This window comes from Thamnophis elegans, chromosome 13 (genome assembly GCF_009769535.1).
Source record: "Thamnophis elegans isolate rThaEle1 chromosome 13, rThaEle1.pri, whole genome shotgun sequence".
In the NCBI taxonomy this organism is placed as follows: Eukaryota; Metazoa; Chordata; class Lepidosauria; order Squamata; family Colubridae; genus Thamnophis; species Thamnophis elegans.
Genome location: NC_045553.1, coordinates 8,496,278 through 8,639,546, shown reverse-complemented (window position 1 = coordinate 8,639,546; position 143,269 = coordinate 8,496,278). Strand labels below are relative to the sequence as shown.

General features: G+C 45.1%; 3 protein-coding genes and 1 pseudogene across 4 annotated transcripts; 2 read left to right on the top strand and 2 right to left on the bottom strand.

The window, feature by feature from the left end:
• Positions 1 to 31,571: 31,571 nt before the first annotated feature.
• Positions 31,572 to 129,023, bottom strand: PI4KA (phosphatidylinositol 4-kinase alpha). Of its 2 annotated transcripts, none has more exons than XM_032228739.1 (55): positions 128,784 to 129,023; positions 125,243 to 125,359; positions 124,646 to 124,739; positions 122,725 to 122,813; positions 121,542 to 121,614; positions 119,819 to 120,078; positions 118,684 to 118,750; positions 117,365 to 117,516; positions 114,944 to 115,009; positions 113,029 to 113,125; positions 111,712 to 111,903; positions 109,754 to 109,854; positions 109,252 to 109,381; positions 108,176 to 108,305; positions 106,895 to 106,990; positions 104,013 to 104,196; positions 102,204 to 102,307; positions 100,415 to 100,583; positions 98,885 to 98,935; positions 82,495 to 82,603; positions 80,744 to 80,880; positions 78,210 to 78,343; positions 77,302 to 77,384; positions 76,165 to 76,235; positions 73,690 to 73,814; positions 72,566 to 72,647; positions 71,286 to 71,369; positions 69,088 to 69,177; positions 67,339 to 67,458; positions 65,819 to 65,911; positions 64,406 to 64,562; positions 61,585 to 61,712; positions 60,464 to 60,622; positions 58,664 to 58,815; positions 58,000 to 58,107; positions 57,015 to 57,142; positions 55,605 to 55,724; positions 54,347 to 54,426; positions 53,170 to 53,363; positions 52,628 to 52,718; positions 51,074 to 51,241; positions 49,821 to 49,874; positions 48,277 to 48,397; positions 47,295 to 47,424; positions 46,843 to 46,913; positions 45,590 to 45,662; positions 45,409 to 45,479; positions 44,462 to 44,571; positions 41,628 to 41,732; positions 39,677 to 39,802; positions 38,537 to 38,657; positions 37,102 to 37,261; positions 34,173 to 34,262; positions 32,944 to 33,027; positions 31,572 to 32,033 (listed from the first exon to the last, which is right to left on the bottom strand). In XM_032228739.1, exons 1-55 carry the CDS (start codon positions 128,949 to 128,951, stop codon positions 31,982 to 31,984), a joined length of 6,321 nt encoding a protein of 2,106 aa, XP_032084630.1. In that variant the 5' UTR covers positions 128,952 to 129,023; the 3' UTR covers positions 31,572 to 31,981. The 2 variants fall into 2 exon arrangements, with proteins under 2 accessions (XP_032084630.1, XP_032084631.1); XM_032228740.1 differs by having other exon boundaries at positions 117,365 to 117,513.
• LOC116517265 lies at positions 73,909 to 74,003 on the bottom strand (annotated as a pseudogene).
• On the top strand, positions 86,248 to 94,402 carry SERPIND1 (serpin family D member 1). The gene is made up of 5 exons (XM_032228741.1): positions 86,248 to 86,353; positions 88,828 to 89,744; positions 90,824 to 91,097; positions 91,903 to 92,047; positions 93,554 to 94,402. Exons 2-5 carry the CDS (start codon positions 88,865 to 88,867, stop codon positions 93,743 to 93,745), a joined length of 1,491 nt encoding a protein of 496 aa, XP_032084632.1. The 5' UTR covers positions 86,248 to 86,353; positions 88,828 to 88,864; the 3' UTR covers positions 93,746 to 94,402.
• Positions 129,024 to 129,340: 317 nt separating the features above from the next.
• SNAP29 (synaptosome associated protein 29) lies at positions 129,341 to 139,471 on the top strand. Its single transcript, XM_032229714.1, has 6 exons — positions 129,341 to 129,600; positions 133,673 to 134,029; positions 134,757 to 134,953; positions 136,345 to 136,430; positions 137,096 to 137,200; positions 137,811 to 139,471. Exons 2-6 carry the CDS (start codon positions 133,808 to 133,810, stop codon positions 137,969 to 137,971), a joined length of 771 nt encoding a protein of 256 aa, XP_032085605.1. The 5' UTR covers positions 129,341 to 129,600; positions 133,673 to 133,807; the 3' UTR covers positions 137,972 to 139,471.
• The last annotated feature ends 3,798 nt before the right edge of the window (positions 139,472 to 143,269 follow it).

Sequence of the window (143,269 nt, the reverse complement as noted above, 5' to 3'; positions counted from 1 at the left end):
TGTCTTTCTTCTTCCACAGTCTGCTTTACTTGTAAACCACCTTCTGCTCTTGGTAGATATAATCTATATAATCACTTTTAGGGTTCAAAGCATGATTCATTGTCATAAGCTTCCTTGTTTTTTTGTCCAAATTGTCCAACTCCATCTGAGTCCAGTCAATTATTCCGGCAGAGTATCGAATCACAGGTATAGCCCAGGTATTTATCTTCTCCTCCTCCTTCTCTTCCTCTCCTTCTCCTCCTCTTCCTTCCTCTTCTTTGCCTCCTCCTCCTTTTCCTCCTTCTCCTCCTTTTCCTCCTTCCTCTTCTCTGCCTCCTCCTCCTTTTCCTCCTCCTCCTCCTCCTCTTCCTCTCCTTCTCCTTCCTCTTCTCTACTTCCTCCTCCTTCTCCTTCTCCCTCTCCTCCTCCTCCTTCTCCTCCATCCTTTTCTCCTCCTCCTCCTCCTCCTCCTCCTCCTCCTCCTCCTCCTCCTCCTCCAGCCCCATCCCTTTATACCACTGATGATGTTACCTAGTTGGGTAATGAAATATCTGCAAGAAAACAACCAAGCTGGCTTTGGTTTGCATTCACTAGGGCCTCTTCTCCTCCCAAAATAAAATGCTCAGAAGCTAAAGCTCCATCCTTCTCCTCCTCCTCCTCTTCTTCTCATTCTTCTTCTTTTTCTCCCCCTCTCACCCTCCAAAATCTTCCTGCTTAAACCTTATCCTGATGAAGACCATGTGTTGGATATTAATTACACGTCCAGGCCCCATGAAAGTCATTGAAATTTAATGAGAGCAGAGGGAAGCCCACCAAGCCGATGGCATACATTACGGGTTGCCATGGAGACCCCCGCTGCCAAGCCTGACCCACATGGAAGGAGACCGGGGTCAAAAGGGCAGCGGGAACAAAAGCTGTGCCCACAACTGCGCCAAATGAGGCAGATCTGAATCTGCTGGCTTTCCGAGATCGGATTCTCCCTGAAGAGCCCAAAGGAGGGTTTTTTGGTGGCCACCACCACCACCACCACCACCACCACCACCATCATCATCATCATCATCATCATCATCGTCGTCATAGTTTCAACAAGGCAACCTTGACCATGTTGGACCAAGACCAGTACAAAAACGCTGGGGGTTGGGGGATTTTCTAGAAGCCTGGCGCTCTTGACAAATTAGCCATCGACAAACACATAGACATCAACAATATCTACCTACCATGCAAAAGAGACCATCGACAAGCCAAAAAGGGAACAAAAAGAGCAAAAATGCCTCCTTACCAGCAATCAGGACCGGTAGGTTAACACTAAGATTAACATCCAACCATCAATCAAGAAGTAAACAATACCCTAATCAAGGAACTGCCGAACAAGCCAACAGCAAACAGCCCGACCCAAAGACCTTCAAGACTCCAATGCAAACCACTGGAATATAAACTAAGAGCAAACCCCACTCCCTTCTAGCACTGATGGTGTTACCTAGATGGGTAGTGAAATGTCTGCAAGAAAATAACCAGCTCAGACCACAAAGGTCCCCACAGTCAGTCAGTCAGTCAGTCCTTCCTTCCTTCCTTCCTTCTTCCCTCCCTCCCTCCCTCCCTCCCTGGAGTTCAGTCGTCCCAAGGTCGGTAAAATGAGGACCAAAATTTGTTGGAGGCAAGATGCTGGCTCTGTAAACTATTTAGGGAGGACTATAAAGCATTGTGAAGTGGTATACAAGCCTAAGTGCTACTGCTATTGCTATTGTCCTTCCTTCCTTCCTTCCTTCCTTCCTTCCTTCCTTCCTTTAACAAATCCCTTCAAGCCCAGCCCTACTTTTTATTAAATTTGTATAGCCAACCCTTTGTGTCAGAGAGCACAAAGGACCCCTCATTTCAATCCAAAATTACAAATATTTTTTGTTCCTCTTGAGCCTTCTCCTCCCCCTCCTCCTCCTCCTCCTCCTCCTCCTCCTCCTCCTCCTCCTCCTCCTCCTCTGTCATTTCTTCTGCATGGAAATACCCCTTCAAGCCCCTCTTTTTCTAATAAGGAGCATCGGAGCTCCCTCGGAATAATAGCAATAGCCCTTAGACTTATATATCACTTCACAGGGCTTCCCAGCCCTCTCTAAATGGTTTACAGAGTCAGCCTTTTGCCCCCAACCATCTGGGTCCTCATTTTACCGACCTTGGAAGGATGGAAGGCTGAGTCAACCTTGAGCTGGTCAGGATCGAATTGCTGACAGTGGGCAGAATTAGCCTCCAGTACTGCATTCTAACCACAGCACCACCAAGGAAGGAAGGAAGGAAGGAAGGAAGGAAGGAAGGAAGGAAGGAAGGAAGGAAGGAAGCAAAGAAGCAAGGAAGGAAGGAAGGAAGGAAGGAAGGAAGGAAGGAAGGAAGGAAGGAAGGAAGGACGGACTATATATCATTTCACAGTGCTTTCTAGCCCTCTGTAAGCGGTTTACAGAGTCAGCCTCTTACCCCCCAAAATCTGACCTCATTTTACTGACCTCAGAAGGATGGAAGCAGTGGTGAGATTCAAATAATTTAACAACTGGCTCTCGGCCCTAATGATTTCCTCCAAAAACCAGTTAAGCAAACTGCTCAGAAAGTTAAACCACCGGTTCTCCTGAAGTGGTGCGAACTGGCTGAATCCCACCACTGGATGGAAAGGCTGAGTCAGCCTTGAGCCAGTCGGGATCAAATTGCTGGCAGCGGGCAGAGTCAGCCTGCAATACTGCATTCTAACCACTGTGCACCGTGGATGGATGCAGGTTGGAACGGTCACTAAATGAAGGGGTTGTAAGTCGAGGACCACCTGTCCAGTTCGGGGCAAGTTACAACAGAAGCCCACAAAGTCCAGGAAGGAAATTGGAAACGGATGACCGTAATCCAAAAACAAAATAAGAAATCTGGGCGTCTCTATCGCAACGGTCAAAATCTTGCCAGCCAAGAGGTCACTCTTGCAGTTTTGAATTTCAGACCCTCCTTAAAAACCTCCAGCGATGGAGCCCCCCCCCAACTTCCTCCCCTTTCCACCAGCCGTGCATTGGTTGCAAGCCTCGGCTGCGGAGAAGGGAAAACGGCCTCCCTTTGCAGCATCGCTAAGCAAAACCTTGGGCTTGCATTATTAACACTTTGCTCCGTTGCCCTTCTGCCAATTCTGCTTAGCATGCGGTCTCGGGTGCCCCGTTGCTATAGCAATCCATCCGAGTCCTCGTCGGACTGCGGGAAACCAGATAAAAAAATATTTGACTGTCGTGGCAGGAGGGGAAGGCTTGGTCTGCGCGGGACCGTCGTGCCTGCCGTCCCTCGGCAATATGTCTGAATGCAACTTTTTTTGGGGGGGGGCAGGATTTCAGGCAGAGAGGAGTTAAAACAGAGCAGTCCTGGTTGGAAGACAGGGTGACATTGCAGAGGAAGGAAGGAAGGAGGGAGAGAGGATGGGAAGGAAGGAAGGAGGCAGGGAGAGAGGATGGGAAGGAAAAAAGGAAGGAGGGAGGGAGGAACCATTTACAGCGAACTGCGCAACACCACAGCTGGTGTGCCCACTGGTACTGGTTCACGCAGGAACTCACCCCTGGTGGGAAGGAAGGAAGGAAAGGAGAAAGGAGGGAGGGAGGAAGGAAGGTGAGAGGGTGGGAAGGAAGGAAAGAAAGGGAGGAAGAAAAGAGGAAGGAAGGTGAGAGGGTAGGAAGGAAGGGATGAAGGAAGGAAAGAAGGAGAAAGGGAGGGAAGGGAGGTGGAAGGAAGGTGAGAGGGTGGAAGGAAAGGAAGAAAAGAAAGAGAAAGGGAGGAAAGGAAGGAAGGAGGAAGGATGGTTCGAGGGTGGGAGAAAAGGAAGAAAAGAAGGAGAAAAGGAAGGAAGGAAGGAAAGAAGGAGAAAGGGAGGGAAGGTGGAGGGAGGGAGGAAGGTGAGAGGGTGGGAAGGAAGGAAGGCGAAAGGGAGGGAGGGAAGATGGAGGGAGGGAGGTGAGAGGGTGGGAAGGAAGGAAGGAGAAAGGGAGGGAGGAAAGGAAGAAAAGAAGGAGAAAGGGAGGGAGGGAAGGAAGGAAGGAAAGGAAGGAAGGAAGGAGAAACAGAGGGAAGGAATGAAAGGAAGAAAGAAAAGGAGAAAGGAAGGAAGGAAAGGAAGGAAGGAGAAAGGGAGGGAAGGAATGAAAGGAAGGAAGGAGAAAAGTGAGAGGGAGGGAAAGGAAAAAGGAAGGGAAAGGAAAAAGGAAGGGAAAGGAAGGAGGTCAGGGAGGAAGAAAGAGAGAAAGAAGGGGAGAGAGAAGGAAAGCAAAACGAAGGAGTATTGAAAAAAAGGGGAAGCAACGAACAAAACAAGCAAATCAAATAAAAGAACGAGAGACAGCTAGCGGTATTCTCAATTCAGCACCGAACTTCTTACGGTCCTACTTCCAGCCACTTCTTCCCTTCCTCTCTCAGATCTTCACAAAACCCTCCTGAGGGGCACACAAAAGACTTCCCCTGCTGCCCACTGAAACTCAAGGACCACCACCTCCCCCTCCCAGGAGAACCAGTTGCAGTGAATCCAGAGGTGGGTTCCTACCAGTTCGCACCAGTTCGGTAGAACCGGCTCGTCAAATCTACCGAACTGGTTAGAAGAGGTTCCACCAGTGGACCCGGAAAGCAGGCCACACCTACAGAAGAGGTTCCAAAATTTTTTGAAACCCACCACTGACACACACACACACACACACACACACACACACACACTCACACAGAGAGAGAAAGAGAAAGAAAGGAAGAAATAAATGAATAAAAAAAGAAAAAGAAAAAGTGAGAGATGAAAGAAAAAAAGGAAAAAGGGATAGAGAGACAAAAGGAAGGAAGGAAGGAGAGAGAGAGAGAGAGAGAGAGAGAAGAAAGAAAGAAAGAAAGAAAGAAAGAAAGAAAGAAAGAAAGAAAGAAAGAAAGAAAAGAAAGAAAGAAAGAAAACACATGGCCGGCAAGCCACTCCCACCAGGTCACATGATCAGCAAGCCACTCCCACAAAGGAGGCCACACCCACAGAGTAGCTTCGAAAATTTTTCGAAACCCACCACTGAGTGAATCGTAACCACGGAGGTCAAGGATGGTGCAGGGAACAAGAGTTTCCCTTGTGTAAGTGCCAAGGTATGTTCTGGCAACCGAGGGTAGGATTGATTCTCACTGGTGGTCTTCGAACAGCGTTGGCCTTTCTCATCCGCCTTGGCCAAACTGTCTTGGCCAAGCTGGCTGGAGAACTCTGGGAGCTGAGCTCTCCAAACACCCCAAGGGCCGGAGATCGGAGGAAGCCAAGTCAAGAGCAAACATAGGCATTTTTTAAAAATGTTTTAACCGAGATATTGCTGGGTCAAAATTATTTTGCTCTGCTTGACCCAACCTTAGAACTAAGGAGAACCTTCCTGACAGTGGCAACAATTAACCAGTGGAACAACTTGCCACCAGAAGTTGTGGGTCCTCCATCACTGGAGGTTTTAAAGAAGAGATTGGATAACCGTTTGTCTGAAATGGTATAGGGCAGTGTTTCTCAACCTTGGCGACTTTAAGTCCTGTGGACTTCAACTCTCAGAATTCCCCAGCCAGCTGTGCTGGCTGGGGGATTCTGGGAGTTGAAGTCCAATGGACTTCAACTCGCCAAGGTTGAGAAACACTGGTATAGGGCTTCCTGCCTGAGCAGGGGATGGACTAGAAGACCTCCAAGGTCCCTTCCGACTCTGTTATTCATGATTTGGTGGAAGATGGGATTCATTCCTACTTTTACAAACAAGACATACTCTTTTCTGGTTTTGCTGCTCCTCTGTCATTCTTCCAGGGTACCCTGCTACGTGTGAATGAGCCAATGCTAAACCAAGTTCTTTCTCATTTTGAGATTCGGATTCCCTTTTTCCCCACCTTGTTCCTTACAAATACCTTAAAAGGAGATGGAAGAGCTCAGGGTTGGAAATCAAACATGCAGAGAAGAGCAACCAAGATGATTAGGAGACTGGAGGCTAAAACATATGATGAACGGTTGCAGGAACCAGGCATGGCTAGTCTAGGCAAGAGGAGGACCAGGGGAGACAGGATAGCAGTCTTCCAAAATTTGAGTGGCTGCCACAGAGAGGAGGGGCTCAAGCTATGTTCCAAAGCACCTGAAGGCCAGACAAGGAAGAATGGATGGAAACTGACCAAGGAGAGTTTCAACCTAGAAATAAGGAGGAACTTTCTGACAGTGAGAACAATCAACCCATGGAATAGAAGTTGCCTTCAGAAGTTGTGGGAGCTTCATCAATGGAAGCTTTCAAGAAGAGACTGGACTGCCCTCTGTCAGAAATGGTGTAAGGTCTCCTACTTGGGCAGGGAGTTGGACTAGATGACCTACAAGTTCCTTCCAACTCTGTTAATCTGAATTTATCAAAGATGGTCAAAGGCTTGGAGGCTAAAACATGATGAACAGTTGCAGGAACTGGGCATGGTTAGTCTAGTGAAGAGAAGGACCAGGGGAGACATGGGAGCAGTCTTCCAATATTTGAGGGGCTGCCATCAATGGAAGCTTCATCAATGGGAGCTTCATCAATGGGAGCTTCATCAATGGGAGCTTCATCAATGGGAGCTTCATCAATGGAAGCTTCATCAATGGGAGCTTCATCAATGGAAGCTTTAAAGAAGAGACTGGACTGCCATCTGTCAGAAATACTGTAGGGTCTCCTGCTTGGGCAGGAGTTGGACTAGATAACCTACCAGGTCCCTTCCAACTCTGAGAGAGAGAGAGAGAATTATATATTAAGCGATGTGGTGGCTCAGTAGCTAAGACACTGAGCTTGTCGATCAGAAAGGTCAGCAGTTCGGCGATTTGAATCCCTAGTGCTCATCTCCGTTTCAAAGCTGAAGAGCCAGCGCTGTCCGAAGACGTCCCCGTGGTCATGTGGCCGGCATGACTCAACACCGAAGGCGCAAGGAACGCTGCTACCCTCCCATCAAAGGTGATTCCTATTTTTCTACTTGCATTTTTTTTACCCGCTTTCAAACTGCTAGGTTGGCAGAAGCTGGGACATGTCACGGGAGCTCACTCCGTTATTCGGCGCTAGGGATTCGAACCGCCGAACTGCTGACCTTTCTGATTGACAAGCTCAGCGTCTTAGCCACTGAGCCACCCTTATCAAATCGCATTAGGAAACAAATCAAAACAATATAAACTGAAAGATACAAGCAACATGGTTATGGTCATAGGTGGGAAGAAATTGGTACTAGGAAGGATGAGAAGAATAATAGTAGCAATAGCAGTGGACTTAGTAATACAGTGTTAGTAAATTATTTGACAGTGTTGTGGGAATTAGTTGTTTAGCAGAGTGATGGCATTCGGGGGCAGGGGGGGGAACTATCATGCCACCTCTGGTTCTTTTCTTCCTTGGAGAATCTTAAAAGTTGCCAAGTTGCTGAGAAACCATCTCACTGGAGGCGGCTGAGCTAAAACCTAACTCTTTTGAGCATCCAGCACCTGGTGGGTTAAGAAATCGCCAAGCTTTTTAAAATCTCCTGGGGGTTTTCTGGGCCGGTCACGTGCCCGCTGAGAGAGAGAGCACCGTGTTGTTACTTGTTCTCTGACCCCAGGCATGTAAACACAACCGCATTTTGGCAAGATGTTGAATATCCCTGATTATGTCAACATTCTGGGCCGGTTGCCAGCTTGGGGAGACCCTTGGCTCTCTGCTTCGCTTGGCAAGGATCCCAGGTCTCCTCTGACACAAGGTGGCGGGGAGGAAAGCAGTAAGCGAACAGCAGGGGAATAATAGAAGAGACACGGGAGTTGGTCTAGCAGAGCCTTCTTTCGAGAATTGGAATGGAATGGAAGAAAAAAATGAATGGAATAGAATATAGAATAAAATAGAATAGAGAATAAAAATAAAATAGTGAATAGAGTAGAGTAGAGTAGAATAGAATAGAATAGGAGAATAGAATAGAGTGGAATGGAGTGGAGTGGAATGGAATGGAATAGAATAGAATAGAATAGAATAGAATAGAATAGAATAGAATAAATAGAAAATGAATAGAATAGAAAATGAATAGAATAGAAAAGAAAAAATGAAAGGAATAGAATAGAGAATAAAAATAAAATAGAGAGTAGAGTAGAATAGAATAGGAGTAGGAATATGAAAGAACAGATTAGAATAGAATAGAGAATAAAAATAAGAGAATAGAGTAGAGTAGAGTAGAGTAGAGTAGAGTAGAGTAGGGTAGAGTAGAGTAGAGTAGAATAGAGTAGAGTAGAATAGAGTCGAATAGGAATAGGTATAGGTATAGGTATAGGAATAGGAATAGGAATAGGAATAGGAATAGGAATAGGAAAGAACAGAATAGAATAGAATAGAATAGAGAATAGAGTGGAGTGGAGTGGAGTGGAGTGGAATGAAATAGAATAGAAAATGAATAGAATAGAAAAGAAAAAAAATGAATGGAATAGAATATAGAATAAAATAGAATAGAGAATAAAAATAAAATAGTGAATAGAGTAGAGTAGAGTAGAATAGAATAGAATAGGAGAATAGAATAGAGTGGAATGGAGTGGAGTGGAATGGAATGGAATAGAATAGAATAGAATAGAATAGAATAGAATAGAATAGAATAGAATAAATAGAAAATGAATAGAATAGAAAATGAATAGAATAGAAAAGAAAAAATGAAAGGAATAGAATAGAGAATAAAAATAAAATAGAGAGTAGAGTAGAATAGAATAGGAGTAGGAATATGAAAGAACAGATTAGAATAGAATAGAGAATAAAAATAAGAGAATAGAGTAGAGTAGAGTAGAGTAGAGTAGAGTAGAGTAGGGTAGAGTAGAGTAGAGTAGAATAGAGTAGAGTAGAATAGAGTCGAATAGGAATAGGTATAGGTATAGGTATAGGAATAGGAATAGGAATAGGAATAGGAATAGGAATAGGAAAGAACAGAATAGAATAGAATAGAATAGAGAATAGAGTGGAGTGGAGTGGAGTGGAGTGGAATGAAATAGAATAGAAAATGAATAGAATAGAAAAGAAAAAAAATGAATGGAATAGAATATAGAATAAAATAGAATAGAGAATAAAAATAAAATAGTGAATAGAGTAGAGTAGAGTAGAATAGAATAGAATAGGAGAATAGAATAGAGTGGAATGGAGTGGAGTGGAATGGAATGGAATAGAATAGAATAGAATAGAATAGAATAGAATAGAATAAATAGAAAATGAATAGAATAGAAAATGAATAGAATAGAAAAGAAAAAATGAAAGGAATAGAATAGAGAATAAAAATAAAATAGAGAGTAGAGTAGAATAGAATAGGAGTAGGAATATGAAAGAACAGATTAGAATAGAATAGAGAATAAAAATAAGAGAATAGAGTAGAGTAGAGTAGAGTAGAGTAGAGTAGGGTAGAGTAGAGTAGAGTAGAATAGAGTAGAGTAGAATAGAGTAGAATAGGAATAGGTATAGGTATAGGAATAGGAATAGGAATAGGAATAGGAATAGGAAAGAACAGAATAGAATAGAATAGAATAGAGAATAGAGTGGAGTGGAGTGGAGTGGAGTGGAATGAAATAGAATAGAAAATGAATAGAATAGAAAAGAAAAAAAATGAATGGAATAGAATATAGAATAGAATAGAGAATAAAAATAAAATAGAAAATAGAGTAGAATAGAATAGAATGGGAATAGGAAAGAATAGAATTGAATAGAATAGAATAGAGAGTGGAGTGGAGTGGAATGGAATAGAATAGAACAGAAAGTGAATAGAAAAGAAAAGAAAAAATGAATGGAATAGAATATAGAATAGAATAGGGAATAGAGAATAAAAATAGAATAGAGTAGAGTAGAATAGAATAAGAATTTAGAATAGAATAGAATGGAATGGAATAGGAATTGGAAAGAACAGAACAGAATAGAATAGAGAATAAAAATAAAATAGAGTAGAGTAGAGTAGAGTAGAGTAGAATAGAATAGAATAGAATAGAATAGAATAGAATAGAATAGAACAGAACAGAACAGAACAGAGAGTGGAGTGGAGTGGAATGGAATAGAATAGAACAGAAAATGAATAGAAAAGAAAAGAAAAAAATGAATGGAATAGAATATAGAATAGAATAGGGAATAGAGAATAAAAATAGAATAGAGAATAGAGTAGAGTAGAATAGAATAAGAATTTAGAATAGAATAGAATAGAATGGAATGGAATGGAATAGGAAAGAACAGAACAGAATAGAATAGAATAGAGAATAAAAATATAATAGAGAATAGAGTAGAGTGGAGTGGACTGCAATGGAACGGAACAGAAGGGAAGAGGTGAGGAGAGAGGGAAGGGAGGAGAGAAGAGAAGAAGATTACAGAATGGAAGGAAAGGGGAGAGGAGAGGAGAGAAGATTACAGAATAGGAGAGGAGATTACAGAATGAAGAGAAGGGAAGAGGAGAGGAGAGGAAAGAGAAGAAAGAAGAGAAGAGAAATATTCTTTATTGGCCAAGTCTGATTGGACACACAAGGAATTTGTCTCTGTTGCAAGCAGCAGCTACTACTACCAATAGATACTTCATTGCGCTAAAAAGGAGAGCCTTCTTATTAAAGATTGGGGGTGCATTCTCCTTCTTATTCCCTAGAGGTGCAGCCAGCAATAGTATTATATCCCCCTTTCAGTCCAGCAGGCCTGGAAAAACTCCAAGACACCCCATTATCTTTCAGGGATGCCCTAAATAGGAAGATCATTCACAGGAGACATTAAAAAAAAAGCATCTTTCAGCATAAAATGTGCAGTCCCAGATTTCAGGGGAAGTGTTCATCATTATATTCTGAATGCTGAGTTGGAGTAGCATTGTTACATTTTAAGAAAAAGGAAAGGAAAGGAAAAAAGAACAAAAGGAAGGAAGGAAGGAAGGGAAGGAGGGAGGGAAAGGGAGGAAGGACAGAAGGAGGAGAAAGAAGAAGGGGAAGGAAGGAGAAGGGGAAAGAAGAAAGGAAAGGAGGGAGGGAGAGAAAGGGAGGAAGGATAGAAGGAGGAGAAGGAAGAAGGGAAAGGAAGGAGAAGGGGAAAGAAGAAAGGAAAAGAGGGAGGGACAGAAAGGGAGGAAGGACAGAAGAAGGAGAAGGAAGAAAGAGAAGGAAGGAGAGAAAGGAAAAAAGAGGGAGGGAGGGAGGAGAAAATAGAATGAATAGGAGGGAGGGAGGGAAGAGAGGAAGGAAAGAAAGGAAAGAAATAAAGAAAGAAAGGAAAGAAAGAAAGAGGGAGGGAAGGAGGGAGGGAAGCCTTCTAAGCCAGAATTCTGCCTATCTATGATTGATAGGCGATTATTGCAATAGAAGAGACTGCAGTTTATTTATATTTATTTATTTTAAATCACTTAATATTTTTATTAGCATAGCTCCTTCAATAAGGGCAGAGGGGCTGAATCAAGACCCTCCAAAGACCATCCTTGCAGCCCATTCCCTGCCTCAAATTTTTTGCAGCAAGAAAGGACAATGTCTCCGTTTCATGGTGCGTCCCATTTTTTTTTACTGCGCAAACACGCAGCCCACGGTCCCTGTGGCCGCAGCTTCATCCAAACCAGAAAGCGTGCTTGTTAAAGTTATGCTTGAAATAATGCAGAAACGGTTTAGGTCCGTTGTTGTTTCTTCCTCCCCTGGAATTCACTATGGCAACAATTAATTGAATGGTTACCTCATTCCCAATAGGCATATGTCATCTTTGACCCCAAGAAGGATGGTTCGACATCATTATTTCCTGGTTTGGGTTGCAAATGCCTGCAACTTACTCCCAAATTGCTCCAGGTAGCTGACAAAAACCTGTGTGGCTTACTTAGAGGAGGGAATACTCTTCCTTAGGGAATTCATCATCTCTATTATATGCATTTTTCCTCCCCACTCTGCAACGAAACACCTTCGATCCTTCTCCCTTTCTAACTCTTGAGGGTATAGAAGATGGCTCAACTTGATTGGGTAGAGAGTCTCGAATGAGGACATTAGACAGTGCAAAAAAAAAAGAATCAGTGGCTAAGATGTTGAGCTTGTCGATCAGAAAGGACGGCAGTTTGGCCGTTCAGATCCCTAGCGCCGCGTAACTGAGTGAGCTCCCGTGACTTGTCCCAGCTTCTGCCAACCTAGCAGTTGGAAAGCACGTAAAAAATGCAAGTAGAAAAATAGGAACCACCTTTGGTGGGAAGGGAACAGTGTTCCGTGCGCCTTCGGCGTTGAGTCATGCCGGCCACGTGACCACGGAGGCGTCTTCGGACAGCGCTGGTTCTTCGGCTTTGAAACGGAGATGAACACCACCCTCTAGAGTCAGGAACAACTAACACATATATGTGAGGGAAACCTTTACCTTTATCCAATAAATAGAATTGGGAATAAATACAGATAGTTCTCTATTTACAACTTACGAGCCCAACATTTCCATGGCTAAGTTTGACATTTGTTCTGAGTTTTGCCCCATTTTGCGACTCTTCGTGCCAAGCTTTGTTCAGTGAATCGATGCAGTCGGTAAGTCAGTCCCCTGGTTATTAAGTGAATCGGCTTCCCCCGATAACGTGGCTCGTCAGAAGGTCCCCACAAGTGATCACGTGATCCCAGGCTCACTCTGCAAACATCATAAAATATGAGCCAGTTTACCAAAACGTCTCAATTCGGATCATGAGACCACGGGAAAGCTGCAACAGTTGTTAAGTGTGGAAAACAGTCCTACGTCATTTTTGTTCAGGGCCGTTGTAACTTGGAACGGTCACTAAACCAACTGTTGTTAAGTCTGTACATTTTATTAAGAGAGAGTTTCGTCACAAGGTTGTGTTCTGACAAAGGCTTCCCAAGAGCATGAAACAAACTCCTGGTCCTGACAAAAAACCCTTTTATTAATTTCCTGTGAATTCTGCTCATTCACATCCAGCAAAGTCTTTCGAAGGAGGATTTATGGTCACAGACCTTATCTGGCTTGGAGAGCTGCCAGGCCGATCTCTGCAGAACTTGGCAAGGAGTCTCGGAGAGTCACGAAGCAATGAAGCGAACTAATGGTCTCCTGCAAACTCCCCTCCCCTTTTGCTCCTTTTTTATTTCCTCTGGGAGGGGCCATTCACTGTCCACCTGTGGCCTCACTCCCAAGTCGACCCCTGTTCTTTAGTTGTTCCCTTCGTCTGGCAACTCTGCGCATGCGCACACTGGGAAGAGGCTCCAGCTGTTCATCTGCCCCACTGATGTCCAACTCTGAAGGCAGCTGATAACTGTTGGACGGCTCTGGCCCCCTCTCTGCCTCCGACACAGAGCCCTCATCAGAGCCTTCTCCAGACTCCAGGACTGGCCCATGTTCCTCCCCAACCTCCTCACTGTCTGAATCTGCTGCCAGCTTTGCCACAACAGGTTAAGGCATCAGGCTAGAAATTGGGATACTGTGAATTCTTGTCCTACTTTAGGTACAAAAAGTCAGCTGGGGACTGGGAGTTCTAGACCTGGCTTAAGGCATGTAATCCGACTGAGTGATCACACTACAACTGTTGTAAATAGATGACCAGGAAGCTTCCGAGAGGCAAAATCAAAAGGGGGGGGGAACCAGATTCATTTAACAACCACGTCTTGTTTAACAACTGCAGTGATTTGCGTACCAACCATGACAAAAAGGTCATAAAATCCATCACATAACACTTCACTTAGAGATGGAAATTCCAGTGCCAATTGGGGTCACAAGTCAAGGACTCCCTGAAGAATGGGGAACACTGAGATCTGGAGACTTTAAGAGTCACTTCTATGCCTGGGAGCTACCCAAACCTCAATTCCTCAAGTCTTTATCTTCTCAAGCTGGGCCACATCTGCTGTCTCGATGCTCTTTTGAGGTTTCTGGCTTCAGAAAAAGACGGGGCAATCCAGGGACAGGAAGGAAGTTATCCCAACAATGACAACAGTGGAGTTTATGATCTTATACCCAGACTTGATTGATGCAACGCAAATCCTTTGGCGCAAACCCATGAGCGATTCACATGGAATGTGCCTCTGATTGCACGCACCGTCTTCTTCCCTGCTGTCTGCTCTCACCGGCCCTGCGTGGGAAGCTGACAGAGGAGATCATCGCATATTTCAACCTCTCCTTCTGAAGGTAAACACCGACGGGAAAACCACGGAGGAGGTGCTGATGGCAGAATGTGACATCGCGTGCGGAGACGAGGCACACAGGGTTTTTTTGCACATATGCGGCTCCATCTGGGAGGCAGAGAAAGGGCAAACACGCGGGTTGTCCTTGGCTTACTACCATTCGTTTCATCATAGTGGTTAAGTGGTTAGAATGCGGAATTGCAGGGTAGTTCTGCTCACTGCCGGGAGTTCGATCCCGACTGGCTTAAGGTGGACTCAGCCTTCCATCCTTCCAAGGTTGGTTGGGGGCAATATGCTGACTCTGTAAACCACTTAGAGAAGGCTTCAAAGTACTGTATAAGTCTAAGTGGGAAGGAAGGAAGAAGTGATAGAGGGAAGGGAGAGAGAAGGAAGGAAGGGAGGGAGGGAGGGAGGGAGGGAGGGAGGAAGGAAGGAAGGAAGGAAGGAAGGGACAAAGGATTTCTCGAACCATTTTAGCTTTGCTGACCATGATTGAGAAGTAGAATGGTAGAATAGAGTGGCAAGGGACCTTGGAGGTCTTCTAGTCCAGCCTCCTGCTCAAATAGGAGACCCTATACCATTTAGACAAATGGCTGTCCAATCTCTTCTTTAAAACCTCCAGCGATGGAGCAACCACAACTTCTGGTGGCAAGCTGTTCCACTGATTAATTGTCCTCACCGTTACAAACTTTCTCCTTGGTTTCAGGTTGCTTCTCTCCTTGATTAGTTTCCATCCATCGTTACTTCTCCTGCCCTCTGATGCCTTGGAAAATAATGTAATCTTCTTTGTTGCAGCCCCTCAAATACTGGAATATTGCTATCCTGTCACCCCTATTTCTTCATTTCTCTAGACTAAAGGTAAAGGTTCCCCTCTCACATTATGTCCTAGTTGTTCCTGACTCTAGGGGGCAGTGCTCATCTCCGTTTCAAAGCCAAAGAGCCAGCGCTGTCCGAAGTCGTCTCTGTGATCATGTGGCTGGCATGACTCAACACCGAAGGCTCATGGAACGCTGTTCCCTTCCCACCAAAGGTGGTTCCTATTTTTCTACTTGCATTTTTTACCTGCTTTCGAACTGCTAGGTTGGCAGAAGCTGGGAGCTCACTCCATTAAGCAGCGCTAGGGATTCGAACCACCAAACTGCCGACCTTTCTGATCGACAAGCTGAGCGTCTTAGCCACTGAGCCACCACATCCCTTCTCTAGAATAGCCATAACCAAATCCTGCAACCGTTCTTCACATGTTTTAGTCTGCAAGACGTTGATCATTTGAGCAGCTCTTCTCTGGACTTTTTCCAAAGTCTCAACACGTGGGTTTTTGTTTTTTTTTAATGCAGGGACTACAAGCAGTTGAAGTATTCCAGGAATGGCCTTCCTTAAGTGCCGTTGTAGCTTCCATCACTAAATCAACTGTTGTAAGTCCAGGATTATTCGTCCCCATATTAGTATTTCAAGGTGTTTTTCTGTGCAGGATAATCCCTTCTTGATCTAATCTCCCTCCGCTTCCTGGTTTATTACAGATTAGCAGAGTTGGAAGGGACCTTGTAGGTCATCTAATCCAACCCCCTGCCCGAGCAGGAGACCCTACACCATTTCTGACAAATGGCAGTCCAGTCTCTCCTTGAAAGCCTCCAATGATGAAGCTCCCACAACTTCCGAAGGCAACTTCTGTTCCATGGGTTGATAGTTCTCACAGTCAGAAAATTCTCTTTATTTCCAAGTTGAACCTCTCCATCCATCCTTCCTTGTCTGGCCTTCAATTGCTTTGGGAAATGGCTTGATCCCCTTCTTCTCTGAGGCAGCCATTCAAATATTGGAAGACTTCTCGCATGTCTCCCCTGGTCCTTCTCTTCGCTAGACTAGCCATGCAATTAGTTCCTGCAACCATTCATCATATGTTTTAGCCTCCAGTCCCCTCCTCATCCTGGTGTCAGCGTTCCAAATATCATCCAAAATTAAATCAGAGTCCAAGGCAGAACTTTCCTCAAACTTCCAATTTTATTGAGAGACATGTTGGCACATCGGTGGAAAACCTGAATCTGAAAGCTTCCTGGGTTTTCCACCCAGTTGAAAGTTCATGTCCTTGCCCCACACCCTCAAGTCCATCACATAGTCCAATCTTCCACTGCCACGCTGGCAGTTCCACCCATCCAGTTCCGGTCAGGTGCAGAGATGTAAAAAGAAAGGACCTTGGGCTTCCAGAAATGATTTTTTTTTTATTTTGACAACAACACACTCTGCTCCTTACTGGTTGCTCTTCTATGCACTCTTTCTAGAGCAGCAGTTCTCAACCTGTGGGTTGTGACCCCTTTGGGGGTGTGTCGAACAATCCTTTCACAGGGGTCGCCTAAGACCATCGGAAAACACACATTTTCAATGGTCTTAGGAACCGAGACACCAATTTTATGGCTGGGGCAGTGGTGGGTTTCAAAAATTGTTCGAACCTACTCTGTGGGTGTGGCCTCCTTTGTGGGAGTGGCTTGCCACCCATGTGACCGGATGGGAGTGGCTTGCCGCCCATGTGACCGGATATGAAGATGCCGACGACACTTGTCAGAACCACTTTAAATTACCTCACACACAGCACTGGCATGCATAAGAATATGATGTAAACTTGTTTTTTAAAAGGCATCTTTGGTTTGTGTTAAAACAACTTCAACACACGCAATGTTCTGATTGCACCACAAATGCAGTAGTCATCCTTACCTTTCACAGAGGCACTGAGTTTTATAAATATGAGCATGATAGTGTAGAATAATCATATCCAAGGACCAGTGGTGGGTTTCAAAAAATTTTGGAACCTCTTCTGTAGGTGTGGCCTCCTTTCCGGGTCCACTGGTAGAACCTCTTCTAACAGGTTCGGTAGATTTGACGAACCGGTTCTACCGAATAGGTGCAAACTGGTAGGAACCCAGCTCCGGCTGGGGGTCACCGCAACATGAGGAACTGTATTAAAGGGTCATGGCATTGGGGAGGTTGAGAACCACTGTTCTAGAGTTTCAACATCTTTTTTTATAGTATGGGGACTAAAACTGGATGCAGGAGTCTCGGTGTGGTCTTACTAAGGCTTTGTAGAGTGGTATTCGTTTTTTTCCTTGTCTTCCTCCTGCCAGATGCCTCTTTGCAGAAGGATCCTTCGGCTGAATTATTTACGATCCTCACCCCTCCAGGAGCTGCAGGAAGCTGGCAAGCGAAACCCACCCGAGACCTTCGCCTGGGAGAATGCAGAGGAGAGGAAATGGAGGAGAGGATGTTTAATTAATTGCAACCTCTCTCCGCCCCACAAGCACCCACCCCTCCCTACTGCTGCTGCCTCTCGGCCAAATAAACCGCTTCCAGCAAAACCTTTTGGGAGGACCAATCTTGGTCATCACCATGGTACCTACTCAAGATGAGCCGAAGCCAAGATGTCTTAATTAATTTTTCCTGGTTTTCCCTCCCCGGCTCGGCCTGAGTCACGTGATGTTCACCGCTGGGAAAAGCAATTTTTTTTCTCTCTCTCTCTCTCTGTCTCTCCCTGTCCCTGTTTCTCTGTGTGTGTGTTTTCGTAGACTTTCACGGGTGTAGGTATGCTGGTCTTGTTGTATTCGAGTCTTTTCCCGTGTAATCTCAATTATATATATATATATATATATATATATCAATTATATATATATATATATATATATATATATATATATATATATATGTGTGTGTGTGTGTGTGTGTGTGTGTGTGTGTGTGTGTGTGTGTGTGTGTGTATATATATATGTGTTTTATTTGTGCTGATAAATAAATAAAGGGAGACTAGTATAGATCTATTTCAAGCTATTTAGCTCTCATCAGCTAAATATTGGGTTTCTGTCTGGATGGTCTCTTGTGAGGAGCCGAAGGACAGAGAATGGAAGTAGTGATCTTCCTCCCATATTTGGGCATACCAGGGGTTGTGACTTATATATATATAAATCTCTCTCTCTGTGAATATCTCTTTCCCTCTCTCTCTGTATCTCTCTCTATCTGAATATCTCTCTGTGTGTATCTCTCTCTCTCTTTATCTCTCTGAATCTCTCTCTCTCTCTCTGTATATCTCTCTGCATAACACTCTCTATCTCTCTCTGAATATATCTCTCTGTGTGTATCTCTCTCTCTGAATATCTCTCTCTCTCTCTGTGTGTGTATCTCTCTCTAAATCTCTCTCTCTCTCTCTGTATATTTCTCTGTATCTCTCTCTCTCTGCATAACACACATACTCTCTCTCTGTATCTCTCTCTGAATATCTATCTGTGTTTGTGTATCTCTCTCTGTATCTCTCTCTCTCAATACCTCTCTCTGTATGTGTATCTGTGTGTGTGTGTATCTTTCTCTCTGAATCTCTCTCTCTGTGTATTTCTCTCTATATGTCTCTCTGCATAACACACAGCCTCTCTGTATCGCTCTGTCTGTATCTCTCTCTCTCTCTGAATATCTCTCTCTGTTTGTGTATCTCTCTCTCTGTATCTCTCTCTCAATCTCTCTCTCTCTCTCTGTATCTCTCTCTCTGAATCTCTCTCTCTGAATCTCTCTCTGTATATCTCTCTCTGCATAACACACACTCTCTCTGTATCTCTCTGTATCTCTCTCTCTCTCTGAATATCTGTCTGTCTGTCTGTCTGTCTGTCTGTCTATATACATATTTACATACAGTATTGTGCCAGCTCTTGCCCACCTTGGGGTGTTTTATTTATTTTTGGAGGAAGCTTTCTAAATGGGGCTTCTTATTTTCCATTTTGTTTCCCCTTCGCTTCCTTTCCTCCTCCACCCCTCCTAAGCCGGCTAATGAAATTAACAAGCGCAGGGCGCATCACTGGAGCATTGGATTGCTCTCCAGCGCTGCTTACATCTCCCAAGATGTTCCTAATTAATGGAAGCTTTTAACGATAAAAACAACAACAACACAAAACCCTCGCAGATTAAGAGGCTGTGCTCAACCACAAAATCCAATTTTCCTTCCCTTTCATCATGGCTAGTGCTGGCCCTCGCCCATTACTTAGCCCCTGGCACAAGTGCCCAATAAATGTGCCATTCTGCAGATACAGTAGTCCTCAACTAACAACCATTTGTTTAGTGACTGTTTCAAGTCAAAGTGGCTCTCTTTCCTTATTCCCTTTCTCTCTTTATTTTCTTTTTTCTCTATCCCCCTTTCCTTTCCTTGCTCTATTTCCTTTCTTTTCCCTTCCTTTTTTCCCTTGCTTTGCTCTATTTCCCTTTCTTTTCCTCTCTATTCCCTGTCCCTTCCTTTTCTTTCCCTTCCTTTCTCCATTTCCTTTCCCTTTTCTCTATTTCCCTTCCCTTTCTTTTCCTTTCTCTATTTCCTTTCCCTTCCTTTCTTTTTCCTTGCTTTTCTCTATTTCCCTTCCTTTTCTTTTCCTTTCTCTGTTCCCTTTCATCTTTCCTTTCTCCTTTCCTTTCTCCTTTCCATTCTCTATTTCCTTTCCTTTTTCTCTATTCATTTTCCCTTTCTTTTCCTTTCTCTACTCTCTCTCCTTTCATCTTTCCTTACTCCCTTCTTTACTCCCTTCCTTTCTCTTTTCCCTTCTCCTTTCCGTTCTCTATTTCCTTTCCTTTCTTTATTTCCTTTCCTTTTTCTCTGTTCCCTTTTGCCTTTCCTTTTTCTATTTCCCTTTCCTTTCCGCTATTCCCTTTCCTTTCCCCTTTCCTTTCTCTATTTCCTCTCCCTTTCCCCTCCTTTCCTTTTCCTTCCCTTCCCTTTCCTTATTTCCTTTCTCTATCCCCCTCCTCTCCCGTTCCTTCTCCTCTCCTCAGCATCCCTTAGGAGGTGCTTCCCATGCCCCTTTCCTTTCTGTGGGCTGAGATGTCTCTTATCAGATCCCTTGTTTTGGCTGTGGCTCTTCCTCCTCCTGCATCTCAAGGACATCCCCCCCGCCCGCCGCCCTGGCCATTCCACTAAGATGGGAGATGGACAAGTGGCACCATGCTGACCCCTCCCCCTCCCTCCCAAATCTGCGGCCAATTTGCCATTCAGACCAGCATCAAACCCAAACTGGAGCCCTCACCCTCTCCAAACCGCTCCGTCCAACGGGAAACCGGAGCGTTTCCACCACTCAAACTAGGTAAAGAGACGATTTGTCACATTAAGCCAGCTCAGCATCTGGGTCTGGTGTGTGTGTGTGTGTGTGTTAGTGTGTGTGTGTGGGGGGGGGGGAGAGAATACAGGGAGAAGAGGGAAATGCCTCCAGCCCTTGAAGCTGTTTCCAATCCCTTCTAATTTCCCAAGTTAAACTAGCGCCAAGTTGTGTCTCGTTCGAAAGCTTCAATTTCTCCCACCCCTCCTCATAAATCTCTCTACCTCCCCACTCCCCAGTCCTCCTCCCCCCCCCACACCCCTCAGGCTTTAGTCCTGGCATGCTTGAACATATGTCTGGAATCATTACAGCAAAGCCATAAGCAAGTTCATCCAAAGTTCTCCAAAAGCGGGATCAGTGGCCTTGTGCAATCAAGATGGACAAGAATTTTGTGGCATGGTTGAGTCAACTGGGTGGGTGGGTGCTCCCTCCTGGGATGGGAGAAGAGGCTCTCTCGTCTCCCATCCTCCGCAGCTGATCCTAGATTGCTCTGCTGAGGAAATCTGCTAGATTTCTGTTTTCTCAGCTGCTTTTAGCCCTAGGAGGACGTTCTGGAGGCCAAAACTTGGGATCTACCCCATTTGTATTCTGATCTGCGGAAAACAACAGATATTTGGTGAAAGAAAAACCACAGCCGTGTGGAAGGGCTAGGATAGGATAGGATAGGATAGGATAGGATAGGATAGGATAGGATAGGATAGGGCAGGACAGGACAGGACAGGACAGAATAGAATAATATAACTTATAAAGCCCTTCATGGTATTGGATCTGGGTACTTGAGAGACCGCCTGCTGCCAATTACCTCCCACAGACCCATTAGATCTCACAGGGTTGGCCTCCTCCGGGTGCCATCTACCAGCCAATGCCACCTGGCTATTACCCGGGGGAGGGCCTTCTCTGTGGCAGCTCCGGCCCTCTGGAATGAACTCCCCGCAGGGATTCGGACCCTCACCTCTTTCCAGGCCTTCCGAAAAGCCGTCAAAACCTGGCTTTGCCAGCAGGCCTGGGGGTGATGAGTTCCCTCCCCTCTCAACATGGTTGTGCGACTGTTGTCTACTTTTATTATTTGTATTTTGTCTTTTTATGTTCCCCTTTTTTTCCCCCTTGAATTGTTCGCCGCCCTGAGTCCTCCCGGAGAAGGGCGGCATACAAATAATAAAATACAATGCAATACAATACAATACAATAATAGAATAGAATAGAATAGAAAACAGAATAGAATAGAAAATGAATATAATAGAAAATAGAATAGAATGATAGAAAACAGAATAGAATAGAAAAAAGAGAAAAGAGAAGAGAAGAGAAAATAGAAGAGAAGAGAATGATAGAAAACAGAATAGAATGATAGAAGAATAGAAAATAGGATAGAATAATAGAATAGAATGAAAGAAAACAGAGTAGAATAGAATATAATGATAGAATAGAATATAATGATAGAATAGAATAGAAAGAATAGAATAATAGAGCAGAATAGAGCAAAATAAGGAATAGAAAGAATAGAATAATAGAATAGAGCAAAATAAGGAATAGAATAGAATAATAGAATAGAATAGAGCAAAATAAGGAATAGAATAGAATAATAGAATAGAATAGAGCAAAATAAGGAATAGAATAGAAATAGAAAGAATAGAATAGAAAACAGATCGAAAACAGAATAGAATAGAAAATAGAATAGAATAAAGAATAGGAAACAATAGAATATAGAATAGAATAGAATAGAATAATAGAATATAATAGAGCAAAATTAGGAATAGAATAGAATAATAGAATATAATAGAGCAAAATAAGGAATAGAATAGAAATAGAAAGAATAGAATAGAAAACAGAATAGAAAATAGAATAGAAAAAAGAATAGAAAAAAATACAATATAGAATAGAATAGAATAAAGAATAGAAAACAATAGAATATAGAATAGAATAGAATAGAATAGAATAGAAAATATGGAATGGAATAGAATAGAATAAAAAAAGAAAAGAAAATATGGAATGGAATGGAGAATAGAATAAAAAATATGGAATAGAATAGAATAGAAAATATGGAATGGAATAGAATAGACAAATGGTTATCCGACATCTTCTTAAAAAACTTCATTGTAGGAGTTGTCTGGCAATGGAACTCTTCAGAAAATGGTGGACTCCATTGGAAACGCTAAAACATAAGCTGGAGGTCCATCTCTCTGGGATGTTGTTAGATGTTGCCTCAGCAAGGGCTGGACTAGATGGTCTCTGAGGAACCTTTCCACCCTTCCCTTCTCCAATTCCACGCTTGGTGCCTCAAAACCATTCAGGAGAAGGCTTAGACAAAGATTAGGAATGAAGTTAACACCGGATGCAAGGGAGTGAGATGCTCCCGTCACATTTAACTCATGTTCAGGCAGATTTTGCAGGGTTTTTTATGCACTCATCCTGCCTAGGGCTCTTAAGCTGCAAAGGGGGCCTCTCCATGGCCTCTCCCCACCTTCTCTTCTAAGGATCCCATTGCCAAATGACTCTGGGCAAACCTCCCACTCCTCCAAGTCTCCTTCATCCATTTAAAAACGTTCGTGGGAGCATCAAAGGCCGGATGGATGGCGAGAAATGAACCAGGCCAGGAGCGAAAGAGATTCGGAGAGGACGCAAATGTGTGTTTTTGGCTGGCGTTTGAAAGGGGAGAAGGGAAGCGGGACGGGGGGGGGGGGGAGGGACACACCAATTGGGAAATGCTGGCAGAGGGTTGAGCTTTCACATTCTACCCTTTGGAAAACATTTTGTGGAGCATGTTGGAAAGGGAAATAGACCGATTGGGGCGGAAACCGAGAGAGATCCAAGCCAGAACGAAGGAGAAATTTTCTGACCGTGAGAACAATGAATCAGTGGAACGGCTTGCCTCCAGAACTTATGAGTGACCCATCACCAGAGGTTTTCAAAAAGAGACTAGTTCTGCATTTGTCCAGAATGATGGCAAACCTATGGCACACGTGTCAAAAGTAGTATACAGAGCCATCTCTCCGGGCATGCCTAGTGGTGAAATTCAATTTTTTTTACTACCGGTTCTGCAGGCGTGGCTTGCTGGGCGTGGTGTGGCTTGGTGGGTGTGGCTTGGTGGGTGTGGCTTGGTGGGTGTGGCCGGGGAAGGATACTGCAAAATCTCCATTCCCACCCCACTCTGAGGCCAGCCAGAAGTGGTATTTGCCAGTTCTCTGAACTACTCAAAATTTCTACTACTGATTCTCCAAACTACTCAAAATTTTCACTACCGGTTCTCTGAACTACTCAAAATTTCTACTACTGATTCTCCAAACTATTCAAAATTTCTGCTACCAGTTCCCCAAACTACTCAAAATTTCCGCTTCTCCGAACTACTCAAAATTTCCGCTGCCAGTTCTACAAACTACTCAAAATTTCCGCTACCGGTTCTCCAAACTACTCAAAATTTCCGCTACCGGTTCTCCGAACTACTTAAAATTTCCACTACCAGTTCTCCAAACTACTCAAAATTTCCTCTACCGGTTCTCCGAACTACTCAAAATTTCTGCTACCGGTTCTCCGAACTACTCAAAATTTCTGCTACCGGTTCTCCGAACTACTCAAAATTTCTGCTACTGGTTCTCCGAACTACTCAAAATTTCCGCTACTGGTTCTCCGAACTACTCAAAATTTCTGCTACCGGCTCTCCAAACTACTCAAAATTTCCGCTACTGGTTTCCGCTACTGGTTTTCTGAACTACTTGGAATTTCCACTACCTGTCAGAACCTGCTGGATTTCACCCCTGGGCATGCCAGCCATCGCCTGTTGCTCTACCAGGTTCCAGCATGCACATGCGCGCTGCCCAGCTGGTCTTCTCGCGAGCAGGAGTGCCAGAAACCACAAGAGCAGCTCCCCAGCGATCCAGTTTCTGGCGCTACTGCACGCGCATGCTCCCGTCCCATCCGAAAAGTTTTGCCAACACTGGCATAGGGTCTCTTGCTTGAGCAGGGGGTTGGATTAGATGACCTCCAAGCTCCCTTCCAGCCTATGATCCTAAAGCCTTATATAGGGAGTTCCCAAAGGTGCTTTTTCCAAGTGGCAACTGGAGGTTCTTGTTTTTCTTTGAATATGTTTCGCTTCTCATCCGAGAAGCTTCTTCAGCTCTGACTGGATGGTGGGGAATGGAAGGATTTATACTCCTTGCAGGCAGCTGGTCATTTGCATCCTTTCAGGGGATCGTTGAGGCCATTTGGAGAATAATCTGTGTCCTCAGTTGTCCCAAAGATGCTTTTTCAAGAGGCAACTGGACTTTCTGTTTTTTCTTTGAAGACATTTAGCTGCTCATCCAAGAAGCTCCTTCAGCTCTGAGTGGATGGTGGGGGAATGGGAGGATTTATATTCCTTGCAGGCAGCTGGTCATTTGCATCCTTTTAGAGGGTTGTTGAGGCCACTTGGGGGTTTGTTTGTGTCCTCAGTTGCCCCAAAGACGCTTTTTCAAGGCAACTGGACTTTTTCTTTTCATCCTTTTAGGGAGTCGTTGAGGCCACTTGGGGGCTTATCTACTCTGTCACCTGATTAGTACAAAAGGGTGGGGAGCCTTCTTGGAACTGTTGAAAGCAGCAAAGTCGCCCACATTTTGGACAGAAAGGACCTCTGGTTTGAAAGATGGGTCAAGAAGACCATCATCTATGCCCCCGTTTATTTGTGCCCATTTCCTGTGTTCTTATCCATGTTTATTCTTATCCCTGTCATCTTGTACCTGAGCGACAAACTAACTAAGTAAAATAAAATGAACAAATAATAAATAAAATAAAACACGTCAAAATTGAACAGCCCTCTCTCAACAGAGGGGGGGACGACTGTCAGACGTCATCTGTCTCCTGTGTCTACAACACAGTCCTTTCAACAGTTCTAAGAAGGCTCTGCACCCATTTGCACCACTCAGGTGACCCTGAGGACACAGACAAGCCTCCAAGTGGCCTCAACAGCTCTCTGAAAGGATGCAAATGACCAGCTGTCTGCAAGGAGTATAAATCCTTCCATTCCCCACCATCCAGTCAGAGCTGAAGAAGCTTCTTGGATGAGAAGCGAAACCTCTTCAAAGAAAAAGAAGGAAGTCCAGTTGCTACTTGGAAAAAGCACTTTTGAGAACAACCGTGACCTGGATGATTGAGATTCTCCATGGACTTCATGGTCCCAAGTTGCCATTGCCAAATGAGGAGAACCAGAGGACAGAATAAAGGCAAAGGTAAAGGTTCCTCTTGCACATATGCACTAGTCGTTCCTGACTCTAGGGGGCAGTGCTCATTTCCATTTCAAAGCTGAAGAGCCAGCGCTGTCTGAAGACGTCTCCATGGTCATGTGGCCCGCATGACTCAATGCCGAAGGCGCACAGAACGCTGTTCCCTTCCCACCAAAGGTGGCGCCTCTTTTTCTACTTGCCTTTTTTACCTGCTTTCGAACTGCTAGGTTGGCAGAAGCTGGGAAAAGTCACGGGAGCTCACTCCATTACGTGGTGCTGGGATTCGAACCGCCAAACTGCCGACCTTTCTGACCAACAAGCTCAGTGTCTTAGCCACTGAGCCACTGAGAAGTAAGGTCCGTATTCAGTGTGGTTTATCACACTGAACCACTGACCAGATAATGCGACCTGCTTTTACAGCAGATGGGTCAAAAAATGAAAAAGGGGGAGGGTTGGACCAGAAGACCTCCCAAGTCCCTTCTAGCCCTATGACTCTATGTTCTATTCATACTATCTTGCCTATCTTGCAGTTGAGATTCTGAGGGGTTGAATTAAAAGCCGCAAAGCGGACAGCATCATGGTAGCTGAGGACAGTCTTACACAATCCATATTCAGAATAAAAACACTTCGAGGGGCTCACCCGAGTCCTCCTGCCTTGAGCAAGGGGAACTTTAACAGATGAACAGAGTTGGAAGGGACCTTGGAGGTCATCTAGTTCAAGCCTTCCACCCAAGCTGGAGTCCCTACACCATTTCTGACAGATGAAAGTTCAGTCTCTTCTTGAAAGCCTCCAGGGATGAAGCTCCCACAACTTCTGAAGGCAGCTTCTGTTCCATTGGTTGATTGTTCTCACTGTCAGGAAATTTCTCCTTATTTCCAAGTTGAATCTCTCCTTGTTCAGTTTCCATCCATTATTCCTTGCTTGGCCTTTGGGTGCCTTGGAAAATAGCTTGACCCCCTTCCTCTCTGGGGCAGCCCCTCAAATATTGGAAGACTGCTCCCATGTCTCCCCTGGTCCTTCTCTTCACTAGATTAGCCATGCCCAGTTCCTGCAACTGTTCCTGCAACTGTTCATCATGTTTTAGCCTCCAGGCCTTTGATCATCTTTGATAAATTCAGGTTAACAGAGTTGGAAGGGACTTGTAGGTCATCTAGTCCAACCCCTTGCTGAAGCAGGAGACCCTACACCTTTTCTGACAGATGGCTCTTCTTGAAAGCTTCCAGGGATGAAGCTCTCATAACGTCCGAAGGCAACTTCTGTTCCATGGGTTGACTGTTCTGTCAGGAAGTTCTCCTTATTTCCAGGTTGAATCTCTCCTTGTTCAGTTTCCATCCATTCTTCCTTGTCTGACCTTCGGGTGCTTTGGAAAATAGCTTGACCCCCTTCCTCTCTGTGGCAGCCCCTCAAATTTTGGAAGACTACTATCCTGTCTCCCCTGGTCCTTCACTAGACTAGCCATGGCCGGTTCTTGCAACATGTTCATCGTATTTTTTAGCTTCCAGTCCCCTCATCATCCTGGTTGCTCTTCTCTGCCCTCTTTCTAGAGTCTCAACATCTTTTTTTTATAGTGTGGTGACCAAAACTGGATGCAGTACTCTAGGTGTGGTCTTACTAGGGCTTTATAGAGTGGTTTTAGTATCTCACTTGATAGGTACTAATTGGTTGGTTTGGTTTAGAAGACCTCCAAGGTCCCTTCCACCCATGAGTCTATCTTGGGAGTTTGCTGATCTGCTTCTAACCCCCTTCGTGTGGGGCTAGGGCGTTCCTATTTGACTTTGTTTAACAGTCTGGCTTATTTTTATGGTTTTATGATGTTACGGGGTTTACTTTAGATTATTTATGGCCGTCAAGAGTCATTTTGAAGTTGGCAGCGTACAAAACATTTACTAAATAAAACAAGGCAACCAGGGGTGAGAAGGACCCCTGGTGTTTGTGTTTGTTTGTGTGTGTGTTTGTGTGTGTGTGTTTGTGTGTGTGCGTGCATGTGCGCTCAATGAATGATGGTCCTGAGCCACCACACCAGAAGCTCAGATCAACTATGGGATCTACTGAGGTTTGCTAGAGGATTCCATTGTGTAGTCATCCCAACGGAAGGAGGCGGTGCTCATCTCCGTTTCATAGCTGAAGAGCCAGCGCTGTCCAAAGACGTCTCCGTGGTCATATGGCCGGCATGACTCAATGCCAAAGGCGCATGGAACACTGTTACCTTCCCACCAAAGGTGATCCCTATTTTTCTACTTGCCTTTTTTACGTGCTTTCGAACTGCTAGGTTGGCAGAAGCTGGGACATGTCACGGGAGCTCCCTTCGTTACGTGGGCGCTAGGGATTCGAACCACCCAACTGCTGACCTTTCTGATCGACAAGCTCAGTGCCTTGGCCCCTGAGCCACCACGTCCCTATTTCTAGCGGCCTATAAACTGGAAGTAGCCAAATACAGGGCGAATCCTGCACTTATTTTGAATCCTTACTTTCGATTTGTTGCATAGTGACCTCTGCTGGGTACTCCAGGTAACAGTATTATAACTTACTCAGCAAAGACTCCATGAGAACTCCAGAGCTAGCTTGGACTTTCAACAAACATAATGGAACGATGTTGTATGCATGAATTCAATATTTAGACTATTCTATTTAAAATTAAGGAATAATAATTATAGTTGAAGAATTGATATATAACCATAAGGTACTTGTGTTTATCTATTGAACAATTTGTGATTTGGTATATAATTAGAAGCGACGACCAGGGAAAGGACGCACAAAATTTTGTAACCAAACGACACGCTGTATGAAATGGCAGAAAGTTGTATTTATGTTTGTCTTTTGTCTGTTTAAAATATTAAAAAAAACTTTTCCCAAAAATAAAGAACATTTTGTTTGATGTTAATAAAGGTTTTCTTTTTCCCAACTGTTGATCGGATTTCTTCTTTTCCATCACAAAGAAATTGCTCTCCCCCCCCCCCCGGTGCATTTTGCAACCAATTCAGCTGCTGTTTGCAAGGTATAATATTCCTCAGCTTACAATTATTTGTTTAGTGACCATTCAATCTTATAACGGTACTGGGGGGGGGGAAAGGTGACTGGTCCTCATGCTGAGAAACGTTTCCGCATCCTCACGGTCACACAATCAAAATTTAGGGCACTTCAATATATTCACAATTTGTTGCAGGGTCATGCAACTTCCATTTGCAAAACCTTCCTTGCTGATTTCCAACAAATGTAGACAAGGGGGAAGGAGAGGGATTCTCTTAACGGCCGCATGATTCGCTCAGCAACTGCGGTGGTTCACTGAACAACCATGGGGAAAAAAAAGTTGTAAAATCAGGTGTCATTCACGTAACCGCTTTGCCTAGCCACGAAAAGACTGGAACTGTTGTGTCCCGCCAGCAGCCAGCGAAGCTGACGGCAGATTCGGACAGTGAGGAGGTTGGGGAGGAAGATGGGCCAGTCCTGGAGTCCGGGGAAGGCTCTGATGAGGGCTCTGTGTCGGAGGCAGAGAGGGGGCCAGAGCCATCTGACACTTATCAGCTGCCTTCAGAGTCGGAGATCAGTGGGGCAGAAGAACAGCTGGAGCCTGTTCCCAGTGTGCGCATGGGCAGAGTTGCCGGACGAAGGGAACAGCTAAGGAACAATGGTCGATTTGGGAGTAAAGGCACAGGTGGATGGTGAATGGCCCCTCCCATAAGGAATAAAGAGAAGCTAAAGGGGAGTGGAGTTTGCAGGAGACAATTAGTGCATTCCTGCATTCTTGCCAAGTATTGCGGCGTCTGAAAGATCTTGGCCTGGCCACTCTCCAAGCCTATGAACTATGAACTATCTTGAAAGACTTTGAGAGAGGAAAGACTTTGCTGGAGAAAAATTCACTGTAAATTAAATAAAAGGAGTTTATCGGGACAAGGACTCGGCTTCGTGCTGCTGGGGAAGCTTAGAACAGGATCCAGTTGTGGTTGCAAGTCCCAAGATTAGCTGTATAATTCGACCCCCTACTCAACAATAGATTGCGCACGCAGCCTGCCAACATGAGCTCAATTCGGAGTTACGGCTGAAACATGACATGGCACACACATACACATACATGCAACCTTCTGCCTTCTTCTACATTCCCAAGTTTTCAAGAAGCCATGACTTCCGAACAGCTTGGAAAATTGCAGAAAGGGTTACATTTCTGAATTTAGGATGGGGGGCAGTGGAAGATTCCGGGTGGTACAGCCCAATACGGCTGTACCGGTAGTAGCTGGGAGCAGTGGCCACTGTACCGGTACAGTGGCTCGTTTGGCCCACCTAACCGCCTGCGTTCCATTGCCGTTTATAACGCGACCGGCCAATTGTGCACGCAAGCACAGCATACGGCGCCTGTGAGACCTTCACCGAGACAGCAGGGCAGTCTCATACACATGCGTAAGCAGTGCGCATGCCCAACTAGGATGCCCAGCCACATGCACAGCGTACTGGCTGCGATGGAGTCCAGAACCCACCACTGGTGGTGGTGGTGGTGAAACCTCTTTCAAGTTGGGACACTTCCCAAAGTTTTGCAACAGGGCCTGTTTCGAGATCAGAAAAGTGTGACCCACTAATTTGAAATAACTTGTTTTTTAACCACCTCTGAGACTTCTATACATAACTAATTTAAAAAAAAAAAAAAAAGAATAAAGCTTCCTTCTTCCTTCAGTCTTCTTTGCGGCCTTCCTGAAACACCAGTAAAAAACAACGGAGTCAAATAACATGACTCCAAAACCCCAGATCCAGTCCTGATCATTTTTGATCCTTGAAAGGAACAAGAATCAACAGCGAACTCAACTTTCCCCCATATATTTGTTGCTGGAAGAAAGGACGAGGGATGAACTGAATGTCTCTTGCTATTATCTTATCTTAAAACCTTTTTTGCCCTTTGAGCTGCGTATCCCGAATACGATCAGCGCTGACCGGGACATAGAAAAATGCAAGAATTTTCTTATTTGTTCCTCTGCTGGTTTTTCAGAGCTCTTTTGGGTATTTAGAAGAGGATAACAGAGTTGGAAGGGACCTTCTAGGTCTTCTAGTCCAACCCCCTGCTTAGGCAGGTAACCCTACACCTTTTGTGACAAATGGTTATTTGTTGAATAACCTCTTCTTAAAAACTTCCAGTGTTGGAAGTACAGGGCTGAATTTCCTTAAGTACGTTAAGTACATTAAGTGCAGGGCTGAATTTCCACCCTCACAGGGAGCATCCACAATTTCTGGAGGCAAGTTGTTCCATTGATTAATTGTTCTGTTCTCCTTAGTTCTAGGTTGCTTCTCTCCTTGATTAGTTTACACCCATTGCTTCTTGTCCTGCCCTCGGGTTCCTTGGAGAATAGGTTGATCCCCTCTTCTTTGTGGCAGCCCCTGAGATATTGGAACACTGCCATCATGCCACCATTAGTTCTTTTCATTATAAAGGTAAAAGTTCCCCTCGCACATGTGTTAGTCGTTCCCGACTCTAGGGGGGGGGGTGCCACCGCCACCTTTGGCACCGGTGTTTTCCTGGAGGTTAATAAGGATGATTGGTTTTAAGAATTTAAAAAAATCAGGTGCAGAAAATATCCTAAGACTTTTATTTTTGTTTTTAGATTAAATATAACCTCTCTTCAGTAGAGTGTCTCTCTTTAAAACCACACAAAAAGGAGTGGGGGTGGGGATGGGATACATTCTTCCTGAAAATAAGAAATACTGACCTTGGAGCAAGGAGATTTACAGTGCAAAATACAAGCAATTTACACCAACAAGTGCAAAGTGATTATCCTTACAATTTCTACAGCATTACGCCAGAGCCATCTATCTCCCACCGCTCTGTACTACAATTCTAGAGTGCCTTGTTGGCATCTGATTCTCTAAAACAGAGGTGAGCAACCTGCGGCTCTGGAGCTGCATGTGGCTCTCTTTCATCCCTCTGCTGCGGCTCCCTGTCGCCGGTTGGCTCCACAATTGATAGGGCTTTCGGTTAGGATAGGTAGAGGAAAAAGGACGCTGCGCTAGGAGGAGACTCTATGTGGGGGAACCAGACTTCCTGTTGGCAGAGGAAAAAGGATGCCACGCAAGGAGGAGACTCTATGGTGGGGGAATCAGACTTCCTGTTGGCAGAGGAAAAAGGACGCCGCGCTAGGAGGAGACTCTATGGTGGGGGAACCAGACTTCCCGTTGGCAGAGGAAAAAGTACATCGTGCTAGGAGGAGACTCTATGGTGGGAGAACCAGACTTCCGGTCAGCTCCAGAACTGAACAGGAGGCTTTCAGTTAGGACCTTTGTGGCTCTTTGAGTGTTTAAGGTTGTTGACCCCTGCTCTAGAAGAACCACGTCAAAAGATTCTGGCTTTGAGACATGCCAAGAAAGGGGGGGACTTTGCCTGACATCCACCGAAGGTTTCAAATTTGCCCGTCTTCACAAGTGCAACAAGATTTTTTAAGAGTCTATGACGACGGCTAATTTCTAGATCACAGCTACGCCACGTGAGGATCCCAGCAAAGACGAAAGGCGCGAGCTAAGATGTTGGTTGATTGTTGCAGCATCTGCTACCACAGGGGGGACGACACCCAGCTTGGCATGCAAACGCGGGCGCACGCACACAGGGCTTGCTTCGAAGAACGGGAGACAACGATCTCAGAAATTCACATTTCGAGGCTGGGAGGAAGGGGACGCGATTGTGGTGTTTCTCCCCACTGTTTTAGTAAGGAATATCGTTTTGGTAGTACTGGATCATATCGTAGGTCTTGCTCCTAAAAAAAAAAAAAAATAGAAGAGGGAAAGACAGGGGGAAAGAAATTAGTTTTTTTCAGAGATGGACGTACATCTTAGGATTGAATTTGGTTTCTTTGGGGAGTCGAGAAACAAACAAGCTTTGTTTTCAGAGGCTATTCTGGATGAGGGTTTGCTGCAGCAATGAGTCTTGGATTGATTAGAAATATACTGTAGGAGATGACTAAGGCTGAGCAGAGGAGAGGAGAGCAGTGGAAATCTATGGGCCGATCCTTACGATGGAAAAGCCATTGCTGCTAGCAAAGCCCCACCCTAGCTCTGGGGATCAAAGGCAGAGGGGCGGAGATGAATAGGTGTGGCAGATAACTATTCATCTCCCTGCCGGACAGAATTGTTAGCCTGCGGTGAGAGAGAAAGTTCAGATTCTGACCCAGCTCCCCAAACATGAACAATGCTCCAGCTGCTCAGCGGAGCATCACGCAGGCGCCGTGCGCTGCCTGTGTGTGCGCAAATGACCTGGTTGGGTCAAATACAGCTCAGGAACATGGGTAGGCAGGCCCTCCGCAGCACTGTACCAGAACGGTGCCTGATGCTCCCAGCAAGCACCGGTACGCCCATACCGGGGCGTATCGCCCACAACCCACCACTGCTATATTCCCTTTTCTGAAGCCCAGCTGATAGCTGTTTTTCTTTCCCAGCAGTAATGCGGAAGGTGATTTCTCTGTAAATGGCGCATATGTGCTCAGCGAACCAGTTGTTAAACTGGTAGGATCCCACCCCTGACAGGCATCCCACCCAGGTGATCTAAATATACTTATCGTAGAACCCCCTTGATAGAATCTTGTTCAGTCTGAAGGTACAATTCTCCCTGTCGCCTCGCTGCTGGTTGCTGGGCCACCAATGGGGCAGCCCGAGATGAAGTAGGCTTACCTGTTGCTGAGGAAGCAATTCTGAATGATCTTCATGATGAAGTTGGCAGCTTCTCGCTCGGTCATGTTGGGGCTGAACCTGTTCCTGTTTGAGAAAACAGAGGAGGAGCAGAAGGACATCAAAAGACTAAGCAGAAGTCTTGACTTCGGCACATTTCCGATATATATATGTGGCTTAGTGGCTAACACAACTGCCTAATATGTAATACAGCACAGGTTCAAATCCCAGTAAGGATGTGGCTAGCTGATGAGAGCTAAATAGCTTGAAATAGATCTATACTAGTCTCCCTTTATTTATTTATCAGCACAAATGCAACATATATATATATATATATATATATATATATATACACATATATATACATACATACATACATACACACACACACACATATACATACATACATACATACATACATACACACCCCTCTACTGTACTTCCCTAAAATGGCTTCTACTGTACAGCGCAGAGGAGTTGCCATGGTAACGGCTTCACAGTACTCCACAAGGGGGCTCCCTCTGGTAAGGGGGAAAACCCAACATTAGAAATTACGTTTGGTCCAGACATTTTCCCCCTATAAATAAATAACTGGGCAATGCCGGGGTTTCGGCTAGTTCTTAATACAATTATATGAGTGTTTTCCTCAACCTTACTAACTTCTAAGCGATCTGGACTTTAACTCCCAGAGTTCCCCAGCCGGCATGGCACCGGGCTAGAAAATGGGAGACTGTGAATTCTAGTCCTGCCTTAGGTATGAAAGCTGGTTGGGTGATTTGGGGCCAATCACCAGGAGAGGGTGAATTGTAGTCCTGCCGTAGGGATGAAAGCCAACTGGGTGACTTTTGGCCAATCACCAGGAGATGTTGAGTTGTAGTCCTGCCTTAGGGATGAAAGCTGGTTGGGTAACTTGGGCCAATCACCAGGAGAGGGTGAATTGTAATCCTGCCTTAGGGATGAAAGTCAACCTGGTGACTTTCGGCCAATCACCAGGAGATGTTGAGTTGAGGGGCCAGTGAGGGGTGGCATTTGGGGGAAATCCTAGCTAGAAGATCGCCCGAACCCGTGCGAACCCCCAGCAGCCTCCCCTGGTTCCATCCACCCCTCCAGGCCATGGGGGTTCAACACAAGCATCCTCCCCCGCCCCTCTTTAAGCCAATCAAGCCCTTGCTTAGCTTTAAGTGAGACCCACCCATCATTTCTGTTCTCGGCAATCGGCGCAGCCCACTTACTTCAAGAGTTTGATGGTCTGTCCCCGGAAACAGGGCAATCCTGTGTCCAGCATCAACGTAACCAAAGAAACCACAGCATCCATATAAGGTCTGCAAGGAGAGAAAGAGAATGGAAGGCATAATCGGTCTCACCCACCAGCAGGGAGAAGTTTATTTATTTAGGATAGGATGGGACCACGACAGAAGAGAAATTAATGCAGACACACAACCCTCATGATTTTGTACAAAACGTCTACAGGGGTACGGCAGGGACCTCATAACTGGGTGTCCAATTCAGCCATCCAGGTATCTTTGGGGTTATACTTCGTGCTGATCTTCTAAGGAACCGGAGAACAATCCAGTTGTGGGCAATCTCACACAGACCCCTCACATCCTGGACAAAAATTGTTTCAACTTCTCCCCTCAGGACGTGGCTATAGGGCGCTGCATGCCAAAACAACTAGACACACAAAGGTAGTTTGTTCCCCCCGTGCCATCACTCTGCTAAACACCCGATTCCCACAGTCTTGTCTTATGCCTATGGATATTTTCCATTGGAGTATAGAGCTGTATTGCTATTATCCTTCTCATCTCTCTTTTTCCCCCCCATTTTTCTTTGCAGCTTATGATTTATCACTTTTTTGTATTTTGTGATTAATGGCTGTAGTCATGATTCATATCTGTGACCTATAACTTTGCTGTTTGCACGTATGCTGAGAGCTTATGCACCAGAGAAAAATTCCTTGTGTGTCCAATCACACTTGGTCAATAAAGAATTCTGTTCTGTTCTTAATTCCATTCCATTCTTAATTCTGTTCTATTCCATTCCTAATTCCATTCTTTATTCCTATTCCTATTCCTACTCCTATTTCTATTCCTTTATTCTATCATATCCATCCTATCCCTATTCCTTATTCTATTCCCCTATTCCTTATTCTATTCCCCTATCCTATCCTATCCCTATTCCTTATTCTATCCCTATTCCTTATTCTTAATTCTGTTCCATTCCATTCCTAATTCCATTCTTTATTCCTATTCCTACTCCTATTTATATTCCTCTATTCTATTCTATCCATCCTATCCCTATTTCTTATTCTATTCCCCTATCCTATCCTATCCTATCCCTATTCCTTATTCTACGCCACGCCTCCATCCTGGTGCTCCTTGACCTCTCGGCGGCTTTCGATACCATCGACCATGGTATCCTTCTGCGACGACTGCGGGAGGTGGGGGTGGGAGGCGCTGTTTTACAGTGGTTCTCCTCTTACCTCTCTGACAGGTCGCAGTCGGTGTTAGTTGGGGAGCAGAGATCGACCCCTAGGCCCCTAACATATGGGGTGCCTCAGGGTTCGGTCCTGTCCCCCCTTCTTTTCAACATCTACATGAAACCGCTGGGTGAGATCATTCGACGGCACGGGATAAAATACCACCAGTATGCGGACGATACTCAGTTGTATCTGTCCGCCCTGTGCCAACTCAACGAAGCGATGGATGTGATGAGCCAGGGTCTTGAGGCTGTTAAAGACTGGATGGGGGTCAACAAACTTGTGCTCAATCCAGAAAAGACCGAGTGGCTGCTGTGTTTCCCTCCCGCGAATTGGCCAAGTGTTCCATCTCTCAGGCTGGGGGGTCAAACTGTACGCCCCTCAGACAGGGTTTGCAACTTGGGAGTCCTCCTGGACCCACAGCTGACCTTTGAACACCATTTGTCAGCTGTGACCAGGGGGGCATTTGCCCAGGTTCGCCTGGTGCACCAGTTGCGTCCCTACCTGAACCGGGAGGCCCTCACAACAGTCACTCGTGCCCTTGTGACCTCTAGGCTGGAATACTGCAATGTGCTCTACATGGGGCTGCCCTTGAAGAGCATTCGGCGACTTCAGCTAGTCCAGAATGCGGCCGCGCGAGCGATCGTGGGTGCACCTCGCTTCACCCACGTAACACCTATCCTCCGCGAGCTGCACTGGCTGCCTGTTGATCTCCGGGTGCGCTTCAAGGTGCTACTTATCACCTATAAAGCCCTTCATGGTAGTGGACCTGGGTACTTGAGAGACCGCCTACTGCCAATTACCTCCACTAGACCGATACGATCGCATCGATTAGGCCTCCTCCGAATACCATCTTCCAGCCAGTGCAGACTGGCAACTACCCGGAGGAGAGCCTTCTCGGTGGCTGCTCCGACCCTCTGGAACGAACTCCCCGTGGAGATTCGGACCCTCACCACCCTCCAGTCCTTCCGCACTGCTTTAAAGATCTGGCTATCCCGGCTGGCCTGGGGTTAAGATTCTAACCCCACCCGAATTGTGTGACTGTTGTGTTTTCTTTTAATATGTTGTACTGTCTTCATGTCGGAAAATTGTTTGTCCTCCCCCCCCCCCCCTTTTTGAACTGTGAGCCGCCCTGAGTCCCCCCAGGGAAAAGGGCGGCATACAAATAAAGGGAAAATAAAATAAAAATAAAAATAAATCTATTCCCCTATCCTATCCTATCCTATCCCTATTCCTTATTCTATTCCCCTATTCCTTATTCTATTCCCCATTCTATTCTATCCTATCCCTATTCCTTATTATATCCCTATTCCTTATTCTATTCCCCTATCCTATCCTATCCCTATTCCTTATTCTATTCCCCTATCCTATCCTATCCTATCCCTATTCCTTATTCTATCCCTATTCCTTATTCTATTCCCCTATCCTATCCCTATCCTATTCTATAATTACATAACCATAACAATCTTACTACTATTCTCTGTAGTCTACTAATGTAACTCTTTCCCCCTTTCTTCCTCTTTTAACCATTTTCTCTTGGGCTCTCAAAAATCCCACTTTTAATTCTTTTTCTTCTTCTCCCCCTTTCCGCTAACTAAATTGGTCTCTTGCAGGAGGGTTTGGGGAAAAAAAGGGCTGAAGGCAAACATTCGAGACAAGGAAGACCCAAGCGGAAGCCTCCTCACCTGACTGCCAGGTAGCCCCTGACGCACATCTCCATGAACCACCTGAAAGGCGTGGCTTCCATCTTGCCACCCATGATCATGACCATTTCATCCGTCAGCTTGATGTCGGGCTCCCAGCCCAGGTTCCCACCAGGAGAACTTTCGAACATGAATCCAAAATCTGCCAAGAAGGAAGAGAGGGATGTTGACATCTGTCTGCTCCAGAGATCTTTGAAATGCGATAAGCAATTCTTGAAAGACAGAGCCCACACTTTGGAGGACAGCGAAGTCCACATTCTGGATGGAGAGGATCATTGGTTTGAAAGACCAAAGGTCAAAGAAGCCATCTGGGTTAAAACTGAACTCAGCAGATGGGGAGGGATACGGCACCACCTAACTCCTGGGGACGGTTCTGAGCTAGGCTTCCCCAAAAAGCACGAAGCAGAGTCCTGGTCCCAACAAACCCCCTTTCATTAAACGAATGTGAATTTCTCTCATTCACATTCAGCCAAGGCCTGGCAAACAGTCTTTCAAAGGTGGATTTATGACCACAGACCTTATATAGCTTTGAAAGCTACCATGTCAATATTTTCCAAATGAGGGGCTGTGCAAGGAAAGGCTGGGCATAGAGTCTCTGAGATTCACGAACAGATCTTCACACTCCTGAAATGAATCTAACGACCAAACAAACGAATTGTTTCCTGCAAAAACCCACTCCCCGTTTGCTCCTCTTTTATTTCCTCTGGAAGGGGCCATTCACTGTCTACTTGTGGCTTTACTCCCAAGTCGACCCCTGTTCTTTAGCTTTTCCCTTTGTCTGGTAACTCTGCGCATGCGCACACGGGGAACAGGTTCCAGCTGTTCCTCTGCCCCACTGATCTCTGACTCCAAAGGAAGCTGATAACTGTGAGACGGCCCTGGCCCCCTCTCTGCCTCCGATGCAGAGCCCTCGTCTTACCAGACGAGTCGCCAGACGAAGAGAACAGTTAAAGAACAGGGGTCGACTTGGGAGTAAGGCTACAGGTGGATGATGAACGGCCCCTCTCAGAGGAAATAAAAGAGGAGCCAAAGGGGAGTGGACTTTGCAGGAGACAATTAGTTCCCTTAATTGGTCCGTGACTCTCCAAGGCTCCTTGCCAGGTTTTGCAGATATCGGCCTGGCAGCTCTCCAAGCCAGAGAAAGTCTGTGACTGCAAATCCTCCCTTGAAAGACTTTGCTGGATGTGAAGGAGCAGAATTCACAGTCAATTCATAAAAGGGGGGTTTGTTGGGACAATGAATTTGCTTCAGGCTCTTGGGAAGCCTACGTCAGAACAACAGGGAGCCGGAGCAGACTGATGAAAGAGCCACATGCGGCTCCAGAGCTGCCGACCCCTGCTCCAGGTAAAAGGGTGAACACACCCACCCACCCACCCACCCACACAGACACAAAGAAGTCCCAAGGGGGTAAACGAACCAATGTGAATGAGATGTCCATGTTTGTCCAGCATGATGTTGCCATTATGCCTGTCTTTAATTTGCAAGAGGAAGAGCAGGAGACTGTACGCAGCCATACTGCGGATGAAGTTGTAGCGAGCCTGCAAGGATGCAACAACATTGGAGATATTGAGAAAGAAGGTTTTGCATCATTAGGCCCTCAGTAGGCCAAAGCTGAAGATCTAAAACAGGAGCATTTTCATAATGGGGACGGGGACGGGGATGGGGGGGAACAGGGAATGAAGACAAAGGACTAATTTTCAGGAGAAGGATAAAGGAATCGAATGGTGTCACTTGGTAGACTTTGGGTTGACTTTATTCCTAACAATACAGAAGTTTTTCTGCTTGGCATCGCTGGACTATTTACCGCGGTGGCACAGTGGTTAGAGCGCAGTACTGCAGGCTACTTCTGCAGATCACCGGTTTGAATCTCAGCAGGCTCAAGGATCCGAGGTGGGTCAAATGAGGACCCAGATTGTTGGGGGCAAGAGGCTGACTTTGTAAACCGCTTAGAGAGGGCTGTAAAGCACTGTGAAGCATTTAAGTCTAAGGGCTATTGCCAATTCTCCTCCTCCTCCTCCCCTTCTCCTATTCCCACTCCTATGATTCCCACTCCCTTGTACCATGGATGATGTTACCTAGTAGGCTCATGAAATGCCTGCATCCCAAGAACCCCACAGTCCTCCTCCTCCCTTTCTCCTCTCCCCTCCTCCTCCTCAAATCCCATTCCCTTCTAGCACTGATGAAGTTACCTAGTGGTGTCGTGAAATATCTTCAGGAAAACAGTAAGTTCAGAGACCACCAAGAACCCCACAGTTCTCCTTCCCTTCTCTCCTTCCCTTCTCCACACACCCCACTCCCTTCTAACACTGATGCTGTCACCTAGAAGGGTCATAAAATGTCTGCAAGAAAACCACCAAGCTCAGAGAGCACCAAGGACCCTACAGTCCTCCTCCTCCTTTCCACAAACCCTACTCCCTTCTAACATTGATGACGTCACCTAGCAGGGTCATGAAACATCTGGAAGAAAACAAAAAAGGTCAGAGAGCACCAAGGACCCCCCTAATTCAACCTCGAGCTACGAATATTCTCTTCTATCGATAAGAGTCCCACAAAATACCTTCTGAAAGGCCAGAGTAGATTCATCTCCGTACTGCCTGGTAAAATAATCGTACATCCCGAAGTCGGTCTGCCTGCCCAGCTGATCACGGGAAGTGCAATCTGGAATGCATTCAATGACGCCACACTAGGAGAAAGAAGGGAAAGGAAGGGATGTGAGAAGCCGGAAGCTCCCAAGAGCACAGAAATTCTGTAAAACAGCTGTAAGAGCCTGACCGGATACACATCATGTCAGCTCTGCCTGGCTCGGTTTGGGGGCTCCCACATCTGCAACTCACCGAATCATCTGCAGCTGGAAAGCTGTCATAAACTCATAAGCAGAAAGAAATACAGGCGGTCCCTCATGTACAACAGTTTATTTAGTAACCGTTGAATAAAAAGTGACTTAGGACCATTTTTCCATTTAATTTTTTTATTTTATTTTGATACAAACAGTCCCTCTTCCATTAAACAGTGTGTCGTCTGGGTACACATGTTTTGTGCTATATATAACAGTTAAAATTTACAATCCATTCTTTGCTTAATACCAATCCCTTAAATGTCTAATACTATAACAATCCTCTTCTTGGATTTAAAAATTTGGGGCGTGTAGTGATATATAATTATGTAATATTATTATGAGGATACCTGAAAACCTGAATCCAGCCCTCACTTTGGCCGAAAAAATATGTTTTGGGGCGGGGTGGGTGGGGATAACAATGAAATTGCTATATATACTGTATATGTATACCTTTAAAAGGAGGATGTACAGTATGTTTAAATCATTAATATGGAAGATGTTTATTGAAATTTAATTATTAATACCATCAATATATAAACACAACCCTCCTCTTGATTTATTTAACTCTATTAACACATTTTCTATATTTTACTCATCTACCTTTATTTCTAATTCTTATATTTATTCTCTACCCATCGGTAAAATTATTCCCATTTATATAATAATCAGTTCGTTCTTTCTCTTTGATTGCCAGTGTTAATCCGTTCATTTCTGCACATTCTAATATGTGTGTGTGTTGGGGGGGGGGAATAACAATGAAATTGCTATATATATGTATACCTTTAAAAGGAGGATGTATGTTTAAATCATTAATATGAAAGATATGTATTGAAATGTAATTATTAATACCATCAATATATAAACACAACCCTCTTCTTGATTTATTTAACTCTATTAACTCTATTAACACATTTTCTATATTTTACTCATCTACCTTCATTTCTAATTCTTATATTTATTCTCTACCCATCGGTAAAATTATTCCCATTTATATAATAATCAGTTCGTTCTTTCTCTTTGATTGCCAATGTTAATCCGTTCATTTCTGCACATTCTAATATTCTCCTAATCCCCATTCTCCTCTGTAGGGATCACTTTTCCAGTTTTGCGCAAACACGATTCTAGCTGCAGTTATTAAATGGATAATCAAATATGCATTTTCTTTGCTATATGTTTATAGCCAATGGACCATTTTTCACACTTACGACCATTGTTGCATTGCCATAGGTCATGTGATCCAAATACAGACACGTATTTATGACGATCTTAGTGTCCTGGAGTCCTGGGATCCCGCTTTGTGGGGAAGCCAAATTCACTTAACGACTATGTTACTAGCTTAACCACTACGGTGATTCGGTTAACAAATGTGACAAGAAAAGTCATAAAACGGGACAAATCTCATTTAACAAATTTCTCACTGAGCAATATTAATCTTGGGCCCAATTATGGTCGTAAATCGAGGACAACCTGTACAAGAAATTTAATTTTAAGCCGAGAGTTTTTTTTAAGTGCTTGCATTTTAAATATTGCATTTACAGTATTGATTATACATATCTAAGGCCCATGTTGTCTAAAGTTAAAATTTGCTTAGTCTGTCCACTGCATATCCATGCACAGAGCAAAAGTATAACATGCGGATCAGTAAAAACTCGCCCTTCCTCCTGATACTCACCCCAGGAGCAGTAGCCACTACTCTGTAGGGAAAGACGTACAGGTCGAGGCCCACCAGCTGAAATATGTTCTTGAAGAGATCGATGATCTGCAAGGCCAGCATGTCCTGCCCAACACCAAAAGAAACAGGTGTCAGGCCTGCAGTCATATTCCTTCTGAGGAGAGGCCGCCTATCAGGCCTGCAGTCATATTTCTTTTAGGATCTTTGGCCTGCCACACTCTCTCTTTCTTTACTATACTGTTTCATTAGTGGGGTAATTGAGAGGGGGGAATAGTAAGGAGCAGAATGTGTTGTTGTCAAAATAAAACATTCCTTTCTAGAAGCCCAAGGTCATTCTTTGTCTCCGCAACTCTGCACCTGACCGGAACTAGATGGGTGGAAATGCCAGCGTGGCAGAGGAAGATTGGACCGTGTGATGAACTTATGGGTTGGGGGCAATCATGACCTTTCAACTGGGTGGGAAACCCAGGAAGCTTTCAGATTCGGATTTTCCACAGATGTGCCAACATGTCTCTCTTATTAAATTGGAACTTTGACGAAAGCTCTGCCTTGGACTCTGATTTAATTCTGGGTGATATTTGGAACGCTGACAAAAGGATTGAAGGGAGCGTTCAAATATTATGTGCAACGAAGATTAATAAAAGAAGATATTTGTAGCTCAGGGTTGACATGAGGGATCCTTGTTGCTCTCTGAAGTTGGCTGTTTTCTTGCCGATGTTTCATGACCCAACTAGGGAACGTCATCAGTGCTAGAAGGGAGTTGGGTGTGTGGAGAGGAGGGAAAGGAGGAGGAGAAAGACTATGGGGTCCTTGGTGCTCTCTGAGCTTGGTTGTTTTCTTGCAGACCTTACATTAGCCAAACTAGGTAACACCATCATGCTAGTAAGCAGGGATTTTCCGGGAGGAGGAGAACGACAGCGACGATGATGAGGAATGGCTATGGAATCCTTGGTGCTCTCTGAACTTGGCTGCTTTCTTGCAGACGTTTCACTACCCAACTAGGTATTATCATCAGTGCTAGTAAGGAGTACAGTTTGCTTATATTCTTGTCCTGTCAGTGTGGGTGGAGGTGGTCTTAGAGATTCTTTGGGCTGTTTGCTGTGGGCATTTTGGCAGTTTCTAGATTGGGATATTGTTCACTTTTTTGTTGGTCTGATACTAACCTTGGAGTTCATCTATGCTGATGTGGGGGCTGATTGCTGGTGGAGAGCTGCTGGAGTCTTTTTCATAGACTAGCGGTCAGCAATCTTAAATACTCAAAGAGCCACAAAGGTCCTAACTGAAAGCCCCCTGTTCAATTCTGGAGTCGACTGGAAGTCCGGTTCCCCCACTATAGAGTCTCCTCCTAGCGCGGCATCCTTTTTCCTCTGTCAACAGGAAGTCCGGTTCCCCCACCATAGAGTCTCCTCCTAGCGCAGCATCCTTTTTCCTCTGTCAACAGGAAGTCCGGTTCCCCCAACATAGAGTCTCCTTCTAGCGCAGCATCCTTTTTCCTCTGTCAACAGGAAGTCCGGTTCCCCCACCATAGAGTCTCCTCCTAGCGCAGCATCCTTTTTCCTCTGTCAACAGGAAGTCCGGTTCCCCCACCATAGAGTCTCCTCCTAGTGCGGCATACTTTTTCCTCTACCTGTCCTAACCGAAAGCCCTATCAATTGTGGAGCTGACCAGAAAACCCGCCCCTTGCCATAGAGTTTCCTTTTGACACACCCTGCTTCCCCCTCTCCCAAACCGGAAGCTCCTCTCAAAATTATGTTGCCAACTGGCAACAGGGAGTCACAACAGAGGGATGAAAGAGCCACATGTGGCTCCAGAGCCACAGTTTGCTGACCCCTGCCATAGACTATGCAAAAGGGCCTATCACCCAGCCCAAAAAAGAACAAAAAGACTACCGTATTTTTCGGACTATAAGACGCACCAAGATTTTTGAAGAGGTAAATTTTTTTAAAAAAGGTTTTGCATTCTGCAGGCCTCCCAAACCCTCTGCACACTTCTTTTTTTTTGTGGAAAACACGTCATGTAGAGAATTTGAGAGGCCTGCAAAGTGCTCCTGGGGACTGGGGGGCAAAAACGAGCAAAAAATGCCCTCCCCCCTTTGTGTGTGTGCAAAAAACAGGATATACATAGGCTTTGGGAGGCTTGTAGAGTGCTCCTGAGGGCTGTGGGAGGACAAAAATGAGCAAAAAATGGGCCCATTTTTGCCCTCCGCAGCCCCCAAGAGCACTCTGAAAGCCTCCTAAAAGCTATGCACGGCCATTTTTGCGAAGGGGGTGGGGTTTCGGGAGGCCAAAAATGCTGTATTTGGTGTATAAGACGCACCCACATTTTCACCCTTTTTTGGGGGGGGAGGTGCGTCTTATATGCTGAAAAAGACAGTACATTAACTCCAAGGTTAACATCAGACCCACAATCAAACAAGCGATACCCCAATCAAGAAACTGCCGAAGAGCCAAGATAAACAGCCAAACCAAAGAATCTCCAAGGCCGTCCTACCAACACTGACTAAGCAACCACAGAATATAAACTGACAGCAAGCCACACTCCTTACTAGCACTGATGATGTTACCAAGTTGGGTTATGAAACGTCTGTAAGAAAAGAACCAAGCTCAGAGAGCACCGAGGACCCCACAGTCCTCCTCTTCCACTTTACAAACCCCGCTCCCTTCTAGCACTGATGATGTTCCCGAGTTTGGGCCATGAAACGCCTGCAAGGAAACAACCAAGCTCAGAGAGCACCAAGGACCTCCCCCTCCTCCCATCGCAACAACGATGGCTGAAAATCGTCCATAATATCCACAGGACGTGACTTAAGAAGACAACTCTGCAAGCTTTCTCACCTGCCTGCAGTCATCGCCCACTTTAAAGATGGCAGCTTGCCAGCAAATCTTCTTACTCTCCCTCCCGTCTTCTCCGCTTTCATCTATGGAATCTGAACGGCAACGCAGACCTGAAAGAGTGGGAGCGGAGGGGTATTTTTGAAGAAGTTACGTTCCAAATGATAATATGTAAGAGATGTCCGTTAGGTGACTCTAGCCAGCAGTTAATTCTCTGCCCTTTCTGTGATGTAGTTGTAAGGGGGGGGGGGAGGAGGAGGAGGAGGAGGATTAGTATTTGGACGGGCTAGCTAGGAAGAATGTAGATTAGGCTGGGATATATAAAAAAGCCCCGTCAGTGGCAAATCACTTGTACATCTTGCCAAAGAAACTGCAAAGATGTTAGGCCAGCATCCAGGAGTTGAGCTTGACTTCAATTTCTCTTCACTTCCTCCTACCAATGAGGAGGAAGAAGAGGAAGGAGGAGAGGAAGAGAAGGAGGCGAAGAGGCAGAAGTGGAAGGAGGAAGAGAAGGAGAAGTAGGTTCAGAGGGAGAAGAGGAAGCAGGAGAAGGAGGAGGAGGAGAGGAAGGAGGAGGAGGAAGAAAAAAAGGAAGGAGAAGAGGAAGTAGGAGGAGGAGGAAATGAAGAGGGGGAAGAGGAAGGAGAAGGAGGAGGAAGAGGAGGAAAAGGAAGAGGAGGAAGAGAAGAGAAGGAGGCAAAGAGGGAGAAGAGGAAGGAGGAGAAGGAGGAGAAGAGGAGGAGGAGAAGGAGGTGAAGAAGAGAAAGAAGGAGGAGGTGAAAAGGAAGGAGAAGGAGATTAAGAAGGAGGAGATTAAGGAGGAGGAAGAGGAGGAAGAGGTGGAAGGAGGAGAAGAGAAGGAGGCCAAGAGGGAGAAGAAGAAAACGAGAAGAAGAAGGAAGAGGAGATTGAGGAGGAAGAGGAAGAGGAGGAGTGGGCATTACACCAACCTTCTTTTTCAAGTTCACTCACTCCACATCTCTTCACCTTGAACTTGGCCAAGTAAGGGGCTTTGGCAGCGCTGGGAGGAAGAGGAAGAAGAAGGAGTCAATGCCAGTAACAGTAATAATTCCTATTTTATTTTTTATTTCACTGGAGTAAAACAGGCCGGGAAAGGGTGCCAGGCCATACCTTTGCATCGGCGTTCCCGACTTGTAGTCGATATCCAGGACAATCGCTTCCGGGTTGCTTGGTAAATAGCAACCTATTTAGGGAAAGGGGACAAGACAAAAATCCTTGGTGACAACCAGCCGAGAGGTTGAGCTAGCAGGACTCATCAGGGGAAGACAGCGGCCAAGACTTTTCTCCTCTTTACAGGTAGTCCCCGACTTACAACCGTTCACTGAGTGATTGTTCAAAGTTACGACGGCACTGACAAAGAAGGGCTTTATGGCCCTTTCTCACACTTAAGAACTGTTGCAACGTCTCCAGGGTCATGTGGTCAAAATTCGGATGCTTGCCAACTGATTCATAGGTGGCGCAGGGGTTAGAAGGCAGTATTGCAGACCAACTCTGCCGACTGCCAGCAGTTCGATCCTGACCAGCTCAAGGATGACTCAGCCTTCCGTCTTTCCGAAGTGGGTAAAATGAGGACCCAGGTTGTTGGGGGCAAGAGGCTGACTCTGTAAACTGCTTAGAGAGGGCTGTGAAGCATTGTAAAGCGGTATATAAGTCTAAGTGCTATTGCTAATGTCCTCCCTTTCTTCCTCCCTCCCTCCCATGGTTAGAATGCAGTATTGCAGGCTGACTCTGCCCACAGACAGGAGTTTGATCCTGACCGGCTCAAATGGGTAAAATGAGGACCCAGATTGTTGGGGGCAAGAGGCTGACTCTGTAAACTGCTTAGAGGGCTGTAAAGTGGTATATGTCTAAGAGCTATTGCTAGCTAGTTTCCTTCCTTCCTTCCTTCCTTCCTTCCTTCCTTCCTTCCTTCCCTTCCCTTCCCTTCCCTTCCCTTCCTTCCCTCCCTCCCATGGTTAGAATGCAGTATTGCAGGCTGACTGCCCACAGCCAGGAGTTTGATCCTGATCGGCTCAAGGTTGACTCAGCCTTCCATCCTTCCGAGGTGGATAAAATGAGGACCCAGATTGTTGGGGGCAAGAGGCTGACTCTATAAAGTGCTGAGAGAGGGCTGTAAAGGGGTATATGTCTAAGAGGTATTGCTAGCTTCCTTCCTCCCTCCCCCCCTCCCATAGTTAGAGTGCAGTATTGCAGGCTAACTCTGCCCCACTTCCAGGAGTTCGATCCTGAATGGCTCAAGGTTGACTCAGCCTTCCGTCCTTCGGAGGTCAGTAAAACGAGGACCCAGATTTTGGGGGACAATAGGCTGACTGTCTCCCTTAGAAACAGAAATTTTGGACTCCCTGTAAGCGTTAATTTCTTACCGGGTTGCACTTTCACTTCAGATAATGCGTTCAAACAAGCCTTTTTTCGCTCTTCGCCTTTGGGATAAGGCCTATGGGTGTGGGGGGAAAAAAAACACATATTGGGGGTATTTGAATCATGAATTCTGACCCGCGAGGCAAGTTGGGTTTTGTTTATAAAGTCCATTTCAATCTCTTTTAAAGACCCCGTAATCCCTTGTGGGATGGAGGCAACTGAATGGAGCTGTGTTTACTGGCCGGATGCCCTCCCCTGTCACCAGGGCAGAGTTTTGTTCAGCAGATATAATCTCATTGTGGCCAGAGAGAAATAGCTGCCTCTACCTGGGATCGAACTCACAGCCTCCTGATTGTGAGGCGAGAGCTCTACCTCTACGCCACCGCACCGCTCATTAGGCCCCTTTTCAACGCAAGGAAAGAATCAGGTTTTTCTATGCCTCGGCCTTTCTACTCACTTGATGATGGCGGAAACGTTGGTGATTTTGTTGAAGAAGTCAAATTCCCGTTGGTAAAACTCCTTTGCTGGGCCAGACAACGAGCCGGTTATTTCCTCCACGAGCTGCTCCAGCAGTTCCCCAATGTCAGCTACGGAAAAGAGGAAGCAGGAGGGTGAAATTTGTGGGGTCCTTGGTGCTCTCTGAGCTTGAGGGTTTTCTGGTGGACATTTCATGGTTCAGCTAGGTAGCATCAGTGCTAGAGGGAAGAGGGCTTTATGGTGTGGAAGAGGAGAAAGAGGAGGAGGAAGAGGAGGAGGAAGACTGTGGGGTCAGTGGTCTCTGAATTTGGATTTTCTGGCAGACATTTCATGGCTCAACTAGGTAGCATCATCACTGCTAGAAGGGAGAGGGCTTTATGGAGTGGAAGAGGAGAAAGAGGAGGAGGAAGAGGAGGAAGAGGAGCAGGAAGAGGAGGAGCAGGAAGAGGAGGAGCAGGAGCAGGAAAAGGAGGAGGACTATGGGGACGGTGGTCTCTGAACTTGCATTTTCTGGCAGACATTTCGTGGCTCAGCTAGGTAGCATCATCAGTGCTAGAAGGGAAAGGGCTTTATGGAGTGGAAGAGGAGAAAGAGGAGGAAGAGGAAGAAGAGGAGCAGGAAGAGGAGGAGGAGGAGCAGGAAGAGGAGGAAGACTGTGGGGTCAGTGGTCTCTGACCTTGGATTTTCTGGCAGACATTTCGTGGCTCAGCTAGGTAGCATCATCAGTGCTAGAAGGGAGTGGGCTTTATGGAGTGGAAGAGGAGAAAGAGGAGGAGGAGGAGGAGGAAGAGGAGCAGGAAGAGGAGGAAGACTGTGGGGTCAATGGTCTCTGAACTTGGATTTTCTGGCAGACATTTCATGGCTAAACTAGGTAGCATCATCAGTGCTAGAAGGGAGTGGGCTTTATGGAGAGGAGGAAGAGGAGGAGGGTAGTGCAACATCTCCAAACTTGGTCTACTCACGGTCTTTCTGGTGTGCCTCTTCATCCAGGTAAATGTTGGTCTTCATATTCCAAATGAACTGGTGAGCCAGCAGCTGGGACTTGGAAGCTGCCCAGAGGATGTACTCCCTGACGTAACCCATCTGAGAAAATACAACAGGCAGGGTCTTCTTCTAAACATAGCTCCGACCAGGAATGGGTCGAGACAGAGAAGCCCAAGTGCCCCAATGGAACAGTTCCCCCCCATTAAATCCCAACCATGGGACGTCTTCCTTGATTCTTGGTGACTTGTATTAGTGATTTATTGAACTCTCCAGTTTATCCAAGCATCATAGAAACAATGAATAATCTATCTATCTGTCTACTTCTCTGTCCATCCATCCGTCTACATTCATACCTGTCTCTGTCTATCTCTACTTACGACTCTCAGTATCTATCTACCCATCCATATCCCTTCCTCCATTTCTCTTTCTCTGTCTCTCATATATCTATTATTTATGACTCTTGTGCAATGTGTATCATCTATCTTTCCTGCAATTCTGTCTACATTATCATCCTTTCTTTCTTTCTCTCTATTTTCTCTTTCTCTATCTATCTATCCATCCACCCACCCACCCACTTACATATCATTTACCTCTCTAGATCTCTATCATCTTTACCTAGATCTAGATATCCATCTGAGTATAATTTTCCTCTTGTCTAAAGTTCTCCCATCCATCCATCCATCCACCCATCCATCCATCCATCCATCCATCCATCCATCCATCCATCCATCCATCCACATTCATACCTCTATCTCTACTTATGATTCTCAGTATCTATGTACTCATCCATATCCCTCCCTTCCTCCCTCCCTCCCTCTCTCTCATATATCTATTATTTATGACTCTTGTGCAATGTGTATCATTTCTTTTCTGAAATTCTGTCTACATTATCATCCTTTCTTTCTTTCTCTTTCTTTCTTTCTTTTCTTCTTTCTTTCTTCTTTCTTTCTTTCTTTCTTTCTTTCCTTCCTTCTTTTTATTTTCTCTTTCTCTATCCCCCTACCCACCCATCTACCTATCATTTACCTATCTAGATCTCCATCATCTTTACCTAGAACTAGATATCCATCGGAATATAATTTTTCTCTTGTCTAAATCCATCCATCCATCCATCCATCCATCCATCCATCCATCCATCCATCCATCCATCTACATTCATACCTTTATCTCTACTTACGACTCTCATTATCTATCTACCTATCCATATCCTTCCCTCCTTCCATCTCTCTGTCTGTGATATATCTATTATTTATGACTCTTGGGAAACATGAATCACCTATTTTTTCTGCAATTCTGTCTACATTATCATCCTTTCTTTCTTTTTTCTTTCTTTCCTTTTTTTATTTTCTCTTTCTCTATCCCCCCACCCACCCACTTACCTATCATTTACCTCTCTAGATCTCTATCATCTTTATTTAGATCTCCATCTGAATATAATTTTCCTCTCGTCTCAAGTTCTCCCATCCACCCACCCACCCACCCATCCATTCATCTATCCATTGCAGTCTTTATCAGCCCTTACCTTGTCATATCTAAGGGCCTGCACAATCTGTGGAATGTAGAATAGAATAGCATCCTGGGGGTGGAGAGAAGGGGAAGAAGGAAAAAGAAGTTAGGATTTCTTTTTGTCAAAGTACCGACATTCTGCCTTCAAGAGCATCTCCTCCCATCATCAACAGGGAAGGGGTGCATTTTTAAAAATTACATGCTGGTTGCTAAGCATCCACATTTTCAATCAATCAATTAATCAATCAATCAGAATGGAACTGAAAGGGGCCTTGGAGGTCTTCTAGTCCAACTCTCTGCTTAAGCAGGAGTGACCTTATACCAGAGGTCCCCAAACTTGGCAACTTTAAGACTTATGGACTTCAACTCCCAGAATTCTCCAGTCAGCTGTGACTATATGACTGAAATGGATGCTGTGTTGATTTTAATTTTAAATGTTTTAAATGTTTTTATTTGTTGTTTTATTTGCTGTGAGCCGCCCAGAGTCCCTAGGGAGTGGGCGGCATACAAATACCATTAAAGTTTGAAAGTTTGTAAAAATCTCCACTCTCTCCCCACTCCTGGGGAAAGGATATTGCAAAATCCCCATTCCCACCCCACTCTAGGGCCAGACAGAGGTGACATTTGCCGGTTCTCTGAACTACTCAAAATTTCCGCTACTAGTTCTCCGAACTACTCGAAATTTCTGCTACCAGTTCTCCGAACTACTCAAAATTTCCACTACTACTTCTCCGAACTAGTCAAAATGTTTGCTACCGGTTCTCCAAACTACTTAAAATTTCCGCTACTAGTTCTCCAAGCTACTCAAAATGTCCACTACCGATTCTCCATACTATTCAAAATTTCCGCTACCGGTTCTCCGGACTATTCAAAATTTCCACTACCAGTTCGCCGAACTACTTGAAATTTCCGCTACCGGTTTTCTGAACTACTCGAAATTTCCACTACCGGTTCTCCATACTACTCAAAATTTCCACTACTGGTTCTCCAAACTATTCAAAATTTCTGCTACCGGTTCTCTGAACTACTTGAAATTTCCGCTACCAGTTCGCCGAACTACTTGAAATTTCCGCTACCGGTTCTCTAAACTACTTGAAATTTCCGCTACCGGTTCTCCAGAACCTGCTGGATTTCACCCCTGGCTGCCATGCCATGACATTCCAAACTGAAGTTGGGAAAAAGGCAGAGGGGGTCATTTAGGAGTCCGGCATCTACAGTACTTCAGCACAAAGACATTCTATGATCTTTTCCGGCAAACGTCTTACTTACCGGAGGGAAAGATCGCAGCACTTTTACCCCGTATTGAGCTGTCAAAGGATGAGGAGGGTACATGCTGGAGAAATAGGAGAGGCCCGTCGGTGGGTCGGTGGGGGTCCAGCACAGGATGTGGCTGAGCTCTGGAGCGTCGGCATCGATGGTGTGCCAAGTAACAAGATACTGAAAAGCAAAAGGGGGGGAGAACCACATACCCACACATGAACTCCAATAGCAATAGACAAAAAAAAGGGGTGGGGACATTTTCCATGATAGCTAGGTTCCCACACTGAATAAAAGGCGTGGTTTCTTGTTCATCCATCCAGGTATCTTATAGGCCACAGATTCTGATTTACAAACTGCAATGGGTGGCTCCACCCGAGTGGTGCGTTGGCCTAGAAGTGGAGCTCACGCCTCACAATCAGGAGGTCTGTGAGTTCGATCCCAGGTAGAGGCCAGATCTTTCTCTCTCTGGGCACAATGAGAATGTATCTGCCGAACAAAACTCCGTATTGGTGACGGGAGGCGCATCTGGCCAGTAAATACTCAGCTCCATTCAGTTGCCCAACTTCCACCCCCAAAGGATTGTGGGGCCATTAAAATAAGATGATGATTAGTATCTATGGCTGAGTTTTGTGGGACCTAGAGGTGGAGCTTTTGCCTCTCAATCAGGAGGCTGGGAGTTCGATCCTAAGTAGAGGAAAAACTTTCTCTCTTTGGGCACAATGAGATTATATCTGCTGAACGAAACTCCGTATTGGTGACGGGAAGCGCATCCAGCCAGTAAATACTCAGCTCCATTCAGTCACCCAGACTCCGCCCAGCAAGGGATGATGGGGTAATTAAAAGAAGATGATGATGAATGGGTGGCTCCACCCACTGTGGTTAACTGAGGCCAAATCAAACCGACCATGTTCTGGCCAGAGTTCTGATGAAAATTTGGATCATCATCATCTTCTTTTTTTAAATATTTTTTTATTTTTTATTAACAAACATGTAAAATACACACACACAAAACCTAGACGTACACCACATTTACAGAATACAATATGAACAGGAGCTTCCTGTGCTTTCTAATAGCAATTATCAATCGATACTGCTTCCCTTATATTATTTCCCCTTCTGTTGTATTTCATTTGGATTTCACCATTCTTAACCCTCTTATTTTACTCGCAACTATTATTTTTTGAGTTTTGTTATATTCCTTCATTGATTCGTGCTTCTTTCCTCCATCCACCGATACCATTTATCCCATATCTGGTAGAATTCTGATTCTTCTTTTCCCTGGATTTCTTTAGTTAGTTTGTCCATTTCAGCACAATCCATAACCTTTCTTATTATTTCATCTTCGCTTGGAGTTAATTTGTTTTTCCATTTCTGGGCAAAGGCAATCCTTGCCGCTGTAATTATATGTAGTATTAAATATTGGATTTCTTTTCTGTATTTCCCAGACATTATTCCTAATAAAAAAAACTTCAGGTTTCCATTCTATTTTAACCCCTGTTATTGCCTCCAGCCAATTTTTGATCCTTTTCCTGATGAAAATTTGCATCATTTTCAAAGGCCTACCTTGATGGCTTCCGGCACGTCACTGACGGCTCCAGGGTCCAAGCGAACCAGACGGGTGACCTCCATCCCAATGGCTTCTGTGTTTTTAAATCTAAGGAACCAACAGGAGACAAACTGGCTGTCCTCCACTTATGACCATTTGAGGCAGTGCTCAACTTAGAACTGATCCTGTAGTGCCCCTTCCAAGTTACAACAGGGTGACTTACAATCATTTTCCTGACTATCGCAGCTTCCCCATGATCGCTTGATCAAGATTCAGGCACTTGGCAAAGGACTCAGATTTATGATGGTTGCAAGGGGTCATGGGATCCCCTTTTGCGACCTTCTGGCCAGCAAAGTCAGTGGGGAAGCCAGATTCACTTAACAATGGTGTTCCTTATGTAACAATTGCAGGGATTCTCTTAACAAATTGTTTCGCAAACTCACTTAATAACAGTCTTGCTTAGCAAAAATGGATGTTTTGGGCTCAGTTGTAGTTGCACATCGAGGGGTTCCTAGATCCAAAGTTTACTGATTTTTTTAACGCAGGGCAAGGGACTCACCTGGTGGGAAGCTGCACTGCCAGGTAAGGGGAGATGCTCCAAGCCAGGTTCACGTTATCCTTCCACTGCTTCTCACTCAGGCTGACGTATTTGGAGCGCCAGTTGGCAACGCTGTTTTCACCCGTCTGGTCCAGCTCCAGCTCCGGAGACGAAAGAGGATTATACCAAGTGATGAGGCGCTCAATCTCCGTAGCCTTTGAAAGAAAGAAAGGAAAAAGAAAACAAAGGAAAGAAAATGAAAGAAAGAAAAAGAAAGTTAAGTAAGTGCTGGGCATTTTAAGAAGTTGTACTTCGATAAAACAAACAAACAAACATTGGCCAGGACAGAGGGAAAGAAAGAAGGAGGGAGGGAGGGAAGGAAGGAGGAGGGAAGGAGGAAGGGAGGGAAGGAAGGAAGAAAGAGGGAGGGAGAAAGAAAGAAAAAAGAGGGGAAGGAAGGGGAAGGAAGGAAGAATACAAAAGGGAGGGAAGGAGGGAGGGAAGGAAGGAAGAAATGAAGGAAGAAAGGGGACGGAAGAAGGAAAGAAAGGCAGGATGAAGGGAGGGAAGAAAGGAGGAGGGAAGGTGGGAAGAAAGAAAGAGGAAGGAAGGAAAGAAGGAAAAAGGGAGGGAGGAAGGGAGGGAGGAAGAAATGAAGGAAAAAGGAGGATGGAAGAAGGAAAGGAAGCCAGGAAGGAAGGAGGGAAGGAAAGAAAGGAGGAGGGAAGGAGGGAAGAAAGAAAGAGGAAGGAAGGAAGGAAAAAGGAAGGAAAGAAGGGAGGAAGAAAGGCAGGCAGGAAGGAGGGAGGGAAGGAAAGAAAGGAGGATGGAAGAAAGTAAGAGGAAGGAAGGAAGGAAGGAAGGAAGGAAGGAAGGAAGGAAGGAAGGAAGGAAGGAAGGAAGAAGGAGGAGGAGGAGGAAGGGAGGGAGGGAAGGAGGGGATTTGGGGCAGAAGACATGTTTTGACTTATCAAAGTTCAAGGGGGTCTTGAGTCACACTCTATTTCTGGCGATGTGAGAGATGTGCCCAAATCATTTTCATGGTTTCAGAAGTGGGGAAAAAAGATAGTGCCGTTGTGACTTTGAACGGTTGTTAATTAAACTTCCGTAAGTCGGGGACTAGCTGTAGTCTGTAAAATCGAGGCTTTCCCACTTACATAGGACTGGGTCTGTGCTGGGTTTAGGAGAAGAGACTTACCAGAAGTGAGAGGAGCAGAGTTCTCCTTTTCATGTAGTATTTGTGGAGCTGAGTGCCTCGATTCGTCTTCTTAGACATGCCTTCGAAAGACAACACAATAACGTTAATTTATTTATTTGTGAAATGTATAGATTGTCCTCGACTTACGACCACAGCCGAGCCCAAAGTCTCTATTGTGAAGGAGACATTTATTAAGGGAGTTTTGCCCCATTTTACGACTTTTCTTGCCACTTTTGTTAAGTGAATCACCACAATTGATAAGTCAGTCACCTGGTTGTTAAGTGAATCTGGCAGTGAGGAGGTTGGGAAGGAACATGGGCCAGTCCTGAAGTCTGGGGAAAGCAGAGAGGGGGCCAGGGCCGTATGCCAGTTATCAGCTGCCTTCACAGTCAGACATCAGTGAGGCAGAAGAACAGCTGGAGCCTGTTCCCAGTGTATGCATGTGCAGAGTTGCCAGACGAAGGGAACAGCTAAGGAACAACAGCTAAGGTCGATTTGGGAGTAAGGCCACAGATGGATGGTGAATGGCCCCCTCCATAGGGAATAAAGAGGAGCGAAAGGGGAGTGGAGTTTGCATGAGACAATTAGTTCATTCCTGCATTCTTGCCAAGTATTGCGGCGTCTGAAAGATCTTGGCCTGGCCACTCTCCAAGCCTGATAAAGGTCGGTAATTGTGAACTATCTTGGAAGACTTTGAGAGAGGAAAGACTTTCCTGGAGAGAAATTCACTGTAAATTAAATAAAATGAGTTTATCGGGACAAGGACTCGGCTTTGTGGAGGCCTGGGTCAGAACAGCTCCCCCGTTGGCTTGGCTCGTCAGAAGGTTGCAGAAGGGGGTGACGTGACTATGGGACACAGCAGCAGTCGTAAGTATGAGTCGGTGGCCAAGCATCTGAATTTCGATTGTGTGGACGCTGCAAAGGTCATAACAGACAAAAAATCTGACTGCCCCAGTTGTTGTGAGGATTAAACAGGGTGATGAAACAGGAGTTTAGTTTCCCTGAAAATAAGACCTCCCCGAATAATAAACCCAATCGGGCTTTTGAGTACATGCGCTAAAATAAGCCCTCCCCTCAAAAGAAGCCCTCCCTGAAAATATTGCAACAGAGCAGCAGCCATGAGGTGACCACGCTCGCCACCTCCAGCACCTCAAAAATAATAAGTCCTCCCCGAAATAAGCACTTATTTCGGGGGTCAAAAGAAAATAAGACCCTGTCTTATTTTCAGGGAAACCCGGTAAGATAAAGCAAGACACACCTGATTTTTTGGAGATGGTCGACATGCCGCTGGATAAAGGATAAGTGTTGATCCATCCCTGGGTAGCTTGCTGTCGGGAGCCCACAGTGATGTCAAGATTGCTCCGGGTGTCTTGGTTATCTAAAGGTTTTAAAGAAGCATCCGGTTGGCACCAAGCCAGACAATCAATAGCAACAGCAGAAGCACTTAAAACTTATATACCACTTCACAGTGCTTGGCAGTCCTCTCTAAGCAGTTTACACAGTCGGCACACTGTCACCAATTATCTGGGTCCTCGTTTAACCGGCCTCGGAAGGATGGAAGGCTGAGTCAACCTCGAGCCAGTCAGGATCGAACTCCTGGGCAGAGTTAGTTTGCAATACTACATTCTAACCACTGTGCACCATGGATGGATGGAGGGATGCAGTGGTGGGATTCAAATGTTTTTACTACCGGGTCTGTGGGCGTAGCTTTGTGGGTATGGAATGGCAGGTGTGGCTTGGTCGGCGTGGCAGGGGAAGGACACTGTAAAATCTCCATTCCCTCCAGATCAGCTGAGACTCAGGAGGCAGAGAATAGATGGGGGTGGGGCCAGTCAGAGGTGGTATTTTCTGGTTCTCCGAACTACTCAGAACCTGCTGAATACCAACCTCTGGATGGATGGATGGATGGATGGAAGGAAGGATGGATGGATGATGGACGGAAGGATGAGGAAGGAAGGAAGTAAAGAAGGAAGGATGAAGGAAGGGAGAAAGTAAAGGAAGGAAGTAAAGAAGGAAGGAAGGAAGTAAAGAAGGAAGGATGAAGGAAGTAAAGAAGGAAGGATGAAGGAAGGAAGTAAAGAAGGAAGGATGATGGATGGATGGATGGAAGGAAGGATGGATGATGGACGGAAGGATGAAGGAAGGATAAAGGAAGGATGAAGGAAGGGAGGAAGTAAAGAAGGAAGGAAGTAAAGAAGGAAGGATGAAGGAAGGAAAGAAGGAACGAAGGAAAGGAGGAAGAAAGGAAGGAAGGAACGAAGGAAAGAAAGAAGGAAGGATGATGGATGGAAGGAAGGAAGGAAGGAGGGAAGGAAGGAGGGAAGGAAGGAAGGAAAGAATCCGATCCAGAGCCTTCAGGAAAGCCTTGTTGGCTGCAGAAGAAATGGGCCGAGGTGTTGTGAGGCTTGGCTGCAACTATCTGAAGGTAAGTAGCATGGCAGCTCCACGCCACCCCCCTCCCCACCCCCACATCCCCACTCTAGCTTAATTTTTACCCGTGCTCCCTGGAGTGGGAAAGGTCTTAATTAGGGCTTAAACACTTATTTTTTGGGAGGGGAGTGGGGTAAGGCTTATACTGGGTGCACGTGTAAAAATCAAGCTAGGACTTACTTTCTGAGTAGGTCCTATTTTCCGGGAAACACAGCGCCATAACCTATGAAACACATACCTGGAGGCACAAGCTGGTTGGCGGTTAAGTATTTCTTGTCGGAGAACATTGCAGTCCAAAACTTGATGAGGATGATGATGTCCTCACGCAGCCTCTTCTCTCCTTGAGTTGGACACTTGGGGGTGGAGCTTCAACAGAGGGCAAACAACATGAGGATTGGAGAGGCATTTTGGCAAGAAAATGCACCCGTCGCAGCTCATCCACACTTTTGGGTGTTGTGTGAACCCGCTTTGGGGCTCCCCTGCTCCTTCCTCATCTGATCTCTGATGTCAACAGAAGATTTGCAATCAAGGGAGCTGTTACTATTTGGGATGGCCTTTTAATGCTTGGTAGGGCCCTTGCATTTTTGTTAGGTTGTCAATCAATCAATCAATCAGAATAGAGCTTGACTTCCCGTTCAACTTTCATTTCACTTTTTCCCACTGTGGAGGAGGAGGGAGGGGGGGGGAGAAGGGGAAGAGGAGGAGGGGGGAAGAGAAGTAGTAGAAGGAAGGAGGAGGAGGAGGAGAAATAAGGAGGATAAAGAAGAGAAGCAGAAAGGAGGGGGAAGAAGAGGAGGAAGAGGAGGAGGAGAAGGAGGGGGAGAAGAAGGGGAAGGAGGAGGAGAAGGAGGAAGAGAAAGAGGAGAAGAAAGAGTAGGAGGAGAAGTGGGAGAAGAAGAGAAGGAGAAAGAAGAGAAGGAGAAGAGTAGTAGAAGGAAGGAGAAGGAGGAGGGGGAGGAGGGAGGAGGGGGAGAAGAAGGGGAAGAGGCTGAGGGGAAGAGAAGTAGAAGGAAGGAGAAGGAGGATGAGAAAGAGGAGAAGGAGAAAGGAGGGGAAGAAGAAGGGGAAGGAGAAGAAGGGGAAGAGGAGGATGGGGAGAAGAAGAGGAGAAGGAGGAAGAGAAGAAGGAGAAAGAAGAGGAGAAGAGTAGTAGAAGGAAGAAGAAGGGGAAGGAGGAGGAGGAGGAGGAGGAGGAGGAGGAGGAGGAGGAGAAGGGCGAATACCTGAAGTAATCAAAAGCCGTGGAATAGATCTTCTCTCTCAAGACGTTACGAATCGTTGCATTTGGGATGACATCGGCATGCAGCAGAGACAATCCCAGGGTTAAGAGCCTACAAGAGCCCAAAAGAATCCCATTAGAATCTTTCGGCAGGATCCTCAAAAGGGTTAAACAGGAAAAGATCTGTGCAATGTAATAGCCAAAGCCCTTAAGACTTATAGACTGTTTCACAAGGCTTTTATAGCCCTCTCTAAGCAGTTTACAGAGTCAGCCTCTCGACCGCCAACAATCTTGGTCCTCATTTTATCAACCTTGGAAGGATGGAAGACTATATCAATAGCAATAACAATAGCACTTAAGACTTATATACCGCTTCACAGGGCTTTTACAGCCCTCTCTAAGCGGTTTACAGAGTCAGCCTCTTGCCCCCCAGCCATCTGGGTCCTCATTTTACCCACCTCGGAAGGACGGGAGGCTGAGTCAACCTTGAGCCTGGTGGGATTCAAATTGCCAAACTGCAGGCAGGCGGCAGGCAGCAGAAGTAACCTGCAGTACTGCACTCTAACCACTGCGCCACCGTGGCTCATATTCTTTGTGCCTGCTCTCCCCTGTGAAAAAAAAATAAGTGTGTGTGTGTGTGTGTGTGTGTGTGTGTGTGTGACACTTACTTAAAACGGGGTCCGAGGGCTGCCACGTGGCGATTCATGCTCCCCTTCGATCCGCCGATGTTCAAAGACAGGGACCTCTGGAGCAAGCTGGCAAAAATCTCCACTTGATCCGAACTGCAGTACTTGGCGATTTCAAACCTCTGCACCAAGAACTGCAGAGATGGAACCAAAAATTAGACATCTGTTTGTCCAACGAGCCAAGGTTGGCCATGAGCTGATTTCCTGCAAGATAGTCATGGCCAACTCAAAAGAGAATGAGAGTTATCGATGGAGGTGAGTTTCCTCAATAGCTATTAATCCAGTTTGGTCTAATGGTTCTTTAGAAAGCAGGAGATGATGAGTTCTAGTGCCACCTTAGCCGTGAAAGGCTGAGTGACTTTGGGCCAATCACAGGAGACTGTGAGTTCTAGTCCTGCCTTGGGCATGAAAGCCAGCTGGGTGACTTTGGGCCAATCACCAGGAGACTGTGAGTTCTAGTCCTGCCTTGGGCATGAAAGCCAGCTGGGTGACTTTGGGCCAATCACCAGGAGACTGTGAGTTCTAGTCCCACCTCAGCCATGAAAGCCAGCTGGGTGACTTTGGACCAATCACCAGGAGACTGTGAGTTCTAGTCCTGCCTTGGGCATGAATGCTGACTGAGTGACTTTGGGCCAATCATCAGGAGGCTGTGAGTTCTAGTCCCACCTTAGCCATGAAAGCCAGCTGGGTGACTTTGGGCCAATCACCAGGAGACTGTGAGTTCTAGTCCCACCTCAGCCATGAAAGCCAGCTGGGTGACTTTGGGCCAATCACTAGGAGGCTGTGAGTTCTAGTCCCACCTTAGTTATGAAAGCCAGCTGGGTGATTTTGGGCCAGTCACCAGAAGATTGCATGTTCTAGTCCTGTCTTCGGCATGAAAGCGGCTTGGTGACACTAGGACAGTCACCAGGAGAGGGTGAGTTCTAGTTCCACCTTAATCATGAAAGCCAGCTGGATATCTTTGGGCCAATCCCTCTCTCTCACCCTAACCCACCTCACAGGATTGTTGTGGGGGGGGAGGAGAAAGGTGTATTGAATATGTTCGCCCTGCTTGAGTTATTTGTAAAAATAATACAGGCAGGAAATAAATAAATGAATAGATAAATAAATATTCTCCCCTTTTGGTTTATGATGGCCATACAGTCTCTCTTACCTACGTCTTCTTATCTACCCCTGCTGTACAAAACAGCAAAAGAAAACCTATCCAGAAGTATTTCATGAGAAGAATCCTTCACTCCTCTCTCACAATAGAATCCCTTATGCCACCAGGATTGAAATTTTGGGCTTGGACAACCTGGAACTACGCCAATTAAGATCTGACCTAAGCACAATACACAAAATTGTCTGCTACAACATCCTACCTGTCAACGACTACTTCAGCTTCAAGCACAATGATGTACGGGCAAACAATAGATACAAACTCAAGGTAAACTGCTCCAAACTCGATGGCGGAAAATACGACTTCAGCCACAGAGTGGTCAACGCCTGGAATGCTCTACCTGACTCCGTTGTTACATCCTCAAACCCTCCCCATAGCTTCAACCTCAAACTGTCTACCGGGAACCTCACCCCATTCCTAAGAGGTCCGTAAAGGGGGCGTGCATAAGCGCACCAGCGTGCCTTCCATCCCTGTCCTACTGTCCCCGTTTATTTGTACTCATTTCCCTTGTTCATGTCCATGTTCATACTTGTAGGTGTTAATCTTGTATGTGTTTGACAAACTAAATAAAAGAAATAAATAAACCTGGCTTCTTAAAGTGGGGGGGGGGGGAGGATACTTGCTTCGATCCAGATGTAATGTGGGGTGACCTCCGGCGGACACGGTTTTGGCTGGCTTTCTTCGGAGGCGGCTAAAGGATCGGCTTCTTTCTGCTCGGTGGAGAAGAGGCCACATTTCTGCTCCACCGTCATTTGCCAGGCCCCAGCCATTTCTCTCATGAACTAAAGGAAGCAAAATCATGACTGTTTTTGGGTGCAGCAGACTTTATAAAGTTTATTATAAATACACTTAAAAGAAACAATTTGGTCTAGTGGTTAAAGTACCGGACTAGAAACCAGGAGGTGGTGAGTTCTAGTCCAACCTTAGGCATGAAAGCTGGATGGGTGACTTTGAGACAATCACTAGGAGATTGTGAGTTCTAGTTCCACCTTAGGCATAAAAACTAGCTATGTGACTTTCGGCTAATCTCTAGGAGACTGTGAGTTGTAGTCCCGCCTTAGGCATGAAACCCAACAGGGTGATTTTTAGGACAATCACCAGGAGACAGTGAGTTCTAGTTCCTCCTTAGACATAAAACTGATAGATTGACTTTGGGGCAATCTCCCTCTTTCAGCCAAACCCACCTCACAGTGTTGTTGTTGTGGGGAAAATACCATGTTTTCCCCAAAAATAAGACAGGGTCTTATTTTCTTTTGACCCCCCCCCCCCAAAAAAAAATAAGTGCTTGGTCTCATTTTCGGGGAGGCTTTATTATTTTTGATATGCAGGAGGCGGTGAGCCTGGTCATCTCATGGCTGCTGCTGTGCTGCAATATTTTCAGGAAGGGCTTATTTGGGGGGGGAGGAGCTTATTTTAGCGCATGCGCTCAAAAGCCCGACTGGGCTTATTATCCAGGGAGGTCTTATTTTCAGGGAAACAGGAAGTTGAAGTACTAGGCATTTTTGCTGCCTTGAGTCATTTGTTTAAAATAATAAAGGCTGGGATACAAATAAACCCACCTCAATATGTAGAAATATAAACATAAGACACGGGGTAAGGAAAGAAACAGAGCGAAAATCATTCCATGATGTAAACACAACAAACCAAGCGCCACTAAATTTGGGGGAACCGTTTGCTAAACGCATTGCTTCTTGCAGAAACACCATTTCAGAGAAAATTGATCCTAAATTAACTCATAACTTACCGGGACTTCTATGCCGTTCTTGGCGGCCAGCAGCCACTCCCAGCAAGCAAGGGCAGTCTGCATGACCAGTTCGTTGAACATGCGCAGAGGTCCCCAACAGAGGTGATGTAAGAGCTGGGAATCGGTGTCTGAAAAATTTACAAAGATGTTTTGTTTTGTTGTTTTTTGTTTTTTTTTTAAAAAAAGATGTCGTATTTTCAACGTTATCTTTATCATATTGTAAATAACTCTCAGCAGCTTCTAGGGGGGCAAAAAAAGAGTCCATGTTATTTAGCCATGAAAGCCAGCTGAATGATCTTACATCATCGCTAGGAGATGGTGAATTCTAGTTCTGCCTTAGCCATGAAAGCTAGCTGAATGACTTTAGGCCAATCACCAGGAGACGGTGAGTTCTAGTCCTGCTTTAGCCATGAAATCTAGGTGGCTGACTTTAGGCCAATCACTAGGAGACGGTGAGTTCTAGTCCTGCTTTAGCCATGAAATCTAGGTAGCTGACTTTGGGCCAATCACTAGGAGACGGTGAGTTCTAGTCCTGCCTTAGCCATGAAAGCCAGCTGGGTGACTTTGGGCCAATCACTAGGAGACAGTGAATTCTAGTCCTGCTTTAGCCGTGAAAGCCAGCTGGATGATTTTGGGCCAATCACCAGGAGACAGTGAGTTCTAGTCCTGCCTCAGTCATGAAAGCTAGCTGGATGATTTTGGGCGAATCATTAGGAAATGGTGAGTTCTAGTCCTGCCTTAGCCATGAAACCTAGGTGGCTGACTTTGGGCCAATCACTAGGTGAATTCTAGTCCTGCTTTAGCCGTGAAAGCCAGCTGGATGATTTTGGGCCAATCACCAGGAGACAGTGAGTTCTAGTCCTGCCTCAGTCATGAAAGCTAGCTGGATGATTTTGGGCCAATCATTAGGAATTGAATTGAATTGAATTGAATGGGTTTATTTATAGGCCGCCCTTTTCCCTGAGGGGACTCAGGGCGGCTAACAACTCATAGGGAGGGGGATACAGACAATAACATATAACATTACATATAATTAAAAAGTAAACAACATTCATCCAACATTCGGGTGGGGGCAGATCAATCTCTACCCCCAGGCCTGGCAGGATAGCTGCGCGGAAGGTCTGAAGGGTGGTGAGGTATGGATCCCCACGGGGAGTTCGTTCCAGAGGGTCGGAGCTGCCACTGAAAAGGCTCTCCTCCGCGTAGTGGCCAGCCGGCACTGGCTGGCAGATGGCACTCGGAGGAGGCCTAATCTATGAGATCTAATCGGTCTCGAGGAGGTAATCGGCAGGAGGCGGTCTCCCAAGTACCCAGATCCACTACCATGGAGGGCTTTATAGGTGGTAAGAAGCACCTTGAAGCGCACACGGAGATCAACAGGTAGCCAGTGCAGCTCGCGGAGGATAGGTGTTATAGCAATAGCAGTAGACTTATATACCGCTTCATAGGCCTTTCAGGCCTCTCTAAGCGGTTTACAGAGAGTCAGCATATTGCCCCCAACAATCTGGGTCCTCATTTTACCCACCTCGGAAGGATGGAAGGCTGAGTCAACCCTGAGCCGGTGAGATTTGAACCGCTGACCTGCTGATCTAGCAGTAGCCTGCAGTGCTGCATTTAACCACTGCGCCACCTTGGCTCGAGGTGCACCCACAATCACTCGCGCCGCCGCGTTCTGGACTAGCTGAAGTCGCCGGATGCTCTTCAAGGGCAGCCCCATGTAGAGCACGTTGCAGTATTCCAGCCTAGAGGTCACGAGGGTGCGAGTGACTGTTGTGAGTGCCTCCCGATTCAGGTAGGGTCGCAACTGGCGCACCAGGCGAACCTGGGCGAATGCCCCCCTGGTCACAGCCGACAGATGGTGATCAAAGGTCAGCTGTGGATCCAGGAGGACTCCCAAGTTGCGGACCCTGTCTGAGGGGTGTAAAATTTGGCCCCCCAGCCTGAGTGATGGAATGCTAGCCAAATTGTTGGGAGGGAAACACAACAGCCACTCGGTCTTTTCTGGGTTGAGTACAAGCTTGTTAGCCCGCATCCAGTCTCTAACGGCCTCAAGACCCTGGTTCATCACGTCCACCGCTTCATTGAGTTGGCACGGGGCGGACAGATACAGCTGTGTATCGTCCGCATATTGATGGTATCTTATCCCGTGCCTCCGAATGATCTCGCCCAGCGGTTTCATGTAAATGTTAAATAGTACGGGGGACAGGACCGACCCCTGCGGCACCCCATATGTTAGGGGCCTCATGGTCGATCTCTGTCCCCTGACCAACACCGACTGCGACCTGTCCGAGAGGTAGGAGGAGAACCACTGCAGGACAGTGCCTCCCACCCCCACCTCCCGCAGTCGTCGCAGAAGGATACCATGGTCGATGGTATCGAAAGCCGCTGAGAGGTCGAGAAGAACCAAGATGGAGGGATGACCTCCATCCCTGGCTCTCCAGAGATCATCGGTCAATGCGACCAAAGCGGTTTCTGTGCTGTAACCAGGTCTGAAGCCGGACTGGAAGGGGTCCAGGTAATCGGCTTCCTCCAAGGAAATGGTGAGTTCTAGTCCTGCCTTAGCCATGAAACCTAGGTGGCTGACTTTGGGCCAATCACTAGGTGAGTTCTAGTGCTGCCTTAGCCATGAAAGTCAGCTGGGTGCCTTTGGGCCGTTTTCCGGAGCCTGCAAAGACCAGCTGGCTGGCACACGTGTGCATGCTGGAAACCAGAAGAGCAGCTGGTGATGGCGTGGATGCTCACAGAGAGGGCGCTGAGCACACATACCATAGATTCTTCATCACAGACCTATATAAACATGTAAGATGTTTTTGGTGATTACCTCTGCTGCTTATCAACAAAGCGGTCATCTTAAACATCGCCTGGGTATAGTTCTCTGCTTGGCCAGCTTCCAGGGCGTTGCTGAGTTGCTTGACCATGAGTTTATTCAGGTCTGAGGTCCGTCCGGTGGCGTGGCAGTAGTGAATCATCCCGGCAACCTGTTTGGAAAAGTCGGGGAAAGTCATTTATTGATTTATTTATTTAAATCCAGTCTTTTATTATTCCAGTCCTCGCCGGCCAGATGTTTTAGGCTGGAGTTGGAATTTTTTATATCCCCTGTTGAGTCCTTTCCATAGGCGGATGTAGACGTCGGATGGGGTGAAAGGTATCATCGCAGGATGTGAGCTTGTTCTAAGATGCCTTTTGCCATTGACTGATGGGGATTTGGTCAATTCAAGGGATGCTGCAGTTGTTTTGAGATTCCATCAAATTACATTCAGTGTATGTGTATGTATGTGTGTGTGTGTGTGTGTGTGTGTGTGTAATATAATTTAATGGACTCTCAAAACAACTGCAGCACCCCAATAGATACTGTAGACAGACAGACAGACAGACAGACAGACAGACAGACAGACTAGAGATAGTAGATAATAGATATATAGATAATGATGATAGATGTTTGACAGATAATGATAGATGATAGATAAATAGATAGATAGATGATGATAGATAGATATATAGATATATAGATAGATAGATAGATAGATAGATAGATAGATAGATAGATAGATAGATAGATAATGATAGATGATAGACAGGCAGGCAGGATAGAGATAGATAGTAGATAATAGATAATCATGATAGATGATTGACAGATGATAGATGATAGATGATAGACAGACAGACAGACTAGAGATAGATAGTAGATAATAGATATATAGATAATGATGATAGATGTTTGACAGATAATGATAGATGATAGATAGACAGACAGATAGAGATAGATAATAGATATATAGATAATGATGATAGAGGATTGACAGATAATGATATATGATTGATAGATGATAGATGATAGACAGACAGACTAGAGATAGATAGTAGATAATAGATATATAGATAATGATGATAGATGTTTGACAGATAATGATAGATGATAGATAGATAAATAGATGATAGATAGATGATTGATAATGATAGATGATAGACAGACAGACAGAGATAGATAATAGATACATAGATAATGATGATAGAGGATTGACAGATAATGATATATGATTGATAGATGATAGACAGACAGACAGACAGAGACAGATAGTAGATAATGGATATATAGATAATGGTGATAGATGATTGACAAATAATGATAGATGATAGATAAATAGATGATAGATAATGATAGATGATAGACAGACAGACAGACAGACAGGATAGAGATAGATGATGGGGGGAACTTGAGGGCTCTTCTACTCACTTCTCCAGCGTAGCGATTGCGCAGGTTCAGGGAAGCCATGAAGTTGGAGTAATCTTTCTTCACGCAGGTGGGCCTTTCGGTTAACTGAGTGGCCTGCAAACAACATGCCATGTCGTATTTCTCAGTTTTGAGAACAGAGGGAGAACTTGGAATGCTTTTGGGGGAAACCAGAAACGGATGGGACTGTTCTGACCCAGGCTTCCCAAGAGCCTGAAGCAAACTCCTGGCCCTGACAAAAACCCCTTTTATGAATTGACTGTGAATTCTGCTCATTCACATCCAGCCAAGTCTTTTAAGGGACGATTAACAGTCACAGACCTTATCTGGCTTGGAGAGCTGCCAGGCCGATTATCTGCAGAACTTGGCAAGGAGTCTCGGAGAGTCACGAACCAATTAAGTGAACTAATGGTCTCCTGCAAACTCCACTCCCCTTTCGCTCCTCTTTTATTTCCTCTGGGAGGGGCCATTCAACGTCCACCTGTGGCCTTACTCCCAAGTCGACCCGTTCTTTAGCTGTTCCCTTCATCTGGCAGCTCTGCGCATGCGCACACTGGGAACAGGCTCCAGCTGTTCTTCTGCCCCACTGATGTCTGACTCTGAAGGCAGCTGAAAACTGTCAGATGGCCCTGGCCCTCTCTCTGCCTCCGACACAGAGCCCTCATCAGAGCCTTCCCCAAACTCCAGGACTGGCCCAAGTTCCTCCCCAACTCTCCATATCTGCTGCTAGCTCTGCTGACCGCTGATGGGCCACAACAGGTACTTTGGATTTATAAACTAAATCCTGGTCCCTCCCCCCCCCCACATTGTGACCCCGCCCTTTTGATGAAAGAGAAGGGCAGAATGGCTAAGAAAACGATTGAAGACCTGGAAGCTCAGATTTTGCCTATTGGGTATCATTTTGTAGACTTCTCTCCGAGCTTGGTGGTTTTCTTTAAGACGTTTCATGACCAAACTAGGTCACATCATCAGGGCTACTGGGTATGGCTTTCTCCCACCAAGGAGAAATTTAGGGTGTTTTTTTCCCCTATCAAAACTCTTTCTACCTACCCAGGAAAGAAGCACAAATCCACCAACCCTGGCAAGGTAAGCCACTATATAAAAACAGCAAGCAAACCCCACATACTCTTGCACTGATAATATTACCTAGTTAGGTTATGAAACATCTGCAAGAAAACAACCAAGCTCAGAAAGCACCAAGCAACCCCACAGTCCTTCTCTTCCTCCCCTTCTTCTTCCTCCTCCTCTCCCCACTCCCTTCTAGCACTGATGATGTTACCTAGCAGGGTAATGAAACATCTGCAAGAAAACAACCAAGCTCAGAGAGCACCAAGGACCCCCACAGTCCTTCTCTTCTCTTCCCTCCCTCCCTTCTAATACTGATGATGTTCCCAAATTGGGTCATGAAATGCCTGTAAGAAAACAGCAAGCTGTATACCTACAAACAGAGGCTGTGCACAAGCCACTCCTGCAGAAGTGGGGGGTTGAAAAACAGGACAGTGGCCACAGTGAAGAGAACTTACCCCTAGTGTGGTGTTTTGCCTGTTGTAGCCTGCGAAGTGGAGAATGCTCTCGGTTGCCATGGCCAGCCCTGTGTGCTGTGACAGGCCTGATACCCAGTTCTGGTGTTTGTTCAAATATTCCTGAAAAAAGGGGGAGTTAAGAGCTGCAGTTATACCTAAAGTACTGCATCCAGTTTTGGTCACCACACTACAATAAATATGTTACCTCCCACAGACCCATTAGATCTCACAGGGTTGGCCTCCTCCGGGTGCCATCTACCAGCCAATGCCACCTGGCTATTACCCGGGGGAGGGCCTTCTCTGTGGCAGCTCCGGCCCTCTGGAATGAACTCCCCGCAGGGATTCGGACCCTCACCTCTCTCCAGGCCTTCCGAAAAGCCGTCAAAACCTGGCTTTGCCGGCAGGCCTGGGGGTGATGAGTTCCCTCCCCTCTCGACATGTATGGTTGTGCGACTGTTGTCTACTTTTATTATTTGTATTTTGTCTTTTTATGTTCCCCTTTTTTTTCCCCCCCTTGAATTGTTCGCCGCCCTGAGTCCTCCCGGAGAAGGGCGGCATACAAATAATACAATACAATACAATACAATACAATACAATACAATACAATACAATGTTGAGATTCTAGAAAGAGTGCAGAGAAGAGCAACCAAGATGATTAGGGGACTGGAGGCTAAAACATATGAAGAACAGTTGCAGGAACTGGACATAACTGGTCTAGTGAAGAGAAGGACCAGGAGAGACATGAGAGCAGTGTTTCAATATTTGAGGGGCTGCTGCAGAGAGGAGCTATTTTCCAAAGGACCTGAAGGCCAGACAAGGAACCATGGATGGAAACTGAAGAAGGAGAAATTTCCTGACAGTGGGAACAATCAACCAGTAAGCCAGCCTGACCTGAACAAAACAAATTATTGAGCACTGTTAATTTTAATTTGATTTTTTTTTAAAAAAATGTCATTGTCAATTTTAATTTGGTTTGGGATATTCTATTTAATTTTTTTTTAACTTTTGTATTATGTGTTTCTTTTAATGTTGTATGCCGCCCTGAGTCCTTGGGAGAAGGGCAGCATATAAATCTAATAAACCTAACCTAAACCTAACCTAAACCTAACCTAACCAATGGAACAGAAGTTGCCTTAGGAAGCTGTGGGAGCTTCATCACTGGAGGCTTTCAAGAAGAGACTGGACTGCCATCTTCTCAGAAATTGCGTAGGGTCTCCTGCATGGGTGGGGGATGGGGTTGGACTAGATGACCTACGAGGTCCCTTCCAACTCTGTTAATCTGAATGTCTCTAAGATGATCAAAGGCCTGGAGGCTAAAACCTACGATGAACAGTTGCAGGAACTGGGCCTGGCTAGTCCAGTGAAGAGAAGGACCAGGGGAGACAGGAGAGCAGCCTTCCAATATTTGAGGGGCTGCCACAGAGAGGAGGGGGTCAAGCTATTTTCCAAAGCACACGAAGGCCAGACAAGGAATAATGGATGGAAACTGACCAAGGAGAGATTCAACCTGGAAATAATGAGGAACTTTCTGACAGTGAGAACAATCAACCCATGGAACCGAAGTTGCCTTTGGAAATTGTGGGAGCTTCATCACTTCGTGTGTGTGTGTGTGTGTGTGTGTGTGTGTGTGTGTGTGTGTGTGTGTGGTGTTGTTGTTGTTGCTTTGCTCTGCAGATTTCCCCTGGCCGGATTCCCAGATTTCCAAGATACAATGCAATCCGAGAGAGAACAGGGATGTGGAAGATTTACCTGCAGGTGAGATTTTGTGACTGACGGTGCCCATTTCATGGCTTCTTGGAGGATCATGCCGCATCGGGCGGCAAAATCTTTAACAATGCTCTAGAGAAAGAAATGAGAATAAAGTCACCTGGTGATGCATTGCAGGTGCTTGACTGCAGCGGTATAATAAAGCAAATATTCCACCAGACACATGCGCCTTCGTTTTTGAGAGTCACTTGGCGACTCAAGGGGCAAATCCACCCAGATTTGCCTTAAAGGTAAAGATAAAGATTCCCCTCGCACATATGTGCTGGTCGTTCCCGACTCTAGGGGGCGGTGCTCATCTCCGTTTCAAAGCAGAAGAGCCAGCGCTCTCCGAAGACGTCTCTGTGGTCATGTGGCCAGCATGACTCAACGCCAAAGACACACGGAATGCTGTTACCTTCCCACCAAAGGTGGTCCCTATTTTTTTACTTGCATTTTTTACGTGCTTTCGAACTGCTAGGTTGGCAAAAGCTGGGACAAAAGCTGTCACGCGGCAGAAGGGATTCGAACCACTGAACTGCCGACCTTTCTGATCAATAAGCTCAGTATCTTAGCCACTGAGCCACGGCGGTTTTTTTAGAGGTTATTTATTCTTAGGGTTTGAGAGAGACTGACCCTAACTTTACCCAGCTGGCTTTGGACCTAAACCAGGAGTAGAACTCACACCATCCTCCAGTTTCCAGCCTGGTACAGTGCATCCTCCTGATCCAGCTTTCCTCTGAGTCAGTTGTGACTCTTGGCATATACTTTTTGAAAATGGTTTATCGTTTCTTTCTCCCGAGGGCTGAGAGAGTGACAGCCCAAGGTCACCCAGCTAGTTCTTGTGCCTGAGGCCGGACTAGAATTCACAACCTCCCGGTTTTCTAGCCTGGTGCTTTAACCACTACTTCAGCTTCTAACTTCGCCTTCGAGTCAATCCTGATTTCTGGGGGTGCAATTTTTTGGGGGGCAACATTTTCAGAATTGGTTTGCCCTTCTTTCCAGGGCTGAGATTAAGGGTCTGGCCCACTCACCCAGCACTAGAACTCAACAGTCTCCCGCCATGGTGGCACAGGGGTTAGAATGCACTTTGGCAAGTTGACTCTGCCCACTGCCAAGAGTTTGATCCTGATTGGCTCAAGGTTGACCCAGCCTGCTATCCTTCCAAGGGGGGCAAAATGAGCAGATGGTTGGGGGCAAGAGGTGGACTCTATAAACCACTTAGAGAGGGCTGGTATATAAGTCTAAGTGCTATTGCTATTCCTTCCTTCCCTCCTTCCCTCCTTCCCTCCATCCATCCACCCACCCACCCACCCATCCATGGTGCACAGTGGTAAGAATGCAGCATTGCAGTCTGACTCTGCCCACTGCCAGGAGTTCGATCTTGACCGGCTCAAACTTGACTCAGCCTTCCATCCTTCCAAGCGGGGTAAAATGAGGACCCAGATTGTTGGGGGCAAGAGGCTGACTCTGTAAACCGCTTAGAGAGGGCTGGAAAGCACTGTGAAGCAGTATATAAGTCTAAGTGCTATTGCTATTCCTTCCTTCCTTTAAACACCATATCACTAGATTGCAAAAAATCCAGCTGATATTTAGCAATGGGTTAGGTTTCTCTGCCCCCTAGTGGCCATCCAGAGTTCTCCAGCCCAGATATTATGTGTGCAATAGAGAACTGGATTTCCAAAGTTTATCTCTGCACGTAGAATGGAATTAATAGGAGACAGAAAATTTCAAGGAAGACCAAATTCTTCTCAACACCCTGCCCCTGTGGTCTATAAAAGAAAGGCTACGGCTTAGCATAACCTAAGGAATTCTCTTTATTTTAGTGAAGCAAACCATGGCTGAAGACCAGTGGTGAAATTCAAAAATTTTCCCTGCTGGTTCGCTGGGCGTGGCTTGGCGGCCATGTGACCGTGTGGGCGTGGCTTGGCGGCCATGTGACCGGGTGGCTGCACGACTGACTCATGCACAATGTAAAAGCAGCTGGACTTCATGTCTCCTGCAACAAGAAGGAACCTCACAGGCAATCAGGCACAGCTGATTGTTGCACAGCTGATCCTTGGATATTTTTTTTTGTTTAAACTTTTTACAGCATTTTTTACTACCGGTTCAGGCGAAATCGACCCAAACAAGTAGCATTTCACCCCTGCTTAAGACAATGGACGAACCCAGTCAAACATGTCCAAAATTAGCGTCCTTTTTACCTCTCTAGCTTCATAGGTATCAGGGACAGTAATTCTATACGGGGCATCTGGAATGTCATAATATGGTTGGTCCTTATGGATGTCCTAAAACAGAAAGGAAACAGACACTACAGTGCAACATTATTCCAAATAATTCCTAAGAAAAAAAACCCAATTTCCTAATTTAGGAATAGGGATGCCCACACAAATCAGGTTTCTTTTAAAAAAAATATTTATACATTTTTCTTTAACATATATAAGTGTTTAGTAAACAGTGTGTTGTCTGGGTCATTTTACATATATATAATAATAGTTGTTGTTAGTTGCGAAGTCATGTCTGACCCATCACAACCCCATGGAGAACTCCAGGCCTTCCTGTCCTCTACCATCCTCTGGAATCCATTTAAGCTCACGCTTACTGCTTCAATGACTCCATCCAGCCACCTCCTTCACTGCCTTCCCCTTCTTCTTTTGCCCTCCATCGATCTCAGCACGAGGGTCTTCTCCAGGGAGTCCTTCCTTCTCATCAGGTGGCCAAAGTATTTGAGTTTCCTCTTCAGGATCTGGCCTTCTAAAGAGCAGTCAGGGTGGATCTCCTCTAGGACTGACTGCTTGGATGGCCTTGCAGTCCAAGGGACTCGCAGGTGTCTTCTCCAGCACCAGAGTTCAAAGCCTCCATTCTTTGGCTTCCTTCCTTCTCATTAGGTGGCCAAAGTCTTTGAGTTTCCTCTTCAGGATCTGGCCATCTAAAGAGCATTCAGGGTGGATCTCCTCTAGGACTGACCGGTTGGATCGCCTTGCAGTCCAAGGGACTCCCAGGATATAATAATATTAATAATAGTAATATTCTTTACTTGTATATAATAATATTCTTCCAACTTTTAATTTCTACCTCTATTATCTAACCATTGATAAAATAAATCCCAAGTTTAAAAAAAATATTCTGTGTCTTCTTTGTCCTTTGTCTTTAATGTTAACCTATCCATTTCTGCCCAATCTAATATTTTTATAATTATATTTTCATCTGTAGGCGTTTCCTCATTTTTCAAATGTTGTGCAAATACAATTCTCATTGCTGTCAAAACATGTAGTATTAGATCTATGTTTCCTTTGTCATTTTTCAGATTTCTTGTTAGATGAAGTGACCATGCCATCGTTACAAAAAAAAAAACACTTTAAGCTTTTTAATTCATGATAACGTGAGCTGCAGACCGCCAGTTCCCTCACACAACAAGAAAATAGCCACTTTTTTTAGCAAAGCTAACTGCGGTTTTATTCTGCTGGCGATCGGAAGCACTTACTGCGTCAAGAGAGAGGGAGAGTGTCTGCAGGATATCTAGCATAGTCTTCAGAACCGTCCCACTCCAAAGTAAGTGAGGGAATCTTGAAAAGGAGAAACCAAAAGTTAGGAGTCTGTACCAAAACATATGCACCTAGGAGACAACAGGGCCTAGCCATTCATTAGCAGCTGATTCCCTAGTTTAAATCTTAGTCCAACTTTTAAAAAATCAAGGCATTTCTTGATGGTGAACTAAGGAAGGATTGGATGCTGAATTTGTTGAATCTGTCTGTCTGTCTCTCTACCTACCTATCACCCATCCATTCATCTATCTACCTATCATTCATTCATCCACTCACTCACCCACCTATCATCCATCCATCCATCTACCCACCCATCATCCATCCATCCATCCACCCACCCACCCACCCACCTATCATCCATCCATCCAGACATCTACCTGCCTATCATTCATTCATCCACCCATCCATACATACAGACATCTACCTTCCTATCATCCATCCATCCACCTATCTATCATCTATCCATCCATCTACCTATCATCCATCCATCCATCATCCATCCACCTATCATCCATCCATCCATCCACCCACCTACCTATCATCCATCCCTATCTACCTATCTACCTATCTACCTATCTATCTTGTCAGACGGGATTTACACATACATATTATCTATCATCTATCTATCTATCTATCTATCTATCTATCTATCTATCTATCTATCTATCTATCTATCTATCTATCATCTATCTATCATCTATCTATCTATCTATCTATCTATCTATCTATCTATCTATCTATCTATCTATCCTGTGTAATCTACTGTACATGCTACATGTATCTACATACTGATTGGGGGATTCTGGGAGTTGAAGTCCACACATCTTGAAGTTGCTAAGGCTGAGAAACACCAATAGAGAATTACAGAATAACAGAGTTGGAAAGGACCTTGGAGGTCTTCTTCACCAACCCCTTGCTCAAGCAAGGGATCCTATACTCTTTCAGACAAATGGCTGTCCCAAAACCTCGGGTGCTTTAGCACCCACAGTTTCTAAAGGCAAGCCGTTCCAGACCTAGGTGACCTGGAACCCGCTCTGCCATCAAGGCATCGCAACGTACTTACTTATCAACAAGACCCGACAGGTATTTATCGGCCACTCGTCTTATTCGTTTATGAATGTGGTTAAAGTTGACCAGCAAGAACTGAGCATGTCTCTCCAGCTCTTCTTCATTTTCTTTCGTTTTGGACTAAACACCAAAAGAAGAACCATGAAAGTCCCTTGTTAGGATTTGGGGATTATTTGTTTTTGATCAACACATCCATGGTTTATTCATTTCTTGAGCAAACACGTAGAACCTCCAATCTTTTGCACAGGGGCCATGCTAATCTCCTCCGTATCCTTCCAATTTTAGTATATGTGCTGCTGAAGCGAGCACACACATACACTTTACGAGTGGTTAGAGATAAGAGGTAGAAATTAGATGAAGGAAGATGATTGCTATGTATGAATTAAATATAAAGACGGCTTATAATTAGAAACATGCTCATATAATTAACAGAATTACAAATAAGCTGATATAAAGGGAAATCTGGTTAAAATTATTCTGTGACACTATTATTATTGTTATTAATATAGCTGTTAATATTTCTTTTTGGTTTTTCTTTGGTTTTTTTTTTTTTTTTTTGTAAATGATATGCCCTGACAATACACTGTATTCAAAATGTTTTATGAATAGAAAAGAAGAAGAAAAAAAAGAGCATCCAATCATTGGATGGCCGGCTGGGTGGGTGTGGCTAGGTGGTCATATGACTGGGTAGGCGTGGCCAACTCAATGTCACTCACATCAAGGGGCGACTCGCCAGCCTCTACTCACCCCTCCCCTCCCAGCCACTCCTTGCCTGCCCACCCAGGATCCTTAAGGCCCCGACAGGAAGCAGTTGTTGGAGCTGAGCAGCCACCAGGAAAAAGATTTGGCAAAACAGCTCAGTTCAAATTGGATCAGACCGAGAAGGAGGCTCAGCAGAAGCACCTCACTGAGGACTACGAGCATAGGCTTTCCAAGCAGAGGGAAGACCTGCAGGAGGGCAAGGCAAGGTACTGGTGCCTGAAGGCTCAGCGGTCTGAGATGGTCAGCCAGTTCCAGGCCATGATGCAGTCCCACTGGAACGAGGCCCTCTGGCTCTTCTCCATCAGCGGCTCTTCCCTCCAGCCTTCGCCCACACCAGGAGGCTGAAGCAGACCCTGGCTGGTGTGTTTCCCTCCCACTAATTGGCCAAGTTTTCCATCTCTCAGGCTGGGGGGGTCAAACAGTACGCCCCTCAGACAGGGTTCGCAATTTGGGAGTCCTCCTGGACCCACAGCTGACTTTCGAACACCACTTGTCGGCTGTGACCAGGGGGGCATTTGCCCAGGTTCGCCTGGTGCACCAGTTGCGTCCCTACCTGAACCGGGAGGCCCTCACAACAGTCACTCATGCCCTTGTGACCTCTAGACTGGACTACTGCAACGTGCTCTACATGGGGCAGCCCTTGAAGAGCATTCGGAGACTTCAGCTTGTCCAGAATGCAGCTGCGCGAGCGATTGTGGGTGCACCTCGGTTCACCCACGTAACACCTATCCTCCGCGAGCTGCACTGGGTGCCTATTGGTCTTCGGATACGCTTCAAGATGCTAGTCGTCACTTATAAAGCCCTTCATGGTATTGGACTTGGGTACTTGAGAGACCGCCTGCTGCCAATTACCTCTAATAGACCGATCAGATCCCACAGATTAGGCCTCCTCCGAATTCCATCCGCCGGCCAATGCCGACTGGTGACTACCCGGAGGAGAGCCTTCTCTGTGGCTGCTCCGACCCTCTGGAACGAACTCCCCGTGGAGATTCGAACCCTCACCACCTTCCAGGCCTTCCGCAAAGCCCTTAAAACCTGGCTGTTCCGACAGGCCTGGGGCTAAAGAGTTTTTGCCCCCCCCCTTCTCGAATGGTATGGTTGTTGTGTGTTTTTAAATTTTGTATTGTTATGTCTTGTCTTTTTTATCCCCCTGTCTGTACCCCCCTCCCTGATTGAACTGTGAGCCACCCTGAGTCCCCTTCGGGGAAAAGGGCGGCATATAAATGAAATAAATCAAATCAATCAATCAATCAAACCCTGTTGGAATTTCTGCCCCCCTCGAACCCGCACAAAAAGACCCAAAAGAGGAGACTCATTGCGTGTATCTGGCCCAGGGGGCATATTTTGAGGACTCCTGATTTAGTGCAATATAAAAAATGCAAATATTTTTTTTCTGCGGACCACCAAAATTTTCTCATGGACTACCAGTGGTCCACGGACCACCAGTTGGTGACCGCTGGCTTAGAGAGGGTTGTAAAGCATTGTGAAGCGGTATATAAGTTTAAGTCTTAGACTCTAAGAGCTATTTCTAGAGCTATCTCTCTTTTAAAAAACCCGCCACGCAGTAGCTCCACCGATATGCAGCCTAAGCAGGGGAAGAGAAATTAATTTGAAATGTCAGGGGTCTGTTAAATCTAGTACTAAAGAGATGCTGGTTCATTTGAGCAAAAGGATAACCACAGTGTACATTCTCGCTTGACAAACTTACTTTGTCTGCCATCATGCTAAGGAAAGCTTCGAAGACCTTATCTGCGACGGCTATCACGCACTGCATCATACCTGAAAGAGAGGAAGCAGCGATGTGTTGGAGAAAAATGAAAAAATCGAAATCAAAGGACAGAGGCAGCTGAAAATTGTGTCCAACAGATAGCATCTCCCATGAGTTGTAAAAAAAAAAAACCCCACCACTCATATACTGTATTTTTCGGAGTATAAGATGCTCCGAAGTATAAGACGCACCTAGATTTTGGGGAGGAAAACAAGGGAAAAATATCTGCCTCCCAGCAATTTGCCTCCTTGCAACAAACAGTACATACATTGTTTGTAGTGTTGTATTTCAGACTATACTTGTACAGATGCTGTTAAAATTGATGTGCTTTCTGGGAGTATAGTTATTCTCTGCTATTTAAAAGAATAGCACTTTTTAAAACAATAGCACTGGGCCTCTTCAGATCAAGCATTTATTTTAAAAAGCTTCTTCATTTTGTTAAGTTGTCTAGAAAAATAATAAAGCAGTCTTTAAAAAATAAGTCTAATGATTTGAACATTCTATAGGCGTTTATAGTTGTTGACTTACCTCCTTGCAGCAAACAGTCTGATTAGCACAAGAAAAAAAAATCTGCCTCTGCCTCCCAGCAATTTGCCTCCTGGAGCAAACAGCTAGTGTCACTCTCAATTTCTCTTGATCATCAGCTGTTTCAGGCTGCAGGGATTTCTATAGCCTATTGAAGCCTCTGCAAGCCCCCGTTTGCTGCAAAGAGGTAAATTGCTGGGAGGCAGAAGCCAAAGGGTTGGGGCCAGTGGGGCTACATTCAGTGTATAAGACGCACCCAAATTTTCACCCTCTTTTAGGGGGGGGGGAAGGTGCGTCTTATACCCCGAAAAATACGGTATTTGCTCATGTAGTTTTCTTATGTATAATGTACACCGAAGATGGCATTTTATTTCGTTGTACGAGTTGCAATGGCAATAAAGTACTACTGTTATTAAATTACTTATTTGCATCCAAACAATTATGCCAATAAAAATCACAGCACGAGATGGCTTGGAATCGTGTATTTATTGTGCAAGAGTTTGACCCAGGGGCCCACCTGATTTAAGGATGGTGGAATCGGAGTAGCCATACCTGATTTGTCTTTCTGGATAGCTTTATCCTCAAAGTAATAAAACATCACTTGGAAACGATCTGGGTCTGTTGAACGTAGGACCCTAGCAGATCAGAATTCGGGAGTTAATTTCACCGATATACTTGAAAAAGATTTTTTATAAATTTGTCTGTCTGTCTGTCTGTCTGTCTGTCTGTCTGTCTCTGTCTGTCTGCCTGCCTGCCTGCCTGCCTACCTACCTACCTGCCTACCTATCTATCTATCTATCATCTATCCATATCTACCCATATATTCATCCATGTCTGTCTGTCTGTCTTTCTGTCTGTCTCTGTCTGTCTGTCCGTCCGTCCATCCATCCATCCATCTATCCATATATACCTATATATTCATCCATCTATCCATATCTACCCATATATTCATCCATGTCTGTCTGTCTGTCTGTCTGTCTGTCTGTCTGTCTGTCTGTCTGTCTGTCTGTCTGTCTATCTATCTATCTATCTATCTATCTATCTATCTATCTATCTATCTATCTATCTATCATGGATCTATCTATCCATGTCTACCTTTATATTCATTCATGTCTGTCTCTGTGTGTCTGTCTGTCTGTCCATATCTACCTATATATTCATCCATATCTATCATCTATCTATCTATCATCTATCTATCTATCTATCTATCTATCTATCTATCTATCTATCTATCTATCTATCTATCATCTATCCATCCATCCATCCATCCATCCATCTCTCTCCCCCCTCCTATCTCTTAACAACCCTGTTACTAACTTATCAACTGCTGTGATTCACTTAACAATCGAGAAAAGAAAGGTTGTAAAATGAGGCAAAACTCACTGAACTGTCTTGCTTAGCAATGGAAGTTTTGGGCTCATTTGTGACCGCCACCCCGGAGGCAGCATTTCAAGACATACCTCATGCATTCTAGGCGATATACGGAAAGCAGGTAGGTAGACATTGCGAAATCCAATTTATTGATCAGGGCTGACACTTCAGGAGGCGGATCCAGAAGGTTTATGATGGTGCTCCTCAATTCATTCAGTTCAGCCTAAAGAATAGAGAATAGAATAGAATTCTTTATTGGCCAACTGTGATTGGACACACAAGGAATTTGTCTTTGGTGCAGATGCTCTCAATGCAGTAATGGCATCCTCTTATCTTCTCTACCGGTTCGGTCGTGGGAGTGCGCGTGCTCGTGCACTTATTTTGATGGTGTGCGGCACGTCTGGCCATGTGCAGAACCTTCTGCGCATGCGCAGAAGGTCCGTGATATATGTCTGGGTGGGTGGGCGGAGCCTGAACAGGTGCGAACCAGCAGAATACCACATCTGTCTCAGTGTACGTAAAAGAAAAGACACATTCATCACGAATCATAAGGTACAACACTTAATGATAGTCATAGGGTACAAATAAGCAATCAAATTATATTAGGAAACAATATAAATTATAAGGATACAAGCAACAAAGTTACAGTCATAAGTGGGAGGAGATGGGTGATAGGAACGATGAAAAGACTAATAGTAATAGTAATGCAGACTTAGTCAATAGTTTGACAGTGTTGTGGGAATTAGTTGTTTAGCAGAGTGATGGCATGCAGGGAAAAAACTGTCTTTCTATTTAGCTGTCCAGGTGCGCAGCACCCTATAGCGTCATTGTGAGGGTAGGAGTTGAAACAATTGATGTCCAGGATTCGAGGGGTCTGTAGATATTTTCACAGCCCTCTTTTTGACTCCTGCAGTTCTAATTATCCCTTGAATCTATTAGCCCCTTAAGGCTGTCCAGATCCTTGACAAGCCTAAGACCCTCACCATCTACCCACAAGTGAGCCGTCCCAGAGTTAAAGATAAATTTTACTAACGAATAAATGAAAAGAAAGAAGTAAACTTCATGGAGCACAAATAAGGCTGGCTGAGAAGTGGGGTTGAATTGCCGCTGCAGGAAGGCATCGCTTCTCTCTTTCAAACAATGAGGATTGGAGGGGAGGAACTTCAAAGCATTTGGTGACCCAAGGACAGGACTCAAATATTTGAAAAGCAGATTTCCCAGAGAGAAGATAAACATGGGAGTTAGAAGGCTTGGAAGGGGTGAGGAGCAAGAATGCTGATGCTGGGTAATGCAACTCAACACAGGTCAGGATACAGGCTGTTAATCAAAAGGAAGAATCTCCCTGGAATGTTTAGCATATCAGTACCAGCCCTGGAGCTCTAATGTAATCAATCTTTCTTTCTTTCTTTCTTTCTTTCTTTCTTTCTTTCTTTCTTTCTTTCTTTCTTTCTTTCCCTTTCTTTCCTTCTACCTACCATATCTATCTATCTATCTATCTATCTATCTATCTATCTATCTATCTATCTATCTATCTATCATCTATCTATCTATCTATCTATCTATCTATCTATCTATCTATCTATCTATCTATCTATCTATCTATCTATCATCTATATCTATCATCTGTCCATCCATCTAATCCATCCATAAAATCTCTGTCTGTCTATTTAACATCTGTAACTATCATCTATATATCTGTCTATCATCTACAGTATATCTACCTATCAATCTATGTCTATGTCTCTGCCTGCCTGCTTATCTATTATCTATCTCTGTCTGTGTGTCTGTGTGTCTGCCTGCCTGCCTGCCTACCTACCTGCCCTATCTACCTTATCTACCTACCTACCCACCTACCTACCTATCATCTATCTCTCTATCACATCTATTCATCTGTCATCTATCTATCTATCTATCTATCTATCTATCTATCTATCTATCTATCTATCTATCTATCTATCATCTATCTAATCTATCCATCTGTCATCTAATCTATCCATCTGTCATCTAATCTATCTATCTATCTATCTATCTATCTATCTATCTATCTATCTATCTATCTACCTACCTACCTACCTACCTACCTACCTACCTACCTACCTACCTATCCAATCTATCATCTATCTATCCAATCTATCCATCTGTCATCTAATCTATCTATCTATCTATATCTATCTATCTATCTATCTATCATCTATCTATCTATCTATCTATCTATCTATCTATCTATCTATCTATCTATCTATCTATCATCTATCTCTCTCTCTCTCTATCACATCTATCCATCTGTCATCTATTCTATCTCTCTCTCTCTCTCTCACACACACACAGACACACACATATCTATTCATCTGTCATCTATTCTATCTATTCTATCTATTCTATCTATCTATTCTATCTATCTATTCTATCATCTATCTATCTATCTATCTATCTATCTATCATCTATCTATCTTACCTATTCATCTGTCATCTACTATCTCTCTCTAATCTATCTATCTCATCTATTCGTCTGTCTGTCCATCTGAGTTTCCCTCCACAGTTATGTTTTTATCAGGGTTTGATGGCGTGTGCTGCACACTGTTCCCTGGATAAGCAAAGGGGCAAAGGAGGAAGAGAGACTTACAGATGTGACGGTGTCATTTTTCATGGCAGAGTTATACTGAAGGACAGAACGGAGGGGCTCTTTGGTCGGGAAAGTCAGGAGTGGGGACTTGGTGGCGATCTCACAAACACCCTCGTACCACTCTTCGGGCCAAAGACCTGAAGTGACATTGGGAGAAAAGAATTAAAAGCAAAAGGGTAAATATTATTTCTGGACCGGCTCAGGAGGCCTCCAGGTCACCCGGAGCTATTTTGATCAACACTCTGGATTCCACCGGAGTCTAATAAAGCTTGTGTTAAATGGCTAGGAACAAGCCCCCATCAAACCATGATGTTTTGCCTAGGTTTCTTTCCAAACAAACCACTGATTCCTAACGTAACAAAAACAACCCGCTCTCAAATGACTTGGAGCAGAAGATTTTGTTAGGCTTCACCAAATCAAAGAGCAGACTCCTTGTCCCAACAAAAAATACCCCTTTTTATGAAGTTCATGTGAATTCCTCTCATTCACATCCAGCAAAGTCCCAGCAAAAAGTCTTTCAAGGGTGAGTTTATAACCACAGACCTTATCAGGCTTGGAGAGCTGCCAGGCCGATATCTCCCAAACGCAACGGCTGTACAAGAAAATACTTGGCAAGGAGTCTCTGAGAGACACAAACAAATCTTCACACTAATGAAACAAACGAATTGTCTCCTGCAAACTCCCCTCCCCTTTCACTCCTCTTTATTCCCTATAGGAGGGGCCATTCACTGTCCACCTGTGCCTTTGCTCCTGAGTAAAGGCACTTGTTCCTTTGCTGTTCCCTTCTCCTGGCAGTTCTGTGCTTGCGCACATCCGGAACAGGCTCCAGCTGTTCTTCTGCCCCACTGATGTCTGACTCTGAAGGCAGCTGGTAACTGTCAGATGGCCCTGGCCCCCTCTCTGCCTCTGACACAGAGCCCTCATCCGAGCCTTCCCCAGACTCCAGGACGAGCCCATGTTCCTCCCCAACCTCCTCACTGTCTGATTCTGCTGCCAGCTCTGCTGGCCACTGGAGAGCCACAACACCATCTGTGTTAAAACTGAACTCAACAGATGGGGGGGAGGGGACCCGCCACCACTTAACTCCTGGGTACAATACAGGTCCTTTCAGCAGTTCCAAGAAGTTTCCACACCCATTTGCACTATCCAGATGAGCCTCCAAATGGCCTCAGCGACTCTCAGGAAGAGCGCCAACGACCAGAGGATTGCAAAGGAATATAAATTCTTCCATCTTCCACCATTCAGTCAGAACCAAAGAAGCTTCTCGGATGAGAGGCGAAACTTTTCAAGGAAAAAAAACCTGTCCAGTTGCCATTCAAAAAAAAGCACCCTTCTAATATATAAAAAGAAATTAGAACGTGCAGAAATGGATAGAGTAACATTCAAAATTAAGGAGATGGAAGAAACCAAATACTTTTTAACATAGGATTGGCCACAACAGATTTCTTAATCTGGTCCCAAGCTGTTTCAGATCCAAGAAAAAAATGCTCCTTTTTTTTGGGGGGGGGGGGTGTTGTTCCTTCAGATTTAGGTCTTATTTCCCAGCACTAATTATTGTACTGCAATATTTACAATACTATACAATTACAATTGAGCCAACACGTTGGCTGAGTTATCCCTGTAAAGTTGAGTTCAAAACTAATGAAGCTCTTTTAAATATGACACAGGGCAGTTAGCCAATCAATTTTCTTCTGCTCCCAGTCAAATTGTCTCTCTCTTCATGCAGGTTCAGATGAAGACTTCGGTCTTACCTGAACCCTCCACAGCAAACCCCATCAGCACCGAATACAGCCAGAAGTCACGGAAGAGTTTCTGCAATCGTGGTTTGGCTTCCTTGATTGGCGGCAAACGTCTGGTGAGCTAGCAACGAAATAACAGGTTTTAAACGTCTGTTTACAGGAGGGGAACAAACCAAACTTTGCTAGTTAGCAATACAAATGGAATAATACACTGATTTTTTTTTTATCCTACCCATCTTGGCTTCTAAAGCTTAAGGGAATAAAATCACCTCCAAATTCAGTTATGTCAGCCTAACAATGACTGTGGTCCAGCTAAAAACGTATCATCCAAGAAGTTTCTTCCCAACTTCTTCTTCAAGGTCTATGGAGATTTTTGCTAAAATATTAGCAAACAGGTTGATGTTAGTTATACAACAACTGATCCACAATGATCAAACTGGTTTTATACAAGGGAGACAAATGAGAAGTAATGTAAGACAAATGGTTAATATATTGGAGTATCTGGGAAGAATAACCAAGTCCCCACAGCGCTCATATTTCTGGACGCAGAGAAAGCATTTGATCGAGTGAATTGGCAATTTTTAGCAATAGCAATAGCAATCAATAGCAGCAATAGCAGTAGACTTATATACCGCTTCATAGGCCTTTCAGGCCTCTCTAAGCGGTTTACAGAGAGTCAGCATATTGCCCCCCACAATCTGGGTCCTCATTTTACCCACCTCGGAAGGATGGAAGGCTGAGTCAACCCTGAGCCGGTGAGATTTGAACCGCTGACCTGCTGATCTAGCAGTAGCCTGCAGTGCTGCATTTAACCACTGCGCCACCTTGGCTCTTAATTTTTAATGAAAATAATACAAAAGATGCAAATTGGAGAGCATTTTATACAATCTATCAAGGCAACAAACAGCACTGTTAAATGGTAGTTTAACAGAACCTTTTAAAATTGAAAAAGGTACAAGACAGGGTTGTCCCCTATCTTCATTATTGCTCATTTTAACCCTGGAGTTATTGTTGAATAAAATACGGGGGTCAGATGAGTTACAGGGAATTAAGATTAGACATCACGAATACAGATTACGAGCATTTGCGGACGACTTGGTTGTAACTTTAACCCAACCGGGGAAATCTACTAAGGCCTTAATGAATATGATTAATCAATATGGTCAAGTATCTGGGTTTAAAATAAATTTAGGCAAAACAAAGATGTTAGTTAAAAATATGAACCTTTTGGGGGTTTTTTTGTTTGTTTTGAAGACCTTTCACTTCTCATCCAAGAAGCTTCTTCAGCTCTGACTGGATGGTGGGTGTTGGGAGTATACTCCTAGTGGTGGGTAGGCAATATAGATTCGTATACAATAATAAATGGTTGATGTTGCTTTAAATGGGTGAATGTACTTATCAGCTGTAATTAACTTTGCAATAAGAGGGAATCAGGAAAGCTCACTCTCTCTCTGCTTGTCCTATGCTTGATAACTATTTGCTCGCTTGATGACTGGAAGGTGAACTGCAACTGTAAGCAATTGTTTGTTCTTTGAATTGTGTTTGGACAAATATCTACTATCACTGCTTGTGAAGCTATTATTAGTAGTAAAGCTACTTGTTTTTACTGGCAGTGTCTGAGACGCTATTCGTGTGTTTCTTCTACTAGCAACATTCCTTCTCTCTAGCTGTACATTCCGCTGCGCTACTTTCTGTCTCCCAATGGAGATACCCCTAACAGTGGGGCATGGAAGAATTTATATTCCTTGTAGACAGCTGGTCATCTGCATCCTGTTAGAGGTTCGTTGAGGCCATTTGGAGGTTTCTCTGTGTCCTCAGGGTCACCTGAGTGGTGCAAATGGTTCCTATAGTCTGTATTTTTTTCCTCTGGAAATCCATTCCTTATTCCCACACCATTCAAAGGGGGTTCATCCCAAATTGTGTAGCTAAAAGTCTGTAAAGTGAAGTCTTCCAAAGAAAAAACAAGGAAGTGCAGTTGCCTCCTGAAAATGCATCTATGCGACAGTCATTGTTATACAGATTAACTGAGTTGGAAAGGGACCTTGTAGGTCATCTAGTCCAACCCTCCACCCAAGCAGGAGACCCTACACCATTTCTGACAGATGGCTGGCCAGCCTCTTCTTGAAAGCTTTCAGTGATGAAGCTCCCACAATTTCTGAAGGCAACTTGTGTTCCATGGGTTGACTGTTCTCATTTGATCTTGCTATCTTCCATGACAAATGATATGAATTTTTGTTTTAGGCTCAACTGTTTCAAAAGATCTTTTCTGTCCTGCTTTACGAAGTAGAGAGTTGGTCTCTGGCAGAAAACCACTTGAAGAAACTAGGAGCATTTGAAATGTGGATTTGAAGATGGCTGTTACATATAAGCTGGGTTGACGAAATCAGAATTGAGGAGATGATAACCTGCCTGGGAAAGCCAAGGGAAATCATCAAAGCCATTAAAAGGCAAAAGAAGATTTTGGACATGTGATGCAACACCCAGAAAAATACAGCATCCTTCACTTATTCCTCCAGGGAAAGATTGAAGGCAAATGAGTTCCAGGCAGAAGAAGAACATCATGGGTTCAAAACCTAAGGGACTGGTTTGGACTAAACTCAGCAACACTTTTTCATGCGGCTGTTGAGAAAAATAGGATTGCCAACATGATCGCCAACGTCGGATGAGGGATATGGCAGAAGAAGAAGTTTCAAAAGAATTGCCAAGCCCATGGGGAATTCTCCCATCCTTCCCGTAGTACCAAAGCATATTCATTTATTCAAGGTTTCTTTTTACTGCTGGAATCAGGATGGACTCCCAGCTGTTGACGATCCACAGAATTAAAAACAAGAGAATGCAACTGTTATTATATATCAGTGCCTAAACAAAGCAAGATACCATGCAACCACAGAAAATCCATTTAATATTCAGTGACATCAGCTGTAATATATATATATGTTTGTGTGTGTCTGTGTTGCATTTGTGCTGATAAATAAATAAAGGGAGACTAGTATAAATCTATTTCAAGCTATTTAGCTCTCATCAGCTATCCATATCCTTACTGGGAATCGAACCTGAGCTGTATTACATATTAGGCAATTGTATTAGCCACTAAGCCACAGGCTCTCCTCCAGGCTCCCCTCTTTTATCAGCTAAGCCAGGGAAATAGGTATGTATTGTGTCACAACCTCTGATATGCCCAAATATGGGAGGGAGCATACTGCTTCCCTATTTCATGGCTAATATAACTGCCTAATATGTAATACCGCCCAGGTTCGATTCCCAGTAAGGGTATGGCTAGCTGATGAGAGCTAAATAGCTTTAAATAGATCTATACTAGTCTCCCTTTATTTATTTAGCAGCACAATTGCAATACAAATGTAACAAGGCAACATAAAAAAATGTCTTTCTGCCTGGAAGGCTCCCAGAGTGAGCTGATAGACAGAAAAGGGAAGCAGTATGCTCCCTCCCATATTTGGGCATACCAGGGGTTGTGACACAATATCTCTCTATATCTATCTATCTATCTATCTATCTATCATCTATCTATCTATCTATCTATCATCTATCTATCTATCTATCTATCTATCTATCTATCTATCTATCTATCTATCTATCTATGAATACACAATGTGGAAGATAGAAATATTTTATTTGCTCCTATCTGTAGAAGAACAATGTTTTTTTAAAAAAAGAATATAATCAGAAACAGAGCAAGAAATCAACTTTCAGAAACAGCACCCATCAGGAATTTCAGCTGACAGGGTGAGTGATTGATTTACAGTGTGTTTACTTTAGCAAGCACCCAGCAGCATCAAAGTTCAGGCTGAAATATTTTCAGCTGCCTGTCTCGCAAAAGCCTTGGTGAGCCTTCCCTTCGTCAACAGAAGAGGTAAGGAACATTAAATCATCTTTTTTTGGGTGGGGGGAGGTGGATTAAAAATAAATAAATAAGCTCAGGTATTTTTTAAGGGTGAAACTGAGACAGATGAATTCAACGGTCGCCACTCCAGGCAGCTGTTTTGTCGTTAAATCCGATCATACTGTTGCCATGAACAATTGGACGATGATGGAATTCAACTGCTGGATTTTACTTATTTTTGGGGTATGGCTATGTCTAGTTTAATAAAAAGAAGGACTAGGGGAGACATGATAGCAGTGTTCCAATATCTCAGGGGTTGCCACAAAGAGGGAGTCAAACTATTCTCCAAAGCCCCTAAAGACAGGACAAGAAGCAATGGGTGGAAACTCATTAAGGAGAGAAGCAATTTAGGAGAAATTTCCTGACAGTTAGAACAATTAATCAGTGGAACAAATTGCCTCCAGAAGTTGTGAATGCTCCAACACTGGAAGTTTTTAAGAAGTTGTTGGATAACCATTTGTCTGAAGTGGTGTAGGGTTTCCTGCCTAAGCAGGGGGTTGGACTAGAAGACCTCCAAGATCCTTTCCAACTCCGATATTCTATTCTTTCTTGATGCCACGCTGCTGCTCAGCATAGCTTAGTGGGGAAAAACACAATGAAGACCAAGGTTTGTTTGTGGTCGTTGGGTTGCAAGAGAAAACTGTGTGAAGGGAGAACATTTTAATGGGTTTCCTCTAGGCAGTACCAGTGGCAAATCGGTTTGCACAGCAGAGAGTAAGAAGAGGTTGTTTGATGAATGAAGGTGAATCTACGTGTCTTCAGAATAATGTTACAGGGTCCAATCTGGGTTGGTCACTGGGATCAGAGGTTTTGTCTTCCGAGCTTTCGGACTCATACTGGAGCCCATCCTCGAGGAACTTCTGTCTATGTGTTGTTGTCCTGTGTACAGCTACTACAATTGTTGAACGAGCAGGCACAGAAACTTTTGTCAATCACTTCTCTGGCTGTTTTTGTCCCTGCTCATCCGACAATCTTGGTACTGATGATTATTACCCAGTTTGGTAATGAAACGTCTGAAAGAAAACAAGCAAGCTCAGAGACAACCCAGGATCCCGCAGGGCATGACAATTTCTTTCTCAAATACGTTCTGACTCAGGTCTGTGGTGTGAATCCACTATCTGACGAACTTTGTGCAATGCAAACCACACACGCTTAGCCCAGTGTGTGTCTTGGAAGTCTGTTACATTCGCCCACTCTTGAATATAAGTGACTCAAGTGTCCACCACGGGAATTAGTCTCGAGAGATTCTCTGTCATCCAGGTCATGGTTGCCCCAAAGGTGATTTTTTTCAGGAGACAACTGGACTTCCTTGTTTTTTCTTTTTCTTTTGAAGACATTTCATTTCTCATCCAAGGAGCTTCTTCAGTTTTGACTGGATGATGGGGAAAGGAAGGGTTTATATTCCTTGCAGATACGTAGATCTGCATCCTTTTAGAGGGTCGTTGAGGCCACTTGGGGGTTTGCCTAGGTCCTCAGGGTCACCTGAGTGATGCAAATGGTTCCTGTAGAGTGCAATTTTTTTCCTCTGGAAATCCATTCCTGCTCCCACATCATTTAAAGGGGGTTCGTCCCAAATTGTGTAGCTAAAAGTCTGTAAAGTGAAAGTTTGTCTGTAAAGTTTTTTCTTCCAAAGAAAAAACATGAAAGTCCAGTTGTCTCCTGAAAAAAGCACCTATGCAATAGCCATTGTTATACAGATTAACAGAGTTGGAAGGGACCTTATAGGTCATCTTGTCCAACCCCCCCCCCCCCCCCAAGTAGACTATACACCATTTCTGACAGATGGCAGTCCAATCTCTTCTTGAAAGCTTCCAGTAGTGATGAAGCTACCACAACTTTTGGAGGCAACTTCTGTTCCATGGGTTGATTGTTCTCACTGTCAGAAAATTCCTCCTTATTTCCAGGTTGAATCTCTCCTTGGTCAGTTTCCATCCATTCTTCCTTGTATGGCCTTCAGGTGCTTTGGAAAATAGCTTGACCCCCTCCTCTCTGTGGCAGCCCCTCAAATATTGGAAGACTGCTATCCTGTCTCCCGTGGTCCTTCTCTTCATTGGACTAGCCATGCCCAGTTCCTCAACCGTTCATCGTATGTTTTTACCTCCAGTCCCACAATCATCCTGGTTGCTCTTCTCTGCCCTCTTTCTAGAGTCTGAACATCTTTTTTACAGTGTGGTAACCAAAACTGGATGCAGTACTCTAGGTGTGGTCTTACTAGGGCTTTATAGAGTGGGATTAGTACCTCTCTTGATCTTGATTGTATCCCTCTGTTAATGCAATTTAGGATTGCATTGGCTTTTTTGGGCTGCTGCTGCAGACTGTTTACAATTCGTTGATTCAAACATCCCAACCGTATCTAGCGGACTTCACTCTTTAGAACCCAAATTGTATTTTTCATACCGTACTAAGAGAATCGTGTAAAAACCTGTGCCAATCCTTTTGTCTAGATCTCATTTGAAGGACCCTGTTTCCAGCTCGAAGAAGATGAAGTTCTTCTGGGGCTCAGTGGTCTTCTCGCTCGCCATCTCCTTGGTCTGGTGTGGCATCAAGGACCTTCACGGGCACTTTGACCAGGTGGGCGAGGAGGCCCAGCCCCTCCAGCCTCGTGGCCTTCTCAGGAACGAATCCTTTCGGGTGACGAACCTGTCCCCCGAATTCCACCAAGAAAACACCGTGACCAATGACTTGAGCATGGAAGAAGAGGAGGAGGAGGAGGACTACCTGGACTTCGACAAGATCTTAGGTGAAGATGACTACATCGATATCATCGACAGCATTCCGGAAACAATTTCTCACGTCGACCAAGGAAACGTGCTGACCCTCTTTCGTGGGAAGACCAGAATCCAACGTCTCAACATACTGAATGCCTATTTTGGCTTAGACCTCTACCGAACCCTTCGGGACCATGTCAACTCTTCCGATAATATCTTCCTGGCTCCGGTTGGCATCTCCACCGCCATGGCCATGGTTTCATTGGGACTGAGAGGACCAACGCGGGAGGAAGTCTTCAACATTCTCGGTTTCGAAGACTTTGTGAACACCAGTTCCACGTACGACTACCTGACGATTCACAACCTCTTCCACAAACTCACGCACCGGCTCTTCCGGAGGAATTTTGGCTACACCCTCCGGTCGGTCAACGACCTCTACATCCAAAGGCAGTTTTCCATCCTGAGTGAGTTCAAGGACAATATGAAAAAATACTATTTTGCCGAGGCTCAGCTGGCCGACTTCTCCGACCCAACCTTCATTAAGAACGCTAACGAGCGAATCCTAAAGCTCACCAAAGGCTTAATTAAAGATGCGCTCGTTAACGTGCACCCCGACACGCTGGTGATGATCCTCAACTGCTTGTACTTCAAAGGTAAGGAAAGAAATAAGAAGACAGGATAATAATAGGAGTGGAAGGGACCTGGGAGGTCTTCTAGTCCAATCCCCCCTACCTATTGCAGATCTCACTGGAGGCTAAAACATTTGGGCTCAATTATGGTCATTAAGTTGAGGACTACTTGTAGAAGTGAAACAGTTAAACGTGGTCAGGCGCCGGAAAAGAATTATGAACTCTTGTTTTCATTGTTGTTACATGTGATCTTAGCCAAAAGGCCCAAATATAATTTTATCATATTTTACCTATGTCTTAAATTATTGTACCTTATCCCAATTTCATTTTAGGCTGTATTTTATTGCAATTTCATTTTCAATCGTATTTTATTCCAATTTCATTTTAAATCATATTTTATTCCAATTTCATTTTCAATCGTATTTTATTCCAATTTCATTTTCAATCGTATTTTATTCCAATACCATTTTAAATGTGCTTTTATCAAATTTTAGTAATTTGTTTTTGGAACTCTGCACTTTGATATGACCCAAAATGGCTGTTTGTGTGTGTTTGTGTGTTCCAACATAACTCTGGAATGCCTCAAGCAAATTCAACCAAACTTGGTACACAGATGACTTACTCTCTGGAAACAAATACTGAGGGGGTGGGTGGGTAAGACACCCCTAACACCTCTCAGGATGTGTGTTCTGTTAAGATACAGCCTGTTGTGTCTTAAAACAGCTTCTACCGTACTGCCATAAAATGGCTTCTATTGTACTGCCGTAAAATGGCTTCTACTGTACAGCACAGTGGAGTTGCTTTGGTAATGGCTTCACAGTCCTCCACAAGGGGGATCCCACTTTCCTTGACCCTTCTGGGGGCCCAGAAGTTTCAAGGGTTTTCTGGGTTTTCTGTTTCTGTTACAGAAAACATCTGTAACTAATTTAATTGTTGCAGAAGTTTTCTGCTTCTGGGTTTTCTGTTACAGAAAATATCTGTAACTAATTTAATTGTCACCGAAATCCTGGCTTTTTCCTGTCTAAATACAGGATTAGGATAAATAAATACCCGGGCAACGCCGGGTTATCAGCTAGTCAATAAATAAAGATTGTTGTTACCAGGAACCTGGGAAAACAAGTTTCCGGTGGAGGCGACCCACAAACAGACCTTCCGGTTGAACGAGAAAGAGACGGTGAAGGTACCTATGATGAAGATCAAAGCCAGCTTCTTGGCCACCGAAGACAACGAGCTGGACTGCAGAGTGTTGCAGCTGCCCTATGTGGGGAATATCAGCATGTTGATTGTGCTGCCCTATAAGCTGTCCGGCTTGAAGGCCCTGGAGAACCAACTTAGCCCCCAGGTGGTGGAGCGATGGCAGAAGAGCATGACCAATAGGTATCCTATTGCCACGGAAATCCTACACGGCAGCCTAAGTATCTCTCGTACTCTCTGATTCGGGTCTCAAACGGTAATTGTGGTCTGGGGGTTAAGGCACCAGGCTAGAAAGCAAGAGACTGGGAGTTCTAGTCTTGCCTTAGGCATGGAAACCGGGTGAGGGACTTTGGGCCAATCAAAAGGAGATGGTGAGTTCTAGTCCCGGCTTATGCAGGAAAGCCACCTGGATGACTTTTGGGCCCATCAGCAGGAGACTGGGAGTTCTAGTTCCACCTTAGGTGGGAAAGCCAGCTGGGTTATTTTGGGGCTCATCAGCAGGAGACTGGGAGTTCTAGTTCCACCTTAGACAGGAAAGCCAGCTGGTTGACCTTTGGGCCAATCACCAGGAGACTGGGAGTTCTAGTTCCACCTTAGATGGGAAAGCCAGCTGGATGATTTTTGGGCCAATCACCAGGAGACTGGGAGTTCTAGTTCCACTTTAGGTGGGAAAGCCAGCTGGTTGGCCTTTGGGCCAATCACCAGGAAACTGGGAGCTCTAGTTCCATCTTAGGTGGGAAAGCCAGCTGGGTGATTTTGGGGCCCATGAACGGAAGACTGGGAGTTCTAGTTCCACCTTAGGCAGGAAAGTCAATTAGGGAACTTTTGGGCCAATCACCAGGAGACTGAGACTTCTAGTTCTACCTTAGGCAGGAAAGACCGTTGGGGCACTTTCGGACCAATCACCAGGAGACTGGCGCTAAGCAAATGATCCATAAAAGAACAGACTTGAATCAGTTCATGTTTTAACTTCTCATTTTTCCTCTAGAACCCGCGAAGTCGTGATGCCCAGATTTAAGCTGGAGAAGAGCTACGACTTGATCGAAACGCTGCAAGAAATGGGGATCGTGGAGCTGTTCACCCCGGGGGGCAACTACTCCGGCATCTCAGAGGAAAAGATCACCATCAATAAGGTTCATCCAGCGTTGGCACCAATAAAAACTCCAGAGATTTTAAAAAAAACTTTTGCGCGGGAGAAGGAGGAGGAGAATTATTTGGTTGAGGTTTAGGTGCTGTAGTCAGAAGTAGGCTAATAGAAACATTCTCTATTTTTGAGATTGATAAGTCAGGAAAAAAGAGCGTTATCAGAGAGCGAAAGATGGATGCAGAGAAAAGGGAGAGAGAGAATAAGAGAGAAAATGCAGATGGGCAGGGAAAAAAAAGATTTAATAATAGTCGCGTTAGAAAATTATTGGCTACTTCAGTAATCAGGTGCATGGCTGAACTGCAGCTCCTTAGATAGAACATCTATTTATTTACCTACTTATTTTGATTTTTAGGCCAGCTTTATTATTTTATAAATACCCGTAGGCAGCAAACATACATTGTACTGCTGCCTCCTCCTTTTTCCCCCCACAACAACCCTGTGAGGTGGGTTGAGCTGAGGGAGGGAGGGAGGGAGGGAGGGAGGGAGGGATGGATTGGCCCAAAGTCACCTATCTGGCTTTCATGCCTAAAACGGGACTAGGAGTCCCAGTCTCCTGGTGATTGGCAGAAAGTCATTCAAACAACTTTCATGCCTAAGGCAGGACTAGAACTCCCACTCTCCAGGTGAATGGCCCAAAGCCACCCAGGCGACTTTTATGCTGAAGGTGGGACTAGAGCTCCCAGTCTCCTGGTGATTGGCCCAAAGTCACCCAGTTGGTGGGATTAGAACTAAGGATCTCTTGATGATTGGCCCAAAGTCACCCAGTCGATTTTTACACCCAAGGAGGGACTAGAACTTCCACTTTCTTGGTGATTGATCCAAAGTCAGCCAGTTGGCAGGATGAGAACTCAGGATCTCTTGATAATTGGCCCAAGGCGGGACTACAATTCCCACTCTCCTGGTGATTATAGCAATAGCAATAGCAGTTAGACTTATATACTGCTTCATAGGGCCTTCAGCCCTCTCTAAGCGGTTTACAGAGTCAAAATATTGCCCCCAACAACAATCTGGGTCCTCCTTTTACCCACCTTGGAAGGATGGAAGGCTGAGTCAACCCTGAGCCGGTGAGATTTGAACAGCCGAATTGCAGAACTGCAGTCAGCTGAAGTAGCCTGCAGTGCTGCATTTAACCACTGCACCACCTTGGCTCTTGATTGGCCCAAAGTCACCCAGCTGACTTTTATACTGAAGGGGGAACTAGAACTCTACTCTCCTGGTGATTGGCCCAAAGCCACCCAGCTGACTTCCCTGCCTAAGGTGGGACTAGAACTCCCAGTCTCCTGGTGATTGGCCCAAAGTCACCGAGTTGGTGGGATGAGAACTTCGGGTCTCTTGGTGACTGGCCCAAAGTCACCCCAGCCGACTTCCATGCCTGTGGCAGGTCTAGAACTCCCAGTCTCCTGGTTTCCAGGTCAGCGCCTTCGCCCCCTCATCAAACCTTATTGTGCTTCTTTCGTCCTACTTCTCAATTATTTAATCTTCCTTTTGACAGTTCAATCATCAAGGGACCATCACGGTGAACGAGGAAGGGACCGAGGCTGCCTCCGTGACCACCGTGGGGTTTATGCCCCTTTCAGCTCAAATCCGCTTCGTCATTGATCACCCGTTCCTCTTTATGATCTACGAACACCGTACCAGCTGCCTGCTCTTCTTGGGCAGAGTTGCCAACCCCAGCAAGCATTAAGAGGGGAGAATCCGTGGGGACAACTGCATTTCGAAACCTTTTAGATTTATTTACACGATTACTGGTTTTTATAGGCAGAGGGAGAGCTCGGGTGCATCACCGCACGGCTTTCCTCCCCCCCCCTCCCAAAGCTGGTATGGGTAGTCCTCGACTTACAACCCCAATTGAGCCCAACCACATGCCTGTTGCTAAGCGAAACGTTTGTTAAGTGAGCTTGGCCCCGTTTTGCGACTCTTCTTGCCACCGCTGTTAAGTGAATCGCTGCGGTGGTGAAAATGAGGAACGCAGCTGTGAAGTCAATCTGGCTTCCCCGTGGATTTGGCTTGGCCGGAAGGTCGCTAAAGGGGATCGTTTGCAACCGTTGTAAGTAGGAACCAGTGGCCAAGCACCTGAATTTTGATCGTGCGGCCACGGAGAACCTGCAATGGGCGTAAGTGTGAAAAGCAGCCAGGAGTCCCCTTTTTTTCCAGTGCTGTTGTCACTACGAATAGTCACAAAATGAATAATTGTTAAGTGGAGGATTACCTGTATCTTCCAGATGTGTTAAGGTGGCCACCTCCAGAACAGCGGCCTCAACACATCTGGCAAATGCCCTATTGGGGAAAGTTCGCTAAGGATTGTGCAATGTTGCCTAAATAAAAATATTACAACAGAGAATGATTACATGAGAATTTGTACACGTCGGCTGTTGCCCCAAAGCTGTGATGGTGAATTTATGGTATGGGTGCCACAAGTGGCATCTGGAGCCCTCTATATGGGCATGCAAGCCGTTGTCCCAGCCCAGCGCGCCTGCGCAGGGGGCGGGATGCATAGGCAGGGGTCGCGCATGCGTGCACGGGGAGTGTGCAGAGCATGAAGCGTGAGGAGTGCATGGGGGTGTGCACGCATGCACAGGCAGCAAGGCCATTTTCCCAGTTGCAATGGATGGCTGGGAAAGTTGGACCATAAGGAAGGCTGAGCATCAAAGAATGGAGGCCTTGGAACTCCTGGCAAATAGATGGGGAAGAAATGGAGGTAGGGACTGGTTTTATTTTCCTGGGCTCCAAGGTCACGGCAGGTGGGGACTGCAGCCAAGGAATTAAATCCTGGGAGGAAAGCGATGGCAAATCTAGACAGCACACAAAAAAGCAGAGGCATCATCCTGCCAACACAAGTGTGTCTAGTCAAGGCTGTGGTTTCCCCAGTTGCAATGGATGGCTGTGAAGGTTGGACCGTAAGGAAGGCTGAACGCCAAAGAATGGAGGCCTTTGAGCTCTGGTGCTGGAGAAGACTCCTGCGAGTCCCTTGGACTGCAAGGCCATCCAAATGGTCAGTCCTAGAGGAGATCAACCCTTAGATCAGCTCTTTAGAAGGCCAGATTCTGAAGGGGAAACTCAAAGACTTTGGCCACCGAATGAGAAGGAAGGACTCCCTGGAGAAGAGCCTCATGCTGGGCAAAAGAAGAAGGGGACTATGGAGAATGAGGGGGCTGGATGGAGTCACCGAAGCAGTCGGCCTGAGCTTCAATGGACTCCAGAGGATGGTAGAGGACAGGAAGGCCTGGAGGAAGGTTGTCCATGGGGTTGCGATGGGTCGGACATGACTTCACAACTAAGAACAAACATTTTATGGCCTGCTGGAATCTTATTCCCCCCACAAGCCTCAATTTCCTCCCTTTTTATAAATGCTTACTCGATCCATGGCTGTTAATATGCTCATTGGCAATTCAGCTGTAGGGAAAGATATTCCTGTACGTATATCAAAATTGTCCTTTTAACCCGTCGTGAAGCGCTGCTACCACCAAGGTTTAAGAAAAGAAGAGCCAAAGGAAAATACACAGGCAATCCCAACCGAGAACTCACGACATCACAAATTTTGCAAGGAAGCTAAATATTTGCTTTACAAACCCTTAAGGTAACCATTAACTTCTGTCAATACTCGGGAGGGTATTTGCTGAGTGACAGCAGTTGGGAGGGGCGGGAGGAGAGAAAAAAATCAGATTAGAGCCTGTCTGACCAAACACAAAAGTGACTTTGAAGAACAGGTGGTCCTCAAGTTACGACCGCGACTGAGCCCAGAACTGATGCTGCTAAGTGAGAAATTGCTTAAGTCAGTTTTGGCCCATTTAACGACTTTCCTTGCCCCGCACGTTAAGTGAATCACCACGGTTACGCTAGTAACATGGTTGTTAAGTGAACCTGGATGCCCCTTGGTCGCAAAAGGGGAATCACGTGACCCAGGGATGCTGCAACCATCATAAATACGAATCGGCTGCCAAGCATCTGAAGTCTGATCATGTGACCATGGGGTTGTAAGGGTGAAAAAAAACGCTCCTAACTCACTTTTTTTTCCAGTGATGTTGTAACTTTGAACGGTCGCTAAGTGAACTGTGGTAAGTTGAGGACTACCTGTAATGTGGTTGGAAGCCCTGGGGGTAAAATCAAGTCCTCAAGTGGGAGGGAAGAGGCTCTCGTGGGCTACTGGAAAAAGGTTTTAATTTCTTGAAGCCAAAACACCACCAAATTAAGGACAAAGAAATATTTGTGCCTCTCATTGGAAGGAACCAACAAGGGGGAAAAACGGAGCTTCTTGTAGAAATGGTCCATCAGAGTCGTAAGTCGGGGACTATCTCTAGTGTTTCACATTAGAATCAGAATGGAGCTGGAAGGGACCCTTGAGGTCTTCTAGTCCAGCCCCCTCCTCAAGCAGGAGACCCTATCTCCATGACGGCCATTCTCAGAACATTCTCTGTGGGCACTTGTGCCGTCGCCAGCTGCTCTTCTGGTTTCCAGTGCGCCGTCCAGCTCATCTTCACGGGTGCCAGAATGCCAGAAAACAGCCTGAAAAATGCCCCCAAAACAGGACATTTTTCAGGCTGTTTTCAGGCCAAAACCAACCTGAAATTGGCCCAAGAACCAGCCAAAATCCAGGCCATTTTTCGGGCCATTTCAGGCAGTTTTTCAGGCCGTTTTCTGGCTGGTTTGTGGCCAAAAACACCTAAAAACAGCCATAAAAATGGCCAAAAACAGCCAAAACACAGGGCATTTAAGGCCAAAACAGTCCAAAACCAGCCTGAAAAATGGCTTGAAAAAGGTCCGAAAAATGGCCAAAACCAGCCAAAAACCAGGCCGTTTATCAGGCCATTTTTCAAGCCGTTTTCTCACCGGTTTGGGGCCAAAAACAGCCTGAAAATGGCCAAAAAACTGACCTAAAACAGCCAAAACACAGCCCGCTGATCTTTGGGTTTCTGGCACTCTGGCGTAAGCACGCATGTTCGGGTTTGTGCACTCGGTGCCAAGAAGGTTCCCTATCGCAGCCCTATCTCATTTTAGAGGAATGGCTATCCAATCTCTTCTTGAAACACCCCCCCCCCCCCAGTGAAGGAGCACTCACAACTTCTGGAGGCAAGTTATTCCACTGGTTTAATTGTCCTCATTGTCAGGAAATTCCTCCTTCATTCCAGGTTGCTTCTCTCCTGGATTAATTCCCACCCATTGCTTTTTGTCCTGCCCCTCTGGTGCTTTGGAAAATAATTTGACCTCCCTCCTCTTTGTGGCCGCCTCTCAAATACAGGTTTTAAAGAAAGAGGACAGCCATGAAAGATAAACCTCGACTCGTGCAAGCATGACTTTTGCCCTTCGTGAACACTGCAGCGGAAAATATTATTTTGAGAAGCCAGACTTAAAAACAAAAAGCATGTTTACACGTCAGGGTCTCGGACTTCTGATAAACCTGCAACGTATAATCTGGAAAAGTTTCTTTAAACAGCACTCCGTTATTTATTTATTATTTCATCTCGCCCACAAAGCTATATAAAAATGCAGGACCTTGCATTCTAATGGTCTCATTGAATACATTCTCAATATTCCCCCCCCCCTCCGCAGCTTTTGCAGAAAACCAGCAGTTTTCTTAAAACGTGCCAGGCTAAGCTGGTTTAGTTAGCGTTCTCCAACCTGTGCCCCCAGGAAGTGGTGAGAAGTGGCCGACAAGAACAATTTGAAATGTCAAGCAGATGTGCCAAAGGTGCTGTCCAAAACTTCCTTTTATATCCTTGAAAATCATCCCAAAGGTGCTTTTTTCCAAGAGGCGACTGGGCTTTCTTGTTATTCGTTGAACTTGTTTCGCTCCTCGTCCGAGAAGCTTCATCAGAATCGAAGGAGGTTCTTTGGATGAGAAGGGAAACGTTTTCAAGGGGGGGAAACAAAGAAAGCCCAGTTGCCTTGTGACAAAAGCCCCTTTGGGACAGCCACGACCTGAGTGACTGAGAATCTCCGTAGACTTTCAAACAGATGGTTAATGACCTTCTAACTCAGTGTAGGTGAACGGGAGTACCGGAAACCGGAAGAGCAGCTTCCCAGCGTGCATGCGCGGGACTTCCGGAAACTGGAAGAGTAGCTCCCCGGAAGAGCAGCTCCCCAGCGTGCATGCCTGGGAGTACCGAAAACCGGAAGAGCAGCTCCCCGGAAGAGTAGCTCCCTAGCGTGCATGCCTGGGAGTATCGGAAACCGGAAGAGCAGCTCCCTGGAAGAACAGCTCCCCAGTGTGCATGCGTGTGGGAGTACCAGAAACCGGAAGAGCAGCTCTCCGGAAGAGCGGCTCCCCAGAAGAGCAACTCCCCAGCGTGCATGCATGGGAGTAATGGAAACTGGAACAGCAGCTCCCCGGAAGAGCAACTCCCCAGCGTTCATGCATGGGAATACCAGAAACCAGAAGAGCAGCTCCCTGGAAGAGCAGCTCCCCGGGAGAGCAGCTCCCCAACGTGCATGCGTGGGAGTGTCGAAAACCGGAAGAGCAGCTCTCTGGAGCGCATGTGCAGGAGCATCTGAAGACCAGTTCCCCGGTACTCATGTGTGTGCCGGAAAGCTGCGCTTCTGGTTTCTGGTGTGTGCTGCTCACCTGGTCTTCCATTTTCCAGTACTCCCGCAGGTGCAAAGACCAGCTGGCAGAAACCTGGAAGAGCAATGGCTGGCGTGCCCGGAGAGATGGCTCTGTGTGCCACTTCCGGCACGCATGCCATAGGATCGCCATCACAGTGATAACTGCTAGCAGAGCACATGCATCCGGCCGAAAAGCTCTCGGGAGAAGTTTCTCCAGATTTCCTACAATGCTTCTTGTTCAAACTTAAAACGCACTGTTTTAGGAGACAAAGTGAACACTCACCACAGCAATAACAGGGATCAGCACACCGAGGTTGCCTGCACTGCTGGAGGCCTGCGAAAGACAACAGAGACCAACTGAGAACAGGTAAGTGGAAGGGGGGAAAGAAACAAGCATTCTTCTGGCTGTTAAGCTCAAGTGGCCAAAGTACTTGAGTTTCCTCTTCAGGATCTGGCCTTCTAAAGAGCAGCCAGGGTTGATCTCCTCTAGGACTGACTGGTTGGATCGCCTTGCAGTCCAAGGGACTCACAGGAGTCTTCTCCAGCATCAGAGTTCAAAGGCCTCCATTCTTTGGCGCTCAGCCTTTCTTATGGTCCAACATTCACAGCCATCCATTGCAACTGGGAAAACCACAGCCTTGACTAGACACACTGTTGTTGGCAGGGGGATGTCTCTGATTTTTAGGATGCTGTCTAGATTTGCCATTGCTTTCCTCCCCAGGAGCAAATCTCTTTTAATTTCTAGGCTGCGGTCCATATCTGCGGTGATCTTGGAGCCCAGGAAAACAAAATCTGTCACTACTTCAATTTCTTCCCCATCTATTTGCCAGGGTTTGTTTTTAATTATTTTAAATCTTCTGGGGTTTTCGTTCCTTTACTCTGTGTGCTGGGGTTACCCCCCCCCCCTCATGGGCTTGCTGCCGCAAAACTCTGCTGCTGCGTAGATCCTAAGTGGGCCGCTCCTGACCTGACTCATGGCGGCCTCCTAGCCTTGTGGTGGCTTGCTAGCCATTAGGGCGAGACCGCAGATCACCGCAACACTTTTCCTGCCTACTCTGATGGTAATTGGAGGCAGGGCAGATTTTTTAGAAATAAAATAAGCCAAATTGAAACATGTTCCTGTTCTGACCACACCTCTGTACGCTGAGGCACTCCAAGACAACTTATTTACAGTACATTAACACACCGACAAGACTTTGGCAGCAATCCAGACTTCCAAGATAAGAAATACACACGAGAGCTTCTCCAGCGTTGGTATATTAGTTGAATCCTGCAAACAGCCTCCTCTCAAAGTCTCTCCTTCTATACTCTCTTGGGAGGAGCCTAATTACAACCACCTGGGTCCAATTATCTTCTGTATCTGCGTAGTTGCTCTCTGCGTTTATCTGACCGCCTTTGCCTGTGTCCGGGACCAACTCCCTTTGGCTTTCACTGCTGCTCCACGCCTCAGGCGCCTCCTGGTGGCCAACCAGCCTCTCTGGTCCCTGCTCGGAGTCTGAACCCTGTCCAGGGTCCTCCACATCTTCCAGAGCTGACTCATAGGGCCCCTCGCTGTCGGAGTCTGTCTGCAGCTCCAACGGCTCCTGCTGGGCCACAACATGTTCCTATCTAAAGTTTCCAAAGTTGGAGGATAGAGGCAAAGGCACAGCCAGTCCAAAATTAGTAGACTGAGTCTAAAAGCTGGGAGGAGCTACCACGGGAGGTATGACGTCACAGTTTGTAAACTCAGTCCTATTGGATACTGGACAGAGTTAACCCACGCCTGGATGATGACTCCATCAGCTTTGGAGAATGGCATCGCTTCCTTGCCTACCTTCAGTGCCGGTCCTTTCTCGCTGGCCCGCTCGCTGGCCCGTTTTCCTTCCAGCCCCAGCTGCACAAAAAGTTCCAACAAATTCATCAGTAGCTCGTCCACGAGATGTTCCTCCTGTATATTGGCAGCTATGTTAGCCAGGGCATTAATAACAGCCAAGGAACAGTGCCTGATGAGAAGGCCGAAGAAAGAACAGAAGAGGGGGGGAAATAAAGAAAAGAAAACAAGAAGCATCAGCTTTCTGATGAAACATGTCATCTAATTTTTCTCCTGTTTAAAGCTGGGTAAGATTATGAAAGGGACTGTGAAACTCCTTGTTCTCACCTAAGCTTCCTGAGAAAGCATAAATCACAATCTTAGTCCCCAAAACCCTCTTTCATTTATACGGCTGTGAATTATGGTCATTCACAGTCCGCACGGATTCACCAACAGTCTGTGAAGATTCCGACAGATGTCTGCTCGAGTTGTCACGATCTTTCGGGGGAATGTGGATAAACACCTACCTTTATCTCTTAGCTGCCAGAGACCTAAGTGCCAAAGGCAGAGCAAGGCCAAACTTAGCACAGAGTCAAACAGAACTTTTCAAAGCTTGAACCGACCAGATGAACGAATTGCTTCCTGCAAAAGCTCATGTCCTGTTCTCTCCTCTTTTATGTCTTATGTGAGGGGCCAATCACCCCCAAGCCTTACTCCTTGGAGTCGACCCTGTTTTCTTAATTGTTCTTGCCTTCTGGCAGCTCTGCGCATGCGCAGACTGGGAACAGGCTCACACTGTTCTTCTGCCTCGCTGATGTCAGACTCCGGAGGCAGCAAATAACTACCAGATGGCCCCCTCTCTGACTCCGACGCAGAGCCCTCATCCGAGCCTTCCCCAGACTCCAGGACTGGCTCATGTGCCTCCCCAACTTCCTCACTGTCCGACTCTGCTGCCATCTCTGCAGGCTGGTAGCTGACTACAACACTTCTCTGAAAAACCTTGGTAAACAGGACTTAGATAATCCCTCTAGGTGAGACGGGTGGCACGGAAATTTAATAACTAAATACAAGTTTTTCCTATCCAGTTGTGCCCAACTAGGAGGCAGTGCTTATCTCTGTTTCTTAGCCAAGGGAGTCAGCACTGTCCGAAGACATTTTCCTTGGTCATGTGGCCACCGTGGCTATATGCCAAAGGTGCATGGAACGCTGTTACTTTCCCACTGAAGTGATACATATTGGTGTTGGAATTCATTGTTGCAATGTATTTCTATGCAACAACTACAGCAGTATTCAGCCAGTAGAAGGCAGTATGGATCTATGGTATATACTCTTTTGTTCTAAGTAGAGTTTCCTGTTTGCTGTTATAGTTATATGGTTGAGGGGTAAAGCACATGGTGACTGTGCTCTTTGTTTGCTTTGTATGGTACTTTATATAAACAGAATTTCTAACAATTGATCTACTCGCATTGGCACACTTTCCAACTGCTAAGTGGGCAGGAGCTGGGGCAAGGAGAAGGAGCTCATCCCATCGCATGGCGCTTGGGTCTCAAACACGGTCAGCTTTCTAGCCGACAAGCTCAGCGTCATTAACCACAGAGCCACGCACTCATAAACAAATAAAATAGAATAAATCCAGGTGGCTCCAGATCTAACACCCCGATTTTAAAAAAAACCTTGGGGAGCCATTTTTATTGTCGTGTGAAGCATCAGTTTCTCAATTCAAAAAAAAAAAAATGAAAAGGGGGGGAAAAATCTACAAACCAGTAATTTTAAAAATATATATTTCAATAGCGCAGCAAAAAAATTAAGTTACCTGTATCCGTGATCTTTATAGTCCTTAGTCGCAGAATATACAATGGAGCTTGCTTTCACGCTGATCTGCTGAAACAAATTCCACACCTCCTGGTAAATATATTGCTGGAAAAAAGGAAGTAAAACCTACATTAGCAAGGGGAAGAAAAAAACCTTGGGTACAAAACAAATGAAAGCATTAACCCTGACACCATTAACGGGAACTGAATCCCCAACATGATCTCTTAAAACAGGGGTGCCAAACTGGATTTCTTGGAGGGCTGGACTAGCATTGTCATTGTCCTCTGGGTAGAGGACATGAGACGGACGTCCCCCTGCAGCACCCTGCCGGCCAAAACGGGGTGTGGGGCGTCGGTGGCCTGTTTTCGCTAGCACAGGCACCATGGACCGGTCATTTGCTATTTCCAGTCCAGCCACTCAGGCCGGATCTAAGCACCCTGCGGGCTTTGAGTTTGACGCCCCTGTCTTAGAAGATACCTAGAAGCTTCAAATGAAGGAAGTTCTAGTTCCCAAGAGGTCCTCCTGAGAAAGAAGATGCGACAGAATCTTTGCAGGCTGTTCCTAGATGCGAATTGAACCCAGCTTGGTGCACTTTGGAGTAATCCTCATTTGGGGCACACGGAGTTCAAAAGTGTTCTGAGCTCGGCTTCCCCAAAAAGCACCAGTCAGAATCCTGGTCCCGACAAACTCCCTTTTATTAAGCAAATGTGAATTCCTCTCGTTCATATTCAGCAAAGGCCTGGCAAGCAGTCTTTCAAAGGAATATTTGTGACCACAGACCTTATCTATCTTGGAAAGCTGCCCTGTAAATATTTTCCAAATATTTACCAGGAAAGACTGGGCACAGAGTCTCTGAGATTAACGGACAGATCTTCACACTCCTGAAATGAACCTAATGACAGAATGAATGAATGGTTTCCTGCAAAAGTCCCCTCTCCTTTCGCTCCTCTTTTATGTCCTATGAGAAGGGCCATTTACTGTTCACCTGTGGCTTTACTCCCAAGTCGACTCTGATTTCTGAGCTGTTCTTTTCCTCTGGCAGCTCTGCGCATGCGCACACTGTGAACAGACTCCAGCTGTTCCTCTGCCTCACTGCTGTCTAGCTCCATAGGCAGCTGATCACTGCCAGACAGCCTTGGCCCCATCTCTGCCTCCGACACAGAGCCCTCCCCAGAATCCAGGACTGGCCCATCCTCCTTTACAGTCACAGACCTCATCTGCCTTGGAGAGCTGCCAGGACGATATCTGCAGAACTTGGCAAGGAGTCTCAGAGAGTCACAAGCCAATGAAGTGAACTAATGGTCTCCTGCAAACTCCACTCCCCTTTTGCTCCCTTTTTTATTTCCTCTGGGAAGGGCCATTCATCGTCCATCTGTGGCTTTACTCCCAAGTCGACACCTGTTGTTTAGCTGTTCCCTTCGCCTGGCTACTCTGCTCATGTGCAGACTGGGAACAGGCTCCAGCTGTTCTTCTGCCTCACTAATGTCTGACTCCGAAGGCAGCTGATAACTATCGGACAGCCCTGGCCCCCTCTCTGCCTCCGACACAGAGCCTTCCCCAGACTCCAGGACTGGCCCATGTTCCTCCCCAACCTCCTCGCTGTCCGACTCTGCTGCCAGCTCCACTGGCTGCTGGTGAGCCACAACAAAAGGCTTTGGGTGTAGACCGAAATACCACTTTGGCGAAAAGATAATTGAAGCACCTGCCATATCAACAGGGAACTGATCAGCCTTCAGCGGACCCTGACAATCAACCACCCAGAATGACGGTTGGAATTGACAAGCTTCCCAGGCAATTGACACATCCTTACATTTCCGGTGATAACTAAACAGCCCAGCTGGTCAATGATGAGCACGTCGAGAGGAGACGGCGGTTGGCAGAACTTCTGCTGCAAGATCTGCAGAATGGGTTCCATCACTTTGGGGGTGTCTCTCAGAGCCACGGCTATGTGGCCCAGTGCACGGATAGTGTGGTCTGGAATGAGGTGGGCTTCCCTGAAAGAAAACAAGTCACTGTTAAAAAAATATCTGCATGCATATTAATGTGGGGAAAAAAAACTATCAATAAAGGAAGAATATTTTGTAGCTCAGGGTTGAAATGAGAGGTCCTTGATGCTCTCTGAGCTTGATTGTTTTCTTGCAGACATTTCATGTCCCAAACTAGGTAACATCATCAATAGCAGAATTGGAAGGGACCTTGGAGGTCTTCTAGTCCAACCCCCTGATTAGGCAGGAAACCCTACACCACTTCAGACAAATGGCTATCCAACGTCTTCTTAAAGACTTCCAGTGTTGGGGCATTCACGACTTCTGGAGGCAACTTCTGTCTCACTGATTAATTGTTCTCACTGTCAGGAAATTTCTCCTTAGTTCTAAGTTGCTTCTCTCCTTGATTAGTTTCCACCCATTGCTTCTTGTTCTACCCTCAGGTGCTTTGGAGAATAGTTTGACTCCTTCTTCTTTGTGGCAACCCCTGAGATATTAGAAGACTGCTATCCTGTCTCCCCTAGTCCTTCTTTTCATTAAATCAGACATACCCAGTTCCTGCAACCATTCTTCATATGTTTTAGCCTCCAGTCCACTAATCATCTTTGTTGCTCTTCTCTGCACTCTTTCTAGAGTCTCAACATCTTTTCTACATCGTGGTGACCAAAACTGAATGCCGGATTCCAAGTGTGGCCTTACCAAGGGATTATAAAGTGGTATTAACACTTCATGCGATCTTGATTCTATCCCTCTGTTTATGCAACCTAGAACTGTGTTGGCTTTTTTGGCAGCTGCTGCACATGGCTGGCTCATATTTAAATGGTTCCAAGATTCCTCTCACGGTTATTACTGTTGAGCAAGATACCACCTATACTGTACCTACCATCAATGCTAGAAGGAAGTGGAGTTTGCAGAGAGGAGGAGGAGGAGGAGGTGGTGGTGGTGGTGGTGGTGGAGGAGGAGGAGGAGGACGACGACTATGACGACTATGGGGTCCTTAGTCCTCTCTGAGTTTCGTCATCTGCTTGCAGACATTTTATTACCCGACTAGGTAACATCATCAATGCTAGAAGGAAGGTGAGTTTTCAGAGAGCAGGAGGAGGAGGGCAGGTGGTCTCAGGTGGTCCCCAACCGAAGCCACTCACAGCATCAATTGGCTGGAGCTGAGGGCGGTCCAACTGGCCCTGCTTCAATTCCAGACCGGCATCCAGGGGCGTCATGTGAGGGTCTTGACGGACAACGTCACAAATCAACCGCCAGGGGGGCAGGCGCTCCAGATCCCTGATGTTGGAGGCCGACATCCTAGGTCGGTGGGCGGAGAAGCACCTCCTGTCTGTACAGGCGGAGCACATTTCCGGCACGACCAACACCCAGGCAGAGTGGTTAAGAAGAGCCATGGTCGACCACTCGGAGTGGCGCCTGCATCCTCAGGGGTCCTTAGTCCTCTCTTGAGTTTTGTCATCTGCTTGCAGATATTTTATTACCCGACTAGGTAGCATCATCAATGGAGAGGAAGAGGACTGTGGGGTTCTCTGAGCTTGGTTGTTTTCTTGCAGATGTTTTGTTACCCAAACTAGGTAACATCATCAATGCAACCCTGATGATGTTACCTAGTTTGGGTACTGAATTGTCTGTGAAAAATCTGTTCCCCTAGCAATGGAATAATCCAGAGAGCTTCACTTCCACTTTCTTCTGGAACATGCTGAATGTTCTTCTAGAACATGACAATTCAGGGGAGATGTAACTTTCTGGAAACAGAAGCAGTCTGGGATGTTTTGGACCTGGTACCCTGGATGAAACAAGATTTGTTTGTGGTCCAGAACATCCCTAGAAGACTTCAAACTGCTTCAATTTCAGATAATTTGTTTCTGGAATCTGCTCAACCTCTGCGGAACAGCACAGAGAAGAGAAAATGTCACATTTTATTGCCAGGCTGACGCACTTTTGACCTCCTAAGATGCTCATGTGTTCATGCCCTCTTTGGACTGGAAAAAAAAAACAATTGTAAAAAGCTTTTTAGGTTGCAGAACTATCTCGAGGAAACCCACCAAATTCCAGATTTTCAAAGGATCTGTGCTGAAACCAGATGGTTTTGTATTTTTTTAAAGAAAAGAGATATCGTATTTTTCAGAGTATAAGACGCACCAAGGTTTTGAAGAGGCAAATTTAAAAAACAAAGTATTTGCACTCTGCAGACCTCTCATTTTTCGTGAAAATGGACCTGTTTTTTTTTAAAGGGCATGAATAGCCTTTAGGAGGCTTGTAGAGTGCTCCGGGGAGGGTGGGGGACACGAGCAAAAAGCAGGTTTTTTGGTCAAAATGTTGGCAACCTGAAACACTCAAAGAGCCACAAAGGTCCTAACTGGAAGCCCCTCCCATTCAATTCTGAAGCCGACCAGAAGTCCAGTTCTTCCACCATAGAGTCTCCTCCTAGCGCGGTGTCCTTTTTCCTCTGCCGACAGGAAGTCCAGGTCCCCCACCATAGAGTCTCCTCCTAATGCAGCGTCCTTTTTCCTCTACCTGTCCTAACAGAAAGTCCTATCCATTGTGGAGCCAACCGGCGACAGGGAGATGCAGCAGAGAAATGAAAGGAGCCACATGCGACTCCGGAGCCGCAGGTTGCCGACCCCTAGACTAGAATACCTCCAAGGCCCCTTCCAACTTTTATCACTCTGCGAGATCACTTTGCAGCATTGAAGTCACTTACTTATCGCTTTCTTGGGAGATGTAGAGACGGTTTGATAAACTGGCTAAGAAGGCTTCAACAATGACGGGATCGATGGTCAGACCGGCTTTCAAACACCTGCAAGATACATAATTTGACTGGAAGCTTCATGCCTTCAAACTCTCTTTTTTATTATTATTATCAGTGCTTAGATAATAGAAGTAGAAATTGGAAGATAAAAGATTATTCCCATGTACATGTAAATGATGAAATATTATTATTATGTATAATAATAATAATAATAATAATAATAATAATAATAATAACAACAACAACAACTACTACTACTACTACTACTAGAAAAAATAATGAAATATTGTGACCTGGCCATTGAAACTACACGACTATGGATGAAGCATGTAACAGTGATACCCATTGTCATCGGGGCACTTGGCACCATGTCCAAGAATTTTACAAGATACATCCACAAATTGCAGCTTCCTGCAATAACACCAGCGGAACTGCAAAAAACTGCGCTGCTTGGAACATCTTATATTTTAAGAAGGTCCTTGGTTGATACCTAGGATGCTGGCAGCAAACCGTATCAACCATTAGCACCAGTCACTGGTATCTGCGATACATTTTTGAATGTTCAGTTGACTGAGTTTCATGTTTAATGAATAAAGTATATAATAATAATAAATTTTAAGAAGATACTTGGTTGACATCTAGGATGCTGGCATCAACCTGTATCAACCATTAGAACCAGTCAATGGTATCTGTGATGCATTTTTGAATGTTTGGTTGACTGAGTTTCATGTTTAATGAATAAAGTATATAATAACAACAATAATAATATATAATATATTATTGCAGAGTCAGCAATAATATATTATTATTTCCAGCCTACTTAGAGAGGGCTGGAAAGCACTATGAAGCGGTATATAAGTCTTAAGTGCTATTGCTATTCTTCCGTGGTGGGAATCAAAGTGTCCTTCCACTCCAAGGTGGTTTTTAAGGAGGCAACTGGACTTCCTTGTTTTTTTTTCTTTGAAAACGTTTCGCTTCTCCTCCAAGAAGCTTCCTTTCCCTTTCCCACCATCCAGTCAGAGCTGAAGAAGCTTCTTGGAGGAGAAGTGAAACGTCTTCAAAGAAAACAAACAAGGAAATCCAGTTGCCTCCTGAAAAAAAGCACCTTTGGGATAGTCCTCCAGTTATAGCCGAAAAGGCGTTGGCAAAATCTGCCTTTTACTAAGAACCCCGGGTGGCTTTTCTACCTTGCTGAGAGAACCAACCTCTTTGCACACCTGTGATAAAGCCTACCTGCAGATGTTATCGATCGCAATGTCCCGGAGCTGTTCGTACATAGAGGACTCATTTTTCTTGCCCGACATTATGCTCAACGTAGACTCCGCGTGCTCATTAGTTATGCTGATCTTGATGTCGTTGGTGCCTAGGGGAAAAGAAATGGGGGGGGGGGTGTTGCAGAGTGAGTTTCCCCCCGTTTTACGACCTTTCTTGCATGCAGCCATCCTGAGCTCTATATTCATCCATATAGAGCTATATTCATCTATCTGTCTGTATGTTGTGGGCCACCAGATTCGGACAGTGAGGAGGTTGGGGAGGAACCTGGGCCAGTCCTGGAGTCTGGGGAAGGCTCTGTGTCGGAGGCAGAGAGGGGGCCAGGGCCATATGACAGTTATCAGCTGCCTTCAGAGTCAGACATCGCTGAGGCAGAAGAACAGCGGGAGCCTGTTCCCAGTGTGTACATGCGCAGAGTTGCCAGACGAAGGGAACAGCTAAAGGACAGGGGTTGACGGGAGTAAAGTCACAGGTGGATGGTGAATGGCCCCTCCCAGAGGAAATAAAAGAGGAGCAAAAGGGGAGTGGAGTTTGCAGGAGACCATTAGTTCACTTCATTGGTTCCTGATTCTCCGAGGCTCCTTGCCAAGTTTTGCAGATATTGGCCTGGCAGCTCTCCAAGCCAGATAAGGTCTGTGACTGTAAATCCTCCCTTAAAAGACTTTGCTGGATGTGAATGAGCAGAATTCACAGTCAATTAATAAAAGGGAGGGTTTGTCGGGACAAGGAGTTTGCTTCATGGTCTTGGGAAGCCTCGGTCAGAACTCACACCTGACCCATCACAAGACCCTCACCTGATACACCCACACCTGAAGCCCTTATAAACCGAAGAACACTGACACCCCCTAAACTCAACTGATGTTATCTAGCCTGGTAACACAACGTTTGGAAATCGACCCACAAGCTCGAAGAACGACCCTCCAAACTCAAAGAAAAACCAATTGAGCTGTTCCATTGACCAGCAAGACGCAAGAGAAAGTGAGCCGTGAATGGGACAAAAATTTCAGAGTGGCATCTAATGAGTGAACCGAACATACCTGTTTGGTACTGGCTGTGATATTTGTACAATTTCACCAGGACTGGAGAGGGAATCACCAGGAAATCCCGCAAAGATGGATTGACCGAGTGAACGACCACGGGGAACCTCTCGCACAAGCGGCCGAGACCCTGTGATTGGGGAGGGGGATGGGAAGATACCGAATGTTACTCGTGACACATGGAAGAAAGACCCCACAATCCTGGCTCTAACTGACCCTTAAAGTCTGTTCCCCAATGTGGGGAACTGGAGCTCCCATCCCTGGAAGCTTTCAAGAAGAGACTGGACTGCCATCTGTCAGAAATGGTGTGGTCTCCTGCTTGGGCAGGGGGGTTGGACTATATGGCCTACCAGGTCCCTTCCAACTCCGTTAATCTGTTAAAATCTGTTAAACTCAGCCTTCTTCCTTCCTGCCTGCTGGAGATTCCAAGCTCCGCTGCCTCTCTGCCCTCTGGGAAGCCGCCCCCCTCCCTCTTGGGAATCCAGACTGCACTCCACCACACCTGCAAGCAGCAGATCAGAAGAGGCAAGTGGGCGATGATCACTTTGCTGGAGGTTTTAGACTGCAACTTTTCAGACAACCTGATGCAGAGATTTTCTGCTCCTGGATTGCAAGAGAACAAAAAGGAAGAGATTTAAACTCAAGAGAATATCAAAAGAAAACAGATATAGATGTGCTCGTGCGTGCAAAACCGGTGCAACAGAGGTAGTCCTCTTTCAGTGACCACAATTAGGATCAGGGACAGTCACTAAGTGAAAAAACATGCAACTTGGCCTTACAAGTTTATTTCCACTGTATTACTGTACAGGATTACTGTATTTTTTGGAGTATAAGACGCTCTGAAGTATAAGACGCACCTAGCTTTTGGAGAGGAAAACAAGGGGAAAAAATCTGCTCCCGCCTCCCAGCAATTTGCTTCCTTGCAGCAAACAGCCTGTTTTAATCCCAGTTTCAGCACAACCTGATTAGCACAAGCAACTGATTGCCGATTGGATCGGCCTCTCCACGATCAGCTGTTTCAGGCTGCAGGGATGCGGAGGCCGAAAATGGGGCCCTTGCAGTCTGAAACAGCTGATGGTCAGGAGGAGGATCCAACCGACAATCAGCTGCTTGTGCTAATCAGGCTGTGCTGAAGCTGAAATTGAAACAGTCTATTTGCTGCAAGGAGGCAAATTGCTGGGTGGCAGGGGCCAAAGGGTGGGGGGCTGACAGGTGGGCGAGACTACATTCGCTGTATAAGATGCACCCAAATTTTCACCCCTCTTTTTGGGGGGGTAGTGCGTCTTATACTCTGAAAAATACAGTAACTCTGCTTGTCACAAGCAAAAATGCCTGTCAGTTGTAAATGCAACTATTGATCAGAAAGTAAATTTTTCAACTGGTTGTTGCACACCGCAGTCGTTAACCATGCTGTCTACCCCCTAGTCCTCAAGGACGACCACAATCGGGCCCAACGTATATGTGGCTACGTGAGAAATTTGGTAAGCAAGCTTTGTCCCGTTTTACAACTTTTCTTGCCACTTTTGTTAAGTGAATCCCTGCTGTTCTTAAATTAGTAACGTGGCTGTTAAGCAAATCTGGTTTCTGCACTGATTTTGCTTGTCAGAAGATCGCAAAAAGATCACATGAACCACCACCAACCCGCCTGGGACACTGCAACTGTCATAAATATGAGAGAGTTGCCAAGCATCCGAATTTTGATTAGGTGACCATGGAGATACTGCAACGGTTGTTATGTATGAAAAAAGGCCGTGTCACATTTTTCAGATCTGTTGTAACTTCGAACTGTTGTAAGTTGAGGACTACCTGTACAGATGATCGAAAGTCATCAAAGGGGGCAAAACCAACTTAACCAATGTCTCCCTTGGCTACCTGTTGTGGCCCAGCAGAAGCCGTTGGAGCTGCCACCAGACTCCGACAGCGAGGGGCCCTATGAGTCGGCTCTGGAGGATGTGGAGGACCTGGACAGGGTTCCGACTCCGAGCAGGGCGCAGAGAGGCTGGTTGGCCACCAAGGAGCACCTGAGCCTTGGACCAGTGGGGAGGAGACAAGGGAATGTGAGCCGGAGGCCAGTAGTGAGTTGTTCCTGGATGCACGCCATCAAAGAGCTAATAGGCGCAATTACAGGAGGTGATTGTGCTCAGCTGGTCATTAGGCTCCTCTCGAGACTATAAAAAGCTACTGGTGCACACGCCCCTCTTTGCAGAAGTCAACGCAAGATTGAATGTCGGAGGACATTACTGTGAGCTTGGCAGGCTGGATTGCTGCCAAGCCTTATCTGTGTTTATTGCTGGCTGTGTTTGTCTGAGTTGCTGCCAAGGTCCTTATCTGTTCTGCTTGGCTTTCAGCCACCAAGGTCTTGGTGTCTTGCTATTAAAGTACGTTCCAGTTAAGCTTGTCTTGGCATTCGTTACTGGACGGAGGAGGAGGTCAGAACAGCTACTTGTATATGAGACTCACCTTGCTCATCCTTCACAGCCCAAACCATCAGATCCACGCAGGCGGCGTTCGCCTGGCAACGCAGTTTCAGCGGATTCAGCTCGTTGTGCAATTTATCGACTTCGTGAAGGAGTTTCTGAAGCTCAGGCTGGCTGATGTTGAATTGTTCCAGCACAAAATCATGAATTTCTTTCACAAAAGAGTTGGGAAGATCTAAGAGACGGAAAAGAAAAAGGGGAAAAAAATGAGTAGAATTCTGAGAAAAACAATGTCTGTGATTGTGTAGCACAAAAGCCATCAGGTTATTTAAAATGCTGGATCCTAAGCTTAATTGGCCGTTCTTTCAAAACCAGAAATAGTTTTATTCCCCTTTGACAAATGTTCTTCATACCAAACCACTCAAGTTTTGTACAGATGAGCAACAGGGGAATATTCTCTGGGACTCTGGGAATATTCAGTAGGAAAACGCCTAAGATATTTTGAGATTAACATTCGTGAAAACCCATGCAATTTTGGTCGCCACGATGTAAAAAAGATGTTGAGACTCTGGAAAGAGTGCAGAGAAGAGCAACAATAATGATGAGGGGACTGGAGGCTAAAACATATGAAGAACGGTTGCAGGAACTGAATATATCTGGTTTAATGAAAAGAAGGTCTAGGGGAGACAGTCTTCCAATATCTCAGGGGCTGCCCCAAAGAAGAGGGAGTCAAGCTATTCTCCAAGGCACCTGAGAGCAGGACAAGAAGCAATGGGTGGAAACTAATCAAGGAGAGAAACAACCTGGAACTAAGGAGAAATTTCCTGACAAGTGAGAACAATTAATCAGTGGAACAACTTGCCTCCAGAAGTTGTAAGTGCTCCAATACCAGAGGTTTTTAAGAAGATATTCAATAACCATTTGTCTGAAATGGTGTAGGGTTTCCTACCTAAACAGGGGGGTTGGACTAGAAGACCTCCAAGGTCCCTTCCAACTCTGTTATTCTTTTCTATTCTATTTTATTCTCTATTGTATTTTCTATTCCATTCTATTTTATATTCTATTCTACTCTATTCCCTATTCTATTTTATATTCTATTCTATCCTGTTCCCTATTCTATTCTATTATTCTATTCTATTTTCAGTTCAATTCAATTCTATTCTATTCTCTATTATATTATATTCTGTTCTCCTTCCTCTTTCCTTATTCTATTCTATTCTATTCTATTCTAGTCTAGTCTAGTCTGTTCTATTCTTTTTATTCTTTTATATCACCAGAAAATCGAAAAGCTTATTAACGCCTTTTACGGGCCAATGATCGAACAGAGGTTTCGTCTTTTTTATTACCGCAATCCTCCTACCTTTCATGTGGTAGAGGGTGTCTCTCAGCATCTTGAATTGAGCAACGTACAAAGGGTCGCTAAACATTTTGTAGACCAGCTCGACGTGCGGATTGGCCTGTAAAGCATTTAACAGAAAGGGTCAATTCAAGAGCAAACTTTAAAGCATCGGGTTTGCATGGTGGAAATTCCTTTAAAAGAATGAAGATAGGAGTCTCCCAAAGGAGCAATTAACAAGCCTGTTGACTTAGGCCATTCGATGACCAATCAACCAGGGAACCAATCAGCTGCTCAGAATTTAAATGTAGCTCCAAACGAACAACCAATCAGACAACCAAGTGACCATACGAGACATACCCTGAAAATAAGACCTATCCCGAAAATACGCCCTAGTATATTTTCCCATGTGTGTCTAATATAAGCCCAGGGGACGTGATGGCTCAGTGGCTAAGATGCTGAGCTTGTCGATCAGAAAGGTCGGCAGTTCGAATCCCTAGCACCGCGTAAGAGAGTGAGCTCCCGTTACTTGTCCCAGCTTCTGTCAACCTAGCAGTTCGAAAGCATGTAAAACATGCAAGTAAAAAAATAGGAACCACCTTTGGTGGGAAGGGAACAGCGTTCCGTGTGCCTTTAGTGTTGAGTCATGCCGGCCACATCACCACAGAGACGTCTTCGGACAGCGCTGGCTCTTCGGCTTTGAAATGGAGATGAGCACCGCCCCCTAGAGTCCGGAACGACTAGTACTTGTGTGCGAGGGGAACCTTCACCTTTAATATAAGCCCTATCCCCCAAAATAAGCCCCGCTGAAATGCCTGCACAGCAGACCGCTCACCCATTCCATCTGTTTTCTACGGTGCCAAGGCTGCGAGGCGAGGCAGGGTGGTGTGGAGCTGCTTCATGCGCCCCACCTGAGGGCTCCTGCAGCCAAGCAATCCACATCCCGATATCTGCCTTGTGACAGCAGCCCTTTGCAGCTGGGGCCCACGTGGCCGGTGGCTCACTTCTGCTTGCTCACGGCCACAACGGAGCAGGAGGCCAAGCGGAGTCCTGCTGGATGGGGTTGCTGGAGCCATGGCTGCAAGGCGGGGCAGGTATAGGAGCGTGAGTGGCCTTGCTACAGGGGCCCTGAGGTAAGTCAGTGTGGGGGGGTGGGGGGTAGCTCCAGTGGTGGGTTTCAAATATTTTAGAACCTCTTCTGTAGGTGTGGCCTGCTTTGCGGGAGTGGCTTGCCGGCCATGTGACCGGGTGGGAGTGGCTTGGCAGTCATGTGACTGGGTGGGCATGGCTGACTTGTAAAATGTGGTGAAATTCACTTAACAATGCTCTTGCTTAGCAACCCAAAGGTTGGCTCAGAAACTCTGGCATTTGAAGCACGCAAGTCTTAAAGCTGTCAAGTTACAAGACCCTTGCACCCCTAACCCTTTAGGGAAAAAACCCAGGGGTGTTCAAATTTGACAGTTTTAAGACTTGTGGACTTCAACTCCCAGAATTCCTCCTCCAGTCATGTTGGCTCAGGAACTCTGGCATTGAAGCACGCAAGTCTTAAAGCTGTCAAGTTACAAGACCTTTGCACCCCCTAACCCTTTAGAGAAAAAACCCCCAGGGGTGTTCAAACTTGACAGCTTTAAGACTTGTGGACTTCAACTCCCAGAATTCCTCCTCCAGTCATGTTGGCTCAAGAACTCTGGCATTGAAGCACGCTAGTGCTTATTTTGGGACCCAAAGGAAAATAAGACCTGGTCTTATTTTTGGGGAAACACAGTATTCAAGCTAAAGAGGAGTAGGATTAAAAAATCCTGCTGATAATGTTAGCTAGTCTGGTAACGAAACGTTCAGAAACTAAAACGAAACAACTTTGAAAAGCAAAACCACTGGCAAAACCTAAAAGCCGAGCTACAAGTATTTTCTATTTTTTTCCCTGTAAAAATAAACGTACCTCGATAACTTCAGTTGCCACTGCATCCAGGTTTTTGAGAACAGAATCCCCAACTATTTGTTTGACCTACAGATGAAGAAAGGTATGTGTGTATAAAATCCAAACATTTTCAAAACGTTTGAACACAACGTGGATTGTGTGGGTCACAAACTCATCTCAAACAGCGTGTGCCTGTGTTCAACAAGGAAGGGACACAGGGCAAAAAAATTCCCCCATCCAGCAGAAAGCACAGCTGCACAACAGAGTCCTTTCAGCAGTTCCAAGAAAGCTCCAAACCCTTTTGAACTATTCAGGTAACCCCCGAGGACAGAGATAAAACCTCCAGGTAGCCTCAACGACTTGCTAAAAGGATGCAAATGACCAGCTGTCTGCAAGGAGTTTAAATCCATTCCCCGCTATCCAGTCAGAGCTGAAGAAGCTCCTTGGATGAGAAGCAAAACGCCTTCAAGGGAAAACCAAGAAAGTCCAGGTGCCTCTTGAAAAAAAAGCACCTTTGGGACAACCACGACCTGGATGACGGAGAATCTTCACAGACCTTTTTATCCAGGGGTGAAATCCATTTACCTTTGCTACCGGTAGCAGTCTGGGCGCGCGCACGCTTGCTTCGCTCGCACACACCACCTTTGTGCATGTGCAGGACCTTCTGCACATGTGCAGAGTGTGCCTGCAAAGGTAAGCGAACAGCGAGAGGAGGGGGGAAATCTGCTGTGCCACATGATTTAGATTAGCCTCACAGCTGATCGTTGGAAAAACCAGTTCACCCAAACCGGTAGGATTTTTTTTTTTACTACCGTTTCGGGCGTCCTGTGAGTTATAAAGAGTTCATAGGTCAGTGTTCTGACCCACCTCCTCCGTCCAGTAACAAATGCCAAGACAAGCTTAACTGGAATTTCACAGCACTTTATTAACAGGAAACATAAACCTCGGTGGCTGAAAGCCAAGCACAACAAACAGATAAGAACCTTGGCAGCAACTCAGACTTCGACAAAGACAGATAACAGCTTCTTCAGCGTTATGAATGAAGTTGAATCCTGCAAATCAGACTCCTCCCCGAGTCCCTCCTTAAATACAATCTTGAGGGGAGCCTAATTACAACCAACTGGGTCCAATTATCTTTTGTAACTGCATAGCTGTTTTCTCCGTCGATCTGCCCAGCGTTGCCGGGCATCCAGGACCATCTCCCTTGTCTCCTCCCCACTGCTCCAGGGCCTGACGTCATGAGCACACTCCCTTCGGCTGTCACCGCTGCTCCATGCCTCAAGCGCCTCCTGGTGGCCAACCAGCCTCTCTGCACCCTGCTCGGAGTCAGAACCCTGTCCAGGGTCTTCCACCTCTTCCAGAGCTGACTCATAAGGCCCCTTGCTGTCGGAGTCTGTTTGCAGCTCCAACGGCTCCTGCTGGGCCACAACAGGTCAGCATACATTCTCCCCTTACTAGAGAGATTGCCAGGGAGGGCAGACAATTTTTATGTGGGCTTTCTCCTCCAGGACTCAAATCTGTCTACCACGCATGCAGTGGCAAAACTCTTGTGTTGCTGCAATGTCCACAAGAAAAAAATTGGTTACAGAATTATAGCTGTCAAGTTGTACCAATTTTTGGGAGATATCTCTAATAACAATTTTTGAAACATTATATTTACTCACATACTTATCGGCTTTTCACCCACAGAAACTATGGAGTGACCCTAACAGTTTGAAAACATATATTTTCTTAACAGGGATGTTATTATCCACTATTAATGCCATATATATTATATATTTTACATACAGTATTTTAATATATTGTAAAAAGTGATGTCTATTGCTGGTCTATGACCGCAATAAAAATATATTCTGTTCTGAAAGTTGGAGGGGGGGCGAAAGAAAGGGTATATGGAGGGTCGAAGTGGTACATTGGGTTTGTATTTTGGGGGGTATTGTTGACAAGAGGAATGGCTGTGTTTATATATATATATATGTTCTGTTCTGTTTTATTCTCTATTCTATTCTACTCTATTGTATTCATCTTCTCTATTCTATTCATTTTCTCTATTCTATTCTATTCTCTTCTATTCCTCTTTTCTATTCTATTCTATTACATTCATTTTCTCTATTCATCTTCTTTATTCTATTCTATTACATTCATTTTCTCTGTTCCTCTTCTTTATTCTATTACATTCATTTTCTCTATTCTATTCTATTCATTGTAATCTATTCCTCTTCTCTATTCTATTCTATCCCATTCATTTTTTCTATTCTATTCTATTCCTCTTCTCTATTCTATTCTATTCTATTCCATTCATTTTCTGTATTCTATTCTATTGTATTCTCAGTTTGGACGAATGGGTAGCATTTTTACTACTGGTTCGGGCGAACTGGTCCAAACTGGTAGCATTTCACCCATCTTTATTGTACATTATTCTCAAAGTGGCGGCCCACTTACCATGTTCAACAACTGGCGAAGCATTTCTAGTGGAATGTTAAACTCCTTGTTACTGATCCCATTAAAGAGGGGCGAAACAGAGAAACTGGAGCTGATGGTGGAGAAATAATATTCGGGATCCAGGGCACTTCCATCCGGCAGATAGGAACCTGCTTATTAAAGAAGGGAAGAGAAAAATGGTAACTGATCCCTTTTGTTGGCCATGGAGACAAAAATGGGAGAGATGGAAGCAAAAGAGACATTCGCTCTCCAAGCCGACGGTTTAACCAAAGTACCAAGAGGCTACGCTTAATTGGATTTCCTTTAAATCCTGCAAGAAAACCGTAGTACCGATAGAGCTTGCACAACAAGGTAACTATGGTTTAGCATCAGTGGTGGGTTGCAGGCAGTACGCCCCAGTATGGGCGTACTGGAGCCTGCCTGGAGCACCAGGTACAGCTCCGGTATGGTGCTCGGGAAGGCCCACCCGCCCGCCCTCCTTACCTGTCTTTAAAGTCTTCGGCGCTTCCGCGCACGACACGTACAACACCTGCACGATGCTCTGCCGAGCAGCTGGTGTGTCACGGAGGCTCACGGAGGCATCGCTGGACGGCAAGATGCACGGGCGCGCTGCACTCGTCCATGTGGACAATGCCGGGCCCGCTCCAACCGTACTGATTGGAACGGGATCCGGAACCCACCACTGTTTAGTATGGGTGGGGAATGCAGGATGGGTAACATCACAAGCTCTGGCTGGCCACTGTCAGAAGTTGCCCAGTGCATTAGCAGTTTCAATAAAAGAGAATATTTATTTGTAGCTCAGGGTTGCAATGAGGGGTCCTTGGTGCTCTCTGAGCTTGGTGGTTTTCTTGCAAACAATTCATGATCCAACTAGGTAACACCATCAGTGCTAGAAGAGAGTGGAGTTGGAGGAGGAAGAGGGGAAGGAGGAGGAGGAGGAGAGTAGAGTGCTTGGTGCTCTCTAACTTGGTTGTTTTCTTGAAGACTCAACTTGATAATGAAGAAGGCTAAACAAGGTAACCTCATCAGTGCCCATCATCAGATTACTGATGTTACCTAGTTTGGGTAATGAAAGAACCCAGCTCAGAGAGCACCAAGGACCCCACAGTCCTCTTCCTCAATCCTCCCCTCTTCCTCCCCTCCGTGCTCCCCACTCCCTTTATCACTGATGATGTTACCTAGTTGGGTCATGAAACATCTGCAAGAAAACCAAGCTCAGAGTGCACCAAGGACCTGTCACATTCATGGTTGCTGTCCAGTTGGCACTTTAATAAAATTAGATATATATTTTTTTTGCAAAAGGAGAGAGAGAAAAATACCTTCAAAATACTGTATGGCCGTTCCTCCTGGAGACCCGGGCAGGATAATCCCACGATCAGGACTGACCTTGAAATATAAAGACAGGCATGAAATACCATCCAATGGGGCTGGACTTCGCTCTGTCCCACTAGTTGGGTGGGAAGAATTACGATGAAAATATATTGAAGAAAGGCCATTGCCACTGATTTCCCCTTGGTTGAAGGCCTTTCGAAATCCAAACTTCTCTTGGGATTGAAGAATTAGGACCTCACATTAAGCTTCAGTTCAGCTAATTTATTATTCATGCCTTACAGTACGAAAGGATCTAGTCAACTAAAAGCCTGCACTAAATTGGCGCTGGATAAGAAAGAGTTAAAGGAACGTTGTGCCTAAGGAGGGACTAGAACTCACCATCTTCTGGTGATTAGCCCAAAGTCACCCAGCTGGATTTAACTAGAACTCACCATCTCTTGGTGTTTGGCCCAAAGTCAACCAACTGGCTTTTGCAACTAAAGCAGGAGTAGAATTCACCATCTCCTAGTGACTGGCTCCAAATCACACATCTGGTTTTTGTGGCTAAAGCAGGACTAGAAGTCACCATCTCCTGGTGATTGGCCCAAAGTCACCTAGCCAGCTTTCATGATTAAAGCAGGACTAGAACTCACGGTCTCCCGATTTCTAGCCTGGTACGTTAACCCCTAAATTGCTCCAGGCAGAGTTACTTCTCATCACCATCACCATTATTATTTTTTAGAGTGGTGAGGTGGCCAAGAGGTGGAGCTCTCGCCTCACAATCAGGAGGTCTGTGAGTTCGATCCTAGATAGAAGCAGATATTTCTCTCTCTGGGCACCATGAGAATGTAACTGCTGAACAAAACCCTGCCCTGGCGACAGGAAGGGCATCGGGGCAGTAAACACTCAGCCCCATTCCTTTGTCCAGACTCCACCTCATGTGGGATTATGGGGCCATTAAAAGAAGACCACTATTTTAACTGTGCAAATTTTCAAGATGAAATACCCTCATCCACGTGCTTAATTTTTCAGCTAGATTGGAAATGCAATTCTAGGCACGACATCTGGCCGGTGTCAAAGTGAGGCTTGGGGTTCGGGACGTGGGATACAGGTAGATTTTTGTCTTCCCAAAAGCAACCCTACCTGTGTGATGCTGGAAACGCTGCCCGTTTTCCTCTTTAAGGATCCTTCCTGGCAGACGGTCAGCAGGGAGTTGGGAAGGATGGAGCGGAAGTCATTGAAGGAACGCCTCCGAATCCCCTCCAGATCGCTGGAGGCCCGGTGGGAATGCGGGGTCACTTTGGGGAAAAGCTTGGAGAGCAAAGCTTCTTCTGAATGGCTATAGCGACCAAATGCTCGGGATATTCCGATGAGGCAAGGCAGGGCGTATTTGCACAAATATTCTGGAAAAGCAAAACGTCGGGGGTTTATCTACCTCATCCAACATAACACACACACCCCGCAGCCTTTGGGGCACAAGGGACCGGTTTCATGCAGAAGGGGGGGGGGGGCTTTGCTTCTTTGAGCGACCCGGTTTCTGGCACGCCACGGCCTGGGTGGTTGGAGACCCCTGCAATATAACGTTTCTTCCATCTACAGGTAGTCCTTGACATGACCTGTTCTGACCTAGGCTTCCTAAGGGCGTGAAGCAAACTCCATGTCCCGACAAAAGCCCCATTTATGAATTGACCGTGAATTCTGCTCATTCACATCCAGCAAAGTCTTTCGAGGGTGGATTTACAGTCACAGACCTTATCTGGCTTGGAGAGCTGCCAGGCTGATATCTGCAAAACTTGGCAAGGAGTCTCGGAGAGTCACGAACCAATGAAGCGAACTAATGGTCTCCTGCAAACTCCACTCCCCTTTCGCCCTTTTATTTCCTCTGGGAGGGGCCATTCATCGTCTCAACACTGGGAACAGTCTCCAGCTGTTCTTCTGCCTCACTGATGTCTGACTCCGAAGGCAGCTGATAACTGTTGGACGGCCCTGGCCCCCTCTCTGCCTCCGACACAGAGCCTCATCAGAGCCTTCCCCAGACTCCAGGACTGGCCCAGGTTCCTCCCCAACCTCCTCACTGTCCGAATCTGCTGTCAGCTCCGCTGGTAGGTCACAACATGACCAATCACTTAGTGATTGTATGAAGTCACAACAGACTCTCAAAAACTTCAGATAATCCTTGACGTACATTCGTTTAATGGCTGTTAGAAGTGACAATGGCACATTCAAAAAAAGGGACTTATGACCGCTTCTGATACTAATGGCTGTTGCAGCATACCCAAGATCACCTGATCAATATTCAGGTGCTTGGTAACTGGCATGGACCTATGACAGTTGAACTGTCCCCAAGGTCATTTAATTCATTTAACAATGGTCTTGCTTAGCCATGGAAATTTGAGGCTCAACTGTGGCCGTAAGTTGAGGACTATCTGTACTAGTCATTTGCAAATGAAAACCGGGGGGGGGGGGAAGAGACATAGAATATAATATAAAAATGTACTACTACTGGATGGATTTAGGAGGATGCAATGAACTGTTATAATATACATTGATTCAAAATTTAGAATATCTCGTATAAAATGAAGGAATAATAATTACAGTCAGATAAATGATTAACAATGATAATAATGTATACATATACTGTATATTACATTGATAATAAGAGATTGTATACAAATTGTAAGCGAGGACTATGGAGGGGATGCACAAAAGTTTTATAACCAACCGACACGCTGGATTTAACTGGAAGATCTTTTTATGTTTTATATTTTGTTTTTTTCTAAAAATAAATTTTTTTTTTAAAAAAAAACAGTGGTGGAAAAATTTAATATTTTTTGTTACAAGGTGCAATATTACATCGGAAACATACCTTTATCCTGGATCTGTGGAGATTGACACATCCCCAAGAGAACTTGCATCACTTGTAAAATTGGCTCCAAAACCTGTAACAACAAAGGGAGGCAATTAAAAATAAAAATCTAGGGGCAGAATTAACATTACATAAACACGTTTCAGGTTCTAACTCCAGGTTGTTAACAACAGAGGATAGCCTAAAATAACAAAACATTAACAGTAATGTAAGATTACAGAATGAAGTAACAGTGTTAGGCGTCAGAAGGGTGAAACAAAGATAAAGCCAGAGCTATAACTAACATATTTCCTTCTATGTTTCTAAGCACCCAATTGCTAATTGTTGAAAACATGTTTGCAAAAAGAGATTTTAGCTATTTGAAGTTGGAGGTTTACTGGTGAAGTTTACTCACCAGTAATCATTTGGTCCTTATCGCCTTATGAATGAATGAATGTCCTCCACTTGACTAATGCAACAAGGACAGAGATACTGTTCTCACTTAGTGATGATAATTGTGGACGGAACGTCTGTCACTAAGCAATGCAGTTGTAAAGTGCAACTTTGTGTGAGTGTACCAGTTAGTGTTGGCAGTTCTGGTAGTCCTTAGTTGCCATTGTTAAGCAAATCACCATTGATCATTAAGCAAAGACCTCAGGTGATTGTGACTTCTGATTTCCCGCTGGCTTTCCCACTGTGTTTGCATAGGGGAAGCCAGCAGGAAATTGTGGGATGTTAGGACCACTCGGAAATTACTGAGTGATGAATCACAATTACATGACTGTTGGGGGTGTCGGAACTTCAAGGACACATCATAAGTATCTGTTCTAACTGGATAACGGCACTGAACGAGTGGCCATTAAGTGGCCATTAAGTGTCTATGGAAATTCTCAGTCATCCAGGTTATGGTTTTCCCAAAGGTGCTTTTTTTTCAAGAGGCAACTGGACTTTCTGGTTTTCCTTTGAAGACATTTCACTTCTCATCCAGAAAGCTTCTTCAGCTCTGACTGAAGGTGGGTGGGTGGGGGATAATGGAATGAATTTATACTCCTTGCAGACATCTGGTCGTTTGCATTCTTCAATGTCTTCAAAGGAAAAAAAAAACCCCAGGAAATCCACTTGCCTCTTGAAATAAGCGCCTTTGGGACTTTAAATAAGAAAAAAAAACATGTCAAGGCGTTGAATGGCATGTGACCAGTCTTACCTGCTCTCTTAAAGACGCATCCCTGTAGGCCACGTCAGACAGCAAGGTCACCAAACAGAAGCTGAAGTTTTCTGCGACTGGAAGGGTGCCTATAAGTGTGGTAATGGATCAGGATTGCGATTAACCAGATGAATGCACGCCAGCCATCCACCCAAGAGCAAGATGTGGGGGCTCAGCCAGCTTTTTAGTTTAGTTATTAATTAAATATATTTGCCACTCATCTCATAATGAGCCATGGAAGTGAACACTGTCTTAAACCTCCATCCCTTTTCTTACCACCTTGCCTCACAAATCCAGATTTAAGAAGCTGACTGTCAGGGTTCCAAATAATGTCCAAAAGCAAATCAGAATCCAAGGCAAAGTATTGCTCAAAGTTCCAATTTATTAAGAGAGCCATGTGGGCACATCTGGGGAAACCCGAATCTGAAAGCTTCCCAGTTTTTCCCACCCAGTTGAAAGTTCAAGATCCTGCCCCCCCCCACACCCACAAGTCCATCCCATGGTCCAATCTCCCACTGCCACGCTGGCAGCTTCCACCCATCCAGTTCCGGTCAGGTGCAGAGACAAAGGATGACCTTGGCTTTCTAGAAAGAATGTTGTTATGGCTACATAGCATCTAACTCCATACAATCCCCCGTCCCATTTTCCCATAATAGAAAATGCATAGCAGAATAGAAAGTGTGGCAGGCCAAAGGCCCAAAAGAAAAGATGGCTGCAGGCCTGACACTGACATCAGGTAGTCTAGGCCATGGGTATCAAACATTTTGCCCACAGGCGATACCTGGAAGCAGCAAACGCCCAAGCCGCAGCCCTCCCGAGCTCCGTTTTCGCTGGCCGAGGATTGCTGGAAGCTGTCATAGCTGAAAATGGAGCTCGGGAGCCCGTTTTCGTTAGCAGAGTACTCAGGCCACCACAGGCACCCCCGATAAGAGTCACGTCAAGGTGGCCACGGCCACCTTGGCCAGATCAAGCTGGCCATGCCCACCCTGGCCAACCCATCCCAGGAAGATCAGCCACAACCCTGATGGGGCCCTCAATGAAATGGAGTTTGACACCTCTGGTCTAGGCTAAACCAATGTTTCTCAACCTTGGACACTTTAAAGAGGTGTGGACTTCAACTCCCAGAATTCTCCAGCCAGCATGCTGAGTACATACAAATGTACTTTTCAAGTAGACAGCTATTTGAAGTTACAACTGGCAAAACATCTTAGGGAGATATTTACTACGAGCGAGATTCAAAAAAGCTTGACAAAACAGTCAGATACGGTGGATTTCATTCTACACCCTACAATGAGCATCTCTGCATTTGCGGAGGGGCAGAGGGAGAAAACTTTGCTCACATCCTATTGGATAGTTGCTTGTATAAGGGGGTGAGAGACAGGGACCTTGGCCAATACACCAAACGAAGGACCCATTGGGATCATCATATCAAAACAACTTACTTTATCTGCGGCCAGAACCTGAAAATAACATTTAACACAGCACAATCCTTAAAGCAAAATGGTTCGGTTGAGATCTACATATGTGGGACTGATTGGGGTAGATTGCAGAGGTGTCACCGAAATATAATTTTATCAGGTTTTATCTATATCTTAAATGATTGTACTCTGTTCCAATTTCATTTTAGGCTGTATTTTATTCCAATTCCATTTTAAAACTTATTTTATTCCAATTCCATTTTAAATTGTGTTTTCACAAATTCCTTTTTAAATTGCTTTTATCAAATTTTAGTAATAATTTGTTTCTGAAACTTTGCACTTTATATGGCCCAAGGGCTAATCAATAAAGACTCGAGGTCCAGCCCGCATGCAGAATTCTGGGATCTGAAGTCCATACATCTTAAAGTCCCTAAAGTTAAGACACATTGGCCTAAGCCTAAAATCTGGCTAAACTCATCTCTGCCCCCTTTTTAAAAAGTCACCTCGGCCTTTTCGCGAATTGCTTTCTTCAATCCACTGCACTTTGGGAAGGCCCCTCAATAGCCGGAGAAGGTAAGGGATGAGCGAATCTTTGTGCTGAAAAAACAAAAACAAAAAAGTCACAACAACAACAAGAGAATGCAGGTAGGTAAATGTTATCTCGAGACTCTAAGAATGAGGACAAGCTCAGCTGAAATGCATTGCACAAATTATCAGAATAATCTGCACCACGCGGCTAATAAGATTAAGCCGAAAATGCACAGAGAAAGGTTTCAGGAAAGAAACGACCAACCAATTAGGCCAGTGTTTGCCAACCATAGGAACTTTTAAGATGGGTGAACTTCAACTCCCAGAATTCTCCAGCCAGCAAAGGGAATTCTGGGAGTTGAAGTCCCACGCATCTTAAAACTGCCAAGCTGGAGAAACACTGCTTTAAGCGAATTAACGTGGCTAAACAAATTTAGCAAATGTGAGATATTATGGTGTTTTAATAATTTTATTTCAGTATACTGAGTTTGTGGCCGGTGGCCTGGAGAACCCGAGGAAGGAGGGGTTGTAAATCTTTTTTTTTAAGTATTTGTCAATAAAGGGAACGGTACCTGCAGGTCAGACTCTATTAGAAAAATTCCCAGTGCAATCACAGCATCTCTGCGGCGCTCGTCCAGCTGAAAAATCCCATGGATATCCACAGGACACATGCACAGAAGTTTTTGGACCTACGGGAGAAAGAAAAGGGAAGATATACAGGTAAACCTCAATAGAGTGGTGCGGTGGCCTAAAGGTGGAGCTCTCAGCTCACAATCAGGAGGCTGTGTGTTCGATCCTAGGTAGAGGCAGATATTTCTCTCTCTGGGAACAATGAGAATATATCTGCTGAACAAAACTCCGCACTGGCGACAGGGAAGGGCGTTTGAGGTTTGCAAATTTCTGTGGCTAAGCAAGGCATTTTGCTAAGTTTTGCACTTTGAGATACTTTTCAGAAATTTCTGGAACTAGTATTTATTTACCGTATTTTTCAGAGTATACGACGCACCCTTTCCCTCTTAAAAGAACATGAAAATGTTGGTGGGTCTTATATACCGGTGCGTTATAGTCTGAAAAATACGGTATATCCATCTTTTACTGTCCTTAATTCTTCATTGCTCTCTGACCACTCAATAGAGATACAGAGGTATATTCTAACCCACTTAAATGCCACTGCCATATGGAGTTCATGCAATCTGGTAGGGACCAGAACAAATCTTTCTGTATTTTTTTACCCGTTTTGCCTACTAAACAGTCATAAAAACAAAATATGTAGGAAAGGACAGGATAATAATCATCCAAAAGTAAAACTCATAGACACGAGAACCAAAGCTGCATCATTACATGCTGTGTTGTACAAAAATATGTGTGGCGCTGTCACTTGGAAAGCCACAGTAGTGAATATGGTCTCAAATGAACACCTGAATTGTAGGTTAGGTTATGTAATCTGCAGAAAGACCGATGAATAAGAATCAGCTGAAGATAACTTGGTAGCAGAAAAACTGTAGAGAAATCTGTGATTGTGTTGGTGGAAGAACACAAAAGAGGTTTCAACAACCACATGCACGCATTTTCTTTTCGTTTGCTTTCTTTTACTGCCTGCAGTTGACTTTAGTAAATGTTCATTGAAGTCCGGCAAAAGTTTACTTTTACTTCAGACCTTTAGCAGTTACACCTTTACAACCTTTACCAGAAAACAATCATTCTATGCAGAAAAAGAAACCGTGAATACACTTTTCTCAAAACAACCAAACACTCACCAAGTTTAGAAAGAATCTCTCTAAACCAGTGCTTTCCAAAGCTGGCAATTTTAAACTGTTTGGGGAATTCTGGGAATTGAAGTCCACACATCTTAACCCTATCAGGTTTGTAAAAAAAAAAAAAAAACTGCTCTAAACTAAGAAACTGATCCTGTGCTTAATTACTTTTAAAAAGTACCACAATAATGTAGGAGGCTTGCTCCCAAGCAGAACATCCAACACATCAGCTCAGACATAAATCGGATTTAATCTAAGCTACACCTACATTTTTCCCAGTTGCAATGGATGACTGTGAAAGTTGGACCATAAGGAAGGCTGAGCGCCAAAGAATGGAGGCCTTTGAACTCTGGTGCTGGAGAAGACTCCTGTAAGTCCCATGGACTGCAAAGTGATCCAACCGGTCAGACCTAGAGGAGATCAACCCTGACGGCTCTTTAGAAGGCCAGATCCTGAAGAGGAAACTCAAATCCTTTGGCCACCCAATGAGAAGGAAGGACTCCTTGGAGAAGAGCCTCATGCTGGGAACGATAGAGGGCAAAAGAAGAAGGGGACGGCAGAGAAGGAGGTGGCTGGATGGAGTCACCGAAGCAGTTGGTGTGAGCTTAAATGGACTCCAGAGGATGGTAGAGAACAGGAAGTCCTGGAGGAATGTTGTCCATGGGGTCGCGATGGGTCGGACAAGAGTTTGCAACTAACAACAACACCTACATTCGGTAATAATAAAAAGTCACCAGAAAACAAAGGAGCAATGACTGTTATTTATTTGTATTGACTGATAGATCATCCTAGCAAAAAGGAGGTCTACCGAATTGTTTTAAAAAATTGGAAGCAACTGAACAGCTTGAGAACAACCCTTATATATGCTGCAGACACCAAAAGTTATTACAAAAGTTCCCTTTTAAAAAAAAAAAAAAGAGAGGGGGGAAATGAACAATGTTTTTGAAACTAAACAGGTAGAAACCTTTCTATTTGCACAGAGAAACTGTAAACACAATTCATACGCCTGATATTGCAAGAGCACAAGCATTTCCCAACAATGCAAGTACCTGGTTATGTAAATCCTTGTGATCACCTGACGAACAGGTAGATTATCTGACAAAGAAAAGTCCTGAACTTTCACTGGAGTTCACCGCTATCATGTCACCCCCTAATTCTTCTTTTCTTTAGACGAGCTGCCAGACCCAAAACCTGCAGCTGTTCTTGGTATGGTTTAATCTCCAGGCCTTTGATTCATTTTAGTTGCTCTTCTTTGAACTTTTAGAATAGATGGGGCTTTGAAGGTCTTCTAGTCCAACTCTCTTGGTCAAGCAGGGGAACCTATATCATTTCGGTTGACCGACAAATGCGCGCTCGAGAAAAGCGCGCCAACAAAACCGCGGGGAGAAAAGCAGGAGTTTGAAATTGCACCGACGAATGACCACAGAAGCGCGCCGACAACAGCGCACCGACAGAAGTGCACTCTAAACCTAACCCTAAAGGTAACCCTAAAGGTAACCCTAACCCTAACCCTAATCCTGAACCTAACCCTAACCCTTACCTTAACCGTAATCGCGCTTCTGTCGGCGCACCTTTGTGGGTGCGCTGTTGACGTCATGGTTTTATCACCGCGGTTTTGTCGGTGCGCTGTTGACAGGCGCGCATTTGTCGGGTCATGATCATTTCAGACAAGTGACTGTCAAAAACTTCCAGAAGAGACTGGACAGCTCCTTGTCTGAGATGTCTAGGCCCAGGATCTCCTGCTTGAGCTGGACTAGAAGACTTCCAAGGCCTCCCCCAGTTCTATTCTGATTGATTGATTGAAATGGTCTAGGCACAGAGTCTCCTACTTCAGCGAGGGGGCTGGACTAGAAGACCTCCAAGGTCCCTTCTAGCTCTATTCTGGTTGATTGATTGGAATGATCAATAGAGTAAAGACCTCCAAGATCCCTTGCAGTTCTATTCTGATCGATTGATTGCAATGGTATAGGATCTCTTGCTTGAGCAAGGGGGGGCTGGACTAGATGACCTCCAAGGTCCCTCCCAGTTCTATTCTGACTGACTGATTGATTGATTGATTGGAATGGTCAATAGAGTAAAAAAACTCCAAGGTCCCTCCCAGTTCTATTCTGACTGACTGACTGATTGCAATGGTATGGCTCTCTTGCTTGAGCAAGGGGGGCTGGACTAGATGACCTCCAAGGTCCCTTCCAGCTCTATTCTACGACTGATGGATCAGTTTCTGCCAGGACCAGCCCTCTTTATTCTCCTCCTCCTCCCGGCTGCTCTTGCCCTCTATTAGCGGCCCAGGCCCTGCCCTCCCCCTCCCACAGAAGCCCCCACCCCAAGACCCTCGACGCCCCCCTCTCCCCCGCTGCACCTTCTCGAGCGGGGCGGGTCTCTGGACGGCCAGCGAGCGGGCGAGCGACAGCACCGTGTTGAAGTAGAAGCCCCGCGACGAAGCCGGGCTGCCCTGCCTCTCGGAACGCGCGGCGGTGACGGCGGCCGCGGTGGCAGCCGCCGCGGTCGCCACGGCCAGCGCCGACATCTTGGAGGGGAGAAGCGGCGAGCGAAGCCGCCTCAGCGAGCCGTCACGGGTTGGCCACGCCCCTAACGCAGGCCACGCCCCTAACGCTCCTCCCGCAAGGAGAGAGAGAGAGAGAGAGAGAGCGAGAGCGGCGAGCGGCGCCTCAGCAAGCAGTCACAGCTCGGCCACGCCCCTAACGCTCCTCACGCAAGGAGAGAGCGCCCTGCGACTCGCAACTCGTCATGGTTTGGCCACGCCCCTCACGCGGGACACGCCCCTTACATTCCTCACGCAAGGGGAGAGAGAGAGAGAGAGAGAGCGAGGGAGCGAGAGAGCGGCAGACGGCTACTCTCGCGAGAGCTACCCAGAAATGGGTTCGGCACAGGCGCGCTGCCCTTTTCATTAACCCCGCCCCCTCTCACCGATGTAGCTGCGCCCTCCCCTAGTCACGGGATGGTTCGACGCGGCGACGGCAGCCGCGGCGTCAACCGTGACCGGAAGTGAAGCAGCGGCCGAGAAGCCGTGGGTGGCGCCTGAGGGGAACTCCGGGGCGGGCGGTTAATCGCCGGCTGGTCTTTCAGGAGAGGCTCCAGGCAGCGACGTTGGCTTTTTTCCACGGCTTGCCTTTCCCTCTCTGGCGCTTCGGGGGTTTCCACAACAACCTTGAGAGGTAGGCTGGGCTGAGGGAAGAAAGGGCGGCGGAGTTGGCACTTCGCGCCAGGGGGCGGGTTTGTTAAAAAAAATAGACATTTGAAATCCTATCCAATCCTATCCTTTTGTTTCTTTGGCCATTCTGGGAGGGGTGTGTGTGTCTCACACCGATGCCGTGAAGTAGGCTGGGCTGAGATGGATGGCCTCAAGATGCCCCTCCTCAGTGGGCTTCCTGGGAGCGAATGAAGGTTGACGGAGTGGGGTGTCAGTTTTAACTACCCCATTACTGGCTATAATCTTCCCCAATTAAGTGATTTCCACTTAAATTGGGGCTACTGTGCCCATCATCCGCAGCTAATCTGGCCCAGGTAACCTGGATGTGTTCCCATCATCCCCATGTCTTTTTAAAAAACTATATAGCTGCCCATTTTTCAGCCAATTCAAGGCTAATCCCAATCAAAATAGATATAGATTATATATATATATATCTATCTCTATATATATCTATATATATATATCTATATATCTATATCTATATCTATCTATCTATCTATCTATCTATCTATCTATCTATCTATCTATCTATCTATATATATATATATATATATATATCCATACAAAAATCATTTGAAAAGCTATAAAATTCAACTAGTTAAAACATAAAAGGTTCAAAACAATAAAAAAAATCTGCCTCCAGTCAAGATTAAGTAAATAAATCAATTATAGTGTCATCTAATCCATCAATGCTTCAACAGGTGTTTAAGGCCTTAGGAAAGAACCTTCAATTTATTTATGATATTTATTTATGACACTTATTTGTGATATTTATTTATGATATTTATATAGCTGGTTACCTCATGAACATGACTCTAGGCATCATACAATAAAGAATGGATTAAATCAAGGGAAAAAACCCCCAAAATCAAATTATTAATTTTATTAACGTGTCTTCAACTTTTATGATAATAAAAATCTAAAATCATTAGGCAAGCAGACAAATATTTTACATATAGTAGTGTATAACAGTATTGCAGGTTCCCCATTTCTCTTAGAGCTCCAAGCCTGCTTAGGGAAAAAAAATAAAAATAAAACATATTTCGGGGTTTTTTTAATGCTAGAAAGATCAGAGCTGATCTCACCTTGGGAAACATTTGGCCTCCTGGCTTGCAAGAACAATAAATTGAAATAATAGTATAATTGGGTCAAATTAACAACCATTAATTTGGGAGCTAAGGCACTGAGCTTGTTGATCAGAAAGATCAGCAGTTCGGTGGTTCGAATCCCTAGCACCATGTGATGGAGTGAGCTCCCATGACTTGTCCCAGCTTCTGCCAACCTACGAGTTCTAAAGCAGGTAAAAATGCAAGTAGAAAAATAGGAACCACCTTTGGTGGGAAGGTAACAGCATTCCGTGCGCCTTCAGCGTTGGGTCATGCCAGCCACATGACCACCGAGATGTCTTCGGACAGCGCTGGCTCTTCAGCTTTGAAACAGAGATTAGCACTGCCCCCTAGAGTCAGGAACGACTAGTGCATATGTGTGAGAGGAACCTTTACCTTTTAACAACTGTTTTGGTGTTTGTTATATTTTAAAAATACTCTTTGAAGCAGGAATAAGGTTAAATAGCCTCGGGGAGGACAAGCTTCTTATATAGAAGGGACATCACCTTAAGACATGAAAAGAATATTTTGTTTTGGAATTTACTTTTGCAATTAAAACCTACTCCTTTGGAAGAGGGTTATAGAAGATGGTTCTGAAATCTGGCCAGGAATTGCTAGAGAGCCAAGCTAGGGAAGTCCGATTAAGTCACCGAGTCAATTAAAATTGAAGGAGATAAACAAGATATTTTTGAAACTGCTGAAAGGTACAGTCCAATTCCTTAAGTTATTCTGAAATAGTTGATGATTAAATGCAGAGCTCTTGCAAGGAACTTCCTCTTTCTTGTGGCTTCCTCTTTCAGTAAGTGCTCACGTGTTTGTCTTTTGGTGTCTTGCTACAAGAGGTTTAGTAGATTGTGGTCACTATTTCATTAAGTAGTGAAATATTTAGAGTACACTGAAATGGTAGTAAATATGGAATGTTGATAATTTTGCAAAATGGGATGTTATTTTTCACGGGAGAAAGAGCCTGCTTCAAGTTGTGTAAATGTGGCTCTGTCAACATGCTCTGATGATAGTTTATACTTATTTTGAAAGTTTTGAACAAATCTTTCTTGGCATTGGGACTGAAAACTGAGACTTGTACATACCATAATAACATTTCAATGAGAGATCTAAAGTAAGATATTGTGAATAGGCAATAAATTGTTTATCGGTTGTTTTTTATTGTGCTGTTTGTTGTTTTTTCTATTTTAGATGCCAGTCTATTGACTAAGATATTCTGGGTCTTGAGTCATTCAATAAGAGGCAAGTAATTATTTGATTGCCTAGAACAGAATGTCTTGGGCCTTCCCTAAGAATGGCATTGGTGTTGACTTTTTCCGTTTCCAACATGGCTTCAGTTACACTAGTTGCAAAAAAATGCCCGCAAAGCAGTTTCAGGATGCTTGGAAAGATGAATTGTCTGTTAAAGAGAACAGAAGGACTTGTGGCTCAGCTGATAGACTTTGAATTTCCTGAAATAATGGTTTTTGTTTTTCATAACCGAATAAACAATTTCTCTTTGGGCAAATTAGAAGATAGATAGAACATATATCAGGGTTCCAAGTACCATCCCCTCAACGAAAGAAGACTCTGAGGCTTGAATTTCCTCCAAGTTCCACTTTATTAGAGATGTCATATTGGTACATCTGGGAAAACCCAAATCTGAAAGTTGCCAGGTTTTCCCCACCCGTGAAAGTCTATGCCCCTGCCCAGCAATCCCATGTCCATCGCATGGTCCAATCAGGCACCATCCAAAACTGGAGATGCCTCCCAGTCCCACCACTCAAGTGCAGGGCGAGATGTCCTTGACTCTCTGAGAAAGGAATGTTATTTAGACCAGTGGTCTCCAACCTTGGCAACTTTAAGACCAGTTGAAATCCACAGGTCTTAAAGTTGCCAAGGTTGGAGACCACTGATTTAGACTATATATTTCCCATATGCCATATAATCCTCCCCTACCAATTTCCCACAGTAGAAACTGAAGGCCCAGTGAAAAAGAGGGCTTCCGGGTCTGACAACATAGCTACTCTATGCTGGTTCCTTGCAGTGAGATGAGTACTTCGAACGGTTTGCTGTTCTTGGAAATTTTCACAGAAGTGTGCATTCAAGCAATTTGATGCTCTGTTTACGTTGATCAGATTTCTATAGGGCCCAACTCGCCTAAGTGACATTGAACGGTTTACAGGTAGTCCTCAGCCTATGACCACAATTGAGCCCAACATTTCTGTTAATAGCAAAGCAGTTAAATGAATTTTGCCCCATTTTATGACCTTTTTTTGGCCACAGTTGTTAAGCAAATCACTGCAGCCGTTAAGTGAATCTGGCTTCCCCTGTTGACTTTGCTTGTCGGAAGCCGGCTAGGAAGATTACACATGGCAGCCACCTCATTCTGGAATGCTGCAACCATTGTAAATGCATAAGGTAAAAAGGTAAAAGGTTCCCCTTGCACATATGTGTTAGTTGTTCCCAACTCAAAGGGGCGGTGCTCATCTCCGTTTCAAAGCCGAAGAGCCAGCACTGTCCGAAGACGTCTCCGTGATCATGTGGCCGGCATGACTAAATGCCAAATGTGCATGAAATGCTGTTACCTTCCCATCAAAGGTGGTCCCTATTTTTCTGCTTGCATTTTACGTGCTTTTGAACTGCTAGGTTGGCAGAAGCTGGGACAAGTAACAGGAGCTCACTCCGTTTGAACCACTGAACCGCCAACCTTTCTGATGGACAAGCTCAGCGTCTTTTAGCCACTGAGCCATCGCATCCCTTGTAAATGCATACTGATTGTCAAATTTCGATCATGTGACCATGGGAATGCTGTAATGGTCATAAGTCACTTTTTTTTAATTGCTGTTGTAACTTCAAACAGTTTACTGGACAAATGGTTTTATTTAAGGACGATCTGTATGACTAAACATAAGTATGTTTCATGATGAATTTTTTTTTCTCTTACAGAGTTTGGCTGTTCGCACATCGCCACTGCTCCTTTTACACGAAGGACTCCCATCTTCGTCTGAGCAACACCAGCTTGATTCTGCCCGTGTAAACCTACATTATAAATCGAAGCGGTCCAAGCGTGAGGCTGCAAAGATGTCGAATTTCCCCAAAAGTTGCAATCCTTTTGATGAAGACGAGGATGACTTCAAGCCAGTCAAGTGGGACGAAGGGGAGGAGCCTCCGAGAGAAGGTCCAGACAGACAAAGATATTTACAACAGGAAGTCATGAGGCTCACGAAATCGTCTCTGGATAGCACCAACAAGTCACTGTCTCTCATTTATGAGTCTGAACATGTGGGAGTCGCCACATCAGAGGTAAACAGGAATCTCGAAAACATATTTTTCAGTGTTTGCTTGCTATGGAAGTAAGGCTAACAAGGTAATATCAGAGTACTGACAAAGTTAGCTAGTTAGCTAATGGAACACCTTCAAGAAAACAAACAAGTTTTGGGACCACCAAGGATTCCATAGTCCTCCTCCCCCCTCCTCTTATTCCTCCCCCTCCTCCTCCTCCGTTGATGATGTTCCTTATTTTGGGTCATAAAATGTCTACAAGCAAACAGCCAAACAGACTCCTCCTACCCCTACCCCTCCTCCTCCTCTTCCTCTGCAAATCGCACTCCCCTTTAGCACTGATGATGTTCCCTAGTTAGGTAATGAAACTTCTGCAAGAAAACAACCAAGCTCAGGGAGCACCAAGTACCGCACAGTCCTCCTCCTCCTCGCTCCGTCTCCATTCCATAAATCCCAATCCCTTCTAAAACAAATGATATTACCTAGCTGGGTCATGAAATGTCTGCAAGAAAACCACGAAGCTCAGAAAGTACCAACCCCCCCCCCCCAATGGTTCAGCAATCCTGAGCTACAAATATTGTGAGCTGTTGGTAATAATTCTATTTCATATTGTCAATGCTTTAGCTTAATAAAGAGAAAGCCACAGTTCCTTTTGCATAAAATGTGTTTCATTGAGGAATTAAAATACCAGCATCCTTTTTGACGTTTGTTTGTGTGTTTGTTTGAAACAGTATGTTGCTTTTGGCAGGAACTCGTCCGGCAAGGGGAAGCCCTGAAGCGTTCTGAACGCATGGTGGACAAGATGGATCAAGATTTAAAGACGAGTCAGAAACATATCAATAGCATTAAGAGTGTCTTTGGGGGCTTCATCAATTACTTTAAGGCCAAGCCGCAAGAAATCAAACTCGAGCAGAATGGAGCCTCTGAATATCAAGGAAGCAATAGGTAGACAATTGAGGTTTTCTTCTAAGGAGGCAGGAAGTGGGTGGGCATCTGAGTTCATCCATGCCCAACTGATATTCGGCTTGAATTTATTACTAGATTTTTTTTTATCCCACCTTTATTTCTTTATGATTCGAGGTGGCAAACATACTGTAATACTCCTTCCTCTTTCCCCACAAAAGTAATCCTCTAAGGTTGGTTGGCCTGAGAGGGAAGGACAAGCCCAATGTCACCCAGCTGGCTTTCATGATCTAAAGTGGGATTAGAACTCCCCAATCTCCTGCTGAATGACCCAAAGTAACCCAGTCAAGTTACCTGCCTAAGGTGGGACTAGAAGTCAGTCTCCTGGCGATTGCCCAAAAGTCACCTAGTTTTCTGACCAAGGTATCCCAAGAGTATGAAGCAAACTCCTTGTCCTCGCAAAAAAAACTTTTATTAATTGACTGTGAATTCTCATTCACTTTCAGCGAAGTTTTTCAAGGGAGGATTTACAGTCACAGACCTTATCTGGCTTGGAGAGCTGCCAGGCCAAGATCTGCAGAAGAGAGAGTCACGAAACAATGAAGCAAACTAATTGTCTCCTGCAAACTCCACTCCCCTTTCGCTCCTCTTTTATTTCCTCTGGGAGGGGCCATTCATCGTCCACCTGTGGCCTTTACTCCCAAATCGACCCCTGTTCTTTAGCTGTTCCCTTCGTCTGGCAGCTCTGCGCATGCGCACACTGGGAACAGGCTCCAGTTGTTCGTCTGCCTCACTGATGTCTGATTCTGAAGGCAGCTGATAACTGTCAGACGGCTCTGCCTCTGACACAGAGCCCTCATCCGAGCCTTCCTCAGACTCCAGGACTAGCCCATCTTCCTCTCCAACCTCCTCACTGTCTGAATCTGCTGCCAGTTTTGCTGGCCTCTGGCGGGCCACAACACCTAGTTGGTTTTCATGCCAAAGACAGGACTAGGTTTCTCGGCCAGCACCCTAACCACTGCATGTCACACTTATGTCTGAAATCTTTCTTTCTGAAAGGGGGTGAGAAAATAAAACAGTAATCTTCAATGTGCAGACTTTCCAATAAACCATCTGTGGGTTTGTGGTTAAACCTAAGAGGATGTTGTCAGCCTAAGTGGCTGCTTTAACCTTACCCACAGAAAATAAAACATTTAATGCAGAAATATAGCAGAAAGGAAAACTTCTCCCCCCCCCCCCCCCAACCCAGTGTTTCTCAACCTTGGCGACTTTGAGATACGTGGACTCCAACTCCCAGAATTCCACAGCCAGCTTAAAGTCCACGTACCTTAAAGGTTGAGAAACCTTGATAAGGCAAAGCTCATTTCTGTTTGGAAGCAAGTGGAAGCCATAAATGCTGAACGTGGGGAATTCCCTTTTCTTCCTTTGTCTAGATTAAAAGAAGCGTTATCCGTCAGTAAAGAACAAGAGTCCAAGTACCAGGAGACTCATCCAAATTTACGGAAGTTGGAAAACTCAGGTATGCTTGATCTTGTTTGGTTATCTGCATTTGATACAACTTGAACATTGTCGCTGTTGTTTTGGCCAGCAGAGCTCTACGTACAAGGCCTCCTTTGTTTATTAATCAGAAAAATAACCTTGCTTAATTTGGAGTGGAATGTAAGCTAGTCTCATACAAGATAAGCCCTTGAATATGAGTTCGTTTTTTTAAAAGGGATGTCCTTGAACCTTAAGATGGGTATCTACAGAACTGTCTGTCAGGGTTCCAAATAGCATCCTCAAATAAATAACCTTCCGAGGCTAGAAATCCCTCAAAGTTACAATTTATTAAAAGAGCCACGTTGGCACATCTGGGAAAACCCAAATCTGAAGCTTCCAGGTTTTCCCTACCCAGTTGAAAGTTCAAGACCCTTCCCCAACATCCACAAGTCCATCCCATGGTCTGATCAGTCATTGCCACGAAGGAAGATTCCTCCCATCCACATCTGTCCAGGTGCAGGGACAGAAGCGACCTTGACTTTCTGAGAAGAAATGTTATTTTGACTACATATCTCCCATGCTCCATACAATCCCCCCCCCTCCCAGTTTCCCACAGTCGAATATGTTTGAATATGTGGCAGGCTTGAGGCCCTATGCAAAAGTGGCTTCCAAGCTTGACACTGTCGTTTTCTTCTCTCTTTCCAGACTTCAGTTCCAGTGCGACCAGTTCAAACAATCCAGCCCCGTCTGATTGTTACCCCAAGAACCAGCACCTCCGTGCTTGCCACCAGAAAATTGATAACAACTTAGGTGAGTCACGATAGTCCCCGTTCCCCAATGTTAGTCCTAGTTGTTCGCAGGCAGTACTTGTCTTAGGATCACAATTGAGCCCCAAATTTCCATTGCTAAACAAGACTGCTAAGTGAGTTTTGCCCAATTTTATGACTTGCCAAGTGAATTAAGGCTCGCACCTTTAAGACACTGCAGTTGATAAGTTAGTAACCTGCTTGGTTATGAGGGACGCGGTGGCTCAGTGGCTGAGATGCTGAGTTTGTGGTCAGAAAGGTCGGCAGTTTGGTGGTTCGAATCCCTACTGCCACGTAATGGAGTGAGCTCCTGTTACTTGTCCCAGCTTCTGCCAACCTAGCAGTTCGGAAGCATGTAAAAAATGCAAGTAGAAAAATAGGAACCACTTTTGGTGGGAAGGTAACAGCGCTCTATGCGCCTTTCTGATCGACAAGCTCAGCGTCTTAGCCACTGAGGCACTGCGTCCCTGGGCTGTGCCAAAGCCTCTTTTAATTTAAACCAAGGGAATCCCATGAATAGCCTTGGATACAAACTGCCTCACAAACACCTCTGTGTTTTTGTCTACCTCTTGTGTTGCTAATTTTATGTGTTTGTGGGGGGTGGATCTTTACAGATGACATGTCCTCCGGGCTGGGCCGACTGAAAAACCTTGCTCTGGGCTTGCAAACTGAAATTGATGAACAGGATGAGGTCCTTTATCGTCTCACTGGGAAAGTGGATGCCTTGGATATCAACATCAAACGCACAGACAAACGAATCAAGGATGAGCTTTAAAGAAACCTATTTGTCTCTCACCTCTTGTTTATAAACTCAATATATTTTATACAGCTGGAAGGGGGGGGGGGCTTTTCTTGCCCCGCTGCATTGGGGAAGCGCTAGAGCAAAGAGGTTGCTAGTCCCTCTTGCCGTGTGATTAAAATTGTGAAATAGCCTTGAAAGTGCAATCTGAGAAATTTAAGCTACTTTCTTTCATGTATAATTCATAAAAGCACTCTGAAGCGTTGTCTTCTGGGACTTCTGATTTTGGAGAAAACATCTCAATTCTTGGACGATTATTGGAGAAGACAATTTACACCCTGCCTTTTCAGTATTTCTTTCGCCTTAATTGTAGCAGGTACATTTAATTAATTGCTGCCTCCTTCCCTTACTGCTCCTGTGTACATTTTCATAAAAGGCTAGCTCCATATAGTTGAAGGACTGCATAAGAGGAAAGTTTGCCTTAACATTTCAAATCCTGGGTTGTGACAAGATGCTTCTGGTGCACACAACAGAAAACCTCACCCCGACCCCAAACTTAAGCTACACCAATAAAGCAGTCATCATCAAGTCAATTGTTTATTCCAGTCAAAAGACCAGAGCAAGTTAAAAACACTTAAGGAATATCCAGTTAAAAATTTCTAGAACGAAATAATCTCTCTTAAAAATCTAGTCTTCCATTTTCTGGTATGTGTGTGCGTGGTAATAACCAGAAAACTTGCTGGCCGTTCCGCATGCTCGTGCCACAAACCAAAACTTCGTTTACCAGCTTGCATATGCCGCCTGGGCAGCTCCTCTTCCTGGTCGCGGCCCAGGCGAGCGCCTATGTTTGTGTGTTTGTGTGAAGTGCTCCCTTTATGGCACCGAGTGCCATAAAGGTTCACCATCACTGGCCTAGACTCAGAAAAAAAAGATTTAGATGAAGACATTTATCCAAGACTTACAAGCTTCCAGGAATCAGGACGGTACTTTGAGTTGGAATGCTTCAATGCAAAATACTGCCTTTGTGGTTTTCTCTAAGAACACTTTTCTGGTATGTAGCTGTTGAGCCTTAGATGACTTAATATCTTGTACGAGGCTGTTGCTGCTCCATCTCTTATTTTAAAAATAATATGGGGGGAAAAAACTACATGGGGGAGGCACTCTAAATTTCCACTCAACTGGTTCCAATGGGCACCTTTCAACAAGGTTAAATTTCACCTGTGAGATCCGCCTTGTCCCCAGGTGAGCTCGGGATTATTTGATTTGTAGTGTAAGTTATCACATGGCTTTCTTCCCTGATGAATGAAAGGTCCATTCCTGAAAATAGCCTTTATCTTTCTGGTTGACATTTTATTCCTGCAATGTCACTTCTCATGTGTGTGTGTGTGTGTGTGTGTGTGTGTGTATGTGTAAGTTCTACATCATCGGTGTATACTTGATAAAAAAAATACCAATTTTCTTGTAAGTGTGTCTTCGGTAAATCATTACAGCGAGGAATTTTGGAAACTGCATTTATTAAAACAATTGTTTCTCTCCTGTGTTGCTATTTATTAAATACCAGCTGGAATCTTGGGCGTTTCTATGTCGATACCTCTTCAAATGGACTTTGGCTTTAATTCCTAATTCCTTGGCAGTTTGGCAGAAGCCAATTATGGCCATGTCTAAGCACATCAAATAATTACCGTAGTTCTTTAATCCACTTCTATTTCTAGCCAAGAAAAAATTTCAACAGCTAATACACTGCCACAATCGTGAGAAATACTTTTGCCTTCCGCCAAAGCATCTTATTTGGGCACAGAGAAGGCGATTTTTCCAATTATTTCTTTCTCAGGATCTTGGAGGCTGATGGTTTTAACATTGAGCTATCGCATTCAACTAGGGGAGAAGAATGCACATCCTATTATCCTTGTTCCCTTCCCATGGAGCTAATTTAAATCTTAAACCGTTTAATAAACAAGAAGACTGCATAAAAGTTTGAAGCGCGCATGAAAAATAGTTATGAACAATCCATTTGGGTGAAATAGCTAAGATACTCGCTTCTCGTGTATCTTGTCATTGAGAAACTTTGGGAAGGCAGCCTGTTTGCTCGGTTTTAAACACTTTGCCCGCTGTTAGTGGGGATGCAATATTTTTTTTTAAATACCAAGGATTGTGATAAATGATTTTGGGATTTCTTAGAGTGTTGTTTTTGCTTTGATTGTTCATAGGCAAAATAATCCCCACGCTGTAAGCGTTCTGACCCAGGCTTCCTTAGAAAGCAAGAAGCAAAGTCTTGGTCCCTGCAAAACCTCTTTTATTTACACGACTGTGAATTCCTTTCATTCACAGTCAGCCAGGCTTAGGAAACAGTCTTTCCTGAGGAATATTTATCCATGTGAACCTTATCTCGCTTGGAGATCTGCCAGATAACTAGCTTCCCAATGCAGGGCAAGGCAACACTTGGCACAGAGTCTCTTAAAGTCAAAAACGGAACTTTCCACTCTTGAAAGGACTGAAGAAATGAATTGTTTCCTGCAAAAGCCCCCTCCCCATTCGCTCCTCTTTTGTTTCCTATAAAAGGGGCCAATCACCTCCCAAGGTGTGGCTTTACTTCCAAGTCGACCCTGCTTTCTTCGTTGTTGTCTTCTGGCAGCTCTGCGCATGCACACACTGGGAACAGGCTCCAGCTGTTCCTCTGCCTCACTGCTGTCTAACTTCCTCTCTGCCTCCGACACAGAGCCCTCGTCTGACACCGCAACTCTTATAATTGCGTGCCAAGTTGCCAAGCGTCTGAATTTCGATTGTGTGACCGCAGGGAGGCTGCAACAGTCCTCGGTGTGAAAAATGGCCATAAGTCACTCCCCCCCCCCGTGCCGTTCTAATAGTCACTACGTGAAATGTTGTAAGTCAAGGACTACTTGTAGAATCCCAACTTTGTGTATCATGAATGGTGTGGATGATAGCAGGATAGCAGCAGCTTAAAGAAAAGGTTCCCCTCGCACATGTGTGCTAGTCATTCCCAACTCTAGGGGGCAGTGTTCATCTCCGTTTCAAAGCCGAAGAGCCAGCGCTTTCATGTGGCCAGCAAGACTAAACTCAGAAGGCGCACGGAACGCTGTTCCCTTCCCACCAAAGGTGGTTCCTATTTTTCTACTTGCATTTTTCGAACTGCTAGGTTGGCAGAAGCTGGGACAAGTGAGCTGGGAGCTCAAGCCGTTACACGGCGCTAGAGATTTGAACTGCCGACCTTTCTGATCCAACAAGCTCAGCGTCTTCGCCCCTGAGCCACCATGTCAGCTTAAATGAAATTTAAAAATAAATAAATACCCCAGGCTGACCGGATGAAATCCCTGCTCTTTCCTTTGCAGCTGCTACTTTGAAAGAGCTGGTGGGTTGGCGCGCTTTCCTTTCTTGCCAAGCTAACTAGGCCACAAAAATACAGTTTGCGTCCGCTCACAGCCACAAAGCCCTGGCATGCGAGATGCACTTGCAAAGCTTTCCCAAGAGTGGGGCCATGGAGACGGAGTTGGCAGCCGTCCGTGCCCTTTTAAACAGGGGGAGCTCCAAACCGCAAATGGTCCCTTCGCATCAATGGCCCATTGAAAGAGAGGGAAGTGGTTGGGAGTGGGGGCTGGGGGGGGGATGCTCAAATAAGCGACTGTGTCCTCTGGGTAACCTGGCAGAAGGCATGGCGAGGGCTTCTCTGCGGAAAACAAATCGGATGGTGGCCAGCATCTGAGCAAGGGGCTTCGTTCCTAGGTTAGATAGATGGATAGATATCGATACTGAGTAGGTCAGACAGACAATTATTAGATAGATGATTAGATAGATAGGTAGATTATAGAGAGAGATTGATTATAGATAGATTGATTGATTATACTGTATATAGAGAAGTAGATAGAGATAACATTGGATGATTGATACATGATTAGATAGGTAGATGATAGATATGGATAGATAATGATTAGATAGAGATAGATAGATAGATAGATAGATAGATAGATAGATAGATAGATAGATAGATATAAGAAAACAGAGAGATAAGGAAAGAAATGGAGAGATAGATAGACATGGATAGATAAGTAGAGATATGGTGGAGTGGGTAAGAAAAGAGATGGATAGATATGAATAGACTGATTAGGTCAAAAAAAGGAAGGGATAGATAGATGATAGATAGAAGATAGATAAATAATGATAGATAGATAGATAGATAGATAGATAGATAGATAGATAGATAGATAGATACCTAGATGGATGATAGATTATAGAGATAGATTTTATATATCTATATATATATATATAGATAGATAGATAGGTTATATATAGAGAGATTGATTGATTATAGATAGATTGATTGATTATACTGTATGTATAGAGTAGATAAAGATAATATTGGATGATTGATACATGATTAGATACATAGGTAGATAGATGAGAGATGGATAGATAATGATTGGATAGATAGATAGATAGATAGATAGATAGATAGATAGATAGATAGATAGATAGATAGATAGATAGATAGATATTAGAGCCAAGGTGGCGCAGTGGTTAAATGCAGCACTGCAGGCTACTGCTAGATCAGCAGTTCAGCGGTTCAAATCTCACCGGCTCAGGGTTGACTCAGCCTTCCATCCTTCCGAGGTGGGTAAAATGAGGACCCAGATTGTTGGGGGCAATATGCTGATTCTCTGTAAACTGCTTAGAGAGGGCTGAAAGCCCTATGAAGCGGTATATAAGTCTACTGCTATTGCTATATAAGAAAATGGAAAGAAATGGAGAGATAGACATGGATAGATAAGTAGATAGAGATGGTGGAGTGGGTAAGAAAAGAGATGGATAGATATCAATATACTGATTAGGTCAGAAAAAGGAAAGGATAGATAGATGATAGAAGAGATAGATAGATAGATAGATAGATAGATAGATAGATAGATAGATATAGATAGATACGGATGGATGGATGGAGATATAAGAAAATGGATAGATAAGGGATGGAGAGATTAGACATGTATAGATAGTTAAAGAGATGGATAGATAAGAGTAGATAGAGATGGATAGATGGAGTTGGTAAGAAAAGAGGTGGATAGATAACAGACTAGGTCAGAAAGAGGAGGAGAAAGATGAATACAGATAAATAAGAAAATGGATAGATAAGAAAAGGGATGGAGAGAGAGATTTGGTAGACATGGATGGATAGTTAAGAAAGATGGATAGAGGAGATAGAGATGGATAGATAGATACTGATAGATGGATAAAGTAGGAGAGAAGGAAGATTACTTATTTATATCCCGCCTTTATTATTTGTACACACTCCAGATGGCAAACGTATCTAATACTCCTTCCTTGTATTTT

Coding starts and splice junctions, on each gene's coding strand:
- SERPIND1 (XM_032228741.1), top strand. CDS start 88,865: ATGAAGTTCTTCTGGGGCTCAGTGGTCTTCTCGCTCGCCATCTCCTTG. Junction 91,098..91,902: donor CAGAAGAGCATGACCAATAG/GTATCCTATTGC, acceptor TTTTTCCTCTAG/AACCCGCGAAGTCGTGATGC. Junction 92,048..93,553: donor AAAAGATCACCATCAATAAG/GTTCATCCAGCG, acceptor TCCTTTTGACAG/TTCAATCATCAAGGGACCAT.
- PI4KA (XM_032228739.1), bottom strand. CDS start 128,951: ATGTCGGCGCTGGCCGTGGCGACCGCGGCGGCTGCCACCGCGGCCGCC. Junction 58,108..58,663: donor GCCCTCGGACCCCGTTTTAA/GTAAGTGTCACA, acceptor GGGCTCTTGTAG/GCTCTTAACCCTGGGATTGT. Junction 53,364..54,346: donor CTCTGCTCCTCTCACTTCTG/GTAAGTCTCTTC, acceptor TTTCTTTCAAAG/GCTACGGAGATTGAGCGCCT.
- SNAP29 (XM_032229714.1), top strand. CDS start 133,808: ATGTCGAATTTCCCCAAAAGTTGCAATCCTTTTGATGAAGACGAGGAT. Junction 134,954..136,344: donor GAATATCAAGGAAGCAATAG/GTAGACAATTGA, acceptor TCCTTTGTCTAG/ATTAAAAGAAGCGTTATCCG. Junction 137,201..137,810: donor GAAAATTGATAACAACTTAG/GTGAGTCACGAT, acceptor GGATCTTTACAG/ATGACATGTCCTCCGGGCTG.